This window comes from Plutella xylostella, chromosome 3 (assembly GCF_932276165.1).
Source record: "Plutella xylostella chromosome 3, ilPluXylo3.1, whole genome shotgun sequence".
Taxonomy (NCBI): Eukaryota; Metazoa; Arthropoda; class Insecta; order Lepidoptera; family Plutellidae; genus Plutella; species Plutella xylostella.
Window position 1 is genome coordinate 4,582,381 of NC_063983.1, and position 144,179 is coordinate 4,726,559.

Consider the following 144,179-nt stretch of genomic DNA (forward strand, 5'->3'; position numbering starts at 1 on the left):
CACGGGACTAGATTATAATTATGAAGTGCCCAAGTGTGCATAATACACAGGGACAGATTGATCGACACGACTGCAGAGAGCTAGGCGCAGGACCGACTGCTTTACATTCCCATCCGACAGCATGGATCGTTTCACTTTTTCGGACATCAGGTGATCCTATGTCCTAACTAAACTTGGAACCACAATTTAGAAATACAAATTGATGAATACCTACCGGGAATTGAACCCGGGACATCAGGGTTGTGAAGCGAAGCTTCTACCACTAGATCACAGAGGCAGTTAAACATAATCAAATCCAGGACCTTATACAATACAGCACATACAAGCAATATTATACTATGCTGGGTACCGGGGATAGCGATATATACCTAGTGTCTGTAGTCAGTTAGTGTCAATTGAACATAGCTGTTTGCACCACTGACTATTGAAGTGTTTTTTCGTTAAAGTAAATGAAACACCTTTCCTAACCCCGCTGATTCGTCGTGCAGTGCATAATTAAGCGGACGCCAAGGAGTCCCTCTATAAATCGAAGAACGAACGAACAAGAATTGTCACACAAATTCAAATGTTTTAAACGACGTAAAATTTTTGAAATTATACGTCGATAGTCATAATACTACTCTACCACCATTTCACAAAGGCCCCGTCATTAAGAAGGAAAGAAATTGAGAAATAAACTCCGCGGGCATGTTTTCCATTTTTTGCTTATATCTAGTACAATTTTACTTAAGTAAGTACATAATTTTTACAACAGCCTTAGCTGAGGTGGACAAGACTACGCGTTTTTGTAGTTTAAATAATCCTTTATAATATACTATCTCGTCGTATTAAGCGTGCCGATTCTGTAACAATTCTCGACCGTTAGTTTTTCGTCATATAGAGTGACCCCCGGGTTCGGGGCTGCGGTATCGTCTCCGCATGCGCCGCTGGAGCCTCGTGAATCGTGGAACCATCGGGCAGCCGCGCCACAGTGGACGCATATATATACTGAAAAAATATTCTACGCCGCTGCAGGCTGAGGGTGCCGTTTCAATGGCTTATACCCACCTACATAATATAGGTATATTATGTATTCGCGATATCCGGACCGGCTACCTACTTACTATACTGACGTACTTTTATTTAAACTCTTATCATATTATGTTATGCATTTATATTGTACCTATTGTATTATTTATCGTTTATTAATAAACTTAGTATTATTCACGTCTTATTATTTATAAATATATATTTTACTTAATGTACCTACTTACTTATATCTACTTATACACCTACCTAGCTTACTCAAATATACACACATTCCACACATACACACACACACACAACACAACACAACCCATCCTAATTAATATACCTCGCGTTCGTGACTGAGGTCACAACTCTAAGGGCCAGCTGAAAACCAGCGCTGTGGCCTCTCTGGCCACAGCACACGCTGAGCTGGTGCCTTTTTGACGCTCTGGACAGCAACCTTGTTTGTTTATATTGTATTATTTTCTGTTTTTTCATATATATTTTTTGTAGTATTCTTTTGTTCTTTTTGTTTCTGTTTTTATTGTTCAGTGTGTCAAATAAATGTTTCTTTCTTTCTTTCTTTCTTTCAATACATGATATACTGATTTTGACGAATGTTTTTATTTCAATTGGTTGTTTTAGGTGGTTCTTCTGACAAATTATTTTTAAGTGCATTTTTAGTTTTACATCATTTATAGTTTTTTACACAAGTCTCAATAAACTTATAATAATGTATTATTCCTTTTTTAAAAGGCGGGGGGGACTATAAATTACTGTCACATTTACATTTAATACATGTATTAGGCGCTGCCAAAGGCAGTTACTAAAATAAATTTTCAAAACCTTCACTTTTCATCTGCTTTTAATTTAACCTTTGGATATGTTTAACCAATAAAATTATATTTCATCGACTAAAACGTATGGCAATTTGATATCTCTGAAATAAAATCATCAACTAAACCAACACCATTATAGAACGCGCGTAACCACTGACGCCTGCGGAGGTGTTTGACATTAGCGCGGAATAAACATCCGACCCTACGTGCTAACGACTGAGCCATCGGCGCCCAGCCCAGGCCCCAAGTCCGGTAACCAATGGCGGGACCGTTGTGTGTCGGCAGCATGAGTTTCGCACTGTACAGTCCTCGAAATATGGCCCGTTTGAACAGCTACACAAATTTGCTATTTACTCTTGATTTACTTGATGAAATACATAAAAAGACACATAATCTGGCTTATTTTTAACGGCTTAAAGAAAAAATAACTTTTGAGGCACCTAAAGTTACTTATTGTTTACATTTTTTATGATTTAGATTTGACACCAGCTGTCATCCCATACATTTTCGAGCTGTCCAAACGGGTCTATTATATTTTGACGACTTTAGGTATTAATTATCTGCGTTATAGGAAATATTTATTGCATATTTCTAAAAGAACTAACGTTAATAAACAGTAATAAGTATTAAGTGTTTCAAATTGCACTAACTCAGTAACCAAGTAAAGAAAACGGATACCTAAAATCGGAAAACCATTAAGACGACACAGCATTGAGCCGCCATTCCTTAGCAGACTTGAGGCCCAGATTTATTCACTGACAGCGCCGGAGATGGGACACGAAGCTCTTATTGTGCTGCAAACAACTTGTACTGCACGTAACTGTGTTCGGCAGATTGGCTCCTCTTGATTATTGTTTAGTGGTGTCTCTCGCAAGCTTTGATTAAAAGGTTTTCTTGTAGTCATTGTAGGATAAAAATATGACTATCGCCTTAGGCGCTCCTCTCACGACAGCGGATATAGGTAATAATATGCGAAGTAACGGGGTAGTAAGCACTGAAAACCGAGGTCCTGACATCCCTTTTAGAACAGGCGCGGAACCATATCAAACATTTCTCAAAGCGCTTTCAAGTCCAAATATCAATACAACAATAAGCCACAAACAATGCAAAACACATATTGACAAATCATTCGGGCCCCCACTCCTTCGCGAAACAAAGCTCGAGATGGCAGATCAGCAGGCAATAAATACACTGGCCGCCAGAAAGTTAGGCACATTTGCAATTCACGTTGCGTGTCCCGCCCACTCGCGGGCTATCGGCCCGGGTATCGGCATGCCATTAGACATCAAGACTAGTTGCTAAGTACAGAGCGAATTTTTAAATGGCGGATTTGCTGAAAATGATTTTTTTGTAGGACCCAGAAATAAGTAGATATAACTAAGTTATGTTTAGTTGAAAATCATTTTTTTTGACTTGTGCAAGTTTTATTCTTAATTTTCTTTAAGAAAAACCTTACAGTAATGTCACTATTCTACGATAGTATAATTATCATCTTTTAGTAATTTATTTTACAAAGCAAACGAAGTTTGAACTCCTTTGACCGACATATTTTTTTCTCAATATATAACTGGCCATTGAGTCGCTCACCTACTAGGAATAACTGCAGAGATGACCGCATATTTTTTATTTACCTACCAAAATATTTGAAACCCTTTGACCTAATTAAGACCTCAAGCTTGCATCTTATTAGAGAGAGCGGTGCGTTGACATTCCGCACTCGTGATCGGTCGATGGGTAAGGCGATCGCGACACCCGACACTGCGGATCATCTGTCGTTGACGATACTGCTCTCGTTCCTAACTGATCACTAGAGATTTTATATTATGGTTTACAGATTGTTGCAAAAACGGTATACTAAGTCGAAAGGGGGATGGCTCAAGGGGTCATTCTGAACAACTTTTGTTCTACAGATTTTGGAAATTCACGAAAAAATTATATAGAAACTTTGTTGGTCACATGACTTTGATGACCCCCTGAGTCACCGCCTTTTGGCTTAGTATACCCTTTTTGTAACACCCTGTACTTATATAGTGTATAACTAATATTCGTATAGCACACATTAAACTAAACACATATATATATGTGTCTACACTAGATCTAATCGTAGACTATCACGGCGTCTATGCGTAGTGATGATCAGTTGGGCCATGATCACCGCGGACAGGCGCATACGCCACGGGGCCTTGGATGCGCGTACGGAACGCGTCTCATGCGTATCGGGTTCACGCTACATTCCCTGGACGCATGATCATTTACACTAGATCTAATAGTAGACTATCACGGCGTCTATGCGTAGTGATGATCAGTTGGGCCATGATCACCGCGGACAGGCGCATACGCCACGGGGCCTTGGATGCGCTTACGGAGCGCGTCTCATGCGTATCGGGTTCAGCTACATTCCCTGGACGCATGATCATTTCATAAATGTATGCTTATTTATACAGGGTGTCGCAAAAAGGGTATACTAAGCCGAAATCTTCATGTGCAGCGTATTATACGAGCCCAAAAATTAAATCAGAATTTAAACTTCGCGAAAAAAAATATTTATTTTTTTCTGCTACTCTTTTTGCAACACCCTGTATATGATCATAAGGGTATCCACGGGGCTTCTTTGTAGAATTATCGTGCATATGCAATGTAGATTTCTATTATCTTTGCTAAAGTTGTACCTATATTTAGAAATAAATACTACAGTATGGAATTTTACTAATAAAGGTGTCTCAGAAGTTTTATAATAAGATAAACATTAAAAAAAAAATTAAAAAGTCTTTATTGACACCATACTTAAAATCAAAAATGTAAGCTGAGAAACTTGAAAACATAAAATTTAAACATTTAAAACAAAATTTTAAAACTTTTAAGAATTTAAAATTTGTACTAAACTTAAAATTAAATAGTATTTAAAAAAACATATCAAAAAACTTAAGAATTTACAAATAATAGAAATAATAATATTGGTGATGTTTTTCCTATGAGTGTGTCAGTGACCCTCACACTAGGCTAGGCCTGTATCGTGAGTAGTCTGATAAGGAGTTTATTTCTAAAGTAATTACCAATGTCTGACAGGTGGCTTATTAATTCAAAAATAATTATACGAATATATATAAAAACTTACTTATATATAAAAACAAATATACAGGGTGGCCCAAAGAGTGACGTCCAAAGGAAAATGTTAGATTCCTTAGGTCAAGGGGTAGCCAAATCACCCCCATGTATGTTCAGCAATTTTTAGTAGTTTAGGAGTTATGATTTTTTTTCCAAATTTTCTACGAAAGTCGACCTCAGTGGATTAATTATGTTTTATTATTTTTTTGGATAACTTTTTTTAAGTATTTTTTATTTTTGCGTGATCCTCTTAAGTTGTTCTTTTAACCATAAAAGTTTCAGCTTCCTAGCTGTAATGTAAGTTAGTTATTTTTTTATCGAAAGTTCGAATTATATCATCGAGCTAGACTGCTCTGAATTTTCTACTTGAAATTAAAAATTGAAAAAGATATTCTCATGGTCCCTTATTCATTTTAAAAACTCCGCAAGGTTCCAATATTACATAAAAATAAAAATAAACTATTGCTTAATAGGGTATTATTTGTAGAAAAAAGCCTTCAAAGGTACCTGGGTGGAAATTACCTATTTAGTAAATTGTTTCAGAAAGTTGAAATATTCCTGTTATGTCATTACTAAGGACTAATTAAGTTAGAAAATGTATCAAATTAAAGGGAAAATTAAATTATTTACTTGTTTTTTAATTTACGTTACATTTTTGAATGTAAATTCTTAGAAAAATGTTTTAGTCTGAGTAGTAAGATTTATGAGATAATTTTTTTATTAATAATAAGTAAATAAACTCTAATAATTATTTTACACATTTACTCACAATAAATTTTCAAAATGGCGACCTCCCATAGCAATACACAACCTACTTCTACGCAAGAAATTTTCTTTAAGTCAAAAAAGTGACAAATGTAAAAAATATGACATTTGGCAAAAGGTTAAACATGTAAAAAAAGTACCTTTTCTCAAAAATATGACATCTGTCAAAAAGTTACATCTGAATGAAACAGAGAAGCGTATAGGCGACTTAAAGAAAATTTCTTGCGTAGATGTAGGTTGTGTATTGCTATGGGAGGACGCCATTTTGAAAATTTTGTGTGAGCAAATGTGTAAAATAATTATTAGAGTTTATTTACTTATTATTAATAATAAAATTATCTCATAAATCTTACTACTCAGACTAAAACATTTTTCTAAGAATTTACATTCAAAAATGTAACTTAAATTTTAAAAAAAGTAAATAATTTAATTTTCCCTTTAATTTGATACATTTTCTAACTTAATTAGTCCTTAGTAATGACATAACAGGAATATTTCAACTTTCTGAAACAATTTACTAATTAGGTAATTTCCACCCAGGTACCTTTGAAGGCTTTTTTCTACAAATAATACCCTATTAAGCAATAGTTTATTTTTATTTTTATGTAATATTGGAACCTTGCGGAGTTTTTAAAATGAATAAGGGACCATGAGAATATCTTTTTCAATTTTTAATTTCAAGTAGAAAATTCAGAGCAGTCTAGCTCGATGATATAATTCGAACTTTCGATAAAAAAATAACTAACTTACATTACAGCTAGGAAGCTGAAACTTTTATGGTTAAAAGAACAACTTAAGAGGATCACGCAAAAATAAAAAATACTTAAAAAAAGTTATCCAAAAAAATAATAAAACATAATTAATCCACTGAGGTCGACTTTCGTAGAAAATTTGGAAAAAAAATCATAACTCCTAAACTACTAAAAATTGCTGAACATACATGGGGGTGATTTGGCTACCCCTTGACCTAAGGAATCTAACATTTTCCTTTGGACGTCACTCTTTGGGCCACCCTGTATATAAAAACTTACTGATATATAAAAATATATATAAAAACTTACTTATAGCCCCTAACTTCGTTTTAAACTTTGGTAGGAAAAAAAATCATTAATAAAAAAATGACTGTTTACTCAAAAACACAAATATAGGTAGGTAACCTTTATGATGATCAATGAATATATTTAAAACTCGTAAGTATGTAGGTATACGAGATTATCGAACATACCTATAATTTATGCACTTATGTTCCATAGTGATCATAACGTAGTGGTGTTATACGTTTAGAGCTGTTATACCTACATTACAGGTGCATAAATGCAGTAAAGGCACCGCTTAGCTTGTATTATGTCTTTGTAGAGGTGCAATAATTTCGTGAATTCGTTTGTATATAGCACTTAACTAGCCCTAGGCACGGTGGTCTAAGGCCTATTGGGCACGCCTCATTTCCTAGTACTATGTATTGCCTAACTGTAACATTTCACTATTTGTCCAAAACGGGTTTACCAGTTTGTAGTTGGTTTGTGATAGGGGTCCGTTGAAATAATCATAATATTTTTTATATACGTATCTACGTATCTTATATACTATAGACATATATGACACTAGATTCCCCAACTAAACGTACCTACTGCGCGCGTCATCTATTTAGTTCCATCCAGCTGTCATTATCAGTGCCAAAAATAATAATTCGCATACAAAATTCGGCACGCCCGGTTCTTATAGAATGAGCGCATTTGTGGCATCTAGTCATATAAGTCTGCAGGTACTTACTTACTTTAACAAAGACAAACAATTAAAGTTTTCCTTGTCCATACCGGGTCGCGAGGTGTCTTCTCATTAGACCAATTAAAACTGGTCCTACATAACTGCCTCATTGAATATGGAAACAAATAATTGATCGATCATCCCACTCGAGGCCATACGGAAGGTATGTACGGGAATACACTTAGCTATGTACGCAACTTACATACTTGAATACGACATAATAGGAAATATGATGGAAACTTATTGAAGATGGTATTTGTATGTGTCTCATGGAGATATCAATTAAAAGAGAATTTAAATTGGTTTCTGTGTGTATGCTTATGCGATGTCGCGTAGTAACTGATTGCTTACTCCGTGTTATATCGTCATTAAATTATATGATGTATCCTAATTTTATAAACTTTTAATCTCTGTTACCTCTGGTACCTCTGTACCTATAGTTTCATGGCTTATTAGGTTTTTGTTGACTTTTTATAGTCTCGAGTAAATGATACTCAAATTTTGTAGGTTACGAGAAGGGACTCTACAAGTAGTCTACAGTTTTTTTTTTCTTTATTAGTGTTCGCGTGGTCCCTTTCAAATTTTTAGCAATTCATTTGTACCCACGGACATAAAAAACAAAGCACAAATGAAATGCACAAAGTACCAGGATGCAAGAGTCTAGTAGGAGTTAATAAATCCGATCTAAATATCGATGGTACAGCATTTGCATGCGGGGTGCGGGGCGGCGGCGCGGGGCGCGGGGGGAAGGCGTGGTCGGCGCCGGTCGCTATCCTTGACTCCAGCGTCAGGCTCCGAAGTAGCTGGACCAAGTGGTTGTGATCGTTCGAGTAATTGGGCCATTTACACGTGCTAAAGGTCAGATAATTGACGTCGGTCGTCGTTGATATTTTTTTTTTACGAGTTGTCAAAATGTCGATGGTTGATTATTGAACTTTTCAAAGTTTATGGAGGTTGGTTTTGGCGGTTTCAGAAGAAACTGTTATTAAATTGAATACTGTTATAGTCCGAATGTAATATTTTTCTCAGTGGCATTTGGTAGCTAAAATACATCCTAATATAATCATAATAATATGCATTGACACCATCAAAATACAAAACGAAGAAGAAATTAGCACATTTTTTTTAAATTGGTATCATATAATATTTTTGGCCTATTTTGACTTTGACTAGATTGTTGAAGGTATAGCCTATCCTATAATTTCAAACATGATTGATTTGTGCTACGTGGTTTCGGAAATCTCACGTAGAATTAGAAAAAGTATCAAACCTATGCCGTCGCACTACACCGGGAGTGAATGTGGCGATTGTACTAGCGCTGGACGGGCCGCAGTGATAACGCGCTCAGTCTTATCACACGACTAACCCGTGCCCCGTGCTACAACCCAAACTACACCTTAAACCTAAAGCCATACCACTGGAAGCAGCTAAACCAACGAGCTTTTTAACTAGGTGATGCTTAGGAAAATAGCGCCAGATGCATTGCAGCTAAGGTTTTATTTAGTCTGTGGGTTAAATAGTGAACAGTATTGTTCTAAAGATTCCTGAAGATTGTACCGCACTGGTCTAGTAGATACAGTTATTGCGCCTCGCGTGTGTGATGAGTTGGTTATAAACAAATACAGGGTGCTAATGATATGCTCCTGACAAAACTTATATATGTATACACGTTTTGTGACGCTTGTATAATCAACGTTCGGCCTATTTTATTTTATTTTATTTTATTTATTTGGGACAAATAACAGTTATACATTAAGTCTTAGAATCTATAGATATTGAAAAGTGTTGGTTCAATGTATAACCCACAACATTGTCCACAGGTTACTAAAGATAACAATTTAAATGATTATAGGAGATTAGATTAACACCAGATGCCTGCGACATATATATGTATATTACGAGTTAGTTTAGTTTTTTATTAACTTACAATTTTACTCATGAAACATCACATTAAAATTTAAAAAACGATCTCCAAAACCTATTTTAAACAATAAACATTGCAGGATATTTATTATAGAGAAAGTTCTTTCAGTTTTATGAGTAGATCATGTAGTATCATTTTGAAAGAGCATTACTTATAAATAGAACGTAATGTGCTCATTAACATCATTATCTTAGAGCGCTGTCATAACGTCAGGGAGTTTTTATACTATGATTAAGTTAATTTTATAACCATGCAAACTTTACAACCATTTAATTCTTTAACAATAAGTACAGTGTTTAAGACAAGGATATAAAATAATTATGTAAATTTTACAAGTTTTCTATTAGAGCTGTACAGAAACTATTAGCAGGTGATTAATTATCGGCTTTTATCAGTGGCCAGAGTAATGATCTGTAGACAGGCGAGCGACAGGCACTGGACGTGAGTGGCCTATACATTCTGTCCTACTAATAAAATATACGCAAAAGTTTGTACAGAGCCACAAACTTATCTGTTCCGGTGACAGCTCACGTAAATGTGTAATATTTCTTCATTCTATAAGATTTTAAGTTTGCCAGTAGTGGTAATGCGCTCTTGTGGTTTCAATAAACCCATCTAATCTATATCAATATATAATTCATTAGTAAATAATGAGATATGGATCAATTACGTTCGCTCTCACCGGAACAGATAAGTTTGTCGCACTGTAAGTATGGAGGATGTTTCGATTATTGGTTAATTTTTGACGCATAGCTTACTTTTTATAGAAGGGTTCGCATGTTAAAATAAATAGAAGGCAAAGCAGCGCTAGCGGCATCAGGTACTTTAATTATGGACTCGCGCACTGAGGGTTCCGTACAAGTGTACCTACCTCAGATAGTTTTCCTTTTAATTTCGTCATATGTACTACATCCGTGAAACCATTCACTGAATCAAAAAATGGATTGATCATACCTATAATATTTTTGGAAGACCTATCTAACGAGATTTTTTTCATCCCCTCTTTATGTGATTTTTGTTACAATATTTTATTTGACTCCTTTGTTAGGGCAGTGAATTTGTATATGTATAGTACCAGCTTGATATCTTTACCCGTTTCTGAGATAAAAGGTATGATAGACAGACAGACGGACAACAAAGTGATCCTATAAGGGTTCCTTTGAGGTACGGAACCCTAAAAATTAAATATATATTCAAATTTTCCCTAAATTGTCCAACTATCTTCCTACATATAGGTCGGTCATTCATAAATAAGACAGTAACTACTAACTAGTATAAACAAGCAAAGATCATCGTTGCATCATGTGCTTAGCATTGTCCGTATAACACAAGGATTCTTAAGCGGATGATATTACAACTTATGGTGACAGCTAATAATAAAGAATAGGTAACTAATTAAATTCAAGTTTAACCAATGACTTCAGTTTACCCAGTAGCAGATCCGGACAGGGCACAGGATTCATAAAACGGATGCTAAAATATGTATCTTTTATTAATAATTCATTTACAGTGTCATATAATTTAATTACTTCAACAGTACCTAGCTCAGTAAGAAATAAAATGTAGAGAAGGTACACATTTTAAGAAGATAGAAAGAGTAAATTATGCATGTTTCATTCTTGTTCTACGAATTTTTATATTAATTTAGTTATTTCATAATGACATTATAGGTTATACAACATTTTCGTCTACGAATGCCCCCGATAAAACCGTAAGGTGTGTTTTTTTTTGCGAAAACCCTTTTTTGTATACATGTTTACTTATCAGCGCTTGTTAGCACAGCTTCAGTTTCATATTTTGTTAAGGCAATTTAAAAAGGTAGAACAAAATATTTGCATTCATGTTAATCGCAACGTTTTTCTTCTATGATAAACGCCACTGGGAAATTTTGCATCTGTACTGTAGATTGCATTATTAGCGACCAACTTTACCGACACTTTACCAATTCGCAGAATACCTGCGTGATTAAATGTTTTTACTTTGTTACAATTTCAATCCGCTCGAACCACAGATAATCCACCCAAGACGCAACTTTTTCAGAACCAAAACAGGACTCATAAAGACACTTACCAAATGACGTCGGAATAAAAAACTTAATGATAACTTTAAATATAACATTCGTATACAATTTGCACGAAACAACCAGTGCTAATGAGAACTTGTATTATGACAATTGCCAGCACCGCCATATACGAGCGAGATCATTTTCATCTCTCGCAACCCTAAATAAACAATTAGTTTAAAACAACCGTGTCGTTGCCAACCTTATTTGTAGTTTATTTGATTTCAGCCTTAATTCAATGCAGACAAGAGTGTAAAGTTGAGTGTGTGAGGCTTCTTTAGCACTCATCAGTACGCCAGAGTAAGCCCCGAATCGCTTCGCCGAATGAAATTAAGCTATAAAACTTAACGATACGATCTCGCCAAAAGTCCCGTCCCAGCAGACCGCGGACTTGCTTCACATAAATTATCATATTATAAAAATTATTTGGACCGCACAAAAGAACGCCCGTCGCCATCCATCGTCGAATTAAAAGGAAAGGTGATCGACATTTTGTCTGTCAAAATACTTAATTTGTATTTTTAATATTTCACGCTGACCTTTAGCTTTAGCAGTATTTTTTCTGTTATCATCCCGGCTCGATCTCGGTGGCAGCGGTGGCTCTACATCCGCTCACTAAGGTCTCTCGGCCACGCCTAGTTCAAATGCTTCACCGGACTGACCAGTGACCATGAGACGAGCTCTGCAGCTAAATTAATTTGATGTCTAGACTTCAATGAGGCTTGTTATAGGACATTCATTTGCAATGTCCTAATAATTTACAAGTCGATAGGTACCTACATATTTGAAAAAAAACATCATAACGTCTGTGTAGTAATAGTAAGTGTGGTAATACGTAGATTCATACTGTCTTCGTAAAAGAAACGAACTATATAGATATAGCTCAGTCGGGTGAGCGCCCGCTTCTTAATCAAGAGATGCGGGTTCGAATCCCGGCGCTGACATGTACCAATGAGTTCTTTTAACTTAAGTACAATGTATACCATCGCTCTTACGGTGAAGGAAAATCGTGAGGAAACCTGCATATCTAGATCTAGCACATCTAGATATGTGAACCCACCAACCCGCAGTGGACCAGCGTGGTGGGAAATGGTCCAAGCTTAGGAAGGCAGTTTAGACCTTGGGCATATGCACAAAGGTTCCACTCGAGAGAGCCAGGTGCAGGTACTTACACCCCCACAGAGAATAGAATAGATTAGATATAGATAATATAAAATTTATCAGTTGCATAAGTTCAGTAGTTGTATGTTACTTTAAAGTCACCCTTTTCTACGCCTAAACATTTATTTATGCAACACAGCAATATAATATTTAATTTAATTTTTAATTATAATTCTTTATTCAGATACCTAAGATCCATTTTGTTAGTAGACATATTAAAATACAGTGGATTAGTAAGTACTTAAAATATTTAAAACTTTATATACTTAAGAACAAACACTGATTGCATTTCCTCCAATTAAAAAGAAAACAATGAAACTCGTTCGAAGTTCAAACAAATGATTACGCACGCACGCCGGTTAATGTACAGAGCAGATACCATCAGTGGTTCCATTTTGATTGACGTCTTTTAATGACTTGGTTCGATGCCCAACCGGAATTGGGATAAGAATTTCGTATCGTACATTGTAGGAGCTTGCAATACGTTGTCATTGCTACAGAAAATAACAACCGTTACAAACAAATTAATTGTAATTTTTCAATCATTTTAATAGCTAAAAGTTGGTAGATGGTGGTTTCTAAATATCTGTTCTGATTAAAAGATACATTTGATATGTACTTTTTATTCAAAATTGTAACAATGTGCCTGTATTATTAATTTGAAATTAAATTGTGTGTAAATAAACTAAAAAATATGTAAGTACTGCTTACTACTCTACACCAACATAAAAGTATGTTATACTTGTATTTAACGGAAACATAAATATTTTGTAATAATAAGCTTTATACACATATAATTCTGATATAATAATTTCAACTTAAACATGCTTAAAATGGCGTTTTCCAAAAATCGATTACATCTCCGCAACTTTATTGCTTTTTAATAAGTTCCACAAGTTCCCTTGAGGCTCACGACTTTTCTTTGCGATTTATTTTACGCTGTTTGGTTAACAATTTAGTACCCATTCTTACAACAGTTTTATGGGAGAAGAGTTAGGGTCAATAATAATATAATAATATGTGGGGACATCTCACACACGGCCATCCGACCCAAAGCTATTAAAGCTGGGCTAGGCTAGGCCTGTGTTATGAGTATCGGACAGCTGATATATCTACACAAATACATAGATAGATACATAGTAAATATAAATATCAAGACCCAAGTGCAAATATTTGTCTCTAATCAAATATCTGCCCCAGGCGGGAATCGAACCCGGGACCTTCGGCATAGCAGTCAGGGCCACTAACCACTACGCCATTCGACCGTCTAAATGTTGCCACTACACTGGGAATGGGAACCCTCGCGCAGGGCTCGGACCTGGAATATTGTGTGTATTGTTTAAGTTACATAACTTTAGTTCATCATCAGCGTCAACTAGAATAATCATCCACTGCTGGATATAGCTAGGCCTCTCCCAGGGAGCGCCACAACACTCGGTCCACGGCTTTCCTCATCCAGCCACCAGCTACCCGCCTAAGGTGGTCGGTCCAGCGGGCAGGAGGGAGTCCCAGTTTAGTTCTCTCTACACTTAATTATTAATTAATTAGGTTCAACTACTTATAAATATAATAAACAACCATAAAAACTCCCGAGATAAGCATATAAAAGTTGGTAATATTCGCCTTTTTGCCCTACCATCATTTATAGAGTTTATTTTAAACGTACCCACAGTAAATACATCATTATAATAATACCTATAATGATAAAAACACTATCAAATAAAAATATAGCGCGAAATTGCTAAATAGTTTCAAATTTATTATGAAAAACAAAAACCGTAAACGGACCACGTATAAAGGAATAGGGCAGAACTTATTGCGCATACATTAGACATCAACGCAGTAGTTGAACTTTCTTTTTCATAGCCTGCGCAAACTGCATCCCTTGTCACTTACTGTCAGTCTATATTTGTCTTTGCAAACCGATTGCCATATCAAAGCGGTCTCAAAAGGCGACATCGTGATCAAATACGTAAAGTTAGAATAGCGGGAAAGTCATACAGCCTTCGTACAGGCAGCTGCGCGTGCGCACAGGGCGGTGTCGCGAGCGCGACTGGTGATTTCTGCTATCGTTCAAGTCTGGGCTTCTGCTATGGTGTGCGAGCGGGACGCAGCGAGGGTAGAGCAGCGCAGCCTACCGCCCCGTCCGAGCCATCCGGAAGGCCCGCTGAAACTGGACCGTTTTCTTTTCTTGTTATTATTGAGATCGGCTCTCAAACTCTCAAGTTCTGTTGTTGTCGCGCGGCGCTCCGTTGATAACGCGATGCGGCCTGCCCCGGCGCGCGCGCAAGCTTAAAGCTCGCGAAAATCTTCACGAAAATAAACGTTATGGAATGGATATTTTCTTAGACACCGTGCTCAGTGATTTTTCCGTAACTGTTATTTTTTTCTTTACTGTGTTTTTTTTTTGTATTGTGCTGTTAGAAAAGTGAAACCGCAGGATTGCCCTAACATTTTTAGTGTTGCGATAATTTATTTGTTGCGTTCAAGGCGTTTAAGGAAGGCTTTTACTGAAAAACGTTAACTGTTTGGAAGATCAGAAAACGTGCGTGCGGCTGAATAATACGAATGAAGAGGATTTTTTCCTACTGAAAAAGGTAGGAAAACTATTATTTGTTATCATGTAGTGAACTTTTCGGCACTTAGATTATTATAAGAATGGTGTTTAGTTATTGTTTTAAAATGGACGTACGAGTATAAATAATAAGGGAGTGTTAAAATGAAGACCACTTAAAAATCTTAACAGTTCTTTCATGGAAAATTGAGGAATATTATGAATTGAAATAAGTAGAATATGAAAATGATTGACTTAACATTATTTAAATAACGTGATCTGTAGTTACTAAATCATTTATAAGTAGGTACTTATATTATTAAATTTATCTTGACTTTCATTTTTCTTACAAACCTGAACTTTTAAAATAAAGAAATTCGAATCACAATCTATGCAATATTTATTTAATTTAATTTCAGCGTTTTTTATGTTTATGTAATACATAATAATATTAACCACAGGTCGTTTCTAAGTCACAGAATTAAAAAGTAAGCCCTAAGAAAAAAAAAACAACTTCACTGGATTTCTCTACAATTTTCATTTTCACTGGCCGTCGCAAAAAAATAAAAAATAGCATAATTCGACCCAGTGAACCAGAAACTTACACTACTACTTATCAGATGCTGTCGACCGACGGCCTTTTTTTTGTTTTTTTTTCTGCTCGAGTTTGGTTTGTGTTCGGCTGGTTGCGCGGGAGTTAAGTTTCATTTTTAAGGAAAGATTCTTATTAATAATAAAACCATAAAGCCGTTTAGAAACACGTTAAACTTATAAAATCCCTCTTTTTCCGTCGGTGGTTAAAATAAGTTCCAGTTTTAGTTTTCAGAAAAAATATTTTCAGATAGTTCATGTTCCCAATTTTATTACATTGCATTCTTTATGTAAGGTTTATCCATAATAAAATACGCTATACCGAAATTCGTAATTATTATAAAATACGACAAAATAAGTATTTCGTACAAAGTGTAACCATAGTAAACTAATAGACTACCAAATATCTAGAGAAATTCTATGGTATTTCAAAGCGCTTGTGTTTTACCTTTGTGTAGATTTTGTGGTAAGTTTCGTTTTGTACTTAAATAAATTATCATTTATAAGGTTAGTATTTTTGAACTTTCCAAGATTTTTTATTGTTACGTAAAAATACATGTACAACGTTTTAAAGCTGGTTTGCCTGGAAAGTATGATAAAGTGAGGCTTCAGATACAAATAAATATAACTTCACAGTGAAAAGGCTTCCGAGTGAAAAAAGCAATTATATAAGTTTGGTGTATGAAACTATGTAAACAGCTTTAAAATGCTATTATCTAATGTAAAATTATGCATTGCTATGCATTGTTTTTTTTATTTCTTAGATGACTAGTAAAGTCATAATCAGTCAGAATTTCAACGCATTTGTTACCCCGAAGTCGTTCTCATCAAAACGAGAGTCTGTCAAAATTACCCCGCGATGGGTATTCGAAAGTCAATCATCCAGTATTGATGGTAAATAAACTGTACCTCTACACTCGTTATACAAGCTCTGTTTCACATTGACCACATAATTGGGTGCTCTGTGCTCCACTGATGAAAAAAATACACCGCAGAGACATACTGAATCTCGTTTTTGGTGGCTCAATGTGAAAATTAAATTTTTAATTGTAATAAATTGTATCTACTTGGTATTCCTTTTCTTTAGTTTTTGTTTTATTTTCTGTAGACGCATCATTATGTAGGTATACTTTGTGTTTTATTAAAAAATATGGTTTCAAAAACGCTCTTTCATTAAATTTGACGGTACGGAATTGCCTTTGAAAATGCTAAATTGATGGGAAAACTCTACGACACAGTTACAGTTTCTTTTCTATACAAAAAAAGACCTACACCGGAATAGCCATGTCATCTTTATTATTAGCCGAACAAAAAAATAATTAGAGATTTCGCTTTCACTGGTATTGTTAAATAGATGTACAGAGTTAAATAACTAGCAGACATGTCCACTCTGCTAGGCAGTCGCTTCCGGTTCAATAAATTATTAGGTCTATGTTTTTTATCAGCTTGAACAAGTTCTTGTGCGACAATGTTAGGTATCTTTTTATTTATATAAAAAACGTAGGTACCTAAAATCTGAAATGTTGTGATTCATTTCATTGTATTGCGCATTACTCGGTAGGTACACTTGGCGTTTGAAGTGTCATTTAATTGTCAGGAAGCAGAAAAGATTTAATTGCGTGCAATTTATTTGGAAACAAATTTATCAGTTGTAAATTGTAACTTGTTCGTTAACATTTTGAATTTGTTGTTTACGAGGTCTAGTTTAGAATTATATTATGTTGCACGACGTTTTGAAGCTGATTTTAGCCGAAGGGGTAGGCAGTGATGACTTATGCTTTTACACGAATACACTACCCCAGTAACTTAACGGCCGTTAGGTGTCTACTTGTAAAAGTTCGAGAATCAAATAAACACCTAGGAAAAAGAAGACATGTTACTAGAGCGACAATATCACTCATCGAGAATCTAACTTTTAAACTACCAACCTCATTTCGCTAATGCCTACTCTTAGTGCATTGTCTATGCCTATTACCCAAGGAGGCGCGACCACAAAATGCATACATTCAAAACAAGCGTTGCTTACTCTCCTTAGATTTGCATGTAATTGTAGAGTCTTAATTGTCTGTGACACAAGCAAGCAGCGATTTATGGATCTTCCTGGTGAGTTCTCTGACTGTCCCTGCATATGCATGGCATCTTAATGTTGTTGAGACGGATAACGGTGCTAAATTTTCGATCGTAAATGTGGGTTCTGTATGTTCTATTTATGACGCTTTAAATACATTATTAGACTGCATTGGTTTTCTTTCAAGTACTGTCTAAATGCTACATAAATTTACATTACGACTATAAAAGTAGTAATTGTGAATTTCAATACTTAATAATGCAGCTCAGAAGCATAAAATAGAATACAACTTTATTGAACACCAATTATCAAGTAACACAGGAATGACTTATTCACTAGGAAGGTAATTTTATCGAAGAGTAAAATAAAATATTATTGAATGAAAACAAATGCGTATGTATGTATGACCATTGGTAACCCAGACAATCCTTTATGCAATTCCAGATTACCAAAACAGTATTGCAAGGCTAAAAATAAGCATTGCTCAGACACCAGACGAGAAAATGACCCTGCGTCCGTCACTGAGTGATAAAAACAAATGATTTCGTCTACTGCAACTGATTCATGGATCCAGATGCAGATCATAAATAAATTCGGCATTAGGCTTCTCTTTCGTACGTATGTTCATGTCATAAGAGCAACGGAGATATCAAAACCATATCCGCTTTCAAAACTGGAATACAGAATCTTTAGACATAGACAAACATTGCTAATAAAAATTCAAGGAGCATTACTGTAGTCTAGATGAAATTCAAATTATAAAAAAATGCATGGCACAGACTGTTAGCATATTTTTCAGTCTGCCGACCGTCTGCAGGCAAATGATGAGGTCAAATTCGGACATGCAAACCTACCTATATTCCTATACCATGTCATAGATATATCAGTACTGTGACATAGATATGTATATAGGTATAAGTGTACCTACTTAAATTCTTATAGACTACGTATATTGTAGAAGTTAATACTCATTGCACATATTTGCTCATAATAGGCAATTTAAACTAAAAACTTAAGCATAGTTTTAAATACCTTGTCTACGCTATGCGTTAATTTAAAACCACGCAGATTCAATTCAATTAATAACAATAAATAATATGACCCAATCTGAACATTTAAATGACCAGAACACAAAACTAATAACTGAGCTACAAACGTAACAACTATTTGTTCAATAAAACAATTTAGATTAGCTTTCTCCGAGGAACGGACATCCGTTTAACATACAAGATGTATTGAGAATGAGAATTAAGGATGTTAGATGGTATCGCCGGGGGCCGCCAATAGATTAATATGTTGTTATTATTAAGCAGAAGTGCCCCAATTGCCACCTAATTAAGGCCCTGTTTTGTGTAGCATGTCTATATAGCCGTAGGGTTAAATCATTTGCTATAATTATGCGCTCATTGTTATCTTAAAAGGTATTTAATGATGTTTTAATTTTTACCTTTACAAAATTGATAGTGGCAAAAATGTACGTGTTATCATTTTCCCAGCGGAATAGTGGTACAAACAGTAAATACCAACAAACAAAAAATTCAAACATCTACAAGTAAATATACTACTACTACCAGTGAATGTTCCAACTACAGACTATGCCTTAATATGCTCAATGATAATGGTCCATAAGATACAAGAGAAAACGGCAGTTGCAACAGAAAGGAAGATCATATGATATTGATAACTGAATTTGTTCAGTTCGTAAATTCATAAATGTTTACTGGAACGCATAGCCTATTGAAGCTAGTTTATGGTCAAGTTATGATAATAAGTAGACATTTAAGGCAGATCTGTTCATGTCGGTGGCTGAGTTATCAACTTGATGAAGGTACCATCGGGGAAATGGTATCCTGATTTCAAAACAATACTCATATCTAGCGTGTGTGTTTGATCTGAGCCCGCAGACAGGCTTCAATCGCTTCTAATCTTTAATGTTAGGCTGCGTCCGTTTCCCGTATAGTACCCATGTATATATTGTATATATATTCAAAGTACTAGATCTTTGAACGGTACTCTAGTTGCCCGTAATAAGAGCTATACATATAATTGGATAACAACGTGATGGAATAACCATCTAGATGTTATCCTCTGCCCTAATTACATGTATAACAGATTCATAAAACCAGTCATGAGAATCCTTTGCACCTGTATTTATGTAAGAAATTATGTGTATCTTTGACACCACCTTGTATTTATAATAGCTTTGTTTTTAAAAGAAGAGTGTGCTTATTGGGTCAAGGATTCATCCTTTGTTACCCCAACAGTGGCTCAGTCAAGGAAAACTCTGTTTTATGTTGTATAATTTAGAGAATGAATGCAACACACAGTGTTTCTGTAAATGATATTCTAGGCATGTTTCAAACGTGATGCATACTTATAGCTTTAATTTTATTATTATTAAATTCTTTATTGCACAAAGTAAATTGGTACAAAGGCGAACTTAATGCTAGCAGCATTTTCTACCAGTTAACCTTTGGTGTTGTTGAAAAAGTGATTGGTAGTGCTTAAGGCTTTGACGAAAGAAGATGGTCTATATTGAGTACTTTACCGAAATATTAATATATACCTACCTATACAATATAAATATACACCCTACCATGATAATTTTGACGAAGTTTCGTGAAGTTTGTACTGACTTTTACTCAAAGCACATTTGAAATTCTATGTAACTCCGCCTCACATTCATCCAGGATAAATACCCATGTAAACAAATATACTATTCTTTTCACTTTATCATTCCGTGGCTTTAAAAACCCATAAACACACTTTTGTTTATTACAAACTAATCTTAATAATGTTACTGATAAGTCCTGAGTAAGTCATTGTAATGTCAGGTGGCCTGCGCCTAAAAGTATACAGGCGGAGTTTTTAAAATAGCGATCCCTGATGATGAAGGGACCAGCTACATCTGTTATAAATCCGGGGACGTTTTGTGTGTGATGTGTGTAGCAGTGGTGTTTATGTGGATGTGCTTGAGCAGCATGTGAGCTTGAGATCGCTATTTTAAAAACTCCGCCTGTATACTTTTAGGCGCAGGCCACCGTACTAATACGCCAATCTTTCTTCTAACTAATAATTTTAACCATAATCTAGCAAACATACTAGTCAACGAAATCGAAATTCTGGCAAAAAGCCGACATTCCTCACGCAATAAGTGCTCGATTCCTATCGTAGTCCAATTACCAAGCGACCTTATTAACTCAACGCCATATTGATCGTTCGCACAGTTTTTTAGAGACACAAAAAGATCTTCTATTATCTCCGCAAATATTCTGAAAGTCTCAGCTATTGCGTTACAATTCTGGAGTGTCATTTGATATACTATAAAAATGTTTGTAAAGAAATCCTGGTGCCTTAAGATTAACAAATTATTATTGAATGTTCATAACAATAATCTAGACAATGTCTTATTGACTAGCCATAATCTATGATGTAAATATATAACTATACAGAATACATATTATAATGTGTTCTTCAGCTCTTAATACCAGAAAGTTATACTTTTATAACATTGATATCACTCGGCACTCAGTGCGGCTCTGATAGCGCTTCAGGGGCGAATCTTTTGAATATTTCCTTCAGTGATCCTCAGAATACGCCACCACCATGCGTCTGCTACGCGCTTGCATCATCTGCGTTTGCAGGCGAGATGGCAATCGAGTGCATGAGAACAGCATTGTGTCTTCCACAGGGTTCACACACGTGAATGCTGACATTAAGACCAATATTTATCGTGTTGCGTTTCATTATGATGTCGGAGTCAATGAAAAAAATGCCATTTCATCAGCTGCCAGCGTTTTGTCACAGAGTGTCGTCAGCAATTTCCCGCTGTTTTTCTGCACGCTTGCAGCATGGCTTCCATTCAAGCTTGAACTGGAGTCAGGTACAAAATGCTTGGGTGAATATTTATACGACTCGTTGGTGTGGCACTTATCATATTTAAATTACAGGCGTTTATAAGGAAACACATGTTCGTGAGATTTGATTTTAAGCTATGTATGTATGTAAGCTAATGATGTTTTAATTACGAGAATAATTTTGATGTAGCTGAAAATTTTACCCACTCTGTTTGCACATCATGTATAATCTCATCATCCTCCTGTCTACAAAAATATGAAACATTATGTAAAATAGCTAATTCCGCAAAATAAACATTTCATCTTGTATCTAAATCCTGGATCGATATCTTATCCAAACTTCGCCAATCAGGGAGGTAAATCTGGGTGAAATAATGTGCGGCTGACTCTATTTTAATTGCGAGCCTTCAGCAAAGTAGATGGGGCTCTTTAGATAACCCTGAACAAATTGAGATAGAAGCCAACTGATAAGGGCTTAGCGAATTAATTCATTAAGTTCTCGAGATAACGTAAATGTTCCGTTTTACTTGCGAATTTCATTCATTTTCAGTGCAGTTTATGCAATATGTAGGTATAATTTATTTATCATAATGTGTATTAGGAATGTATAATTATTATTGACATCTAGGCAGGAATATAATTATGTAATTTTTTACTTAAGGTATTGTAAATATGTAATATACACTCACGAGAGTCTAGAGCAATGAAAAAGTTCCAGTGAAATAAAATGGAATACCTACCTACTTAGTGGCGTTATAAATTAAGATCAAGTTCAGATTTCATAGCCCAATCAAATACAATCTAGACTAGAGGAGCCACGTAATTGTAACGAAATGAAAATTGAAAGTATTGCGGAACGAACAATGACACAGCTATTAAACAATTATAAAGTCACTTGTGATTTCATTTGATCGGTACAGTCAACTATTTTTATTATTTTAGTAACTATTAGATAGATAGATAGAATATTCTTTATTTGTACACACACACATAAAATAAACTTACAAAACTTAAATACTAACAAATATGTACAAAAATGGCGGTCTTATCGCTTAAAGCGATTTTTTCAAGACAACCTTAGGGTGATAGATATATAGAACACACTTTATTTGTACACCAACCAAGAATAATAAGATTAACAAATTGGAACTTAATTAGGGTACAAAAGGCGGTCTTGCCACTAAAAGCATATTATTTCTGTATACTAAATGTGAAAGGCCGTTTTTCAATGTGGCTTTTGTTTTACCCACCATTAGACCTCCTAAGAAGTTTCAGTAAATATTTCCTCAGCCTTCCTCATCAATGGTCGGCCTTATCAGCAGCATGGAAGTCTTTCCATCCTACGATCTACTGTATGTGGTCTTGATCCTAGGAACTAGTATCACATAAACATATAATACCTTCTTCTATATATAATTTTATGTAATTTTATAACTGACTGTACTTTACCGTGATAAAGAACAGTTAACCGATATTCCCATACACAATAAAACCGATTTCAGTTTCAATCTTACGTAACTGTGACCGTAAAATTAAATAAAAGTTGCTAAAACGAATTACATAGTATAGAGTATAGAGTAAAAGCTCACGCACGTGTCGTGCGGTATCCAAAAAACCAGCAAAAAATTAAATAATTTAGACTAAGAAATATGTAAGTTTTGCAAGAACAGATGTGGTGTTCCTTAGAAAACCCCAATGGCCTGCAGCTGTCGAATTGTTAACTTATGATAAAAAGTGCAGTAAATGTCCTAAAGCCCCCCTGTATATAGTCTAGAGCAGCCAAAATGAACATTTATAGGATTAAATTGCTCTAGCTAGACCTGCTCTAATTCCCTATACGGTAATCGGTAACATTTTTGTACATCATACCCAACTCTTGAAACTAGGATAGGATCCACATTCTCGGTTCGAAGCGTATTTTTTATAGATTTCACACCACATCACATCAGTAAAGATTTTTAATTAGTGCTTGTTATGTACTTGCTTGCCTGTCAGCTCATTTTATTCTGTACGTGAACTGAATATCGTAATGTGATTTGCTGAGCATTTCTCTACAGGTGTTGGAAAAGTGGCAAAGTAAACCGAAAGGTGGTGTAAGCCATTCTGAACAACTACTGTTCTACGAGTTTTGGAAATTGGTGAAAAAATCTGTATTCCTCAAATAAAAATTCACGTGACCAACAAAGTATGTATGGAGTAGCATCGGAATATAATTATCGTGAATCTTTAATACTTTTAGAACAAAAGTGGTTCAAAAAGACCTTCCTTTGCTTACTAAACCATTTTTTCACACTCTGTATATAAGTGAAATAATTACCAATAACACACTTAACCGTAGGTATCTAAAGTGAAACTGTCTCTGTGGCGATGGAGCGTATATTTTCTCGCTGGCTCTAACCTGATTATATTCATTAAGCTCACACAAAACTGTAATTTCACGAGTAATACGCACGTGGCCAATGGCGGCAAATCTCTTTTAGATTACACCTTATTTGTCAGGCGTCTCCACTTCGCCATTCAAGACATGTGTGGGAAACGTTATGAAATTGAAAATGATCATATTTCTTTTCAAAGACACTGGCGCGATTGCACAAGGATTCACCTAGTTTTCGTCGTTAACTATTCATTATTGTATGCCGTGGGATATTTTTTGTTTGAGGTCCATTGTGGTGAACTGACAGGGGCATTCGATGGCACTTGATGTCGTTCGATCGCTTGTGAAAGGAATTTTATAGGCCAGAAAAAGTTCTAAGTTTCTTATTGTTTTCCTATAGTTAGTACCTACCTATGTAAAATAAATTTGTTTAGTTATAATAAAATTATGCATTATGCATATGATTATTAATACCTACATACGACGACCGAATGGCGTTGTGGTAAGTGACCCTGACTACTGAGCCGATAGTCCCAGGTTCGATTCCCGGCTGGGGCAGATATTTGTTTAAACACAGATATTTGTTCTCGGGTCTTGGATGTGCCCGTAAAATGGCAATAGGCCCGCCCCCTATTACATTGGGACTAACATAACACTCTGGCGAAAAGTGGGTGCAGCAATGCACCTCTGCCTACCCCGCAAGGGAGTACAAGGCGTGAGTGCGTGTTTTTTAATATTTTTTTTTACCTACATACCTGTAGCAAGCGCTTTAATTAATTGTGAATATAGCAAACTTATAATAATACAATTTTATTTTAAGTTCCATCAATAATTTTAAAATATCTTAATAACTGAATAAGCTGTTTCGGATGATGGAAACATGATAAAAATTTTTTAAAAATTTCAATACTGTATTATAATATTGTAAAGAGCTTCCATAAACCATCACCATAGAACAACGCGGACTCGGGTGTACCATCACAACACGACGAATGTCAAACTGCAACACAATAGTGACGCAACACGCATCTTGACATTCGTGTTTGTTCTATCTTCCCATATGTTTCAATCCGTGCGAACAGTTCCCAACACTTATGCTGCAAACTTAACCCAGGCAGTCAAATCGAGCCCATTTTCCCACGAGTTTAAGTTCAATTTTGGTTTGATGTGAGATTCTGATGCGATCGCTGAGGTATTGTGCTCACTCGACCAGCTAAACACTGATTTAGAGATACCATACGATTAGCAGTCTAATAAGTCTTTGAAGAATGACATGCATTTTACGCTACAAAAGTAGCATAATATGAGGATGCTATTTAGACAAGATATTAAATCTGCTTTCTGCTTGGGGCTTGGTATAAAACATAATCCCTCTCACACTCTGTACTTGTGTAGGTACTCCCTTTCGGTGTAGGAAAAGGTGCATTCCTGCACTTAAATAATCCTACTAAACTTAATATTATAAATGCGAAAGTTTGTGAGTATATGTGTGTATGTTTGTTTCCTCTTCACGTCATAACGGCTGAACCTATTTTAATGAAATTTGGTATGGAGTTAGCTGACACCCTGGATTAACACATAGTCTACTTTTATCTTGGAATTCCCACAGGAAACTTTTTAAGGCGTAGTGAAGCTCGCGGGAACAGCTAGTAGTAAATAAAACCAAGCAACCAACATCTTGTTTTAAAATTCAATTATTAAGTCCTGAAGGTTCATAAATGTATCTAAAAGAGCAACAATACCTCACATGGCATTTAACGATACTCTAATCTATAATTTATGATTTCACAATAAAAGTGTATTAATTGCATAACAGTTAACCTTAGATTATTTTTTCTAATCAAATGAAGCACAGCAACAAAATCTATGACTGAAGTAACTTATAATTAGTCGTAAATTATGTATATGAGTGTTACCTCCCGGATGGATAAATGGCAATTTGTCGACTATTACCAAATGCCATCCGGTCTCATCATCACATTTTTGTTTGAATAATTATAAACACCCATTAACATAAACAATATAGTTAACCATTATCACTTAGGTGACACATTTAGAAGAAATTAATCGGATGTGACATCACATTCATAAGAACGATTAAAAACTTGTGTTGTTGACATTGAAAGGCTCAAAATTATTTAGGTAAATAAACATGACATGGTATTTTGTTGGTTAGTCGCACTACTTGATACTGTTATTAGTATAGGTATATTTCTGAAAACGGAGCAACTGTTTTGTCTGATATGGTTCAACTAGTGTAAAGTATCGTTATTCTACATTATACGTACCTACACCGTACAGGCCCACACAATATAGGATTTATTATCTGAACATAACATACCTACCTCAAATTATTGTATATTAAGTGCAGATAAGAAATCCTATGTTGTCTGCATACATACTTTAATCTCGACCTTGTTCAACTTGTTGATACCCATCCATCTGCCGACCGGATGAAAATCAAGTTGAATTACGCTTAATTACAATGTGAAACCGAATTTGTTAAGCACATTTATACTTTCCGGAGCCACTCATCCGACTAAAATAGGTAATCTTTTCTATAATAATAATAGTAGCGGGATATTGTAAGATAAGATTTGATATCATCTTAAAATTTAAAATTAGCTTCATATTTGTCCTTAATACGTATCCTTTTATGCGATAAAATGTAATGAAAGAAAAATATTTCAAAATCGATACCTTAAAAATAATGCACATTGCAAAACAGTAGAGTAGGTACCAACACCATCAATAAATCGATTACATTTGCCATATATTTTGTTCTTAATCGATGGATTATCTAATTCGATCTATAGCTATTACATTAAATATGTTCTTAATAAAAAATCACAGTCTTACGAAAAGCAATTGGAAGGGGCGGGGCGGGGGCTATTCATTACTTCTTACATCGTGAACCCGCTACCGAATAAATGATCGCAATTAGACATATCCTCTTGTCTAATGGTTTCGATTTAACTAGTTATTTAAATTGACGAAATTAACAAAGTAGCGGCCTCATCTTTGAACTTGGGAGCTCAAAAAAAGATTTATAGACATTAAACATCCCAGAATGGACGAAAACCTGACAAGGATGATTGCGAAGCTATAAATTAGCTTAAACGTGTTACGCTGAATGGCGTATTGAAACGTGATGCTAGATCGCATTCAAGTCAATTTTAATATAACAAACAAATCATCAAACGTACTTACAATGTTTTGTTAGAAGAACCCATTGTTGTTGATACCGTTACATAAAGTGTAATATAATAATCATTCATTTCAATACAGAAGGGGTGATACATTTCAAATTCTGTTTGCTTAATGTACCTTGTACTGGATTTGGATAATATCATATCTATATATATAATGAACATATATAACGTCAAACTGGTACATAATCAAGACATTACCCAAAAGACATATGACATGAAACAGTCATACAAGTCATACACAACTCCAGCTTAACGAAAAAAGTACAGTCGAAACAAAAATGGTTTTCATCACGTCGAAACCACATAATAGATCGGTGGAGAGATGACATCTCGCGATTGCGCCCGATTCAATTTGTACGGAGCTTTCTGCGCCCGCAGCACCAGACAAGCCATTTGAAAGTCCATTACAACCGAGCTCAAAATAAGGAGCCACCGAAACTTCCTTCTAGAAAGTTCCAAATCAATTGTACAGGATGTTTATCTCAAAATTCAATTTGTTGTTGGTACTCTTATTAATCGAACACTGACATTTAGGAACTATAATCACTGGCCAGTAATCTCCCGGTTCTCGGACGCGTCGCTTGACGTTCATCCCAGTTGACACTTCGTGACGTGCGCTATTTCTCACAGATCTGGATGTTGACATCTTCGACAGTCTCTGTCAGTTTGACAGCCGGTTTGACATCGACCGATCGACAATCGTACGCGGCGCGATGATAAAAAGAGAGCAGCTTAAATTCTGCGAGCCGTTACCCTTGGACGCTTAAATGCTACGGACTCGATTCTCATTTGCAAATTTCTACTCTTCTGTATAAAACAGGAATGCACGTTTTATTGTTCGCGATACCAATTTCGAAGCCAACTTAAACGCATCTAAAGTTATTTGGAGCAAATTAAAATGCAATTTAAACTGAGCCTATATGTTCTTTCGACATCAAAATTGCTCGTCATTAGCAAGGCTAAAATGTCACAGAACAATGCTAGAAACTAATACTACGAAGCATTGTCGCGGAACGGTCGAAGGCCGTACGTGATCGCATTTCCACAGATATTACCTACACTGAAAACGGTCACGCAGTAACAAATACAACTGCGTAAACCGCCCGACGTTATTAAAATATCAGGCGGTTGCGCAAGCCGCGAAAAGATTGATATCGGCCGCCGCGAGCCTTCGGAGACCTCATCACCTAAAAACTAATTCAATCTCGGAACAATGCAGGCATGTTTTGTTTGGAGGCAAGAGTCTTAACATAGTGGCTATTACAACACAATGAGTGTTCACTTTCGTTGAGCCAATAAGCGTTGAGGAGGGAGCGAGCACGTGTCGCCGTCGGGGGCCGGGGGCCGGGGGGCGGCGGGGGCGAGGCGGGCGGGGGCGCGGGTAGGGTCAGAGGTGAGCGCGCGCCCGCGGCGCCGCTCGGCGCTCGATCCACCGGCAGCGCTGCCCATTGTTACTCCGAGCTGATGAAACCGGCCCCCTGTATCGAACATTACAAACAAGGCTAGCAGAACAATCAACGGTCTACTCCGCTCCTTTGACTAGGTGACTCAACGAAAAATCAATGAATGAATCTATTTAGATATTTAAATAAAGCCGCTCAGGAATTTGGCTCAGATTTTATCAATTAAAGTTTGAAAGTGCCAATAAAATCATCTTCACCATTATATAGTCGTATTTAAATCTTGTTTTTTTCAATGAAATCAAAATTAAGTGATTATCAAATCAAAATATGATTGATTAAAAACAAAAATACTACTCGCGACCTATCCATTGAGTACTAATGTACAGCGAAAAGCGGACCTCTGACCGCCCCTTCAGGAATTACCTACAGTGTCATCAAATCAAAATATGACACAAATTCGTATGTAAAAGCGAGGAAATGGCACATCTTAAATCACGGCGTGAGGGTCAAAACTCCGAACATTGACGCAAGTTTATCTAGACCATAAATCCCGAGTATCAGTTACAGTGCCTGAGTTATCTCGGTGAAAATCCGACGGACAAGCACGATAACATTCTTATCTCTCTCTATTTCAACAGCATTGTAAATGCAGATTCTAGATTTGATTCCGTCAAGCAAAGCCGTCGCTGTAAAATAGCTTTAGTCGCGTGCAACGTCTAATGTCCCAACGGGCTTGGGCCAAAGAACATGCACACATATCAGACACGACAAAAGTTATTTATGATACACATTTGATATTATGAGAGGCCGCATAAGGAAATAATTCCAAACGCGACAGAAATCACAGCTGGACAGGTTTAACAGCTAACAATGTTTTTAACACATAGCACCGCCTAACAAACGCGATATATCAAAGGCATGTCTTGTCTACATATTTCATCATTGGCATCGTCTTATAAATCGGCGTTGGCGTCACAGGACGGGCGTGAAAGACGGAGTGCCGCTTAACATACAATGAGCTTGCACCATGTCGCAACCAGCCAGACGCAGGGCTAGACCAGAGAGTGGCGCGGCCAGTTCTGATAGTCGAGATGACTAGTCACGCCCTTAAACAGCTTTTCGGCTTCCTACGCTTTGGTGACTTGCCACAAAGTAAACACTAAATAATGTTGAGTACAATCGAATGACTATGTTTGATGGTAAACAAAACTGGGTTGAATCTAAATAACAGTTTCATAAATTGACAGTTAATAAAGTATATCTGCGGAGTTGGCTTGATTCAGAACCCCACATGCCTATGTTTAGATACTAAACGAGGCACGAACTCACTCAATAAATGAGTCGAGGTGTGTCCTCTACGCCATAAAATGTCGATAGTAATAATTGCACGTATATTTCCTCATAATAAAAGCTTTATCGATCTTATTATTGAAGCTTTAAGGTTCATAATGTTGTGAGAAGGCGCGAAATGGCCGCATTAGAAATACTATCGAGTGTTGTTTGATGCATATCGCATAGATTAGCATTTAGTAGAGATAGCAAGATTATGCATAAGTACGTATTTAGTTCAACTTTGTCTAGCATTAAACTTAAATTGTCTTAATAAATACCTACTATAGCTAAAGTATAAAACTAACACCACTAGTGATTTCAATAGTAGTAGATAGATAGAATATTCTTTATAAGAAATTTCTTACAAAGCTTGAAATTGGCTTTGATACTATAATTATATGAAATCATTCTGTTCAAAGAATGTGAATTAATTCTATTCAATTAAGCACATCAACAAATAAAGTTAACGATTTGTCTTCACCAGCAGACGCCGAGCAATAGAGAACCAATTATGCTTGTCAAAACTTCACCTTGAGATGCAGAGATCATTTCATAGCACAATAGCTGTTACAGTAACCAAGATACATTGCATAAAGTACTACAGATTTCAAACTGAGATAGCGGTGTCATGCGAAATAACACCTTCTTTATCTTTTGTTTTTCAGAAATTAACTGACAAATTGTTTTATATGCAAAATTAACAATCGACCTTGCTCGCAGTTCTGTCGTTTAATTTTAACTTTTCATTGTATTCTCCGCGTAGCTATATAATTATTTTGAAACTGTGCGTATGTTTTGTCATTTAATAGCTGAATCGTAGCATCTTTACACAATTACTAACTATACTAACGCATTAAAAAAATAAACTAATTACTCACTAACCCGGGCAGTAAGACCTCAAAATTTCATACATGTCAATTGGATGTCATGACAAGTAAATCTCATGTTTGACAGTTATTTCGTACCATCCAGTACCATCCTAAATATTTTAAGTGAAGATTGAAATTAATGTTCATCAATGGCATGGGGCACAGGGTTATTGCAATTTTGTGGGAATTATGTGGGATGAACTGGTATGTGTACAGTGAATCCTTAAATCTTATCTTTCAAAGATGTGACAAAGACATGAAGCACATCAGTGTATTCAGAGCGTTGTAGAGTTATAGCAGGCTTACGTCATATATCATGGCTCATAAGGTAAGTCACTCTCCGATTTGAATATCTAGAGAATTTATACTGCATAAACTACAATGGTTTACGATGAAACTAAGGGGTTTTTGCACCGTTAGATATTGACAGAAATAGTATTGAATTCGGTCAAGTGAAGAGTTATTCAATATATCTTGATTTTGACTTAAAGCTACTGGTACAGTTTAGGTTTTCAGTTCTGAAGATTATAATATCTTATGTCGTTTTTATTTTTATAGGTGCATAATAGTAACAACTACTAAATAACCTTACATCACCTAACTTAGTTACCTGTACATATACCTACTTATAATCATTATTCTTTTCTGTAATCGTAACATTATATCTACAGATTCGAAGTAAGATTTGGTTTCGGAGTAGCCAAATAATGAGTGTTGTCCGACGATGGCATGCGATAAGCAATTTTTGAAACATCGCCCTGGGGCATGCCATCTTTGATATAAGAAACAAATAGACATACCGAGTACACACACATGCAACATTTTATCCTATTTATTGAAAATTCATTTAATACATGATTAAATTTAGATTTTATCTTTAGAATTTAGAAATACGTATTGTCAATTAAAATCGACAGCTTCTTTATGATACTTGCGTATAAAACCTGTCTATTTTCATATGTTAGTACTTCGAATTAATACGAATTAATACATTTTATAGGGCTACACAAGAAACGAGGTGTCATTCCATTACTAAAGGTTAGACTTACTCGTATAATTAATTTTATTTATCAGTGCATATAATAATATAAATTAATTTAAAATAATAAAAGGATTTTATTGATTCATGTCTGTTACCTACATAGAGCTCGCTCGCTCAATCATCAGTTGAGGCAATAGACGCGTGCGCCGGCGATGTAACTGCACCGTTTTTATTCAAACTTTATGAACGAACATTATCTCAGCGGAACATCTGGATAATCGCCAACCAGACATAACCAGTTCCACACACTTTTTATTTTATTTGTGACAGAAGTAGATGCTACATTCAAACCAGTTGAAACAACTTAATGTATTGATACAAATCACAATTGAGTGCACACACATCGCAAGGGTACACATTAACCTCAATCTTAAAAGGACATAAGTGACCTTCGTTTAACACGTGATAACGATCGTTCATAACCACCGACGTATTTTTCGATCGTCATCGATTATGTCCATTTTGACAACTCCCTCGACAGGCAAGGCCTTTAATTTGAGTGTTCGATTTTCGAAATTTGGGAATTAGAAATTATGCATAACTTTTTTACGTACCTTTACTGTTGACCAGTGATTGTAAGGGTTACACAAATGAATCCATTTAGTTTATATTTTCGTAGTCGAATTTTAGTGGGTCAATGTTCGATTGAGTGTTATCGTTTGATCTTGTCGAAAGCAAGGCTGGTCAGGGGATAGAGCCTTCACCTCGGATGCCGGAGATGATTCAGAGATCATTGTTTCGACGTTGATCCTAAAGACCACGTTGCGCCAGAGTAATTATAAGTTTACTAGCCGGTCCTCACCGCACCATAAAAAGGTTTAAGTTCGCATTTCATTGGTTTAATGATACGCAAAAAAACGGATTTTTCGCTGATTTCTTGAATGATTATGATTGTTTTTATTCGTAGTTATATTGATACTGTAAACTTAAATTTCAATTCACATTAAATTGTATGAAAAGGATTTCATTCAATTTTTTTCACTATAAATGAATATGATTAATTAAATGATAAAGTTAGTTCCGCGTTAACATAATATTTTCATGTTTATCAACGTATTGAAATAACCTTATCTATGTATACGTAATTATTCATAATTACCTAATCAATCAACACTCAAAGTCACCAACACTGTTTTGTGATCAACAATGAAACAGGCTTATTTTTTAATATTTCAATGCCACTCTTCCCACATTAAGTACATTGTGTCTATTAAATTACAAAGGATCTCTAAAAAAACCTTTTTCAAATATGGAACAAAGAGGAATCTTAGAAAAGCTATACAATATAGTTGCTCTATTTACTATCTGGGTCAGGATCTGCAGCACCTTCATATGAGTGACATAAGTGAGTTAATCTGCTCATAAATGGTAGGACTTTAATAAGAAAAAAACGCTTCTATTAAAATCACATTAATTACCATATCATCAATAAATGTTATGTATGTATAGTATTAAAGAGCTTTGTAGGTTTCTACTTTAACCAGGCAGCCCCGATTTTTTCATAGCTTACCCTGCAGATGTAAATAGTTTAAGTATAAGATTTTCTAAATCTACAAGTATGTATGTAGACGTATAGAAACTATAATCGATGATTCTTGTTAAGATGTATTGGCACCTTAGTCAACTAAAACGACTTTTATGTCCAAGGCGAATTCACGTCCTAAAACTTTCACTAGCAATTAAAGAGAGTGCTCTTAAACTGTCTTACAGTTTCATGTATTATTTCCACACTTTTCAATATTTCTCGTTTACTATTATTGGTTAGTTTATCTATAAAAGGCGGTAAGTGAAACGTGGTATAGAATTATGTTGCACTTTTTGTTGTAATATTGCTGATGTTATGTGGTTCAGCTTTCTTGTGACCAAAGTGTAAATAGTTGGCTACATTGCTCGTCGACTTTTCATACTTTCCACCTTTTAAAATCTTCTCTACACCTTGAACTTGTCTAGGGAAAAAAATATAATCTGCTAAATATTGTTGCTTTTTACAGCTGGAAAAATACAATTTAAGTACTTATTTATATTTTACATTGATTATTCATGCAATGTAGGTACATTACATTATATATCGAAATATCATGATACTAAACTTCCAAGTACAATAATTTCAGAAGCGCATTTTTAGCATATCCTCAACAAACATAAATGCATGCAAACACACAGAGTATTTTAAAAGAAAGTATGTTAATTACGACGGAAGATGGGACACAGACCACCCAGCCAGCGATGTCACAGACCAATTTGTTACAAGCTGCGAGACCGTACGTACCGGGGTCCCGTATGCGATTTAATTGGAATGTATTTCCACTTCAATTACTCTCTAAGTTCGAATAAAATAATTTGGAAAGAAAAACGTTGTTTTTGAATGGCCTTTTGATTTTATCGACGGGTTAATAGAATGTTAAGGATTATAGTATGTAGGCTACAGGTTTAAATTCACTTGTATTCCAGATGTCTGAAATGCTTTCGTTTTTTCTCTACAATTCTCAAGAATGTAATTAAAATCCATTTTAGCAAAGATCCGTGATACAAAAAAAACATTCAAAGAAAGGCCGCCAGCTATCAACTTCGCAATAAGCCAAGAGATTAAATTTCGACAACCATATAAGAGTGCATACTCATCAAACGCCGTATCAATTCACAGATTAACTTTGTGTGAAGGTCAATAGTCTGTGGGATCTTTTCCCACGCCCGAGCGGATTTAAATCTCATCGGAAGAGATAACTGCGTATCGGTCGTATTCGGTTACTGTCGATAGCATCTGTCTTGTCGATCATCATTTCATTTTATTCATTAGGGTTTGATGTTTTACTAGCCTGGTGACTTATGCCTTATACTCGTACGGCAGCTATTGTAATGTAATTTATATTAAATTTTAATTGTAAAATAGTATCTGTCTTATTCCATTCGCATTATACTAGGGGAAATCTTGCGTTTATATTAAATTACATAATAAATCTTTGAGAATCATATCGAAATATGGTTCACACCTACTATAAGGTATCATAAAATTATGCTCCACATAAATTTGTTACTTGTAATTGGTCGAACTTGAATCACATCCGTTCACACAACACTTTGTGGCTGCAATAAATAAATAAATGATATATTATATCATCTCGTTTCCGATGAGATTTATTTCATTCATAGGGGGTCATAAAATCCATACTTTAGGTTGGCAGCCTTTGTAACTTGTTACCTATTTATCCTAATTCGCACATCGTAATGAATAAATTTAATATGAGCGCAGATGTAACATAAGCAAGCCTTAAATTATTCACCATTATATTTAGAAAATATGAACAGACTAAATATATATTTAGGCTTACTAAAAAATTACGTTTTTTTATGTGAAGTGGACGTGGTTTAAAAATATATTTTTTTGTTGTAAAAATAACCTGATTACAGGATTATACTCCTTTTTTATACTCCATATCAACCAGCAAGTGTACTATAAATGCAATCATAACTTTTATACCTTGTTCCAATAATAAGTTTAAGCCCATCTTAAGGCCAAGTTTGCACTTGAGAGAATAAATCTAGATTTTTACTGCGTAATTTCAAGTTCTTACGCCCATTTAAGCAACATTAAAGCCCACAAGGATCTCGGTAAATCGTCAAATATTTAAGGAAGCAGTGTAATAAATGACTGTACATAATGCAGTTAAATATGAAATGCAACTTACTTACATACATTAGAGTACTGAGTTCCTACTCTTGTAATATGAAAATTATGAAGCATATTTGTCACTCCCAGTTTAAGTCCCAAGACGTATATTTATCAGAGCTTAAGTATGACATTCAGTGCTTTGATTGGCTGAATTGTCATAGACTAGGACTTAGGTAAATGCTTTTGTAGCTTCTTTCAAATCATAAATTGATCACAAGTCTCATCATTTTTCAATAATAATATTGGTCTTTTAATTTTGTCACTGATTTTAGTGACAGCACATTTAATATTATAATAAAAAGGTACTTGCCAAATTAATCTGAAACCCAAGGGCTTTAAATTTCACTTATACATTGAAAGCTCACGTCGGCATACATAAAAGTGCTCCAGATATGCCGTCCGCGGATTAATGAAAGACGAAATGAGAATGTTTTTTTTTCATGTGTTTTCTTTTTGAGACAAGAATTTAATTTTTTGTGTGTGAATAATATAACGGTACACTTATTATATAATTTATTTATAATTTACTTTTAGGTAATTGTATAAGACCTTTGACGTGGTCTAAGGAAGAAATGTTTTATCATTTCTGTTACTGTTTATCAACTCAATGAAAAAGCATAGCTAAGACGTAATAATATGCAAAGCTTGTATCTTTTAAAATTATGAATGAAATTTATCTATCAACATCACATTTAATAACCGGTAATAGCAGAAGGTTACCAAAATGGGCCCACCGCTATCAGAATTTAATCGTTACATCCTAATCTCATAACATTTCCTGTTGAATCACTTGACTATCCAGTAGCTAATAATTTGAAATTAATATGAACCATTAACATTGACCGTAAGCGTGTGAGTATCTTTTGTAAGACGCAATACGTCCGGACATTAGGTCTCGTTTACTCGTAGGCTGATGAGTACAGTCGGAATGAATAATATTTTAATGTCACAAATAATTATCTGTCAAATACTGTTAGACACATAAAGCTCACAAACAACCCCTGCAACATAAGGTATAGGTAACTGATAGAATATGTATAAGTATAATGTATAGTCAAATCTCATTATTTATAAACGATTGATGCACTTAAGTGTACCACATTCTTTAACAATCTGTAATATCAGTTTTTAACCACGTTTGATCTCCATGACCCCTAGATTTGGCTACCGTGATCACGATTTCTTTCACTCAAATGATGTGATCGCTATTTAAATAGACATAAAGAACACTTTTGTATGCTAAATAGTTTTGTCGGTTTGTTTGAAGCCACTCATATTGACAATCATAAATTAGTATGTTTAAAAGATACTCCATCTTGATTAGCAACCGTCGTGACTAAATTCATGTCGGATTGAAATTGTATATCTTTATTTAATAAAGGATTTATATGTATATTTAAATATGAGATTTTAATACCAAAGAAATGTACAAGTAATTGTTGACGACTATTTAAAAAAAAAAAAAAAAAAAAAAAAAAAAAAAAAAAAACACGCACTCACGCCTTGTACTAATGTACTCCCTTGCGGGGTAGGCAGAGGTGCATTGCTGCACCCACTTTTCGCCAGAGTGTTATGTTAGTCCCAATGTAATAGGGGGCGGGCCTATTGCCATTTTACGGGCACATCCAAGACCCGAGAACAAATATCTGTGTTTAAACAAATATCTGCCCCAGCCGGGAATCGAACCCGGGACCATCGGCTCAGTAGTCGGGTCACTAACCACTACGCCATTCGGTCGTCGATTATTTTAAGTCGTAGAAATACCCTGTATAAATGTTACGTTAGTACATACAGTAGATACGCCACTCAGAGTGTGGCTCAGACTCAAAGCTGTGTGAATGTGTTTTTCTATCGCAATATTTTTATCGCAGAAATATGACATAGGTATTACTGCGATAAATCGCGGACAAAAGTATTATATATTTTATCATATATGTCAGAATACGTGACTTAAAAATCATGTCCTACCATGCGCATAGCCTAAAACAAGTCATAGCTTCCACTACAACTCAAGGTGGTGACTAACACAGCAGATGAGTCGGTGACTTTAAACAAAATAAAAAATATCGCATAAACTACAAGGACGTAAATGCACTAAGAGTGGGCAAAGGATAAGGTGAGCTCGTAAACTCACTGAAATACAACCGCAGACGTTACGGATACTTTAAAAGCGGTGACTCGTTACTGTAATGTACGATGTACATAATTAAATTGAGTAAGATTGTTAGGACATTGGTATAAAAAACATTGCTTTAGCTTGTTTAGATAAACTTAGTAAGGTAGGTGTTGTTAATCTAAAATGTTATGTGTTATCGAATAGAATAAATTTCATTTAAGTATTCACCACAAACAAGATGAGTAGTAGCAAAGTTCTTTAATGTATTCGTTCTAATTCTTTTCATGCCATTTATTTATATTGTTTATTAATAAAACAAAAAATACATACTTTAACTGTCTTTCCACACACTAGTACTAAATGAAGAGGCATAATTAGAACTTAGTTTGGTCAGAGCTCTGCGTTGAACTCTTTTGTATGGAGAATAATCTCATGACATTGCATTGTTTCATTAATGCTTCTGCGTGTTTCGCAACTTCGTAATTAAACTTAGTTTATGTTTTTAAATCGTTTACATGTTCTTAGTTAAGAAGGTAATGTCGACCATTTTTTCAGAAAGAATCATTTAGATATTAATAAAAAAAAACATTAGTTGTCGTGCTGTCTTGGTGTAGAATATAATTTTAAGTTGGTATTTTTTTCTGCTTATTCTGCGATTTAAGTCTAAACTTTGTGTAACTATCGTGCATTTTGTATGAGCACTAGATCATAAATACATCAGAAATGGAATCAAATTATACATGCGCATTTAAAAGAGACAAAGATCGTGAGGTTTTAGTTAAAATTCTACTTTTTGCGCGGGGAAATGTTATTATCAAATAGTTACATACAAATATTATATTTTAGTACTTGTTTCTTGACAGTTGTATAAACGGAAATAGTTTATGTAGGCAACATAAGTTTGTTTTATCAAAGTAAAAAGCAAGTAGGTATATATAATGTACATTGTACATAATGTTTTAGCGTAAATATACAGTGAGCTTCATAAGTAATTATTAGTATCTTGCCAAACTGTCAAACAGAGAAAAGATTAGATCCAGATTATTACGAGGGGATTTTGTATTTGAAGCTGTATTATGTTTGAAAATACATAAAAATATTAGTAATTATGACTCTCAACGTAATTTACTTCCTTATAACAAGGAAAACAGCTTCCATACATGAGTCATGTAAGTTTCCATGTAATTGGGTCTCTCTGATATTCCAAAGTCACAGGTCAGAGAGACGTCAAAGATTATAGCCGGTATTCATTGCAGCTACAATTTGTACGCCTTGATATGGTTTTATCAATGCTGGATCTTATTATGTAAATCATATTGCAGAGTGTATGTCGATATCGTCTAAAATTGCCACAGTAAAGATAAGTGTACAAGTTGATTTATGTTTTTTTAGGTTTAGATTTTTTTTTAAATGATCAATCAATTATTTAAAAAAAAATCATACAAACCCTTAGTAGGTATATGAATACCTTAGTAGGTAGATGTTGGTTAAGATACTAAGTAAGCAGAATTTACTAATAAAATTATCAGTCATAATGGCATTTCCTTACATACATTGAGCATCAATAAAATACCGGGGATAAAACTTTACTCGTCATTGACAATATTGATGTTTTATTATATCTGTAAAACCTTTTTGGTTGAATTACTGAAGTAATAAGCAAAAATAAGGTCAGGTCCTGTCATTAAAACCATCCTTTTCGCAGACAGGTTGCGTAAGGTAAAATCGCTTTCATAAGTAATAAAAAAAATCTCGTATCATCACCGTCCCTTCTCTTTTGTTGAATGATGACTCTGAAGGATTTTTAAAGAAATTTTAATACACTGCTACACTTTATGGCAACCATTATACATATTATTTTATTATTGTATGTTCTTTTTTATACGAAGATTGTTTTATAATTTTACTCCTCATGTTATTCAATATTGGATCGGATGTTAATGGTTCATTGTGGCTGGTCAGTGATCAAGTTGTGATTCAATGTAAATGGGAAGCTCGCCACTTTGCAGACTACTGATAATATTTTTATATTCTCTATAGATTTTGCTAAATGAATTATAAGATATGTGTTACACTAATATACCTAGCTCAATAAAAATTTCATTACAGTTACTTTTTCATCTAAGATAGATCTTTCTATCCAAGATTAATTAAAGTACAAAGATTGATATATTTTCAACTCATCAAATCCCGCAAGATTTTTATCTTATTTCTAGGATTGTTTATATAAAAAGTAACACAAGGTCGATTGTACCAAACAGTGCTCGTTATGTCTCAAATACTACTCTTATACAAGATTGTAGCGTATACGAGTCACAATTGGGCCCAGTTGAGGACGCAGAATAACAATAATTGAGACATTGCCATCTCGAGCAAATAATAATACCCCATCAGGTTTATTTTACTCCAAATTATACCTCGGCTGTGTTGCCAGTGCGGCGTATAAAAGATACATACTTTCACTTTTTATGTGAAAATTTTATTAAAGTCACACTTTTTATGGTTCAATTTACTTTTATTTTATTCCTGCGGTAACTGAAAAGTAGTAAAACGATTTCTGACGCTTTTTTAAAACTTTAACAAAAACGAGAAGAGTTGTAATAAATTACACTTTATTTTCATGAGTTATAACTAGTTATCAGTGCCTGCCAAAAATTCTGCATCTAGAAAATATTACGTATTCAAGACCAAAATCTCTTGCCATAATTATTTGGATAACAAGTAAGATTTTTACCTCTTACATGCTTGTAAAAATACTCTCGTATTCGTAGGCTTGGGTCTAATAAACACATCCCTTATCCAGTAAAGCAGAGAAACTAAATTAAAAACATACAATAGCAATAACCACTCAAACAATGGGTGCTTATTAGGCCATGGTACCACGAGATCATCTTTTCACATCACCGTCGACCTTCACCTATAGAAATAGATATATGTAACAAAAGATGATGCAACTTTGTCACATCAATCTTGAGTGAGTGTGACTATTAACAATATGACGGCGGCTCCCAGTGAGTGAATCAAACCGCTATTGTACCTCTATAGCATGCGTTCCACTTTATTCAATAGTAAAAGACGACGGTTCCCAAACTTAAGGCATGGTATGGTGAGACAGAAGACTCAGTAAAGTAAAAGTATTTATTTATTTAACTACTACCAATACTGTGATACAGTGTAGAAATGAAAATTATGCACTATATAAAATTTTGTTTGCTTGTAGACTTATAGTATATAACTATGTAAATGTAATCTTATTTGTACCTATCTGTTGTTTTTTATTCTTCATTGTGATAAAAAATATAGGCTACCAATTTTACTATTTGAGTGATGCAACTTGCTCATGACTTTTTACCTAATATCCACTTTATTTCCTACCAGTGGAAACTTGTAATGACTAGCTGTTATTTATTTTAATATGTATTACTCAACATTGTAATAGTCGCTAGTTTTCCAAACAAAAAAAAATAAATATATATTTTTTTTTTTATGTTAGTCCCAATGTTTGACAATCACTGGAAGCACACTAATGGCGCCCCCAAATTATAGCATCTTTGTTTCGGCATGAAACTAATACTCGGATCACAACAAGTGGTATGAAAACATATCTGTCTTGTTAAGCAATTGTAGCCGGCAACATATCACCAAGTACATTGTGAAATAATTTATAACTACAGATGTTCATAAGAAACGTAATATGTATAGATATAATAACTATGTAGGTACTAATGCACCTACTAGAATACTTTTAATTATGATGTAGATTTTTTTGTTTATCGAGTGTTTGATTATTGAATTCGTATACATGAGCATATGCTCACGATTATAATCCCCGATGGTGATCATCATGACAATATTATTTTTATATTAATTATATTGTTATTTGACGTTGCGTTTTTTGTTTTCAATGATCGGGATACTTATATCGTATCGTCATCATCATCACCAGTCACAAAGTATGCAATTCTCAATAATACCCTTTTTTAAATATAGTCATAATAATTAATTACTTAAGTATATGACCTTATTTCACATGTTCCTTATTAAGTTACACATGTTTAACTAAATACCGATTTAATTTATTACTTCAATACAGAACTGAATGTCAACTACACCATCAAAGTTAAGACCAATAAAACTTTAATGTCAACCTCATTTTGATGATGCGTAACGACACGTTATCATTCAACATCTTTGGCATAACCTCCTCAAAGTACTGATATAAAGTGTATAATGAGCTATAAAATAATCATTGAGAAATAAATACATAAATAAATACGTGGGGACATCTCACACACGGCCACCCGACCCCAAGCTAGGCAGAACCTGTGTTATGGGTGTCGGACAGCTGATTTATCTACACAAATACATAGATAGATACTAAAAATAAAATACTCTTTCTAGTATAGTTATGTATAACTCGGTGGTAGCGCAGTGCGCACGCGCGGTGCGGACTCGTGCCTCTAATTGATTCTATGCTCAAAACATACTATTATGATTTTGCGCTAACAGACGCATGGAAGACGTAACCATTCAATATATTTTATATAACACACGATACGAACATTACACGCCGAGTTAAAACTAGATTTATGTTCGTCATCTGAAAATTTACGGGCAATTATAATGTAACTCAACTATAGAAAGCATTTAAAGGCGAAATAAGCGAAAACGCAATAAAAAACCGAGTACTCGATTTCGCAACGTTTTAATTTACGATTTTAATAAACTTGAGACGTTTTTAAAACGGTCTCGTACCCGTTTTCGAAACTGTGAGATAATCCTTGCGAAAACAAACATTTCTTTATCTGGGCAATAAATAAGAGTCATTGATCACGAATCCCCTATTTAATTACGGACTGTCCTTTATAAAATATAGAATAATACCTCAGGGATCGCAAACATTTGGCAACGGTTCAAAGATCGTGCAATTAATTTTCAATAGTTGATTTGTCTCGGGCTCTGTCCAGGGCTGTGTCACGATGCGACGTTACCGTATCTTTTGCAATAAAACCATGAAATAATTGCTCAGGCAGTAGAGACTTGTCGCAACGAGCCGGCAGATTTCGGGACGATTGCGGACGATTGGGCAACCCTGGTTCCGATCGCAATAAAATTGGACTTCTTGCAATTCGGTTATTATATGGAATTGTTATCTAGCTTTTAATTTAATTTTAATGGTAGCTTATAATATGGCCTACATGCTTAGAGTTAGTTGCCTAGCGTGGTTTGTTTTTATTCTTTTATAATTTATAACCTAACAGTTATTATTGCCTAAGAGTTTAGCTAATGCAGTCGTTTAAAAGTCTTAATTTGTCTTATACGCTTACACATTGCACTTCAAACCCATGACAGCACCCTCCTCGTTAATTTTATCTTAATGTCATATGCACCTCATAAAACCATGATAATAATTACGATAGTAAATATACAAATTAACAAAATCCCTCTTTTCCAGTGCACGATCACCGCCAAGCTGTCTACCGCAAATGAGATCATCCCGAGCTTCCACATACAAGCGCTTATAGGTACGTAAACAAACGTCAAACAAACAATTGGGAAGCAGAAGCTATTCTCGAAGCTTCTACGGAACCGCTAGCTGTCTAAACGCCGCCCGCGGCTACGCCCGCCACGAAATTAATAACAAGGAGAACCATTTTAACGCAGCGCTTCCAGTAAACTATAAAGGGCGATGGGCCAACTTTATAACAGCATTTATCCAGGCTTATTATAATAAAACGTGGTGGCCCGCTCGGTTCCTACACGGTTTGACCCCGAGGATGTTAGACCGCGATTAGTCTGCTACTAAAGGAGTATGTAGTTCTAACATTGTACTGTCAGGGAGAAACGAGTTTGACCAACCGTTTCTCCTGGTTTTGAAGTATGCGCTACGGTCTGCGCGCGTGCATACTAAACCACGTGTTACAGTTCCGCACAGAATGGTTTCCCCTACTGTACCGTCTTGGCTGCGCCTGACCATACATGGAATTGCGCACGCAGTACTACCGCTCCTATATCGCGTGTTACATGACATAAATGACCGTTATAGGGAAATTTTCTATGTCTTTTGCGAGATTTCCCGCCGAGAGCTCCATTTACCATGTAGGCAGAAATATGGAGCCACTTGGCGAATTGCACATAAAGATACAAAGATATGTTAATGTTTAAACGAAGATTATTTTTGATAAAAAATAGTCATAAATATAGGTTTGTACGATTTAGATTATATGAGATAAACCGAAAACCCCATGTAAAGTTTGATACTATAATTATCATAGTATTATTTAAATTAGGTACTAAGGACTGTAACATGGAAACACACACACCCAACTATACCTACATATATTATTTGCAGCAAATAAAAAATAACTATATTAAAAAAAAAAACTATTCTCTCCCGCCGCGTCAAGATTTCAAAAACCGAACGTATTCAATTGTTTCTTCGAACGTTCCGCATGTGGGTCAGCGTCAGAGTGTCGGCAGCTGGCACATTTAATTCGCCCATTGCCCTCCGGTCAGAAACTAATTTTGACACACGTCCTCATAATGAGATACGGTCACGCGAGCCACGAGAGAGCAGCTCCAGATCGCACAGATACGTCGCTCCACTGGTTTCTGAACGTACTGGCTCGGATAAAGGATATACGTAGATTGGATTAAACTTGATTCTTTATACCTACGGGGTTATTACAAGTGAGTTTTTAAAAAAGGAAGGCGCGGTTCAAAATTTAATTAATAACTTTATAAACTAGCATAGTTATAAATCTATCATTCACTTAAATTTCTCTACCCATAAAAAAGTAAAAGATCTGACACAGTTATCACAAACATCTGCAACGTCTTGCAAAACAAACATCGTAGCCTATAATAATAGTACCAAGTACAGCTATACCGTATCATTTAGTAGTCAAAGTAGAATACGCACGTGCCGCCGCGGGGTAAAATAGATGTATGTGTTTGTTTACGAAAGTAATTTAGTTATGTCCAACTGGCTTATATTATACATTTACATACTTATAGAATGTGTGTGTAAATGTATATAAATCGATATAGGTACTTGCTTTGATATAGACTATAAATCATAATAGCCCTATACAGCATAAGCCCTACTTTGCCCACAAGGATTGGAAGAAACGAAAAAGTATAGATATAAAAACATATTGGAAGACTCAAACCTAAAAAGGTATTAAAGAGAATAACATCTTTTACACTATTTGAAATTCATTACAGACAGAAAATTGATAAAAAACTGTATTTTTTTGAGAAAGAGAATTTAATGTTACCACTTATGTGTAAAATAAGTTAATGCATTTAACGCGCCTGTCTGCGAAATTAAAGATCAAGAGCAGTAATGTACAAGTTGTGCAACTGACTGACTCATTCGTATCTTTCATGTATAATAAAGTACTAAAACTTTGTGTGCCAGTATAAAAAAAATATGACGAAAGAGGGATAGGATGATATTTAGGGTGATATTATAGGATCAACAGGGCGTATTTTCGTGTCAACAATTATTAGTAGATACCTATTTTACATGACGCACAAAGCCGACCCTAAATAAGGAAAAGGCTAGGAAGAAGAAGAAGAAGAAGACCTATATGTATAACGTGCCTTCTGTTTAATAGGTAAATAATTAATATTTAATCATTATTAAACACACATCAAGAGGTCGTGGCTACGCCCGTAAATCTTCTCACCCATTTACTTACGTTCTATCACTCGAGGCGTATCTATATTTACGAAGACACACAGATATTTATCATGCTATTTTATTTCTATGAGCAACTGTTATAGAGCTGTTATAGAGTTATCCAAAAGCGGGCTATCCTCCTCACCTAGTTTCATTAATAACTCGATATCTCCGATAGAAAGCCGCGTCTCTGCGGTGGCGGGTAGGTTCTGAGGATTGAATATTTGTGGTTTGGAAACAATATATCTGCGCTACGTGTGGTATTGCGGACCGATGCTCCGGTTCAGCCTATGATGGGGCAATTGAAATAACATTTGAAACCAATTGCAGACCGTTGACTGAGCTGTACTCTTAATTGAATCCTTAACTTGCAGTGTGAGACGTAAAATGTTTTATGTCATACTTCTGCCATCAATATATAGCTAGATTGTCTCCTATCAAGTTTTTATCTACTATGGTTGTAAATTTCTACATTTATTCACACTCGCTGTATTAATTATTCCTTAATAATTTCTGAAGTAAACATGAAAAACACATTTACGATGATCGAATAAATTACATGAATCGGTCCTATATAAGATTTAGTTCCCTGCATACATTTATGAGAGAAATGTGTTATACTTACATTATTTAATAAACATTAAACTTGCAAGTGAAGTTTACTATGAAGACGTTAATTGAGGAATTAAAGCTAGAGTGCCTAGGAATGCTAATGTGATTAGATGCTGGCCGCTGCAGTCACTAATAAAACTGATTTTGATGGCAGTGGGTGCGGGCTCTTCCTACGATGACAACATTATCAAGAAAGTACAGAAGGATTATTCTATACTGACGAAAAGTAAACGAACGAGAGCTGTACAGAACGGTAACTCTTTACCGACGAAAAAAAGGAACGAGAGCTGTCGTGCTATCGGCACGTTTAATACAACGAGAGAGAGTCGAGGATCGCGCTGCAGCTCTCCGAAACTTCGTTTTTAGTCATATAGTAATAGTAACCCCGGGAATGTTATGTTCGGTGCCTTTATAAATTAAGTTTCCTTCAAAAAGCAGTACTGAATCCAAGCCGAAGAATCCCTCGACTCAGTCTCGAGAGCGATACGGCTCTACACTACAGTGAAACTGTATTATTCTGAATATACCTTTAGGTATACGTATATTTAAGAAAAAACATATTTTTTGACAACATATATTACATATTTTCTTTGCATTAATGTGTAGAATAGAAAATATTAACTCCGAGTGTTGATTTTGTGGGAGACTCACTACTGTGCCTCCTCTAGCGAGATAGACTTGGATGATGCGAATATTATGAACTTGTTTAATGACCCGGTAGCTTCGATTATCGAGTTTACAATCAATAAATGCCATTTTCGTACCTATGCGTAGTGAGATAGAGGTAAATATTGCGCGGGTGTGGGTGTAACTCTATGCATGAATATAATTGTCTTGTGCTTTTGTATAAGTATCTACTTGATAGGGTTGACAAAAAAGGATGAGCTAATATATTTTTAATGATGCGTACTTACCTAAGTATATTAGTTGTTGGTTAGACCTATATTGTATAATTAGGTATTAATAGGATGTTGTTAGCTTATATGCGCATTTATCTTAACAGCATTTGATAGCCTCTTGACAGTGTGTCAGAAGCTGCTAAAATGAAGGTGATAGATACGTGAAAACTCCACCTCCACTGCACAACGTCTTCTTAGGCGGTACAATCAACAAAAGAGATTAGTGCCCTACTCCCGCAAAAATTGAACTTAAGACTCTTAAGAGTCACTGGTTAAAGACCTAACAGTTGAATAATATTTCATCGATACGCACTCACAAGCAAATTGGTTAAGTTTTTAGTTTCACCTATATCATTCGTAAATGACGCTTAATCTAAGTGAAGTGGCAGTAGGCTGGTCATATCTGCCGAAGAACCGATAACCGTGGTAGACGAGTTCTCGAGTGGAGACCACGAACAGGCAAACGCAGCGTGGGACGCCCTCCTGCCCGCTGGACTGACGACCTTAGGCGAGTAGCCGGTAGTGGCTGGATGAGGAAGGCCGAGGACCGAGTGTTGTGGCGCTCCTTGGGAGAGGCCTATGTTCAGCAGTGGATGGTTATTGTCTGATGATGATGCTTAAACGAGAGATTATTCGCTGGGTGGGTACATATTTCTTTTGCTGACTGTAAATTCTAACACGATCGATTGGTATTAAAGAAAGATTTACGATCCCATACTGATTTGAAGACTATAAAATTGGTTCGACCACTTACTGTTCACTGAATAGCATTCGTCATACTTATCAACCAATTTGATGGCATAATCTACTTAATTGTTATTGCTTGAAATAAAGAAAATATTAAATTACTCTAGTTGTGTTTCCGGTGAGTTCCGTAATTTTCTTTTCGGCAGGCTTCGGTTAATATGAATTCATTGGCAGCATCATACCAGAATTAATAAAATTCTACCTCTTGACTAGATTTAGAAAATTTTTATTGTTTATGACTAGATTATACACTCACGAGCAATGAAAAAGTTCAGACATTTCAAGTAAAATCGAAGTTCGTACCTGGTTGTGATTATAATGTGTTACAATAAATGCAAACATTTTATCGGGAATATCTGTGTGGTACATCTTATCTACACAGCAAGATCATGTAACGTGTAACTAAGTAAATTTTACGCACATATTCCTGCCAATCCATTATCATTTATTTCTATTTTCGCAGCTCTTACCGGACCGGCTCCTCAATAGAGATATCATACAAAATGGCGGCACTTACTCCAATTACCATGATATCAGTAAAAGTCTAGATAGAAACGGAGTAAATAGCGCCGTCCGCAGTTACGACTTGAAGCTTTCCCATCCGATAGTCCCAACTGATCACTGGTCTTAAATAAATATCTAGGTACATCAAGTGTCAATGAGCAGATGATTTTTTTTTAAATTATGTGGTGCAAAGCTGGGAGTGAAGTCAGATTAATAAATATTTAGAGTAAAAAATCGAAAAAGTAACAATTATGTTTTAAGAATGTAAATTAACAACACACACAAATATTTTGCATGCATCTATTAAAACTAGTAGCTAGGTATAGTAGGCATGTACAATGTACATTGTAGGTACATTTTGCTGCATATGTAAATACAGCTTAATCACAAATTATAGAATTTTGCCCAGTTTTTGGTTAAAATATAATTTCATTAATAATAAATATAATCCAGTCGACCACAGCGCTACATTTCATTTTGGTTTTGCTTAATATAGAGTCAACAACACATAGAACACCATACACGCTACACATACAATTCCAAGAGTCACAGGTTCAAGATACATAAACTGAAAAAACATGAATCGATAGACACAAACAAGCTCCATCTCCACTGATGCAGGAACATACAACATACGTAAGAGGTATGTTACTCTGAAAGGTTGATATTGTATGATGGGACATAATCTAATAATGACCGTATAGGGCACAGAAGAGCTTCCACTTTCACAATATTACTGAATCATGGATGATCGCCGCCCTATAAGGGAAGCATTTATAATATCCCTTACCTTCTACAGAAGTTAGATGGTAGATAGGCGGCTTTTCAAAATAGCATTTAACTTGATAGTCGAATAAAACCAAAATTTGAACGATATTTTTAAATTAAATTTAGTTTGCATGTAAAATAAATTAAGCATAGCTCCACTATTACAAAAGTAACAAAGCAACTCTATTTTATTGCTTTGCAGAAAGTAACTGAATCGAGATTTCAGTCATCATTTAGAAAAGGATACGATTTCTTATGAAGCAGATCCAGTCTGACCCGGCCTATACCAACACTTTCTGTAGTGTTTTTATGTCTTTGTTACGTGGCAACTTGGCTTACTCGCTCTTTATACATTATACCCCGCAATCAGGGCCCGGCCATGGCACTTTTGAAGCCGTAAAATAAGACGAAACTTGTAGCCATTAACAATTTCAACAACTAAAATTATAGTGATTGAAATTTAATAGAAAGTTACCATAAAACAATGTACATAAAATCGTATTATGGTTACAAATGGTTACAAAATTGACATAATATTTCGAGTAACTCCCTAAAATTTATCGACAAATAATGACACTGCATTTATCGACGCGCACATTCTAATGGTATTCGAATTTGTGATAATAATATTATTATTAAAAGTAGATTTCATCACGAAGGGAAATCTCCGAGGAATGCGCGTGCCAGAATCGACCATAACCCTCTCACAAAATACCAAATTGCTTTTTAAATCAAGCACTCACGCGGAAATAAACCACAATAAAAAAGGAAGTCCCCAATTTTCTTTTTATCTATTTGTTTAGTGCAATTTACCAAAATTGCCCGTAACTTTTATATCCATTTACGCGAAAGTCGATAAATGATATAAATCGATTCGAAAGAGGGCTCTTAACATGATCGATCGCTTGGCAAAATCGGGCTGATTCACGAATTACTCATTCTCGAGAGCACTTCATTAAGACAATCGGGATCCGGTGCAAATGACTTGTACACGGCACTCCGTCACCATCAGCAGCGGGAGATTCTGAGAAGCCACTTTTTCTAACAAGCGAACCTATTAGCGGTCGTGATTGTGTAGCGCGCGCGTGTCGTGAAGGCCGGTGTCTGTGGCGCGGGGCGGGCGGGGGCGGCGGGGCTTCGCGCGCCGCCGCGGCTATGTGTCGAGACTGGGGTCTAACGGCGGCTGCCGGCACGCGCGCGCCCGGGCATCAATTACTCCGCTCGTGATCGCTCCCGCACTACAACCAATATAAATAAAACTGGCCGCCGCCGCCGCCGCGCACGCCACCGACGATCCACAACTTCACAGTGGCGCAATGGTAAAATGCTAGATCGCAAAGGTCTCCGGTTCAAACTGCTTATCTTTATGTCAGAAATACTCCACTTATAGAGGTGTAATGCTGCAGCTTGATGGATATTCGCCATTATTAGAGCACGTGCTGAAATAGCGGAGAGCGGGGCCGCTTCAACACGAATTGTGTCAAGATTGGTTGAGATCAGTAGATAATGAACACCAAATTAGGTTATTTGATACATGGGTGTGAATAAGAAACTCTGTCAATTTTAATCATGATAGCGTTTTCGTAGATCATCCAAATCGAATGATCAAAACAAAGAAATCGATAACCAGACTGCCTTTTCATCGGCAACGCCCAGTCACCGGCGTGATGCAGTCATTCAAACCAATTACACAGTAAAAGCTGCTCCATGCACTATCTTAAAAGATCCTAAATTTGAAATAACTCAGCGGTCGTGACTGTAAGTAGCACGCGACAGCGCCACGGAACTGTTGCGAAAAAACGCGAGTCATTGAGGCGAGGTACCGCACTATTCTTCCATTTTTCGTGGGTCGTCCGTCCTATTTTCGCTTTTCTTAACAATGGTCAATCGATATAGACGCCGACTGATTCGCTTTCCCTTCCTCCAGTGTCGCCACGCGGTGAGCTGATGGAACGGAACCCAGTCTGTGCGGTACCGGAAAATTGAGTTACTATCTTTGTTTTGTTTCCCGCTCATTGTGATATTAGAGAGTTATTTCTTACCAAAATGTTACCTCAGTAAGCTCCGCTACCTATGTTTATAGGTATACAAATACATATAAATAGCGGAGAATTTGTTAGTGGGAACCTTACGTCTCATAACCTACAGCCACAGCTCATCGCAAACTCTCACTTTTTCTATGGTCCAACCTTTAACGCTCGCCTCTTCGTAACAAACAATTGATCGGGCCGCGGCAGATAACGCCTCACGCTCTATCTCGCCGACTCCGATCACTACAAACAAACTCAATTAGGATTAAGAAATTTAAATGTTGCTCAAAGGAGCCGAAACTGCCGTCCGACAGCCCAATAAGTAGCCGAGACACAACCTGATGTTGATTTATTACACCCCGTTTTTGCAGGCAAAAGACATTTTTATGTACGCGCCTAATTACTTACTTTAAATAGCATCACAAGGCCTTCTAATTTAAAAGGATTTCTGTCGAATTTTAGAAATCCAAAACCTCTGCTTCTGTAATAGAATAACCGTGCAAAATAAGGCTAAATCTGTGACGTATGTACCAACAGAATATTTAACGGCACAAAAAATAAGCACGTAACAAGCACAGTTTTTATTATGTGAAAAATTATGCGCACACGCACACACTGTTGATGAAATGGTGATGATTCTCGGCGAAAAAATACGTGAGAACTACTGGGAACGCTACGAGGATATTCAATGTGTCACCGTGTCATGTCACCTCTGACACCGTGACACGTAAATGTACGTAACCGCTGTCAAGTCGTAATTAAAATGTGACCAGTCACCGAGTGTGTTGCTTCTGCTATGTTCACACCATTAGCGTAACTGTAACTAGGTTTTATTGGCACTGGAGTGACTCATACTTTTGTAACTAGGCACATACTAAATAAGAAGAAATTTATAGCGCGTCCAACTTACTATTGATCTGGTTTTCTTGATAAAGACTTAAACTAGAGGAAATTATAATGAGTTGGTATAACATAATCTCATATCGGCACTGTAGACATCGTAATTGTAATTAGAATGCCGTGCGTATCGCCTCGGCGCAACAGGTTGCGACGCAAATAGCAATATGTAGCGAGAATCAAGATATAAGCCCATCTAAAGGGGTGCAACAACTTTTCCCTACAACTCCGCCCGATCTGGTTTTCTCAACCAGTCACATCGGAAACTGTCGATTTCGATGGCAGAACCGGAGCGACGCTTCTCCTTATCAAATTACGGCTCTTGTCAGATAGTGAAAATATTCCCACATTTTCTACGACGGGCTCCGATGATATAAATCAGGGTGAAATTGTTGGTTGCGAGCCGCTGGAGGCCGCTAATGGGTGGCTATTTGAGTTTTCACTGGATGGTCGTTACGCGCCATTGAGCCTTCGCAAGTACAACTTTTGACCAGCAAACGGCGACCACCGCGGTCGTCTCGAAAGCATATCTTTATGTGGCATAAACTGCACGGATGTAGTGTTTATGTATCATCGCACATCGCAAGTTAGGCTCGGTAATCTATACCTCGGCACAGCGCCGCATTCCACAGCCGTCCTTGCCGAGACTCTCGAAAATCTCAAGAATCTCTAGCCTCAGTCTAGACAATGGTCAATAAATAATGTATTCTGTTGCTTGGATGAAATAGATAGCAATTAATTACCGATAGAGATCGGTGAGCCTACGATTTCGGTCGCGACGCCCTGCTGAGAACACCGGCCGCGCGATGTCGCAAAACTGTCGATTGTGCAGAATAGGCATCCTTTCATTAATTACTCAATAGCCGAACAACTACCGCGGGGAATCGAGGTTATCATAACTTACGCCAGGTGGCTTGCGTTTTTGCGTAAAATCTGACTCGACGGTTTTATTATTTGCATCAAGTTATAAATATTCTATCATAATCTAAGGGCTATAAATTTGGTGCCAGTAGCGGTTGTTAATCTTTACAGTTTAATTTATTATCAGTTTAGGGGAATTCAAGTAATGTAAGCTGATATTAGAGATACAGGACTAGCATCCGCATCCTGCGACGCCTCCGTATCCGTCTATTGTTCTCAGTTGCCCTAATAAATGTATGGAACGTAATAAATCTGTAATAATGTCAAATTCTGAGCTGTATATCCTACTTCATTGCGCAAGATCGTCAGATTATAGAGCTCCCGGACGGCCAACAGTCGTACTATAGTCGCGTAAACATGGTACGTGACCTACCCGAATTCACAGCGAACAATATTTTAAATATCTAGCAAACAATCAAATCTCAAACGCATCACTAGTTATACCACCTATCCCTGCGCATGCAAATGAAATTAGCGAAGCGATCCAGAAACGCTAAGTAACTGTACCTAATTACAATATCGCTGGTCTGTATCCTGTACTGTACATACTCGTAACAACCATTCTGTGTCCTGCACACACTGGTAACAACACAAAGGGCGTCCACTTGGACGCGCGGGGCCACCAAATGGTAGCATTACGTGGCGTGCCTCATCTTCGTAACTATTTGAGCTAGTGCAGCGAACTATTTGAAGAGTTTCGGCTGAAGAATTCATCCGAAGATTGGTGCTTGATAGTTTTAATAGTTTTAATTTGTTAGGTTAAGTAGTTTTTTGTGCCCATGAAAACCGTAATAAGGAGCTTAATAATACTTATAAAGGTGCATATTTGAGTAGTTGGATCTTTGTTACAATAATATTATATTTATGTAGATTACATCATAAATTAATTATTCTAATGTTACTAACTTAAATCGTGTCTACTAACAATATCTGAGTCTTGTTACTCGAATAAATGAATTAATTATTATTATAAATTACATTAATATTGTAAGAGTGGAATCTCCTTATAAAACAGATTGTTTTCTTAGTGAAAAAAAATATGGGCAAATAAGTATCTTTTTTTAAGCCGAAAGAATGTAAGTAGTAGGCCATATGTTCAGCCCTTGCGCACGCCTAAGACTAGATCTAGGGTTGTCAATCGCTGCGAGTAATGGCGACCAGAGAAATGACATTTGATAGCCCTGAGCGATGCGGCCCGCTTTGTGTAAATACTAGAGATTGTATACCGACCGCAGACACCCAAAGGCATGGGTTATGTGTTCGCGAAATTGCCTACTCAGTTAGGGCTGCATCTTAAATATGATACAGTAGAGGCTTCAAATAAAATGAATTAACAGAGGGAAATATTGAAAATAGTACCGCTATAATGTTTTGAAAATATCCAATCATTGATCCGGATTCCACTGTCAAAATGAAACAGGTAACACTATTAAGAACGTAGCCCTTTTTTGGTTTAGAACGTCATGAAACACTTTTTGTAACTGATATTTTTTTATTGTACAAAAGATAAAAAATAGCCCCAATATGAAGTCAAAAATAGACCAGACGCGTCACACAGCAAAAAACAAACGTTCCATTTTCAAATAAATCCATAGACAGCCCTTAAGATCGCGTGGACGCAGCGGGGCGCGGCATCACTTCCTCAGTTGATCGGCGCCCGCGGCCGCCGGCGGTCGTGCCCCCCGTAATGGGTTCACCAGTCCCGTTCTGACCGGCTATCATTACACCAGAGAAATTCCATACTACATTTCACTGATTGAAACGGGATTAGGTTTGCATGCCGCATTTATGTTTCTGACGAATGCCTGTGTCCTCGGGACATTGTCGTGGCGAATTGATAGGGTTTGCAGGATTTACTTGATGGCCGAATGGTGTAGTGGTTATTGATACCGACTGCTATGCCAAAAGTCCCGGGTTCGATCCCCGGCCGGGGCATTTAGTTGTAATCGGGTCTTGGGTGTTACCTAATATTGTATTTTCAGTATACGTACAAACAAACAAAAAAGAGAAGTAAACCTTTCTCAAATTATTCAAAACAGAAACATTGCAACCAGCGAATCCTACTTCTGTACCAGACTACTGTTTACAAATATTTTATTCAAACACGACAGCGTTGCAGTATAACTTTCCCGTTTTAAACATAATAAGAACAAGTTCCATCGATACCGAATCTGTATTGAGACATTTATCGAGATCACCGCATACGCATCGGTTTAGTGCCGATATGAATATTTAATCGATTCTTAACTCGAGTACCTACTCCATATTTGCCGTATTAATCGATAATTTAAGCAGTCAGATTTGTATGCAAAGTTCTGCAGGGTTTTATCCGAATCAGAATAATTTACATAATTCATACCTAAGTAGATCTTCTTATTCATCCCGTTACCTTTACACATGTATGTACCTACATTATCAGCAGTCGGTATACAAAAGGCCAAATATGTATACATAAGAAGATTATGTTTGTAAGACCATTTAGATTTTTGTGATAAATGAGAACTGTGAAGTCTCAACTCGGGATTAAAATAATAATGAAAAATAATAATAAAATTACAAACTTAATCATTGTTTAAACTGGTGTTAATCCTAGCCAGTTAATTTTCATCTCTACAAACCGGAACAGATAAATTTATGCGACATTAGACATTACAGTAAAATACCAATTCCACTTAATCTCAGCGAAATTGTCAACGGGCGATAACGATTCTAATACCAGCGCCATTCCAACACTTAGACAACGCTGAGACACTGTTGGCTCCGCTAATAAACACTATTTCCTATGTTAAGTTTGCACATTGTCTATATTTTATGTCATATGGTATCTAAGTCCTCAATAATGCATTAAATGTTCAGCATTAATGCCTGTGCGTGGGATGGGCCGTCCACCATTCGTATGATCTATGGTGGTAGGACGCAGGAGTTACAAAATTCCCTCAATTTACATATAGATACGATCCGGCAACGGTCGTGAGTGAGTGCGTGAGCATCGGTGGTGTTCAATGAATATAGGAGTTAGCTCATTCTAAAAGCTCATGTTTGAATGACTAGCTTTTCCCGCGAGCTTGCACAAGTTCTTTAGCATCACCCCCTGACTCACCAACATTCTGCTAACTATACCATTTTGGCTACACCCTGTATTATGCACAGTATATGATGTGATTAGCATTTTTATTAATAACAGACCTTAGTATTAAAGTTAAGTTATTTAGGCTGTAATTTAATTGACCTAAGATGTAATGTTAAGATAGACAGCATAAGTAAATCTGCTAATTAGGGTCGAAATGGTCGCCAATTCATCTAAATCTCTGTTCAATATTCCAAGCACATAATCTATGTAGATGTGATTGCATTTCATAAGCGCTGAAACAAACGCGAATCACGAAACAGCGTCAATAGCCGAATATCATGCAAACATTCCTAGTGCATTGCAAAATACACGCTATTACATTGTCATCAGGTAACGAATGGCTTGGCCAGAGATTGATGGCTTGTGGTCGCGTGGGTGGGACATGCGCCAAGTCACATATTATGACGACCGAACAGTGTAGTGGTTAGTGAGCCTCACTGCTATGACGTAGGTCCCGGGTTCGATCCCCGGCAGGGTTAGATATTTGTTTAAGGATAGAATAGAAAAGAATAGAATATTGCATTATTGAACACCACATAAATCAGACATACAAAAAAACATACTTATAGACTAGAACTAATTTACAATAGGCGGCCTTATCGCTGAGAGCGATCTCTTACAGGCAACCTTATATGTTGCGGAAACAAAGTGACAAATTAGAGGGCGGTGTACCAATAATAACAAAATAATAATAAGGATACATATTTGTACTCGGGTCTCGGGTGTTATATATGTTACCTATTTAATTATTATTTAAGTGTCTGTAACTCTGTTGATTTATACGCTGTTTAGGATGATTGAAGTACATCCCTATGCATGCATCCTGTTTTCGGTATATGCGCCACTTTGTACTAGATACAGCGCCCCTTTTTGTGTGGGGGTTTAAAAACTAAAACTTTCTGATACCAAATTACTAGGACTACTGAAAAACGATTACTGGACTTAACATATTATTATGATTGATATAGCTGCTATAGGTTTCCTGTGACTAAAATAACATAATGCTCTTTCATTTTTAGGGTTCCGTAGCCAAAATGGCAAAAACGGAACCCTTATAGTTTCGTCATGTCCGTCTGTCCGTCTGTCCGTCTGTCCGTCTGTCACAGCCGATTTACTCGGAAACTATAAGTACTACAGTGATGAAATTTGATGGGAATATGTGTTGTATGAACCGCTACAAAAATATGACACTAAATAGTAAAAAAAAGAATTGGGGGTGGGGCCCCCCATACATGTAACTGAGGGATGAAATTTTTTTTTTCGATGTACATACCCGTGTGGGGTATCAATGGAAAGGTCTTTTAAAATGATATAAAGTTTTCTAAAAAACATTTTTCTTAAAGTGAACGGTTTTTGAGATATCAGCTCTCAAAGTCGTAAAAAGTATGTCCCCCCCCCTCTATTTTTATAACTACGGGGTATAAAATTCTAAAAAAAATAGAGGTGATGCATGCTAATTAACTCTTTCAACGATTTTTGGTTTGATCAAAGTATCTCTTATAGTTTTTGAGATAGGTTGATTTAACTGTAATTTTGCTGCTACGGAACCCTTTGTGCGCGAGCCCGACTCGCACTTGGCCGGTTTTTTTTTCATTTTCATTAACAAAGGTACTTACTTATAAGTATATAAATTGCTCATAAAATGCTCTACAAATTTACATAGAAATTATAACTTAACATTAACCTAAATCCTTACTTAAACTACTAATTTAACTGTTTAATGGTATCGATTCTGAAGGGCACATTCTAATTTTAACGCTGTCAAAAAACGCTTACATTCCCTCTAAATTTATTTGGCATTCTGAAGGCACTGTTTATCTCCAAAATTAGAGACGTCACTTTAAATTTTGAATCTGACAGCGTTAAAACTATTCAACTTAGGTTAGATGGTCGAATTGGTATTCTGAAGGTCGCATTTTTAGCGATGTCAACGTAAAATTAGCAACTTTCTTCCTAAATTTAAAAGGGGTCTGGAAAGGTGCCTCTTAAAATTATACTAAAATTTCTAAAAGTAAAACCGTGAAATATATGGGAAATCGTTGTTGTAGGTGCATAAATATGGATTTAATCTGGAGTTTAGGTCTTCCTTAAGTAAGTTAAGCAAATTTCAGTGATATAAGTGTACTGTTTTATGGAGAAATAAATATGTGAAATTACCCCTTATTTGTGTTATTTTTACCAACCCTGAGAGTACAAATTGTGACGAAAATCAACCAAAGTAGGGCTCTTGTTGATAGGATGCTTCCTTATGTAAGTACCTTATTAGGTAGGTACAATAAAACTTAATTATTCCTTGTGTACAGGTAGAATATATTTAATCTATTTACTAACCTAAAATATTGTTATAAACCAAAAATAAACCTGAAAATGGATTAAACTATGTATCTAAGTATAGGTAAGAAGTTGCTTACAATCAACAGGCTACGTAGGTACTTTAAAAAGGTATGTAAGTAGGAGGAATCATTAAGTTTAGGTTACCTATCTTGATTACTGAAATAGAGGTGAGTACCTAGGTAAGTAGGTTTTTTTATTATTACTTATGTAAGTATCATAGGACTCTACATATCTTCTCAAAGAAAAGTACCTACTTACTTACCTACCTACTACAAAACTTCTTAACTATCAAAATCCTGTTGCCTATGATAAGATGAACAGTAGGGCTAATTCTTAATAATTGTAATGATTATGATCAGTACATATCTTTCTAACTAGCTAATAATAAAGCAGGTAGATGTACTTGGCTCAATTTGAGTATTCTTACCTAAGTATAATGATTATCATAACAGGAACTAAAGAGTAAAGTAATAGGAACCTATACTGATCAGGTCATCTCCCCTCTATCCAAACAAATTAATGGTTATGATGTTGCAGCAATAAAACTTTTTGCATTGTTAAAGTAACCAAAAGTCAATCTTTGAAATAATTAATAGAGGGGGTTTGTTATCTTTACTAACTAAGTTTATTCACTGCCAACTAAGTTTTATTACAACTAGAAAATGAAAGTAACACAATTTAGAGAAGCTTTATTTCATTTTATAACATAGTCACATGTATCTATCAAAGTTCCTTTGTATGAAATATAATAATCTTGTTTATCATATGCACTGACGAGTCTTGGAAGAGTTCGCTTCGAGAAGACAAGATTTTATAATCCTTCCTGGGTTTCAATTTAGTTCTGTAACAATAATAATATGATAAGTATATGAATAACATTAACTAAATTGAATAATTTATAATATTTTTCACTACATCACATAGTGCACTGCATAAAACAAACTGTATGTATAGGTAGGTTGGTACCAAGATAGACTTTGATGCAATCAGCGGTAGACAATTAATGAGACTGGCTAATTGTCTCCTGCCCACTGGACCGACGACCTTAGGCGGGTAGCCGGTAGTGGCTGGATGAGGAAGGCCGAGGACAGAGTGTTGTGGCACTCCTTGGGAGAGGCCTATGTCCAGCAGTGGATGATTATGGGCTGATGATGAATCGTTTCACCGCTAAGAGAGATTGAAGTACTTAAGTATCTTTAACACTCAATCATTTAATTTTGTAAATTTTGTAAGTAAGTACTTACATAGGTTTTTCTTTTTTTTCACTCTATTACATAGTAAGTATAAATACTAACCTTCTGTTTAGGTAACTTAGATAGTCTGAACGGGAATGCGACTGGATCCTTTCATACTTGTTGATGCAGGTGTTGTGTTTCATATAACTTGCTGGCTAATGTTTTAAGGTTATGTTTGCATCTGAAATTATAAAATATTTCGTAAGCAAATATACACGAATAAGCAGAATATGAATAAGGTGCGAATTTCTCATTTTATATAATGGATTTGCACAAAATCTTCGTAACAATCAACACGAATTCCAAAGACGAATCCGTCAAGTTACATGTACTTATACATTTCACTATGTTTATGGCTTACCTTATAGGAAAACTTGTGTAATGAAAACCTTTGTAAGCAAGTAGCTATCACGGATAATTTAAGATCTTTCGTATCGTATTTATCACCATCGAATTTTTTCCCGGCAATCGGAGAAAGAAAACAATGAAAAAGTCAATGTATTTTTTTGGGGTTGCCAGTAATTTATTTCTAAATTACCTATAATGAGTCACATTGGAAACACTAATAGTTATGCTTTTCACGACAATTATAGGCTGTAAATGCATTTAGTATATTTTTAAATATATTTTTAACATGTTTTTATGTATTTAAAGTAAATTAAGATTAAAAAAATAAAATAACGACTATATTTCCATGATATCTATATTTCGCTGCCATCATTTGGTATTTGTCCTAAGCATGGGAACACTCATTTTAAAGACGTCAAATCAGCCTATTAAATTTAGTTGGCCGTTAAAATCGTTGCCTTCAGAATAGCAAAAATTAGCGCTGTCAGTTAAATTTAGAGATTTTAGCTCATTTTAAAATTAGGAAGTGTGCCCTTCAGAATCGGTACCATTGTCAAGTAAATGTCTAATGGCTACTTATCTCTTAATCACATAACTGCTCTTAATTATAGAAACAAAATAGAAAATGACATTTACTGGGTAATAAATCAGTCATAAGTTTACCTTACACAGAACTCAGCAAAGAAGATTAAGTCAAAACTGTGCAGTAAGTAGAATAATGTGCATAATTTATGTTTATGCGGGATCATAATTTTACAACTATCTTATACTTAACGCAAATTAAATAAGTAAGTGTCCATTTTAAACTTAACTTTATGCTGCTCTACTAGTTTTGTTTTGTGCCAAGTACCTATAATTGGTACCTTTCAATAGGGATATTAAATAGACTCAACCGAAATTTAGTTCCTCAATGCATATTTGACTATTTGTACATTTTACGTAGTACCTGTGTAGGTACAAATATTTTAAAAGCGACCATACATTGAATAATTTAAAAAATGAAAGCGGCTTCACAACATCCAAAACGAGTGACAAGAACAGCCACAAATTAAGCTCTACATATAAGGATTCCTCATTATAGCAATATAAATCTAATTAGTCAATGAAATAACCGCACAGATTTCCACATCAATCGGACTGGACATCAAATACAGAAATAAATTTCATTCTAATTAAAGTCAAATAAATATAGTAATGAAAGTGGTCCTGCGCCTACTTTGTATCCTTAGTTTGTTGGTCGCATGGTTGTGTTTGAGTTGCGCACACGCAATGGACCAATGCGAAGATTTGTTTCACTTGTCTCTGAGGGTTTTGCAAAAGTGGGTGACTAAGCCGAAAGGTGGTGATGCAAGAGGTTTTTGTGACCAACTTATGTTTACCCTAAGGGTCAATTTTACCAAACGCTATACGTATTTAGCTCCAATTTCACAATAGTCGGTTAAATCGTAACCAGGGAAAGATTGATAAATTCATCATCATCTCCATATGAAATTATTGACAGATGTGTTTATTTAATTTGTTGTAATGTGTTTTTTTTTATTATTGAAAGTCAAGCATTAATCCCTGGTTATGCCCTAACCCAGAGAAATTTGCACTTAAAATTCTATTTTAATCAAAATGTTGTTGTTCGACATTCGACTAAATACGCGTTTAGCGTTTGGTGAAATTCCACCTAATTTTATTTACCTTTTATGAAAAGTAAAAAAAAATGCAGTATGTATACTTTATTCTATAAAGCAAGTGGAACCGACCGCTGCGCAGGCGACCCAATGGACACTAAGACATTTATACATTGATGGAAAGCCGCATCAGTTTCAGCTTAGTCTGAGCTAGATTTAGTGTCCGGTGATTCATAGACCTGAGTTCAGGAACCGCCGCTTACGATCACACTCGGGTTACGCACTGGTAGTTATTATTATATATTTTACATAAAATAATGGTGGGTGTAAGTTATTTATAAAAACATTGTTGGTCTTTTGGAAATTTGTAAAAAGAATATGCAGGGATAAAACTTAGGGGACAAGTTGGAAAAGGGAATGGGAAATATGAATTCCCAAAAGTCGTAGATTAAAACTTGTTCATAATGACGATCTGTGTAAGTTCCTTTTTTCTTACTATACCACTTTGCAACTTGCAATGTATACCTATTGCAGGTTTGAGTGATATTATGAACCCCAAGTTCTGGAGATTTGTGGTTTATCGTTTATCTAGCTAGGCATTCTTCTATTATATTCTTTATGAATATGATATACCCTGCATTTGACTTATTCTATTCATAACATCTGTCAAATCAAAGTATGAATCCATATGTATAGTGCCACAAACTTATCTGTTCCGGTGACAGCTCAAATAAATCTCTAATATTTCTTAATTCTATAAGATTTTAAGTTTGCTCGTATTGTTATTTCGCTCTTGCGGTGTTAATAAACCCATCTAATGTTTTAAAATATACAATTCATTAGTAAGTAATGAGATATGGATCAATTTAGTTCGCTGTCACCGGAACAGATAAGTTTGTGGCACTATAGTTACAAAAACGCGACACAGAATAAACACTAACAAACCTCACACCAGACCCAGAGTTCGTCCATATTTGGCGCTCCAAGCCCTAACTAAAACAAACACAGCCCATCAATTCTAATCGAAGCAACAAGTGTAAGTCTGCTATTAATTCCGCCGCCATCATATTTCCTCATCGGCGACGCATAAACCCGGCGACACGGCCCGCTACGTCGTGTCCACGGTTTGTAACTTAACACTTATTACAGCCGACGAGACAGATTGGTATCATGCTGATCATAGACAGGCGCGAACATCCTACAGAACTTATGGTGGTGGTATCATGGACAACTGTAACGAATTAATTACAACACTTATAAATAGCTTGCTGCTGATGTAGATACTGAATCCAATCGAGGGAGTCCTAGGGTTCCAGAGTGGACTGTAGTTTTATGTTAACAAAGATTCTGGTTCCATGGTAAGAGTCTCGTTACAATACTTTAGATATAATGTGTGTGCATTGATGTATTCATAAATGTATCCATCAGAAACGTTACAATTCGTGGAATCGCTTATCACATGCCAGCCAGTAGGAGGTGTTCAACAATAGCACAGTCGAGCGCGAATCAGTTCGGCTCGGTGTGGCACACCCATAATTCTCGTCTGTAGGGAGTTATCTGGTCGTAGGCGGCACAGATAAAAGGTCGCATGCCAATTGAGTTTATATTGAGCTAGGTTAGGTCGGGTGGGGTTTATTGATTTACTAACAGCTGGTGTATGAGAATTGAATACCGGGTTTTTATACATATCTTAGATGGAGATAGACCGTGCAATGTATTATTGATTATGTTTGTAATGCATATAGGAACTTAGTTTATCTACGAGTTGATAAGTAAATATACTGTTCAATCGAACGTCTCTACAGTAGTACCTACTCAGCATACATAAAAAATATGTTTTTTTATAATAAATTTTAATCAATTTCATAATTATAATGCGTCTACTCCAATCCAAGGTCTTATTCGAAAGTAGGGTTTTCCAATAAAAAAACAATTTTAAAAACTCATGTAATTTTGAAATAATTTCTTCTTGTGGTTTCTCCGTGAGTGTACTTTCCGTTCACCTTGACATTTACACGTACTACAGCCATCTCCTTTTACAAAACCGGTAAAGCCTCATTTTCGTTTCCTGAATTGGGATGTCCAGTTATTCATAGGGAATTTCGAGTAACTAGATTTAAATGCGTGGGCTTCCCCTTTATAGGCGCTATCTGTAAACTGATGTACCTACAACTTACCGCTCTGAATATAATTTATCACCAGCTTTACGTCTAAGGAGTAATGACGAAATTAATGGCTCTATCAAAATATTATTTTTGTTAATTGGCATGGCAATCTTTTTATGATACATGTATGTGGGTGTGTACATGTTATAGCAGAGTAAACTAAAGAAACTAAAACTAAAAATATAGAAGATAAACTTACTAAAATTCAACGCACTCAGCGAAAAGCTCAAGAATTCGTAACTCCAAAACTAAGAAGAGGAAATTCCGTCAAGCGTTAGACAGCCCACTCTAAAATACATACAGATGAATTGAGAACCTCCTCCTTTATTTGCAGTCGGTTATCGGCAGTAAAAAGAGATATAGCTCGTAAAAAGACATCACCTGAAGCCGAAAAGGTTATAGCTTGAAAAAGTGGTTGTGCATTTCACTGCACTACCAAAACCGCTGTTTTGAGTAATGACCACAGCATGTTCGATCGACGTTGGCGTAGGCGCCAAATTCAGCAGTTCGCGCCATCATACAACAACTCAATTTGTAACATTATCATTATGCTTGTACTTTTTGTTGATTAGGGCTGTAACTTAATAAATCTCCAATGTCTTTCAGTCACCCAAAGGTTGCCTGGAAGAGATCGCTTTTAGCGATAAGGCGGCCTATTGTGCTTACTTGCTCTCTAAAGTATTTAATTGTTTTTTTCAATAAAGTTGTATTATAACTTAGAATGTTTTATTTGAAAAACTAATATATGAGGAGTGCTTTTTCACTAGAGCAGTGGATACTCACTTAGATCATTTATTCTAAGGGCCACTTGCACCAAAATATTAAATCTAGATTTAGTGTTAAATCTCGATTTAGTGTCAAATTTTATATGGATTGACGTTATTTAAATCGAGCAAGTTCTACAAGTGGCCCTAAGCCCTATGGCTTTCTATCTATATACAAAAGCGGTATTATAGCCTGGAGAGTATTCTTCAAGTTTGATCCTATTTATTTCCAAGCTATTGTACTTCGTATTATATGACGTTTCGTTTACTAAGTATGTGTCCAATTTTGTATAGATTCCAACAAATACTCTTACAGCGGCCAGCCCTCACAGCCTTATCCGACAGGTTGGTGCGAAACAGTTTTTACGAGCTTACGTCACTAGGCAGGCATTTTCTCCAATGAATGATTTATTGCGGCATTCTCAAGACATCTTCATTCGCTTTGGGCAGGTCGCAGGCGGGACCTGAACCGAAATGACCTCCAAGTGAGGGATTTTGGCGCGTTACCAACTTGTACTCTAGGTTTTACCCCTACAAATTTGTTGCGTGTTGTAGATTGAAGACAACGGTTAGGCAAACGTATGTATTGTAGGACGCCCTCCCGATAGATGGGGTGACGACTTGCGAAAAGTGGCTGATTGGATGCGAAAAACTATATATCCCCTCCAGTGGCTTTGGGAGAGGCCTACGAGCAGTAGTAGTAGTGTGAGTGATTTTATTCCTGGCTGTAGCTGATACTGGTTTTGTTATCCATATCCAGTCTTAATTTCTGGTTATCAAACACAATATGACTAATATTTTGGTCCCAATCTTCATGTACCAACGAGCTCATGATAATATTAAACATATTGAAAGGAAGCCTTAAGGTCTCCGATGAAGCCATAAATCAAATTCTTTGTATTTTTTTAATACGGACTTATTGTGCGCAGCCGCGGCGCATTTATCAACCACATCACAACACCTGTAAACAAATGGGGGTAGAATATGGTCTTGGGCCATATTTTATACAACCGAATTCAAAACCTCAACATTTTGATATGAATAAGTCCGTAAGGTACTGTAAATTTTAATGTGATTATTTTGGGAGATCTAACATTATTTTGTGTGTAGACTAAAATAAAATGGCATATACTTATATGAAAATTAAGTATTTATAATATATAAAAAGAAGTAATTCAGTTCCCAAACAATTATTACTACGAAGATAGGCTCCTATAGATTGAAGAAACAGAACAATCTTGTATCAATTAGAGAAATGTTGTTTTCTAACGAGCCACGTAATAAAACCATTCCTGCAGTAGAATACAAATCTATTCTTAGTCATTGTTTAATTAAAGTTTTGTTCCCTCCTATTGCTTAAGGGTTTAGTGGCTGTAAATGGATAACAATCGATTGTTACATTTGTATCCTCCTAGGTTTATCTAGCAACATTTTTACGATACGTTAACGAATGTGTTTCGGCTATCGTGTAGTTATCGATGGGGAGTTTTGTGACAGCTCATTCAAAATACCTTTGAATGAACCTACCTACCGGGTGCTTTTTCACAATGCGAAAATGATGCCTATGTAATAAGTCAAAGCCTATGTAATAAGTAAATACGTATGGTGTACCTTGACATACCTAGGTAATGTAGTGTTACTATTTACTAAGTAACCAAATCTTGTGTTTAAACTGTTTGCAGTCAAGGGCCGCTCTGTACAACTAACGTGGAACTCGCTCGAACGGGAAAAGTTTTTTGAGGAGCATTTAGTCGCACTGGAACGAAAATTTCAAAGGCCTTTTCAAATTGTTTAATAACTTATGATTACTTCTCCATTAAAATAAATGGTCACGGTAATGCAATAATGCTGTTGAAAAGTATCTTTTCATGAAAATAGATATTTATTTCCGAATTTTCAATTGTTATGCAACAAAAGTTGCTTAGAACTTCTGCGTCACGTTATATTACCACTTATGCAAACACCGTATGCTATTAGTACTTAGGGTAAAACTCCAGCACCAAACTGATCATAGATTATTTATCTGATAACATCACCCTGTGCATAAGGTCAAGTAATAAATACAGCTTCTAAACATTTCAAACAAACAAACAAATTTTCTGTCAACATACAGCACCAAGCAAGTCCGGCCCACTCGTCCGCGTCTAAACGAGCCTTATCGATGTATCGGGAAGCGAAGTGGTGAAAGTATGCAAGTGGATCGCAACGGTGCACGCGGCGACACTTGCCAGCAGACCACTCCTGGGGACTCACTCTATATCACGAAAAACTAAATCTCGAAACGCTACTGCGCGAGCCAGGACACTATCTCGGGGTAATAAACCCGCCGATTGTACGACAGCGCTGGTTAATCCGTTTTTCATCAGTATAGAGCAACCCTCCTGACCGCTGCGTTTTAAATTTAGAACACCCGCCTCGATCGGCCGGGGAACAAAAGAGGCTGGCCGTTTGTAGAGCAAACAGGTCGCAAAGCTTAGAATAATAACTCGAACTAAGATGTAACTTTTTGTTAGTCTACTAATGACTATTGTAATCAAATCACGTAAATTTACTCATATTTATTTTATTTTGCTCCAAAAGTGCCAATCTGGCATAAAAATCAGATGGTATGAATAATATAATTTTACCTACTGTTTCATAAATTTAGCGCACTCTTTTAATAGCAGTATCGCAAGTTTATAACCATATGCATATAAATAAAGGATAATATTCACAATTGATGTTTCAATTTATTTAAAACACATATTCACAACACATCGGTGAATTTCACGAAATAAAGTCTGCCTAATTGCACTGAGACTGGGACGTTACGCAAGATTAATGAGTTGTACAGTTGCCAGAAAAAAACCTGAGAAAATTAACCAAATAAGCAGGCCTAGAAATTGTGACTTTACGCTGTTTCGTAAAATTAGTTTTATTCGTTCTGTTTGTTTCATATATACCTTTATGGGGCTCAAAATTGTGTTTTCCTAACTTCCCAAAAATCCTCAACTTTCTAAAAAGTCCTGAAACTTTTTTTGTACTGTTATCACTCACTACTACTACAAACAAACAAAACAAACACGCACTCACGCCTTGTACTAATGTACTCCCTTGCGGGGTAGGCAGAGGTGCATTGCTGCATCCACTTTTCGCCAGAGTGTTATGTTAGTCCCAATGTAATAGGGGGCGGGCCTATTGCCATTTTATGGGCACATCCAAGACCTGAGAACAAATATCTGTGTTTAAACAAATATCTGCCCCAGCCGGGAATCGAACCTACTACTACTAGTAGATACGTTAATCTTTTTTAAGAACTATAAACAAGCACCTATAACTGTTTTACACCACGTTAAAGAATAATATTTAAAAAAATATTTTATGCACAAATTATGCAAATCCGAGCCGAGATCCCCGATGCGTATCTAGTGAGTAAACCCCTCACAATATTACAATACTTTGTTTTGTAACATTACGACGCACTAACAGTGCGAACATCTTGGTCATTATGTCAACAACTTTGATTCACTTGATAACATTCATAATTTAAGCTGTTTATTCCCGAGAGAGACATTCGAAAAGTTAAAGAAGTTTTCGGTATTATGTTGACGGGTTCCGTAGACGGTATTAAACTCTTACCGAAAAGAGGGCTGTTGTAAGTTAATTTGTACACCGATGCGGTGTGTGGAATTTTAGCTTCGTTGACTATGAACTATCTGTTGAAATGATTTTTATTAGTTTATGTTAAACCTACAAAATAACTGAAAGAATGTGATTCATTTTTGCATATTAGTTAAAATTTTATTGTTTGTACTGAAAATAACAGTTTTTACAGTATTGCTTAAAACTAAGAAGACTTGCAAAAATATTTTAAATTTTAAAGCAATATAACTCTACCAAATTAATTGCGCGTTACAATTTATGCGTCCAGTTTGTTCTATATTCTTATCTTATTTATAGTGCCATTTATGATTTTGTAAAAAAGTACTTACCTTTGAGTCTACATTAATTCATAAAGATTTACAACATCAGTTTTTGAAACTGGTCTAGATATCCGGTGAATTTACTACTTATTGAAACACGAACGAAGCTAATCAATCCTATAATTTAATGATTACTATACTGCCACTTACTGAGGTTACATTTAGTGATGTCCTGAATTCATTCTGCATAAAACTTATATTCAAACTTTTTTTTAAATTTCAGCGATTTCGATTATATTGTGCCCGTTGTACATAAAATATACTAATATTTACCTATATTAAAGTATACGTTTTGGAACATGGTCGTAGTTATAACATAGTCAACCACGAAGAAATATAGTTGATGTTTTCCTACAACAAAATTAGAAACGCTCTTTACTCGAAAGAGTGCGCATTTTATTCGAATTACGAATTCAGTTAATAACGGCGCAAATTACTCTTTATTAGAGACACGTGATATAGGCACTTATTTATAGGTAATTTCAGTAAAGAGTGAGTTACTCCACTGCCGCCAATCCACCCACTGACCTTTCAAAACTACCAAATTACGCTGCGATTCAATTAAACATATACAGGGCGAATAAACTGCGAGCGGTAATCGTCGATCATCAATTCAGCTTTTAATGAATGATCAAATAAAAGACAAAGTAACGTTGTGTTGGATTTCACAAGACGATAATTGAGTGAGGGTTTTTGTGTGCCGATGCCGCCGGCCGATACCGCCGCATGGTAAATGACGTGTCATTTCGTTTAAGATGTTGCACATTATTTTATGTCCACCCTGTACTTGGATGAGGCCGTTTCGAGTAAGTTATCGTTCCGAATGCTGAGGGGGTTTGCGCAGTTTATATCATAATTGTTTATAATAATGATGGATTGTTTAATAAATCATTATGCTTTGGATCAGCAGCCCTGTACTTTGATTTGTAATTAATTTCTGATTGTCCTACCTGCCTAGTACCTACATTATGCTAATTCACACCAATATCAAGGTATTTTCAAACAATTTCCTATGTATAAAACAAATACTTAAATATTTAAACTATGATAATATCTTTGAATATCTCTGTATAAATTAGGCCATTACTGAAAAAGATCTACTTTACCCATCCGGTAGCGTCGCTTCGTCGTTACCATCAATAATGTATCTCAGTTGCATACATCTGATGACAACTTGGCTGACACACTCATGGGTCGTCATCGAAAATAATATTTATAATATCTGTAACTTAAAACATAGTAAGTATATTATCTTGCAAAATAACTATAATAATTGAGGGACAATATCATAATAAATTATTACGTGTCAACGTAATTAAAGTTGACCACTTATAAGCAGAGAACACTGAAACCCCTTTACATTTTTAAGGGCGTAAAAGGAAAATATTTCACACTTATTAAGGCCAATAAAAATGCTAATAAATTACAGCAAAAAATTGTTCCTTACTTAATGAGGCAATCAATGAAATGAAACACATTTGAGGGTAATTTCTTCTGAAACAAAGAAGCGTCTTGTCGTTTCGTTAAAATTCCTGAATTTGCGCAAAGAGGCTGCGTCGACGTCTTTAATGTTCTCATAAATTTAACTAAAGACAGCTTTTTGGACGCCACTAAATGACCAGTTTATGCTAGCCCTCCGTCCCTCCTGCCAGCGCTTGTAAAACCTCTGTATACCTTCCTTGGTACCACTATTGGATGTCAACATAAATTGGTTTTTCTTAACGAGACATCTGAATCAATAACAATGGGTGGCCGCGGCAGCTACTTAATTGATTTGTCCCCTTAAAAATCTCAAAACTGTCTTTTCGGCACGTGCTTGAAATTTTTTGAAAGCCTTTTTTTGTTCTGAACAATGAGCGATAAAATTTAGTTTCTGGCTTATTAGCCTTAAACGGAGATCGCGAGCGAAAGCTCATATTACTGTACATTATTACAAAGTTTCTTCAATAAATAAGTTACATGCTTAATTACGTTGGCCGAGAATCAAATAAATGTTCCAGTGAAATATGGTGTTAATAAAAATAATATAAAATTGAGTGAGATGGCTCGGAGCAATTACATTTATTGCTTAACCGGTATCTCCCTACCACTATAGAAGTTTTGATCCACATCAGCATTATCTATGTTTGTCTAGTTAGGTAATAAATATAATTTAATCTTATAAATAGAATTTGTGGTATTGTGAATTTGTGTAAAGTCTAGGAATGATATCTATCTAACCTTTATTATTTATAGTATGGTACTCTTTTTATAGTACGGTGTACGCACTATACGGGTTATGGGCACAATTATCTTTTTTTGCTTTTCTAAGCTCTAGGTGATTGTACCGTGGTGGCAATTAAGTATTTATCCGCTCTTAATTATTTGATAGACAATCGAAAACTTTAGGACTTCATTCAACGTTGACAAAATTACAAGTACTAAAAAAATACGAGTAATAAGTAATACCTAATTACAAAAAAACAGTCAGCGCTACCGCCTATCTACCGATTTTCTCAATGAACCGGTGGTTGGTTTTACTGCCGACCTTATGTACTCAAGTGCCTTATCAAAACTAGCTTCCTAGACAAGCAAGCGAACCGTCCAAGTGACTAAACACTAAGTTAAAGTGATAGGGTTCTACGCCAGGCCTGCCAGAGGGGTTACTCTATACTGATGAAAAACGAACGAACAAGAGCTGTCGTGCAATTGGCACATTCAATGCAACTCAAGCTCGCGTAGCAGCACTCCTAAACTTGGTTTTTCGTCATATAGAATGACCCCCCACGAGCGTCGAGCGGAGTGCGGTAAGTGAAACTTGCGCTTGCGCATCGAGGCGACTAACTAGAGTGGTCAGATGCGTCCGTATACTTGACGGCCGTGCAGAATAGAGGGATCGGTTACACTTTCTTTACTGCGCATTTGATTAGCCCTGCATGTAAAAGTTTCTCCCATAGTGCGAAGGGTTGACCGCATAAAAATACGCATATTAAGTGAATACAAAGTAACAGTCAAGACAAGATAAATAATAGATCACTCTTAATAGATGAAAGCAGACATCAAAATTGGCATAAGCAGACGTAAAAAATTGCCCTCTAAGAGTTTTACAGGGTGTTGCAAAAGTCAAAGAACAAAAGTGGTTCAGAATGACCCCTGCGTCACCTCCTTAGTATACCAATTTTTCAGCACCCTGTATTTAAAGATGTACCCTTCCATACTCTACATACCTGAGCATGTACTTGTGTACGGAGACGTGGCAAGTGAAACCGGCGCGTGCTAACAAGGCTCAGTGTCCGCGGCGGTATCTAAATTCCTCGGCGCGACAGCGAAGCCTGCTGGAGAAATCTCGCAGGTGTCGGCAACCTTTTAGTTCGCTTGGAAAAATTGTAAAAAAAATCTCGTAAAAATTATATGTGATCTATCTACTACCTATCACGTGAGTACAAATGTACAGCGGAAAGCGGGTGTCTGACTATACCCCTTCGGGGATTACAGTAGTGAGCATAATTATGTATATATATGTGTAAATATATATTATATAGGTACTTTGCAAACTTGTGACGATTACAAAGTTACGATTTCTTTGACTGATTGTATTTTGTATGACACTAATTTATATTTTTTTATTGCAGGTAATATTTTAAGACTTGATCAAGATCCTTGATCTACTGTAAGTAACACAATCGGTATATTTCCCCCCATGGAAACCAAGAGAGCTTAATTACTAATTTTCCACATGCTCCAAATAGTTGCGCACCCCTGGCCAGTTTCTCCGCGGACAACCAGTCTGCCGATGCATCGATACACGTAATCGCAATTAACGATTGCGTCCCGTGAAATCGAATCATGTCGGCGGGTCGATTAACTGCAATCCATCTAACGCACAAAATTGATTTTTAACTTAATTATAGGGTGCCCCGTGAGACGGGTTTCGACAGTAGCGGGCACTTCCGAGGTAGTAGACCACCCATTCGTGTGAGCTCATTTAAAATTGTGTTCTTATGTAGGTTTTTCTTTTTTCGTCTTGCTGCACTTTGAGTTACGGAAGCTGCCTAAGTTTTGTAGTAGAGATATTTACGATAAAGTGCTGATATTTATGAAATCTCCAGACTAAACTGGTTCTAAACCAGAACTATATTTATTACTGAAAGGGGAGAGACAGAAAGTGTACTCACACCACAGACAATTTATAAATATTATAAAAAAATACTCAATCAGGTATTATTAGTATCAAGCATTTGGCTTTTGTAACGGCCTTACTTGTACTGTGCTATCTTGAATGCTCGCCAGCAGCTGTCAATGTAATATTTTTTGCTCTTCATCCTCCATTAAACTGTTTATAGAGGCAACTGAGGTATCGATTACTATATTAAGAGTATTTTCCGTTAATGGCGTCTTCCGCACATCGTTTTATATGTAATCAGTGTTCCTATAAAGTAGGGATGTCTGTTAACCTTAGCTTCATCGATCGATATTTTAATACCTACATATTTTCAATTTCTAGGCAGGTATTTGACCTTATATATTTATTGAAGGTTGTCAAAGCTATGTATATTTTATTGTTTCTATGCCTTTGAATATTTACCTATAAGCTCTACGCCAACCAAAAATGAATAAAACAAAAAAGATTACAAAACTATTTTGAAAAAATATTCTGCGTCTCCTAGAGGCGAGCCTGGAAGAGTAGAAGCATTGTATGCAGTTGCCCGTTACGTTGACGCCCTCGTCCTTTGACTCGTTCCCAAAAACTGACACAAAGTGGAGCGACCACGAGGCGAGTCGAGTCGCGGATAGGCGGGGCGAGGCGAGGCGAGGCGGACGAGGCGAGGCGAGAGGACACCAGCGCACCGTCCACACTCTCGCACTCCCGTTCCTTTGCGCAACCTCATACAGAGTCTGGATGGGCCATAAGCAGATACTCTACAAATTTCACGCTGATAGATTACCTAATACATATAAAGTACGTAGGGACATATTATAATGTTATCGATGAACAGGTCGTGCTCACCCATCCCTCGGAACTGGCTCAGTCTCCCCGAAAGGACAAGATCAGTATGTAAAGGAGGTGCGACTCGCTCGTAAGCCCTAATAGCGCCACGAAGCCTTCCAAGGAACCTCCACTATGACGGCAACTTTGCAACATCTGCCGACAGGGCAAAAACTACTTTCAAACGAAGTACTTAAAACACAAGATTGCAAAGTAGAAAGAAGGGTGAAAGTCTTTGATGCTCCTATTATCATTTCAAGTGCTCTGATTGATGTCACTTATTAAAGTTGTAATGGCGCTACATATAGAGCCCGGTTTAAGTGGCGTCATAAAAATGATTTGTCTACACTAAACTTGACACACGGCGGCGAGAAATTTGCAAAAAATGCCAATTATACTATTTTTGTTGCTTGGTGAAGCAAGTTCGCCAGATTTGCGGCAATACGTCTTGAAATTTAGACCGCAATTAAAGAAGATTAGTTCACGGGCATAGAAAATTGGTTATTTCGTAACAAATGGCGCCGGCTACTTGTTTTTTTTTATTGCCCGACAGGAAAGCGTCAGGTTCTCGCCTGCCACTTTAAATATTAATTGAACGTAATTATTCTGCGCGACCGTTACATAGGTATTTCGAGAGGAACTTCGTAAATTCAGAATAATGGTTAGTTTACGCAAGCATAGCTCGTGTCCACAGAGACGCAATAAATATTCACAGCTTCATGGTTCAATTTAAAATGTTACTTCGTAACAGGGGTACAGAATGCAAAAGAGTAGATAAAAGTATCCATGTTGTCTCAGGCGAGCATGGATTTATTGTAGTTTCCCTCCAGTTAGTAGCAAATCAATGGCAGTGGCGCGTTGCGCGTGCGCATCGGAAGTGGCTCGCGCCGCCCCCGCGCGCCATTGTGCGCCGCCGCCGCCTCCTAACCGGCCCTGTGTATTTGTTAATAAATACTTACATTACATTTGTAGGAAAAAGAAAAAATGGGCAATTTTTTTTTATTTATTTATTAGGTTTTTTAACTGACACACACTTTACATTTATAAAAAGAAAACATCACAATACATGCCACAGTGGGCATCCAATTACAGAAAAACACAACTTTTACAACACAATCGAGCAAAACGATGCACTAATAGCCGGCATATAATTAACTTAACTTCTAACGAGCATAAAATACATAAATGCGACTAGGACACTATACATATAGGATCTAACAGCTAGCATGTATTACTTACAAAAGGTGGTCAAAAGTCAATCCACTCATTCACGATCGACCCATTTTACCTTATTAACTATACGTCTAGCGTCTACCTATACTATACTTACGGAACCTAATGTTACTCAAGATCCCAAAATATTAAAAACTTAAGTATACATAGTATACCTACTAAAATAAATTTTATCCACACTCAGGAAAAAACGAGTAAAAGTGACCCGTTAGGAGTGCGCCATCTACCGGCGGCGCGTGGTACTTTACGACGCTCAGCTTATTTACAGTAATGTTTATAAACGCCCCCCTCGACCGCCGCTAATACTGCCTCGCTGATCATTTCTATTAGATACTAATGACTACTTTAATGTTCACCGGGATGTATTGGAGTCTATTGTGTGTTGGTGCGCTGTCTGTGAGGTTTGGAGGTTAATTGTTTGTTTGTTTGGTTCTGATCGGTTCCTTCTTGTTAGTGCTGACGTGTTTTACTAACTTGGGAATGCTATGGAAATAACGTATACATTGTTATGCCTGTTATGATAAATGTTTTACTTTAGACTTTTATAAATTTAGTAAAATGAAAGAAAAATATAAACAAAAACAAAACATTTGTTTGTAGCCACCTCATATTACGTTTTTTTATACAAATTTATCGTATTGATTCTCATCGTATCCATCAGCTTTGTGAGTGACCGCGAAGCATCTCGTGCGCAAAAACAGCATTTCTTCGAAAAGCGCACGGATTCAGATCCAATTACATTTTGTTCCTTGAAATGACCGGTCCAATTGCTCTCGACCGCACCTTAATTAACACAAGGCTAGTAATCAGTAGCAAAGTTCAACGAAAGCGGATTTCGAAACCCCGCACGCATGCGTCCGTCAGCCGTGGCAACAATGAGACGCCATGCCTTCGCCTCTTTGCTAATTAAAAAAAATACCAATTTAAACGTCGAACTCAAGGCGACCTGGATACCGTTTTTATTCACCCTTAATGAGGACCATACACGGCGCGCCCGCTCCAGAATTTGCATTGATCTTCGTAAGTAATTGCTCGCGAGGAAATTGCCTCTTTAGTAAACCAATTTGGCTCGTCCATCTGACAGAGCTCTTGTCAACCCTGAGGAATTGATCGGCCATTATGTGCCGAGGATTTCTGATTAGGCAAAGAAGTTATCGGCCCCAAGACGGAGGAATTCTTTTGAGTCGATTCAGCTTTCTCGAGTGACAACACCGTGCGACATTTACAAGAGCGCTTTGCGAGACGCCCACTTCATAAATTTCAGAACAATAATTGAATGGCTCTATCACTTAGATCTTGGCATCGTGCTACATTTGTCTACGGTTAATATGCAATAATAGCCCCATGAATAATCTTGGCTATTCGATAGTACATCGTCAACAAATTATGCGTGGGGTGGGCCGGCGAATGTGTTATGGCTTAGTTGTTGCTTAACATTACCTATTGATGTATCGAATATTCCATTCCGTCGTTGGGGGGCTATTATTTGCCGACATGTTATTGAAATTATCAGTTTACTTAAACGTAAGTGCCGAATCATAAAAAGCCTCATCATTAATAACAAACGTTAAAACTTAACAATTGGCTGTCAGACACACATTATCTGCTCAAATCTTCTGACATTTCTGTCTCACAAATGCCAAGGCCTCCAGATACTCAATGTGGGATGGGTATTGTTGATGCTGTTTTAATTGTCACAACTCTTTGAATCTAATTGCATAGCATATTGGTCTTATTTATATTCACGGAGACATAGTCAGGACGAGGAAGTCGTGGTTTTAGAGCGGGTAAGCTATTTGCATCTTATTCATGAGGATAGGCATATTCATATTAGTAAGTATGTATTATATTTAAGGACAGTATGTATGTATTTTACTACTCAGATTATATACTATTCAGATTATAATAATAAATTATTCGATTACAGCTGCGTAGCTCCTATGCATATAACATTATTTTAAAAAATATAGAATACAATGATTACCAGTAATACACATTCGTAATACAAAATATTATAAGTAAAGACAAACAGAAAAATATCAATTACAAACCCCACTACCAATCTAACTTTCGTCTGCAATCTCTCCATTAACCTTCGCTACAAAAGCAATTGCTTCTTCTCTTTGTATCTACAATCTGCATCCATCAGGCAGCACCTTTGCCCCTGGCTGCTAATCCTATGACATTAGCCGTGACTGAGGGGGTTACTCTATACGACGAAAAACGAACTTTCAGAGCGCTGCTACGCGAGCCACGACTCTATCTGAGGTGCGATCACAGGATTCGATACTATTTTCGAAACTACACTAAGGGTCACTTTTACCAAACGCTTATATATAAAATAGTATTTAAATCAAATCTTAAATACATTTTGTACTAACTGACAGACGTATGACAGGCTACTAAATACGTTTAGCGTTTGGTGAAATTCCACCTAAAATGAAAAAAACAAATGTCACTTTTGGAACTGTAACAAATTTGCCTTACATTTTGACAGTGACAGTTGACGATACGCAACGTAAACGAAGGTTTCGAATCTTATAATCGCTGGTTGTATTAAAACGTGCCGATTGCACGTTAGGTCCCGTTCGTTAGTTTCTTGTCAGGGTAGAGTGACCCCCCTGGCGTGGCAGCACACATCGAGGCAGCGTGAAGATCTGAGTCTTGACCCAGCGCGTGCCGTTACTACGATCATTCACCACAAATGATCATAGAGCAAGTAATGGCGGCCGGGACTAGTTGTGGGGAAGATGAGACACATGTGGTATGTGTGTGTGTTTTTATTTAAAACTAGCTGTTCCCGCGCGCTTCGCTTCGCCTTAAAAAGTTTTCCCGTTGGAATTCCGGGATAAAAAGTAGCCTATGTTCTTTCCCAGGGTCTAGACCGTATGTATACCAAATTTCATTCAAATCCGTTCAGTAGTTTTGGCGTGAAAGAGTAACAGACATACAGACAGACAGACACAGTTACTTTCGCATTTATAATATTAGTTAGGATAATAATATGTGGGGACATCTCACACACGACCATCCGACCCCAAGCTAGGCAGAGCCTGTGTTATGGGTATCGGACAGCTTATATACGAGTATCTACTCAAATACATAAATAGATAAATATTAAATATAAATCCGATTGAAAAATCCATATTTGTTGCTGTGTATTTAGGAAGTACATAAGTTATACGAGCTTAAAAATTATAGTTCATTAGTAGAGTGTATTTTTCTGTCAGAATACGATTATGTTGTTAACCATGTTTTTTTTAACAATTTTGTAGCGTGTACATTCGCATAGCCCCATTTTACTTATTCACATTCCATCGAACATTTAAATCTATTAGGAATCAGAAAAGTTAATTTTCCATTGGTAAATCTATTTTTAATACCTAGTACCTACATATATAGGTAACTATCTAAAATTAATATAAAATTCACTTGGAGCAAACATTCCACTTCTACTATTCTACTTGTGCTAGATGCTACTTTTCACTCAAAGCTATCGTTACTCCGTCTCGGTGAAATAAATAAATGTGGGATATCAACGAGACGTTGGAGATATAGTTACAATGTTTGATAGTGCATGGGGCCACCTGTATTTACTACGTGGCATAATTTTAACGTTTACAAAATCCTAAGCAACATATCAAAAAAAGGAAAAATATTGTTTATTATGTTATATATAAATATCTTATATTTTGTCAAAGCGTTACATGTAAAAAAAAACGCAAGTCTTCCTCCGGTCTCCCGTTGAATTCTTTTGTATGAGAAAACTTTGTAGGAACTTTGAGCAAGTGACAGTACTCACACTTATGGTCATTAGTCATTACATTAAAAACTAAAATATATATAAATATATGTAACTAGATGTTCCCGCGCGCTTCGCTTCGCCTTAAAACCTTTTCACGTGGGAATTCCGGGATAAAAAGTAGCCTATGTTCTTTCCCAGGGTCTAGACCGTATGTATACCAAATTTTATTCAAATCCGTTCAGTAGTTTTGGCGTGAAAGAGTAACAGACAGACAGACAGACAGACACAGTTACTTTCGCATTTATAATATTAGTTAGGATTAGGATAAAACAACACATTACTTTTCATTCTAAATTCCAACAAGAAGAACTACCTATTCTTGTATTTTTGCGGTTAGCCTAGCGTCAAATCAGTCGAGCTTTTAGATAAAAAAGTTTAAGCACCACTGGTCGATGTCAGGTCAATCAGAGCATCAGCGGGGACCAGTTCCTCCATCGGAAACGACGCTATTGTGGCCGAAGGTCGATTGCCTCTAATGCTCATACAAATTAGTAGTTACAGCGTTATGATCTCGACCAGTCGCAATACATGCCCTATATGTGGTGCAGCTTGTCAATGCATTTTGACACATATTTCCTAGGCTATACAAGCTGGATTGTGCTGAATGGTGATTCAGGTCCATCACGTCTGCCTTGATGATAATTTGTTTCGTAATACGTGTACTCTAGAACATATTGTGCATGAAGTGTAATTATACACCTGCGGAGCAATGGCGGTGATAAGGACGCATAATTGTTTATGTGTATCACATGTAGGTATGTTATTCTTCTGATAAACATGTCTATCAGTAAAACAGTTGTTTTTCTGTGTATGTGGTGTATTTGTGTAGTACTAAATAAATGTATTTTCTTTCTTTCTAAACAGGGTAGAGTCGGCTGTATATATTTTAATAATATTATAAATGCGAAAGTAACTGTGTCTGTCTGTCTGTTACTCTTTCACGATAAAACTACTGAACAGATTTGAATGAAATTTGGTATACATATGGTCTAGACTCTGAGAAAGAACATAAGCTACTTTTCATCCAGGAATTCTCACGGGAAAACTTTTCAAGGCGAATCGAAGTTCGCAGGAACAGCTATTGGCTATAAATATTAGCAATTGAGAAAAAAAAGAAGCATAGGAATAAAATACGCAAAAAAGGAGCTTCAGCATCGCCTAATTATTCAAATCAGAACTTGATTCATAATTAAATTAGCATAAAACTGGCAGTTTATAAAATAAAGAGGCGTTAATACAATATCAAAATCCAATTAACATTCCAGAGCAACATTGATTTGAAGCTCGCCAAGTACGTCCTTTAATTAATTATACAAAATCGTACATAGTATGTGTGCAATAAAGAATTAAATAAATATACATATAAATAAATATATTATATCTAGATACCCGACGTAAAGTAATTCGATGGAACTAAATCCATATCCAATGAACCAAATTATGCGTTTAAGCTCTCTGACATAGGTAAAACATGAAATACATAAATTTACCGGTTTGTTAACGTCAATTTATATACCTGCAGGCCTCCTAACCATCGTAATCCTCATTCAATGATATTTTAAGTAAGTTGAAATGTTTATTATCGTTTTAAAATAGATATATTTTTACAACTCACTCAATGTGCAATTTTACCAATTAAGTAGCAGTAGATATTGATTTAATGATCAATTTGAGTTGTTTTAAGTCTTGATTCCTTAATTTATAAAATTTAGTGCGATAATCACATTAAAAGGTCATTCGTTAACATATTTTACAATATATTGCAGCTTTGTATAGGCTGTTCCAAAAGTGACACGTCATATTAAAAGTCGAAATTGAGGTGTAAGTAAGTAGTCTCGCAAAAGTCATCGCCGATAACATTTATTTTATGATTGGAAATATTCGTCAGTGGTCTTATCAATTAAATAATCATATTTTTTCGCCTTACAACACACTACTTGAATGTTATATTCAGACATACCCCCGAATCACCTTATAAATAAAGTAGTTATTAAAGGAAAGACTCCACCTGAAAGGCAGAACAAGTAGAACAAGAAAGCAGACTCTTTCCTATAACTTCTTCATAGCTAAACGGGTACGATAAACAGGGATCCTTGCAAAATCGTAGCAGCGTTGAGACAGGGGAGGGCCCGCAGCCTTGCCTGTGATCTCGACATCGACATCTCGCAAGCATTACTTACCAGTAACATTATAAGTCAGATTATCGTGTTATACGTCTTCGAGGTTACCGTGAGTGGTCGTGAGTCGTGACATAAGCACTTTTATTGACCTGTCGATATGTCAGCCGTTTTTTTATGGACGAGGCATAATCTCTTTATCCAGGACACGCAACGCTCTTGAATTAAATAATTGGTTACTCTATTGCAACATGATGTAATTATATATGTCCTTATTCCTATTGTGCATTACCTTATTCAATCGATAGTAGGAATAAGCAAGACAAGGAATTGGCGATAGAGTGTTGTGGCCCATTATAATATCGTATGTTGCAGTGGAGTTGGTGCTTCTTGGTTGATTCTGGAGAGACTAAGACCAAACGAAAGCTCTCATCCTAGCAAAGACTTTAGATTAGAATAAACTCATGGATAATAATATACCGTTATTATAATTTATGTCAGGGCAGTGCCATCTCGCACCTTTTTAGTATGTAGCTCACGCCCCGCGGTGCCCGTATCATGTCACGTCGAAGGGACATGACGTCATGAGTACATGCGCCCGCGCAGGGTCACACACTACTTCATCTCCACAACAATGCCAACCTCTTCATTACCATAAAATGGAACAAAACTAGAACAAGTGTGAGGCCAAGATGGTTATCGACACTTTTTTGCGCGAAAATTGAATAGAAAAGGGCTAGGAATGTTGAGTATTGACTGATCATTAGTGTTGAGGAAATTATGGCAATGGAAAAAACATCCGTTCGGCTTTTATGGGCGGTTCAGTTTATGCATGCAGTTATAGTAAGTAGATTGCGAGCATCAAGGGTTTTTAATTAGCAGCTCTTTTTATTTTTCATTTTATTTTTCGTTTTTCTAGAAGATCACTTTTAATAATAAACTACACAAAATAAAACTATATTATATATATATATATATATATATATATATATATATTCACTGAATGAATTGAATAAAAGGCACATCATATCACTCATTTACAATCTCTACATAAACAAAGATCAATAAAAACATAATTAACTAATTTTATAAGTATATTTTGTCATGTCGGAAATTAAAACTGAATCTCATCTGCATTGTAATCAATAAAAATGATTCAACATCTATCACCATAAAAATAACAGAGCAAGAGCAATTTTGGTAACTCAATTAAAAGTGAATTGGGTCACACGGAACAAGTTGTCAGTGATTAGCCGGACCCAAGAAGGCGGTGGATGCCCACGTACTGAGCAAACTCATCTTGGGTTATTGCTTTCACTGAGAATTATTTATTTAGGTGGGTATCTTTTTATTATTTTGGCCAAACGAATTTTAAACGAAAAAAAAAAATTTATGATTAGCAGGGGACGAATATTGGCGGTTGATTATGTTGACGAGAACACTCACTTAACTTTCATGTTGACAGTTTTTGGATCGTCTTTACCTTCCACTCCGTATTTCAATTTATCGTAAGTTACTCGTATGTACGTAACAGATCTATTTTTACGCCTTGCTTATCTACCTGTGGCAGTAGCTACATTTTACTATTGATATAGTTAGGTATTCTTATGTACTTAATAAAAAATTGCCCATGACACTTACTATATAATACACGTCTACGAAACTAAGATTCCACCACATATCCGATTTATCTGGAATATTTAGTTCAACAAGACCCGTTGTTTATTACCCAACAAACCCATACTTATGGGCAGCTGGTTTAATCTGTGATTGGTTGTGTCTGACAGGTGCCTGTGGTCATGTCCATAATCGTATCAATTGACAGTTTATTTTGGGTAATCCATTATGAATAATTTGTGGTAACATCCGTTGCTTGTTATGTTAGATGGTTCTGTAGTTCGCATTTGTTCGAATTGTTTGAGACACTGTAACGTTAGAATCATAATAATTATCTAAAATCTTCATAAATAAACTTTTACATTATTTTATGTTGCTGCTTGCAGAGCCCTTATAGACCTGCTGTCAAAATAAAACTTTGGCGGGGAACAGAGGTGATCGCGTGAATTTCAAATAAATAAATTATAATGATGATCTCTTCCCTAAATTCGATGACTTCCACCATGGCTAACTTCTTTTAGAGTACACTTCCGAGCGAAGCGGCTCCGGCGACACCGCCACAGTCTCTGCTCGGAAGTGTACTGTTATAGCTAGTCAATGCACCATGTTTATTTAAAGCTCGGTCACATTAGGCGCACAACAAAGTTGAATTATGTAGGTAGTATACGTACTTATGTAGAGTTTTAGATGGTTTTAGTTTAAGTATACATTTCTGATGCTGGCGGATAAATTCACTCACGAACCCTAAAAAGCGCGTCTCTAAAGTTCTCGTTAGGTACTCAAAGCACAAGGTGGACATTGGAACATACTTGGAAGTAACCATGATGTAATTTCAACTTTAAACACACATCTAATTTAATTTTAAATACATACATATTAGCATATGTTTCGTAAGGCTGCTTTTTGCGGTTTTATTTCTTGTCAAATATTACGAACAGTGCGCGTAGGATTCATTAAGGAAAAATAATTTAAAAGTATTCTATTTGTATGAATAGTATCTTAATAATAACATAAAAGCAAAACTTTGTTTTGATGTCTGCCACTCTTTCATGACAAAATAGCTTAGCCCATTTGAAGGAAATGTTTAGGTCTTACTTGCATCTTAGATTAAAACACATTCCCACTATTTATCGTGGAAAGTCCAGTGGAATATTTTGATTTATAATAAAAACACTCATTTATACAGAATTCATTCACAAAAAAACTAAATAGCACTATAACCATTTACAACGCAGACTTAAAATAGTCTACTACTAGGGTTTCTGATTTCTCGACCTGTTTTCGTTCTCGAGCTTCGAGAATTCTCGAGCCCAAATTCTCGAGTCTTCTCGAGTCTCGAGCCTTTCTGAGAAGACCTTTAGAAAAAAGCCTTAATTGAAATAAAAAAACACAAAATCTCATTTTTTTACTTTGTCAACTTTATCACAAAGAAAATACCCATAATTAGCTGTCTAGCTAGCTACTTATTACTAGTACAAGGTGGGCGAAAAGTAATTACCCTATTGAAAGTTGCTCTCATATTTTGTGCAAATGTACTAGACATATGCAGAATACAAGTTCAGAAGCCGTGGAGTGATATACTCCCCAAGAACGTGGAATAATTGTGTTTGTTCAGTTTTCGGTTGGCTTTTTTTTTCGTTTTATATGTAATTTTCCCCTGCAATATCGCCCGATTTAACCGTTTCAGACAGTTTTTTTTAAGTCCCGTGTTTATGTGTATAAGTTCGTGTCTTTTGAAGCCCTTAAGCCTTAAGGACAACACTCGATACGAGTGCGAGAATCTCTCGCCCGAAGTTTTCGCTGAAGTGATGAGAAATGCCTTAAAACGAGCTCGTATGGCAATCAATTGTGACGGCGCCCATTTGGCCGATATCATCTGATCATCTTCTCGACTTAACAAATAATATTGTAAAGGTTCAAATAAACATAATCTAAAAAAAGAATCGAAGTTTTTCATTTAGAAAAAAAATGAGAGCCAAACAACGTCGGATGACTTCTTTTGGTCCACCTGAACTAGGAAACATTACGTAACTATTACTACGTTATCTTTTAATCATTCATTGGAATTATCAGTACAGCACTAGTTTAAATGGAGATGAAACATAATAAATCATAATACACGCGCATGGTATGCGTGTGTGTTGTAAAGCGGCTCAGGAAAATTCGAATTGAATATTTTTCAATTTTTATCTCAAGGCTCGAGAAATTCTCGAGTCTTCAGATTTTTTTCTCGTCTCGAACCAAGCCGAATTTCTCGAATCTTCTCGAGCTCGAGAATTCTCGAGCAGAAACCCTATCTACTACTCTTCTTCAATAAAACCAGTCAGACAAGACTAAATCTAGATAATTTCGATTACTTAAATAAACATCACATGCAATTAATTACAAATAGGAGAGGCCCCAATTATGATAATTGTATATTACCCGTTAATAAAATAACAAACACGAGATTTTCACTATAATTAGTGTTGTATACGATAGTCCAGTATCGATCTTTGGTCTTTGGATAAGCTGTTCATAGTTTAAGATTTAAAATATATATATTTTTTTAGTTTCCTTGCATTGGTGGTGATTTTGATTTTAAGTAATTAAATGTTGTAATAAAACGATGCTGTCAGGGGGTCAGTTTTCTAAGCTAAGCTAAGGTTATTATGATGAAAGATATCGTTAAAAATTATTGTTATTTCTCAGAATCACTACGACCTAATAAAAAATGCATACATACTCTTAGAATGTACATGCACACTCATTGATTGCGTAACGTTTGTTTAGTTTCATCATAATTACCAATTGATGCATGAGATTGCTCTCAATTTCATTACACATAATACGTGTGTAATTACTAATCAACCAAAAAACTGGCTCAGGCCATGTGTAAAGCTATGAGATCCATTGATAAAATATTTTAACAAAAAAATATAGACTGTAGGTTATGTACAGTGTGTTTCTGTTTTTTTGTAAGCTGATATTTTTAGTATCTTGGGTCGGTGCATAAAACATATATAGGTACGTGTGCTTAGGTATATGTATCTACTCACTGTTCTAACGGTGGCTTTAAGTACGAATTCCTAAACCATAGATACCTGTAATTATTTCATACTGCAAGTATCATCTTTCAAGATGCTATAACACCAATTTAATCGAATATTCCCTCGCAATTCCACATACACTAACATTTATTTAATCTGTCCGACCGCGTCTAATAAAATGCAATAGGACGCTAGTATTGTCGCCGAGATAAAAGCGTGACCGCCCACGCACCGTCCACTGCGTCGGCGATATGCACGCCAAATGTAGAACCTGACTGCACGCCCAGCCGGACAGGAATGTACTACAAATACCCGGATGAGATTACAGTGACGGCGAATCCCGCTATCTTAGGATTTCGGATCGGAATTGTGGAATAGAGCAGCGCTATTCTGTTAACTTATTTTGGAAAGCAGGGTCTACAATTCTGAATTTATATTTTAAATTTTATATTAATGCTTTCTGGATGCTTCAACTACTTTACTTTATTAGTCCAAAAATTTATCATTTTGGAAACGCGTGTACCTAGAGTACTCGAAAATGAATAGCCAGCTACATGCTAGTTACAAAATAAGCTCTAGAATCTAGATACTGAGTCCCTACTTAGAGATAATCTTACATTTAACGAGTTTTATCTACCCAAATATAGGTAACTTACTTATTTAAATCTTCATAACAATATTAAAGCTATACAAATCCGTAGTCCGCCTGCGCGCGCGCAATCAAAGCGCGATACATCATGTTAATACTGGACAATCTGGACATGTCACCGCAAATCCGCATCTCCAATGCAAATGAAATGTTGCACGTTTGTGGAATACACTCTATAATGGTGCACTATAAATTATAGCGCAGCAAGCTTCGTTATCTCCTGCACGTACTACATACAATTTCTTGCAGATAATGTAGGGAAACACATTATTATTATTCTCAGTAATATAATTTGACTGGATGGTTACATCAAGTATCTATAAACGGATATAAAAAATATTTCGAAGACGTATTAGTGGAGTCTGATGACGTAATGGCATGTGCGTATTTGATACACGAAGTACCTAGTATAGTTTTTTTTTAATAAAACTATCCACAACCTATTTCACTCTAAGCTATACATATACACCTACTGTAAATATATAAAGGAACTTCATTAGGAAAATAGATCGCTTTACCATAAACATCTTAAAGCTTAGCCAGTTAATTGATAGGCGAAACGGATACGGCAGCGGATATTCGCGTCAGCTGTGACAAGGCAGCCATGTTCGCGCCGACATAGGCACACCAGTCGCTAAGTGAGTTGTAAGTGACGAAAAACTGAAAAAAGATCTTTCTCACGTCGCTCGCGAGTCGGCCCGATTCCCACGTGCTGTGGTGCCATATCTTCTGCGCCTGCGCGGCGGCGCCATCGCTCATTGGTCACTGACGTGTATTAAATGCTCACATTAAAATGCGCGGCATTCCGTCGACCCATGTGATTGGTCCACATAGTCTTCTTCTTCTTGTCGTGTCGATGGCAACTGTCACACTTCCGCGGCCCAGTGGTCCACATAGTGATGTTAGCGCTGCACCAAAATATTTCCCTGATCGACTTATAAAGTGCGTTGCTCAGCTGACGCGCCTACGAAGCTAAATGCTTCTGGACCATTTTTTGCTGTTTAATAGCTGCGAGCTATGTTCAATTATTTATTGGTGCACTTAAGACGGTTTAGTATTCTAGTGTCTCGTTCTGAAATCTAAAGATCGCATTGCCGATCAAGAGTAGATTGTTCAAGTATGTCGAAACTGGACTAATAAAACTGTAATAAGATACATTTTATAATCTATTTTAAGATAAATGATACGAATTAAATTTATAATTTATTAGAGGTTCATAAGAAATCAATATGAATAGTAAAAAACTATTATAAAAAACAACGTATAACTATATAAACGAAACCATTACAAAAAACATGATACTTTAACATAAACCCGTGTCCGCAAGTAAACATTTCGTTACATTGTTCCAAGACTTACATTATGTAAACCGAGTGTCTACAAAAATGCCTATGTGTAACCTGCCGTCTACTGACAGCGGCGCAATCCGTCATATCGCACCATAACACCAGGCGACAGGTTTCCTAAAATAGTGATGTGAAATATATCGATAAAGGAACGTTGAATAGTCGACGAAAAAACGTCATAAACCGTGTGAATCCCTTCTGCTCGCTCACGGAATGTTGCTCAAGTATTGCTGTAGTAACATAGTATAGTTTGTCACATACGAGTACATAAGCAAAAAGTTCGCCAGCTCGATATGAAGACATTAAGAGCCGAGAAATAGAGCATTTATTGCTCGGTTCTAACAATAAGAAAGTTATGTTAAATGTATTGGTATGAAAGGATAATAATATTATAGCTATTCACCATTCGTACATAATAATATCTCGTTTTACAATATTTAATCACCAAGTGTTTGAATAGACACTAAAACAACTTAACAGCTAAACGTAGTATCAAGGTATCATCGTCACTATAGTACCTAGATAAACATAATAAAATATAATAATGATGTACCTACATCAACACAAAACCAACATAATGATTATTATTATGATCCATCAGCTGATACATAAAGCCCCCTACTACCATACCATCCAACCAATGCACTCAAAGCGTATCTATTTACATAAACATTAAACTAAGCGTGTCTTCACGACGCCACGGTAAGTATATAACGGTATGTATTAACTTCATAGTAACAAGTGGGCTATATACCTACTGTGTTGTGGGTATGTGCTTTACTCATTTGCGAAGCACCGCCTAGTCACGAGGCATACCGTGAAGCTACCGTCATTTGTCATTGGTAGTTGTGTTTTGTGCTACATACTATAATTTAAAAATGTATGTATTTCTCAATCTGGTATGTGATATTTTGCTATCGCATGATATCATAATAATTCAGAGTGATAGAAGGAAAAAAGTGAAAAGGTGTTGTGTTTTTTTTCAATCGATTTTGAAAAAACTGTCGATGAATAGCTCCGTGAACACAGACAGAGACAAGATACACTTAACTTATAACATCTCTCTTTTCGGTCCAGTATAAATATGGCCCATGACTACATTATGCTATTGAACTCTGACGTTAAACCGTAACATCACGGCTACGCTACGTTGGTTACAGAGTAGACTCCTCCTCTATGGATGGACATGAGTGAGTCCCATACGTCACGGCTACGGAGCGTAACACACATTATTTGCATAACACGCCTTACTGTCAGTATTATTGACCAATAGGATTATCTCAACTCTAGTTTATATTCTACTCAATACTGATGTAGAAATACTAAAGTATTTAGTTATTTACTTAAGAATTGACGTATAAATGTCCCTGTCCATGCAATTTATAACTACGATACTGCGTTCCAAACACTTTTATTTAACTTAATTAACGAGATTAATTTATATTAGCACCCGAGCATAAACAGCCTACGCGATGCACAATAAATTAGCAATTACCCAAGCAGTTGTATAATGTCTTCATGCCATCGCATCCGACCATTAAATAAATTGCAGTCAATACCTAGCATTCCTATAAAAGCATCTGATATTAAATCTCAATAAACATCCATTTACATACGTACAAACGTACAGTCGACGTCAATTTAGCATAATTTATTGGTGTTAATATCTCCCTTTACGTGACTGGCCAATGGTGATCTATGCGAGATGCGTTAATTCGAAGTTTAAACGGTTGCGGCGAATGAGATTGGAATATATCACCGCTGGCGGCGGCGCGTGACGCCTGTGATTGGTCAGCTTGTTTACATTAGCATGCCGCGTCACGCCCCGCCCCGCGCCCCCCTCGCGCGTCCAATACACTAATTACAGCCACTTACGAACAATTAGAAGTTCGTGTGATGTGCTGCGTATTGCTTTATGGCCGAGATACTTTGTACAATTGATTCCTCCAATGAATACTCGACCCATAAGCTACAATCAAGTCGCTACTTTTCAGATGGAGGGTTCTTTATGAAATGCAATTTTTAAATGTCATTCTTGACATCATCATCAGCAGTTTACGCCTACCGCTGTACACGAACACGTTTTCTACCGGTCATAAATTATGGCAGCCTCCAACGGGGAGTACTGCACCGGTGCAAATTACCCAGCCCGAACCATTTGCGCGGCCACCATTTACTGTGGAACCCTAAATACCGACACTAACGCTATTGCTTCTTTCTAGTGTTGAGAGAGTGGGTAATCGCCGGTTAGCGGTCGTTTTGTAACCTGTACAGCGATTATTTAACTATCGATCAGCGTGTGGGCCGCTGATGGTAGCTTTTGCTGCTCGGTGGCATAATCACTGCTCCACAAATTGTTCTTGGGAGATTTTAATTTCGGGTTACCAGTAGGTTACATTTGATTGGAGATGTGATTACCTTCTTGTCTAGGAGAAACTCTAGTTAGTAATCATATGTATGTTAATGTATGACGTTGATGAAACTCATAGTTACAGTGCCAAAAGTTTCGGATTCGGACTGGTCACCGCTTGTCATTAGTGTATTGAGAAAGTTTATTTAGGTCTATTTTCTTCTACTCCTCATCGCTTTACTTTAGCTAACCGTGATTTATTATCAGACCAACAACTTTTCTCTTAAACATCGTCACTGTTCACGCTAGTGCTGTGCTCGAGAGACCAATGACTCTCAACCCTCGTCACTTTCAAAGCTTACAAATCATAAGCGCGCGCACGCCGCGCACTCACGAGCTCGCCGTATAAGGTTCGATGCCTGGCCGGCCCTTGTTCTAACGATTTATGTGGAGCCTCCTTTTGGTGCAAATTAGCTTTAAGTCTGTCGGGCGTGCGGCTACAAATTTGATGCTATGCGGACCTGCGCCTACTAGGGCGAACCGGTGAATGGAACGAATACTCTGAATTGAATGCCTACTGGAAATTTTAAAGTCGGATTGTTGTTTTGAATTGAATGAAAACGTGGATGCTTAGGATAACAGGATAGTTAACCTGATATTTTAATAAGTAAACAAATATTTACTTACATAATTCAAGCCTCAAATAAACTAAATCCATAAAATATGTAACATAAAGGTCTTTGTTGTGCTTATAAAAGATTGAAAGTAACCAATCAATCACGGGTGTTGGGTGTAATGAGAGCTAATGTTGATTGTAGCGGCGGTATCAGCGCCGGATCCGTCGTGTGGCGCGCCCAGCCATCCATCATACTGAATAAACTTGTCCAATTTAATACAACAACCTAATGGAAAATTGTATAATACCACCGTGGGCAGATGCACGAGCTCGAAAAACATGCCGCTATCGATACTGCCGCAAATGGGAGGATGTAATGAAATCGGTAGTCAATTGCTCCAATTTTGCAAACCAACAAGTTTGTGGGTGACGAGACGCGCGTAGGCGCAGGCGACATCGATCAGCCGCCGCCTCCGTGTCGTGAGTCGTGGCGCAACGTCTCGCGATCCTTGTTGCCGGGCACTCGCCCGTATTGAGATGTAGAGTAGAGCGAGCGACCTAGCCTCGCTGCCAATTATGTCCTTAGTCGGAGTGGATGGGTGTTCGCTGCGGTGTCTGACAGTGTGTGTTGTTGCAGGTGGGTGGCGCGCGAGCCCGATGAGCGCGTGCGCGGCGGCCGCCATGCGCGAGAAGCACGCGGCGCCGCGCCGCCTCGCCTCCCCGCGAGCCTCGCCGCCGCCCGAGCCGCGCGACGAGCCGCTCGACCTGCGCGTCACGCACAAGCGGCCGCAGCGCCTCGAGGACGAGAACTGCAACCTCATCACGTCCTCGCCGCCGCCGCCGCACCACCCCGCGCACCCCGCGCACCCGGCGCACCCCGCGCTGCTGCAGTTCTGCCGGCGGCTGCCGCTCGCGCTGCCCGCGCCCTTCGGCCGCTACCCGTTCCTCCCGGCGGCGGCGGCCACGCTGCTGTCGCCGGGCGCCCCCCGCGCGCCCCCCGCCGCCCCCGCCGGCGCCCCGCGCGCGCGCGACCGCTACACCTGCTCCTACTGCGGCAAGGCGTTCCCGCGCTCCGCCAACCTCACGCGCCACCTGCGCACGCACACCGGCGAGCAGCCCTACCGCTGCAAGTACTGCGAGCGCTCCTTCTCCATCTCGTCCAACCTGCAGCGGCACGTGCGGAACATCCACAACAAGGAGCGCCCGTTCCGCTGCCGCCACTGCGACCGCTGCTTCGGCCAGCAGACCAACCTGGACCGGCACCTGAAGAAGCACGAGGCGGAGAATGGCGACGAGCGGCGGCGGTCCCCGGACGAGACGTACTTCGAGGAGATCCGGTCGTTCATGGGCCGCGTGGCGCCGGCGCGCCGCCCCGCCGCCGCCGCCGACCACACCTGACCGCCGCGCCGCCCTCCGTCTCTATCTGGTCAATGCATCCAAATGAAAATTCGTATAATAAAAATGTTGTGAAACACAGTGCTGTAGACAGAAGTTGTGGCCTGAACTTGAGAACAGAACGGTGTGTCTGTAATGAAAATCTTTTTACCGATATCGTCACAAATGGAATTTTTCGTGTAATCTTGTCTTCCGTTTTCCTCGCATCTTTCTATACCAACCTATAGTTATAAATGTTACCGTTACTGTTGTCTTAAGTTTTATAGACTCAAATTATTCTGATTATAAACTTTCTTTTCCTCGCCTGTTCTGCACCTTGATAAGTTCACTATAACAAATAAATGATCTGAATAAAATTTGCATCCGTAAGTAATTATATTTTAAGGTAAAGTGATAAAGAGTATATTGTATTTTTTTGTAAATATTAAGTAAGGATTAAGAAGATTGCGTTTTGTTCCGAATTTTGACTACCGATAGAAGATAATGTAAAGATACTAGAGTTCCATCTTAAAAGGTGGCGATAAGTAAAATATATCATTAGAGTGTTTGCTATAATAAATTTAATGTTAATGAATAATTGTATTATCTTCTTAATTGTTTTAAACATTTCGCTTTAGTAGTTATTAAATATTTTAGTATTATTAGTCTGAAAAGAAACGCCGGTTACCAATATATGAATATGCATAATTTGTTGATTATTGAAAATATAATAGATATATTTTTTTGTAAATTATTAGTAAACTTTAAAATTTGAAATATCCGGATTATATTAGTCGTTGATAACTTATTAGGAGCTTTCAAACTGAAGTTTAATACATGTTATAGCAGCAACAGCTACGTGATTATGTAAGAAACTCATCGTAGGCTCATCGTTGAATCTCATAAATGTCAGTTTTCAAATAAAATATATGGATAACTCATGATTTTACATTCGTCGATGAGGATATGATGTTTTTTACAGAATCACATTGCAGTTAGTTATCTATTTATAATCAAATAGATTTTATATTTTGTAAATGATTATCCCGGAACTCTTTCAAATGTGATTGTAACGTTCAAAGCTCCAATTGTTAAGTTTATGTACAAAACACAAATAATTATAATTAATCTATTTTCACATGATTATGATACCACACTATCATTTGTCTTCCAAAATGGTGTTCAAAATTAGGTTTTAAACTGTGATTTATTTATATTCTAGCTTCAACTGTTTATGTTTAATTCGATTCAATCTAAACTACAATAAATCACAAAAGTTTCTTTCAAAGAATGTATTTTAAAACGTTCCTTTAAGTATAGATAGATCTCTAATAATGTTAAAGTGTAAAATGTATGTTAAAAATATAGCGAATCACATTCAGCAAATATACTACAAACATAATTATTAATTAAAATAACCTTAGAAGTACCCATTAAATTACAAAAATCGTGACATTAAATTATATGACAAAATATGATGTGATGGAATGAATGTATTACAATTTATGGAGTACAATACGAGTATAATCCTATACTTTTTACATGTTTGAATATTGTGAACATGTATAGTGTATACTAAGTATCAGAAGGAAATCTATATTTTATACTTACAGAAAAAATCTTACTTAACTCATTTAATGTGAATATTTCAAATGAAGTTGCAAACATTTCTAACCCATAAATCAAAATTGGAATGAAATTTGAATATTTTAATTAGGTTGGTCTTTTACTCTACATTTTATATAAATTCAAACATAATAAATCAATATATAGATATATATATAAATAAGTTGGTTAGAAATGCAACTGAAAAGCCATGACATAGCTACATACTTGTACCAAACATTGACACTATAAAGAAGCTATTTAACTTTATGTACATTAAGAATAGTATTTAAAATTGTCATTTTATACTTTTGATACAACCTACCTATAGTCGTTCAAGGGTCACCGACAGCTTGTCAAAGCCAATTAAATAACATTAATTAAAGTTATTTGATATTTTATTTCATACCTAATATAATATTAGTCAATACTACAGAGTAGGAATGGAAACTACCAAGCAATGTTTTAGAATATTTAATATATTGCCTGGGTCTGGAATCGAACCCAGGGCTTTTGACACCATGTTAGTATACAGACAAATGCAACTTATACGGAATAAGTAGGTAAGTTTCAAATAAATTACCATCCGAATATCTAAAAGACGTTCTCAAAACTTCCAATAATCAATCATCAGCCAATAGTATACTGCTAGATACAGGCCTTTTCTTATTATATCAATTACAAGACAGTAACTATAACTCCCCAAACAGCCACACATCTGTATTTTAGTACAAAAGAATTCAACGCACAAGTTGCAGAACTTTTTTTTTAAATCTTTATTTATTAATTTGGGACTTTGTTCAATGAGAGAACATGTCAGTCCCATCATACCTTAAACTTATACAGTCACAACAGCCTTAAGTAAATTGTGATAAAAATGGCCAAACCTTAAAATTGTTGTATAACGTCGTAAGCAACAATCTAATTGGATGGGTCGAAACGCGTTTAAAAGCTGAATCCAATGGCATTCAAATGTAAAAACCGCAAATTTTCCACTTGCGCGGTGTTGGTTTGCTAAGCGAGGATATGACCATTTTCTCTCTTAAGTAAATGTACCCAACCTAAGTCTTACTGAATTATAGGTTATTCAGCCTCTCACTCTGGGTTAACCTTCTAAGGGCTGATTTTTCAATGTTCAGATAAGTGTTATCTGAAGAATAAAATTGTTGCTGTCACTGTCTAATACAAACATTCAGATGCGACGATTACGATTAGAGCTACGATTTTATTCCTAAGGTAACACTTATCTGACTATTAAAAAATCAGCCCTTAGGTATGAAACTTACAATAGCCTGGATATAATTAATATTTTATATTGTTAGGTAAGCTCACTTCTTTATTTTAGTCAATCAAAGCCTCACTTAAATCTTTAGTACCTATACAAGTAATTGTAAATATAAAAATCTTATCTTCCGCTCTACAAAAACCCACACCAAAAGCCGTTGCAATAACTTGCCAAGTCCGTTTTACTCCAGTTCGAAATTTAAAAGCATCCTCCATCTTGGAATCGCGCGGCCCGCGGCGCCCGGCTCGTCACGAGTTGCGTTTACGGTATGATTATGCTTTATTACCATTAATTTGTGACAAACAGCGCCGCCCTCGACCGTCTCAGGAACTAAACCAGCCACAGATGAATAAGTGTGAATAGTGAGGAATGAATTGTGCTCGGAACACGAGAAATATAAAGGAGTTGAGACATGCACTGTCTATTTCTTCGACAAGTATTGCAGCTATTGTTGATACGATGTCATGATGTTCTTCTTAACGTGTCAGTGACGAATAGTATAGCCGGACTAGTGTTTGTCACCATAGTGAACTTGATTAGATAGATAGAAGATATAATATTCTTTATTTGCACACACATATGAAATAAACTTACATAAGTATTGTAGCGTCACTTCTTTTGCGAACTTCGTATTACGATGCTAAAATGGCCTATGAAGAGTATGACGTATTTAAGGTTCAAGGTTCAAACCAAAATGACAGAGGTGTTAGGCACAATCAAACATGGCCCAGTTTGATAATCCCTTCCGCACACCGCAATGAAAAGAAACACAAACTCAAGAGTATGGTAGACACAAACTTATCGAGGATTTCATTCAAAACCTTAGCTCAAACTCTAAAAACTATCTTAAACAGTAAAATCATCACGAATAGATATCAGAGTGATCGTCGCAGCAAACACAGACATACAATGACAACGCACGCCAAAGATTTCATTGAAAGCCGATATACCATCCCGCGAGTGGGTTTATCACGAAATGTCATTACGTAGATATCTGGTCCAGATCTAGTAAGTATATCATTGTGGACACAGGTCGGACAAGAACTGAATCTGATGGGGTGTGGCCCAAGTTATAAGATAGTTCGTTTTAGTAAAATGTATGCTTTTGACTTGATGGGTGTGTTCTTTGAACCTTAGATAGATATCTTTTATGAGATTTGGTTTAAGGTTCAAAGAAAGGAGTCTTCTTGAGTTACATAATTAGTACCTGGAAGCGACTGAGTGGCCAACCTTTTTCTCTCAGTGTAAAACCCTAGTCTCAATACCTAATATTACCTAACTAAAATACTTTTACACTGTACCATTTGTGTACAACTAAAATTAATTATATTATGTAGTAAATAATTTTATCAATATTAAAAGTACCGCCTACATTAGCTCCAACGCAATAATATTTATAATTAGTTATTTTAAATAGCATCTGACAAAGTAGCAAATAAGTCCTTATAGTTAATAGAATATTTAATTGATTCTTTATTTATGTATGTCCTCGCTCAAAGAGGTTCCGAAGCTGTTTAATAGTTAATAATTTCTGCTATGGAGTCGTAAAACGATGAAAAACGGCGATTACTAAGTGAACCCGACGTTTGATTCAATTACAGAAGCGATAGTTAAAAGTAATTTAGGTATATATTTAAATACTTTTACATACATTGTAGTATAAGTAGTTACTAGTAAAGTATATTTTCATTGGCTATAATGACCGGCGATGAAGGTACAAAATAGGTGAATTCAAAATGATAAAAGATGCACTCCTTCAATTTACGGATTTCAGGGCGAGGCCTTATTGCTGCGGGGCCTTATTTTCATATATTTGACATGGCATGGCCCTGATAAAATATATTATGAAATATACAGAAAACAATGCAGCGCGGCGACACATCGCAGGAATAGCGCCTCACGGTAAATCAATTCATATTTCAGTTTCTATTTTATAAAGTCACAACGGATTAAATACCCTACAAGCAAAGAAAAAGTTCCACGTACAAAGTGTGGACACCAGATGCCACCATTTTTTTAAACATTTAATCTAGAGTTAAATATTTTTTGTTTTTATTTGGTAATATTACGTGATCTGAAGCGCTGTTAAATGTACTTCAATATTGCAGATGGCATAATATAAATAATTAAGGTAGTCTTTTCCGTTTAGGAGTAATTTTGTTCCAATGCAACTGGAACTTTTTCATTGCTCGCGGGCGTAGTTTATGACATTAAACTATCGAAACACACATTGCTTACCACCAAAACTTTGACACATGCTAAACACTGTATTTGGCTTATAAAAGTGTATTTTTTATTAATACTCTATCCATCTTATTATTGGTTTTTTTTACATTCGAAACACCATACCAACTTTACTTACCAGATATAAGGGAACGTCGAAAATGCAATAATATAGTGGAAGCTCTATATTAGCCCATTAAATAAGGTTTTCTTTTTTCATAGTAACATAGACAGTATCTAAACGCTTCACTAGTCGAGTTGCGCCGCCGCCATGGCCGGGCAGGGTGGGGCCGGTTGCACAACGCCGCGGCTTGTTAGCGGCGCGTGCGGCTGCACGGGTTGCGCCGCCTTATTTATAGCTTATTGAAAAACTACGCGCCACGGGATTAGCTTGTCGACGTGTTGCGGTGTAAGGAGTTTTTTTTGGCGCTGCTTGAAATTTTTGTAGTTCGTGAGAGAGGTTACGTTAGTTTTAGCTCCTCTTACATTGCAGTAAGTAGGTATAACATTTAGAACTCAATGGTGCTGGTGTTATAAATTTATTGCAAATTTATGCTAGGTAGTATATCCTAGGTATCATGACAACACGTGAACATGTTTCTGAAATTTCCCTCGCAAACTTTAATCAAAGAGTTTAATTAAGCGCAAACCTGAAACGAAACGTTGTATAATATTCAAGTGAATGTATAACAGTAGCCGACAGAAGTCTGTACAAAGTAGCCGTATTTATTAAGCTGACCTTTCGCAAACATTACCCAGATGCCGGGTTGAAATACACCAAATCATTAATTTGGTACTTTATTTCTTTATACCCCTATACTTTGCTCGGTTTAATACATTCCGTATTGTGTCGTAACGGTGGCTCTGGTTTATGCGCTCAAGTTACAGGGTCAAAAGATCAAAAGACTATTTTAATACTGGAATCCTAGCAGTTTTTTTAGTTAACTCACTGAATACAGAATGTTCAGTTCTAGAGATGAATCTTCAGTTCTAGAAATCGCAAAATAATTTATGTCCTTATAAATTTTCTAAAATTTCGTCTTTTAGCCACTAACCCTAACTAAAGATTCGTTTGAAAACCCAAAAAATACAGAATCTCACATCTTGTTTACAACCACATAATAATGATATGCAAAACTAAACCGAACGGGCCCTCATTAGAGTAACAACATTACATACTGTGCCGCAGCTGATTGAAGACCTCGACTTATTTGATTAATCGGGTAGACGGAGACACATTACTACGACCACTATTCCTTGGCAATTTAGTGTAATGCGGGCGTGAACTTAGTAATAATCATGTATGTAGTAGGTATATATTAGGCTTCGGAATGAAAGGTTGTTGTAGTATTTACATAAAATGTCGAAAACAATATTCTTATTTTTATATTTAAAATAACTTCAAATCTGGATTCAAAGTATTTAACTATTGCACTAATGAGGCAGACAATACAGACATGCTAGGATACCTACTCAGCCTAGGACAATCTACAGATACCGGGCTGCCAGATATTCTAACTGGACCATCTTGTGGTCAGTTACGTCGAGGGTACAGTGACACGCAACCGGCGACCGAAGCATGCGATCCATCACCGAATGTCTAAGATATATTCGTACTTAATTAACGATATGCAAGGTCGAAAAGTATGTGGAAGGTACAGTGACAGCGAAAAACATAATTGAAGAAGTGAGTACGGCAAAATCAAAATAATATCGTGTTTTTTGTATATTTTTTTTTGACAAAACGCCGCTAAGGCGCACTTCACAGTCTAGGGGTTAAACTATGCTGAGAAAAGCCAAATACCATCACTCTACCTATTAGATGTCTTCATCGGTGGTCTACACCAAGGCACCCGATAGGTCACTTCAGGGGCTAACTATATAAACAGTGGCTGTTTTTCGCGCTGTCATTCCTGATATTCTATGGATGCTGCTCAAAAGCTCGTATCGTGGTCCAAGCTTTTTATTATGAATCTAAATATTTCAAACAATCATTATCAATAACATTTATACCACTGCCAATATATTGAAGACTTTAGCTTCGCTATATTATAGTGATGAAACCAGCCTCCTCACACGCCCACCGCACGTTTGTGACAAAAAAGTTTGACAAGAATTGCGCCACTCACAAATTGAACAACATACTCAGACCTTGTGTTGTCCACTAATCTGAAACTTAAATTACTTTCGCATCAGCACTTAGATAACATCGGACGATGTCTTCAAGGTGATCTAGATTCATTTAAAATTATACATTATTTTAGATCGGCTGCAATTAGGTACAATTTGCATTTTTTTACTGCCACTGCAATCCAACAGATTTAAATCAAATTGCATACGGTTTAGAATTATCCAACTTGTTAAAAATACGAGTTATACTCGTATTATATAATTTTTAATCACAGACACTGCTTCTGCTATAAACTGTGAAAAACCAAAATGATACAGATTTAAGCTCATCCGCCAAAATTAAAAGGCTGTTTTTACAAAAACAAGAAAAACACAATTTTAGCGTCGAAAGTGTGAAAAAGTACATAAACTGCGTTTTTAATGTCACGGAATAGTCTTATTTCGGCGTCAAAGTTAACGAATAGTGCGATTTGGGGTTACACCTCCGAAACATGCGAAGTTCCGACTGCCAAACGTATAAGTGTCGTAATACCATGTGCATAAGTGATATAATTGCAGAAGACCGCCGGTGAATCAGACGTATGGACCAGGGCACAATTAACGAAATCTTCGAGCGAACGAACAGAAGGTAGGGTTGAAGCTACCAGCAGAATTATATAAAAAAAAACGGTAAATTATTATATTCTGAATGTACCTATTACCTGTAAATGAACTTAACAGAATTGAGTAGGTAATAACTAGAACTTATGAATTGTAAATAACGCTGAGGCCAAAAAATTTCAAATGAAAAGAAAAAAATACAGAAAATTAACTACAAAAATGTCATAGGTAAGTACTAAGTAAATACTATATTTAAACAGGAATCGAACGTGTTGGTATAAACATGAAACTCAGCAGAAAGTTGATGAATCAGAGAATGTCTGCATGTCTACCCCTATTTGGGTTTACTTTTATCTGTATGTTATAAACCAACAGCATTACTACATTTGACCTCATCAAAATTGATAACATTTATAAGACACTCTCACACACTTCAAATCATTTAAAATTCCACCCAAGTCTCATTTTAAAAGCTACACAAACAGTCAAAACCACTAACCACGAAGCAATCAGTGTCCTCAATCTAATCAACTCAAACTGATCCAATTCTCGCATCACCATTTTATCGGCAACGAATCTTTGAGTTCACGTAAAAAATACCTCGAATTGATAACCCTAGCGTGCATATCCATCTGAGCAATGCAGGGCTTGAGTGCTTGCTCCCATTAAGGCACAGCACCCCATCTTTGCGACCATTACTTGTGCCCTCCTTTGGTAAGGCCCTCACGGCTCGCGGAGATATTTTGATGAGGGCAACGCGATAAATTAATTATAAAGTCGGACCGATCGCTAATAAACCGCAAACTTGCTTATCGGTAGCCCCGCTAGATATAGACGCAGTAATGATCGGTTCTAGGTCTCGGGAAGATAGCCAGTGTATAAGTGGCAGATATGGTGCAATGCCACGATTTTAGATTCGACATTTGAGGATATATATAACGAAACTCAAGCCTACCTTTGACAAACCAAAATTTAGCTTTGCACTGTTCTATAAAAATAATGGCTCACAATTTGTTAAACTTATTTAAATGGCAGCTTAAATTTGGTTATGTAATGCACGATGTTTGTTAAAAACAACTCAATTTTAACATCTCAATAATAATTAAATTACTCGACAAACGGTAATCCCAAGATGGTTATAAATCAGTAACTATTTCAATAAATGATAGTTTTGGACGATCGATAATTCAGAAATCATTCGTTCGAAGCCCGGAGGTACGAGCGCAGTATAATTATCGGAATAAAAGTGAACAAATTCCGTAATCGCTTTGAGATCGCAACAGGATCGCCCGACGTTGATGGACGTCGTTATGCGTCATTTACGAACAGTTACCGCAAATCGAGAAAGGTTTTGGTTAAATTTCGATAAATCGGTTCGATGTTGCTGTAGTTAGTGCTTACCGCCTTTTAAAGAGTTCCGTTGTGTCCATGCAAGGAGCTCTACATTTTCTCGTAATTTGTTTCTAAACCTAATAAAGTTATCATGAAAATAGGACTGGCACTTTACGTAGATAGAAGTGTTTACATCATTATTATTATCATCGTCATCATCAGTAAAATTATGTCCATCATCTTTTTTCTGTTCATTTTTATCACTGTGGTTGTGGTGAAGATATTGATCATTAGCATCAGTCGCTGATTGTCCATGGAGTGCCGGACGTGCACTACATAGCTGAGACCACCCCATAAAGTCGTCGGTCCAGCTGGTCAGAGGGCGTCCCACACTACATTAGTAAGGAGTATTCAGTCGTGAGCATTATATGCATACTTTTAATCCTAATCCTAACTTCCTAACTAATACCTATTATAAATGCGAAAGTAACTGTGTCTGTCTGTCTGTCTGTTACTCTTTCACGCCAAAGCTACTGAATGGATTTGAATGAAATTTGCTATACATACGGTCTTGACCCTGAGAAAGAACATAGGCTACTTTTTATCCCGGAATTTCCACGGGAAAACTTTTTAAGGCGAAGCGAAGCTAGCGGGAACTACTAGTTGTAACTAAAGCGTCAAGATGGGACAAGCCCAACCAATAATTACAGTGTAGCCAATCTCAGATACGATAGCCGCCGTAGCGACACTGCATAATGTCATCCAGATTACTAAATTATACAGTTAAACACACAGTACTTACCCGAACCATAAAGGGTCTCTTTTGAAACCTTGTCACAGTTAACTTTAATGCACCACGTCCTACCCTCTGAACACTTTTGGTAAGACGAGTAAATGCTGAAAATTATAAAGGCTAATAAATATACCAATAATATTGGCACAATTTAATAACAAAAATCTTTTTTATTTATGTTAAACTACACGTATTCAGTCAGCACGCTTTTGCCTTTTCTACTAAATTAAAAATGTGTTCTGACAAATTGTTTTCCCTGAATGAAAACTGGTTTTGGCTGTAACATGGTAAAGTGGTATAGAAAGCCAAAAGGGGAAAACTTTATGAAAATAATCTAGTCCCCCATCTTCAACAAAGATTTCTCAATACATACTTTGTTATTAGCAATGGTTTTTTCGCAATCTTTGAAAAGTTAGCCAGAATGATCCTTCGTCATCCCACTATTGGCTTACTACTCTTTTTTAACACCCTGCATACTATTATTTTTAATAATAATTTTCAAAAATATGCAGTACATTTGAATTAACACTATCAATAGCAGCCGACTTATCCCTAGCATGTGCAGGTCATAAAATAAACACGATTATTTAAAAAAACACTGTTGAAATCAAATGATACAGTTTATTTATCCGCTACATTTCGTATCGACCACGTTAAAATTCATTCACCTCGTTATTTATTAGCTTGATTTAAGTGCATTCAATATAATGACGGACATTGCGGTTTAATTTCGTATGCACTTCGGTACAGTACCTTATTATCTGATGAATTTCAGGCCATCGTTTCATCTTGGCAAATATCTTAATTATTAGTTCCATCTCTTGTTATTATTGACACCAGTTTCATGTCGTAAGTTTGTGTGGGAAACTCAATTTGCGAATATTTACACAACAGCAGTGTCCGAGGATTTAAAACTCGACTCTGCTTTATACCACTCGTATACAGTGATAAATATATCACACACGTATTAATTTTTTGTTAACAATATTTACATCTACAGCGTTCAATAATCAAATAACGTTGAAAAAACAGTTATAACATTTCTCACGCCAACTGTTAGAGCCGAAATGCCCGGTAGCGGCATCGCGGGCTACGATGCCGCGAATGTGCCTAAAGAGCTTGGAAAATAAATAAAATAAAAAGGCCAAGACTCAGCGCATGCGCGGACCAAAATAATGAGTTCCGTAAAAAGTTTGGAGATGCCCCACATGCCTCCCAAATTGCCTTCACAGGGTGGCGACCGGGAAAAAAGATTAGTGAATGTGTGTGAACCAGTTTGGATAACGTTTTTTTTTGTTGGCTCGGACGCTTTCAGTGCATCACGTACTGTGTTATATTTTGGCGCAGTGTCGTAAGGTATTAAGTGAAGATGGTTATGTTTAATGTGTATGTTATATTTTTTAATACTTTTTCTGGTAAAATTAACATTGACACCACTAAATGGTGTACCTACCCGCAATCCACGACTATTTTTGTTGAAACAAATGTTACTAATTATCATTGTTGTTTGATTATATTTAAGATACATAGATTCTACGAGGAAGCGGAAAATAATTTCCCAAAATGTTTATTCATTTTATACCAAGGTAATGACCGTGTTGCACTTAATGCAGCTAATTAATAAATACTTTTTCACAGGTGCTAATCAAATTAGTTTTGCATATTCAAGTTTGTTTGATAATGGTAAAGATTCTGAAGGTTCCTTTTTTTATTTTACCGATGCCAAAAACTAAATGTGGAATATGGAAAACGAGATAAAGAGCCAATCCTAAAGTGGAGCAAATATTTTTCGTTTTTAAATTGATACATTCGTGCCGTCGGAATCTCTAGGTATATAAACAACCTTCTAATACATTTCATAATTTTATTTTACTATGTAAGAAGAAAGAAAGAACGAAAGTTCATAAAATATTATAATTTTTTAAATTCAAATATGGGGAGTAATTTTAGCTTAACTATGGTTCTATTTTGTCTCGACAGCTCTCGTTCGTTCGTTTTTGTACAACTATAGTAAACCGCCTGTAGTATACCTCGGTGTGATATCACTTGAGCTAAATAACACGTTTGTCCGTGCTAATAGCTCGCCTCATCCAGAGTCCACTTTCAAGTCAGGTGTTTCTCTTAATAATAGATGAGTGGCCACGTGATGATACACATTAGGCGGGCTCCGTCGTTACTGCAGGCTGTATGTTTAGTAGAAATTGAAATCGGATACAGTTATAATATTTCTTAGGGATTACGGAGTGTACGGGTGTAGAAAAAGTGGTATTAGTAGCCGAAACGTGGTATGGGGTGTATTTATAATAATAATAATAATAATAAATATGTGGGGACATCTCACACACGGCCATCCGACCCCAAGCTAGGCAGAACCTGTGTTATGGGTGTCGGACAGCTGATATATCTACACAAATACATTGATAGATAGATACTAAATATAAATATCAACACCCAAGACCCGAGTACAAATATCTGTCTTTAAACAAATATCTGCCCCAGCCGGGAATCGAACCCGGGACCATCGGCTCAGTAGTCAGGTCACTAACCACTACGCCATTCGGTCGTGTATTTGAATAACTATGGTTTGTAAGATATCATTCGGTTATCTTTGAGTCTAACTGGGATCGAAATTCCACCAGGTATTTACCTATATTGAATTGATCAGTCTTTTACCTACATACTAGCTTCCATTTCACAACAAATGAAAGTGGAACGTTTATGTCGCTTGAGGTCGAAACTTGCAGATTATTGTCAAAATTTTCCACGCGTACTTACACACCTATCTACTTATTAGTGGTCGAGGTTGCCCGCCTCTGGAGGGTTACTCTATGCTGACAAAAAAACGAGCGAACGGGAGCTGTCGTACAATCGGAACGTTTAATCAACGAGATAGAGTCGTGGCTCGCGCAGCTACGCTCAGAAACTTAATTTTTCGTCATATACAGTGACCCTCCTGACCGACCTTAATCGAGTTTAGTGTTCATTTTTAAATTTCATTTTTATATAGCCAAGGTGAAAACTGCACTGAAATATGACCACCGGAAGTCTATTTGTAGTATGCCGACTAGATTTTTAAGGATATTCCGAAATTATTATGCAATCATTACATTGATCCCCAACAGATAAATGCAGAAACTAAATAATAATCAATATGTTGAGACATTTCACACAAGACCATCCAACCCCAGCCCAACTAGGCAGGGGCTGGTGTTGGACAGTAGCTACATAAGTAATTATGTATTATGTAACGCGTCACTTATAGCGTCGTTTTATTTCGATTGATTTAATGTTTTGCGCTTGCTGGCCACACTGAAGGTGTAGTCTCATATAACATTTCTAATTAGGCATTAAGCTATACAATGACAATAAAAGTAACATCTTAATTATTAAAAATAAACTACATAAATGTAGTATGATTGATACTATATTTTAATGTATGGCCTATCATTCGCTTTCTTTGTCTAAATATACAATAATTAATGTTACTTTAAGTACATCTCATAAATAAGGCCTTGTATGGATACCTAAGTAGGTATAAAGGAACCTTTCAAGTATGAACAGTTACATAATGCCGACATAATCTGTGCAGCTGATAACTCGCGGCCCCACCCTGCTCTAACGACCGCAAATATATAATTTTAATACATCATGGTACTCGGGTTTCTTACACAAACACAGCTCGTAGCCTTGAGCTGTTTTCACTCTCTACGCCATCTCGCTGCGCTATGAAAAACTGTTTAGAAGAAAAAGACAAAGATGAGAGCAGTTTCACTGATTGACAAGCAGTGACGCGTGGCGGGCGAGCGACAATCTGTGGACGCGGCAAACTGACAGCGATAGAACTTTACAGTGCCACAAACTTATCTGTTCCGGTGAGAGCGAACTTAATTTATCCATACCTCATTATTTACTAATGAATTATATATTGATATAGATTAGATGGGTTTATTGAAACCACAAGAGCGAATTACCACTACTGGCAAACTTAAAATCTTACAGAATTAAGAAATATTACACATTTACGTGAGCTGTCACCGGAACAGATAAGTTTGTGGCACTGTACACCCTTTACACCTAATTTTTAACCGCAATTATAGTGCCACAAACTTATGTGTTCCGGTGACAGTTCAAGTAAATGTCTAATATTTCATCATTCTATAAGATTTTAAGTTTGCCCGTAGTGGTAATTTGCCCTTGAGGTTTTAATAAACCCATCTAATCTATATCTATATACAATTAATTAGTAAGTAATGAGATATGGATCAATTTAGTTCGCTCTCACCGGAACAGATATGTTTGGGGCACTATAACCCCCTTATTTATAAAAAAGTTAGTGGACGCTTCACAATTTGTTCTTTGACAGAGAGGGACAAAACAGTTCAATAGCAAAAACGTCCACTAACTTTTTTATGAATAAGGGGGTTAATCTATTGCTCTTTTGCTCAGCAATCAGTTTATTGTCAATACAAAAGATTAAATTTAGTTTCAATGTTCAGTGCAAGTCATTCTTAGTCGTAAGCTCTAGGCGCTGCGCGCTGTTATCAGCACATTACAGAATACAGCTCACAGCACTAGATCAGGTTTTCACTAACTCTCAGATAAGCATCGTATGGAACTCACATTTAATGATATGTTGAGAAAATCGTATGTTAGACGCATCCGATTGGACAGAATACGTCGGCGGCTTTATTACCTACTGAGAGAAGTAGGTAGCCATGGAAACCTTATTTTCTAAAGTACATAAGAGATTCTATTGTGATTTCTGAATAGGAAACTTTCAAACAAAGGAATATAAAATGACTATTTTATTCAGATCAATACTAATAATACTAACCACAAATAATGAAAAAAGGGTCAATAATACCTAAGTCTATGTAGAGCAAGTGTAACATAAGGCTGTCCATATCTTTGTCGCAGAAATATAACCACATTAGTTTATTATGCCGGTGCGCACTGCGATAAAAAAATATGCCAGGAAATCACATATATAGCGCGACTGAAAATTGTAGTTCCCGCAATATAATACAAACTAAACTATACTATATACTACTACTACTATACTATACATAATATAGCTAAAATATTGAACATCCGTAATCATAAAACGCCTCATCCAAACCGCTATATGTACGTCCGGTGCGGATGACTCGACTTTCTCGGGGCAGCGGGAGTTTTTATCAAAGAAAAAAGAAGAACCGGACTAACCAGAGCAAAGATGTACCTCGGCCAGAGCCCTTGATCCGGGCGACTTGTCATTACGGCATTTTCAAAATGGTAATGGCAATTTAATACGTGAAGTAAGTGAAGATATATTTTTTATGTTTTCGAAATACGGAGGAGTTTAAGCTTTACGTGGGTGGTTTACGTATCTGTCTGTAAGTAGGTACCCAGTTAATAGTATCGACGAATACTTGTACATTTTTTTTAAACATGGCCTTATTGATTTAGTATTCAGGGTGTACCTATTTTATTTTCAGGGATATGTCCAGCAGTGAACGAAGCTCACGAAGTTCACCATATGTATGTAACTTTTCTATAAATAGCTATTATCTGTAGCTTTAGTTAAGACATCTGCAATAGGTAATGATGATTTGATTTGAAATTATGCTTATAAAGTTGTCATGCTGTCAGCTGATGACAAAGTGATTTTCGTGTCATGTCAACTGAGTTGCAAAAATCTTCATACAAAAGACATCAACGCGTAATGAAAGTGTTATTAAATATATACTTAGCTACAAAATGTTATTGTATTTATTCGTTGAGTTGTCGAAATAACAACACCAGAAATTGAACTTTGATCGACAAAAAGCGTGTATTAAAAAGTCTTGATTGGCAAATAGTGAACTAATTAGAATTCATTCTATTTATATACATTAATTGGATCCCTATTGCCTGTAATAATTTCTTCGTAACCCTGGATGGAATTATATAAGTATTATAACTCATATTGTTTATCACATTACAAACAACGTTAAAATGTCCTACTACAAAAGTAATAGATACCAGTACTGGATAATTTAGTAAATAAATAACATCACGAACTAGGGCTTTAGCCTTTATTGCCTTGGATTAAACACTTCACATAGCTGACTGTAATTTAAATCCGAATATTAAATATTGATTACCGCCCCCCCGCGGCTCTAAACATCGCTTGTTGACATAAAAATCACTTTACTAATTGGTAACAAATTAAAATGGTAGAACAGCTTGTATTTTAGTGATTTATTTATATATGGCACACAATTTTTAATGCCTGCTTAAGTCGTAGTTATACAGAGTGTTGCAAAAAGTTGCAGGGGGTCATTCTGAACAACTTTTGTTCTACGAGTTTTGGAAATTCGCCTACTTTCTACGGCTTAACATACCATTTTGCAACACCCTGTATTTAACTTGCAATGGACAGCTATTGCATTGCAATAACCATATTCGCTAATTAATTAGTTATCAAGGCAACAAAGCAATATTAGGTATTATGTATAACCGAAAAAGTAGCAATAGAAAATTATACCTAATTAATACTTAAAATCTAACGTGTTACTATAAAAAACTAAAACCTTGTTTGATGGGTGTTTAAATAATAATGTTACACATGTATAAGGGGTTTGACAGCCAACTGATGATGTAAGTTTTGATGGTAAGACCCCTAAAGTGTACACTTCGTACATATAAATACATACTCTTTAGTATTAGTTTATGTAAAAAATCACATCCACCAAAAATTCACATCCACCTCACTCATTGTTCTGAGTTTACAATGTTCAGAATGCCTACTCTTGTGGTATCTATGCCGCAATCTAGGTTTCTCCGGCAAAACATACCGATATGTTTCAAATACTTACCGGTAAGAACTCATAAATAAACAATTGAATATCTGCCGGCCGCACCACAAGCTTTACATAGCTTTTAGCCAGGATGTCTGTGATCGATAGCCTGGCATGAAATATTGACAAACATATACTTATCATAAAATATCCATCAGCTACGTACTTAGGGTTAAAAAAGTACCTTAGCATGTAGGAACCTTTGTATTGGCTAAAAATGTGTGCTACTTATGAAATCAAATTGCCAATTAAAATATGTCCCTTCAGTGTGTTGAATTAATAACTAGTCGACCAGCTTAAAGCCAGTCATTCGTAATCCATTTATCATCTTAATTTAATTAGTCATCAAATTAAAATTAAACTCAAAACGAGAGTGCTTATCGCGGCCATTGGACAAACTCAGAGAATACGTTACGGGGAATAAGGTCCGTAGTAGGGTTGATTCAGAAAAAGACACAGTCTGATCTGCTACCAAATTTAATTGTAATCTTAGCTATTGGTATCAATTTAATCTAAAAGTAAGGATGTAACAGTGTGGTAGGTATCCTTTTGATCTTATGATTCTGCATTGCAACGTGATATGGTTTCTGGATTGTGTCAATCTTGATGATAATTTGTGCAATTCACTAACGCTGAGTTGCACAAAAAAACCTAAAAGCTAATGACGGCCTTAAATGTATTACTGCCTTGCTTTGACAGTACACGAACAGAAAGAAACAGACATAGATTTAATGACGACATTAGTTTAAAATACCTTTGTGCAACTGGTCAAAAGCATTTGTCTGTTTCTACTCTGTACCTGGTTGTGCTGTGCCAATATAAATGTACTTACGAAGGCGTGAACTTAGTTCGTGCGCCGTAGATTTAATTCTCTATTTACATTGCCGACTCAATGAATATTATCGTTTATTATTATAAACCGTCCACAAATTGCGAAATATGTCTTTTCATTAGGTTAAATATTTGTACTTACTTACTTACTTATATTTTGTAATAGGAATCTGTGCTGTGATAAAGGAATCACAAAGAATAATACGTAATGGTTTGATGAATTTGATTTGATAAGCACGTTTTTATACAGGGTAGGAATAGAAACATTCAAGATCATTAATCTTCCAAAAAAACTAGGGAGGTACAATGTCACATAATTATCCCGTTACAATTTTTTTTTTTCATTCTAACAAAATTACATACTTACATAAAATTTATTCCAAGAAACATTTCATAGCACATTTCTGCGGTGTTCCAATCTCTATGGTAACAGCATTCCACGCGGCTTAACTAGATCATTGAATACAGCGAGACGAGCGATGTTACGCACCTCGCACCGATACATCACAATATCATGTTTATGCTGCCTAGATAGTAGATACCCATGTTACATACAGAGTATACAGTATGTAAATTTTTATGTAAGTATACAGGTTTGCGTATATGGTGGTGAGTACAGAGGCGCGAGCATAGGATTCGATACTATTTTCAAATCTACACGAACGGTCACTTTTACCAAACGCTAAACGTATTTAAATCAAATTTTAAATACATTTTGTACTAACTGACAGACGCATGACAGGCTACTAAATACGTTTAGCGTTTGGTGAAATTCTACCTAACATATGAAAAAAACAAATGTCACTTTTGGAACTAACTTTGCCTTACATTTTGACAGTGACAGTTGACTATACGCAACGTTAACGGAGGTTCGAAACTTGTGCTCACGACTCAGCTTGCGAAAATTATTCATTCATTGGTTTCATTTCATTGCTAGTGACAAGCTGGATGACTGTAAAAAAACAGGCTCTAAAGATATCAAAATATAACTTTTTTATATGACATTGATCAAATTCAGCTATGAACCAACGATTAATTTACCGACCTACTCCTAATGCCATTTATAAAAAAAAAATTATATGCCTTCCACCATTTATTATGAATGTGTGAAACGAACAAACTAATAAGAAAACAATGAAGTATCAATAATAATTATAATTGCTAAATCTTTCTTCGGCTGCCTCTACAACCGAACACTACTTATACTAGTTTATCAAGCCAACCACTAGAACACGGACTGGTCATATCATACATCATATTCGTCTATGTATTATTCATGTATCGCCCGTGATTTCAGTGTCGTAACATGGCTGCTTGGACACATAGCCCTTACATATTGCACACTTGCCCTTACTTATTGCTTGAACAATTATGATTTTTCCCGTATAATAGTAGTAAACAATATCATATCAATGGATCCGCTCACAGAAGGGACGTATGTATGATATATTATGTAGTTTTGTAATTATAAAACTTTCATTTCGCGTTGATGTATTTTGTATGAAGATATATTTGTAGGTTTTTAAAAGGAGCCAGCAGAGAGGGGGTGACGCAGGGGTTCACTTCTTTTATATGATTTTTTGTTGTTCTCACAAGGTGTGTTTAAAATCTTCGTGTAACCTTAGAGCGGAAGGCTATTACATTTTCATAGCTGTCCGCGTCCGTTTGCACTCCACTGCGACTACACAAAATTCACTATCAGCAGACCCTCAAAAACCTCTCCTCAATTTGAGGTCTAAACAGAAGTTTAGAACTCTCATCTCAACCATATGTTTTAAGGACAAGAATGAGCCGTCAGATTGAGAGGCCAACTAGGCGACACCGCACTGACGCGTGACGCAACAGGGCCGGGCACGATCCGGGCACGGACCGCGCACGCGGCGACACGAATCTCTTAATTTAATTGTTATCACCCACGAGCATCGCCTGTAATTATTTATTCAAATCTCACCGCCGACGTACAGGATGCTCCCTAACTTGAGCAAGTAAATGAATCGATGTCTCGTTTGAGTATACCATATCAAGGTACAGCGAAACTTTTTTACTTGCTGTTTTGACAGTTTTGAAATTTATATTCTTATCAAAAAACCTACCTAGTTCATTGCTAGTGCTTTTCTACAGATGAACTATGTGTATGCAATGCTTAGGTAGGTACCTACATGACATTTATAATGCACATCTTTCTATCTATCGTGGCGAGCTGATTTTCACGCCTTTGCGATAAGACATGGGAAGTTGTTTCATCTTTCTACATGCAACTTCTACAGAGAGGAGTTACTGATTTAAATGTTTTTTTTGTTGTTTATTTAACCGGCAATGGTTGCTGATGCCGATGTTACTTATCACGACGCATAAGATAGTAATTTGCGATTTTTTGCATAGTGCTTAATCATGCCGTAATCACTACACCAAGCCACTACTCCAATTTAATTACTCACGTGACGGACCGAGAGCTGAATCCGCGTTTGATAAAAATGAGCCAGAAACCACATCCACATTTAAATAGAGCATCCTGTATCCGACATTCCATCCATCTCTCTCGTATCGCCCATCCATTCAGACCGGGCCTCGTGCATTGTATTTCATTATACACATGCCGTTATGTCGTGACTCCACCGTAGAACTCACTTACTACCACATTTTATACCCGTCGCGAACCATTTGCTACCTTCACGCCTGGTTGTACGGGTCAAATCAGCTCGGTACATGCTAAATCGTAGCTCAATCTACTTGGTAGGCACACTTTTGCAGTCAAACATACAATCAATCAATTTGATGAGCCTGGTTTGTTAGATGCGACTTGAATATATTTTCAGCTACTTTAGTTCTTTCTTGATGTGGTTTTTATTCGCAGATTGAAATACACTCACGGGCAATGAAAAGGTTTCCATTCAGAAAATCACCAAATTACACCGAAAATGAAAAGACTTACTTGATGACGCCTTCTGCACTATTTAAGTCACTTAAATTAAGTGCATTTATCGGCGCATCAGAATATTACCAACTAAAAACATAAATATTTTGTTAAAATTTCCCATTAAATGTTTAATAAAATTGACGCTGTGTTGGAACAGTTTCTTTGGCCGTGAGTGTAAGAGTGGTATTCTATAATATGTTTTATTTCCTTATGTAATGCATATACTAGGTAATTGGGTATTTATTTGAGGCTCTGGATTAATTGATTCAGTACACATGGGTTTAGGGACTTTACTGATGTTCTAAGCAATGTTTCATCAAAGTAAGTTAAGTTATAGGCAGATTTGCAATAATATGTAATTGCTTAAGTTCAATAAAATTTATTATGTAATTATTTGTTTCCCAAAATGTTTTCTCAGTTTGTCCTATTTTCAGTTTTAAGTTGATCATCGATGTGAGTCATCTCCATTACTTTGGTTCACTATTTACGGGATAACGTCTCCAGGCCTTTTCAAAATAATGACACTACTAAATTATAATAGGCTACACGCATAGATTTTACAAACCCATCAAGTATGAAAAATATGCACGACTTATCTTAACAACATTATCTTTATCGACTAACAAATTGCAAAATTAACGATGCGTTCTGTTTACACCTCCTATAATAGTTAAATCTATTTATTTTATGGGACCTATCGGCTCAGTGATCTATAGATCATTAGCTACAGTGTAGAAGACCAATGGGAGGCACGTGCCTTTTATAGAGGTTTTAAGTAAACTATACAAAACTAAAATTAACACTTTATAAACAAAAAATAACTGACTGAAAAGCTGTGATGATTATTATTATAGGTAACACATTAAAACAAAAAATATACCTATTGTACCTATTACATATAAGGGAAACCCCTTAAAAAATAAATGCCAGTAACAAGACACGCTATACGCGTGTCGCTATTATCAAATATTTGTCAGTTTTACAGCCCAAAAGTTCCTAAAGAGTTAGCTCTTTAGGAACTCACTTAGAATCGAATTTTCCGTAGTTCTCATTACTTTGTGCAAATAAAGTGTTGGACACTGCGCTCCGCCACAGAAGGTAAATTATGAAGCAGTCTCCAGTACAGAACAATAGCCGCTAACGGGGATAAATCACGTCAACTTGAAAGCTGCTTAACTTACTTAACATTTACTTAGTATTAGAAAGTTAGTAATCGCTACACAGAAGATCCGGTACAGGGTTCTTTACATATATGTATATCACGGATGTATTTTAACCCCCAACGAAAAAGAGGAGTGTTATAAATTTAACTTGTCAGTGTATCTGTGCGTCTGGGGTAACGCAGCTCAAATACTGTTGAAGCGATTTTCTTTTTATTTTTTAACTTTGTAAGTTCCATCTTGAGCTCCAATTTCTCCATAGTCGGTTAGATCGTAATCAGGGAAATGTTGATCAATTATACGCCATCTCCATATTAAATTCTTTTCAGATGTGTCAAAAGTCACAATAATCCCTGGTTATGCTCTAATTCACTATGGAGAAATTGGCACTTAGTTTCGAATATATATATATATACATATATATATATATATATATTTATATATATTTAGATATAGATATATATATATATATATATATGTATATATAGATTATAGATATATATATATACATATAGATATATATATATATATATATATATCTATAATCGTATATTTCCAGTTATGTCACCCGCTAACATAATCAATGCCTGTTGAGGGATGATTGCTCAGTTACTACTATAATATTATATGGGTCAGCAATACATAATATAGGTCAAGTGCTAATAAGCTGACATAAACTATCTAAGAAATTGCTATAAAGATATACTATGCGGTTTTTAGAATGGCACGGAGGCAACGTATATTACGTCACATTTAGCAGTCAAAAAATAACATAGCTACTTAGTCTTGTTACCGACCCGACGGCAAAAATATCTGGAATATGGCCATTTTTCGATACTATATACTTACTGCGCTGTGCCTTCCTGTTCCCTTAAATTATAATATAAAATATACATATGTACAGAATGTATATACTCGTACCTTTATCTACGAAACATACATATTACATACCTACTTTTAGTATTTCCTTTGTCTAAGTCAAAATGAAAGCTAAGTAGAACTTACAGCTTAAATTAGTTTTTTATAGAGCACCCAAGTATAGTTAAATGTCACAGCGGCGCCAATCACCGCAGCTTCAAATGAAGTTGTTTATAAAATGACGCGCACGTCAACTGTAAATAACAAGATAATCCATAACAAATGAATGTTGATGATGATGTTGTATCATCTCGCTAGTGGCCATCATGCGATCGTCATTACACTGGTGTCGCCCGATAATTCTCTACTCATCAATCTTACTATAACTAACACTATGAAACTTTTCGTCGGCAAAGCAGTGATAAATAATGTGGTGTCAACGACAAGATGCTACTTTACAACTTCGATATACGGTGTTTATTAAACAAATTATTGGAATTAAGTACATATAATTGAAAACTCATAGATTTTACTAATATAACTATGCAGGGGCAGTATTTCGGGGAAGGAAAATGTACTAGTAGCAACGGCTTTGATTGGAGGCTGGGACCGATATTAGTAGTCGGCTCTTGTCCCCTTATGCACATTGGATATACACAAGCCTAGCGAAAAGTAGGTGCAGGAATATAATATGAGGGTGTGTGTATGTATAATGTGTTTCCTCATAGAAAATATTTTAGTGTCTTAACTTACACGTGGTAGTAAATTTTACATAATCGTCAATGAGTTTATCTTTTAATTAAAAATACACAAAAAATTACATTCCCTTTTTTAATCAGCGTAATAGGAAATTGCTAGTAATATTGTCCTTATCTAAATTAATAAATTTATGTATATGTAATTGTTTTTTATTAATTGGTTTTGAATTTAGGTTTATTGTACGAAGACCTGGCGATACTTCTGGTCCCGGACAATCTAATAAAATGGCGAAATTTCAGTATATCTGCACACCTCTGCTTTTACTAATTGTAAGTACATTTAGTATCATTTTATGAAAATCTTTTTTCAATACAATCGGGAATGATATTCATAAAAAATATTCTTGTAAATAATTATACTTAGTTATTATGTTGAATTTACAGTTTAACTGTGAAACCTAATGCTATCCATCTATCTATCTATCCATCTTAAAATATTTTCAACCATTCCAGGGCTTCTACATAGAAGTTTCAATTTCGCAACCAAACAGCTTAGTATCACAGTTATATTACCAAGCGGTGTTGAATGGCAGACCGCTAGTGGTTGTTCCCAACAACAACATACATAACAAGCTATTGCGAGAAGGTTTGGAAAAAAGTAACAAGAATAACTACATCGCTCCACTACCAACCGCCAAAGTTGGGGAATTGTCTTCCACTCGGCAACTCAAACATCTCTTGAAGGAGGTTTGTTTCATAATAATAATAATAATCATCATCATCATCAGCCTTCTATCGCCCACTGTTATTAATAGGTCTCCTTTTGTACGCTAATTTTTACGATCCTGTGCCGCTCAGGCCCGCTGTTTCCCCGCAACCCTCGGATCATTTAGCAGGTGATCTACCAACAGCTCTTCCTCCGTCTCTAGGCCACAATTATCTATTATCTTCTGAGAGTGGGTAAATTAGCTCTCTCTAGTGGAACCATGTAGCTTTATTTTCAGCTCTGCTCTCGCGTTAATGAGAGCAGCTAGCCTGGGTATTTTATTAGCTGACATAGGCGCTATATCGATCCAATAATACGTAATCTCATTTAACATCATGTTTCTACAGTTTCTAGTCATTATATCCACATACATTCATATGCTCATGAGTTTAATCTCGAAAGGGTAGTCAGAGGTGACTCGCTTGCATATTTTAAGAAAACGTTATTCATGACAGGTACAGATGCAAAGAAGTCATGAAGAATTGGGCCCGCCTAAGCCAAACATCTTAATGTATAATTTGGGGCAGGATAATATTAATGAGCACTCGGCACCTTATTACCGCAACTGGGACGTTCAGGTGATTAAATATAACAATTTATTTGGTAAATTTTATCAATGGTTTTAAAGAGACAAAATGCTGAATCATATTTCTCAGCAGGTTGTCAGTTAGTTTTACAGGGTATTAAAAAAATGGTATAGGATACCGTGGTGTCCACCAACCCGCACTAGGCCAGCGTGGTGGACTAGGCCTAAACCCTCCCTTCATTGGAAGGAGACCCGTGCCCCAGCAGTGGGGACGTGATGGGTCGTGAATCGTAATGATGTGATGATAGAAAACCGGAAGCAGTGTGACTATCACGGAACAAATTTGATTATCATACATTTTTGCAACGATAGTAATACATTCAGTTGTTATTTTCATTCCTACCTTTTCGCCTACAGGCTACGAGCAACAGCAAAAGCGAAAGCAAAACTTTAACAGAAATAGAAACTGCTCTTAAAATCATCCTTAGGGTAAGTAAACAATGAAACTAAAACAATATTACGGTATGCAGGTTGTTGAAAAACTACTATAATGATCCAAAAAGAGTATACTAAGCTGAATATTACTCACAAAAAAAACTCCATAGTAAAAAATACATGACATAAACACGTGACCAACTAAGTTACTATGGAAAATGAATATTTTTTTTTCAAAATTTTGACATTCTGGTTTTATTTTCGGTCTTAGATATAACATGCTGCACGTAGGTTACGGCAACACCCTGTACCCTTTTTGCAACACCCTGTAGATGTAATTCTGTCAGTGTACTACCGATTTTGTTTAACTTTGTTTTCTTTTATAGAATCCACAATTCAAAAAATTTACTATTGTTATTGTGCCAAATAAGAAAAAATCCAACGATTTGTTTGAGGTAAATTATATTTTTTCTCGTCACAGAGAATTATTAGCTATATTATACGTACCTACTTATCTTAAAAGCATAAACTTATTTTAATATTTCAGCAAATAAATGAATGGGAAGAATACTTTGCTAATTTGCTTATCAAGGTAAGATGAACATTTACAAATTGGTAACATTAATTAAACGAAGCGTCCGTAGTCGAGCGGGCATCAGTGATCACTTAGGTTAAGCAACAACTGGCACGGTCAGCCATTGGATGGGTGAACGATTTCAAGTGGTTCTTTTCTGGAAGCTTCCGTGCTTCGGACGGCATGCTAAGCCGTGGGTCCTGGTTGCTGCTGCGGCAGCAGTCGTTAAGCCTAGTCAGAGGCCTTCGGGCAGCTTGAAAACATCTGACAGTCGGGTTGCCCACTTACCCGACAACTCTCTCAGCACAGGCTTGCTTGTGTTGGGGTCCACCAACTGCATTAGGCCAGCGTGGTGGACTAGGCCTAAACCCTTCCTTCAATCGAAGGAGACCCGTACCCCAGCAGTGGGGACGTGATGGGTCGTGATGATGAATTAAACGTTAAATGATCCTTGCTGTCGCTGTCTGGTGACCATGGGATTACAATTAAAGTAGTGGGTGTTAAAAGAGCTTCTACTAACAGACCCCATAAACCATACCATCCATTAGTTCAGAACTTTTATTACAACATCAAAAAATATAATTCATAAGTCATCTTATAAAGTCCAGCTGAGAACCAGCACTGTGGCTTTATTGTCCACTGCACAATCATGCTGAGCTGGTGCTTTTTTAACAATCTGGACAGCAACCTTTGTTTGTTTTGAATTGTATTATTATCATCGGTTGTTGTTTTGTATCATTTTCTGTGTTTTGTTGTTATTATTATTATTAAATTCTTTTTTGCACAAAGTAAATTTGTTTCAAAGGCGAACTTAATGCTAGTAGCATTCTCTACCAGTTAACTTTTGGTGATGTTGAAAAGTGATTGGTAGTGCGATAGGCTTAGACGATAGAAGATGATCTACTATATTGAGTACTTAACTGAAATATTAATATAATAATATACCTGTACAATATAAATATACACAAAATACTAACATAAATACATTACATAAATACATAACGTACATACATACATAAACTTAAAATTACTATCATCATCATCACACAAATAGGGATTATTTATACTGAATGTTCTGCTCTTGGAGGTAGTGGAGACGAACTTTAGATCTAATAAGATCTATGGACTTCTAGTGTCAAATAAATGTTTCTTTCTTTCTATCTAATTTCAGAACCCGAAACTACCGTGGCGACCAAGACCACTGCGACCACCACGCGTTTACCGTCCAAGAAACAAACCGCTAATAAAACCCTTACCCATTCGTATACGACCTAACCTTGCCCGCCCTCGCCTACAACACCTCACCCAGCTCAACCAACTCCAGACTCTCTTACGGCAGCAGGAGCATCCTGTAGCCGGACCACCGGACCACCCTGTAGCAGCCCCGTCTGTCATCAAGAGCCTGCTGACTCTCCGCAACAACCTTCGCTGTGCCAAGCAGGACCAGTGCAAAGACCTGTGTCTTGGGAAGTACGACGGGAGTCAAGGAAAGAGGTGTTTGCACAAGTGTGAGGAGATACACCCGTGTGTCGAGGCGCTGAGGCAGGGCGCGAGGGACCCGTGCGGTGATGATGGTGACGGGTGCGCCACGGCCGAGGAGACTGACTGCGAGGGCGATCGATGTGGTGACAGTGGTGGAGACGGCGGCAGTGGTGATGGCGGCGGCGGTGGTGACCCTGATGACACCAGCACCAAGGCATCCCGACTAAGAGCGTCATTGGAATAAGGCCGTATGAAGAAAATCAATATGGATAAATAAATGACAATTTAGATACTTGGAAACATTATTTATAGCGTTTTATTACCTGTAAAGTATAATTTTATCTATTAGGTACCTAATCTTAAATTGTTCAAGTCCCCTGTGTAGGTAGATCTCCAATGGTTTAAAAAATGTTGTGTTAAAAATATGCTTATAGGGCAGATCATAAAATAAACACAGTATATCCTACGCCTGATTGAACGAGTATAGAAATCAAAAGTAGATCTTGAATGAAGGCGCAACTGATTCCAGCCTCCATTACCATACCTTATAATTAAACTGTATCACTTCAATACGATGGCGTGGCCGCCTCTTACGAAACCCGTCCAGCTTCTAGGACCACATCACTAGTCATCGTGAATGAAACATCTTAATGCAAACACTAGCCAACTCAAACGAGACCTAAAACAGAAAGGCCTAAGCAGAAAATCAAGTGTCGAGCAAATTCATTGAGGATCTTATACGATGCGTCGGCATTTTGATTTTGCTAACTTAGTTGGACCTAGATCTGCGGTCTATTGGCAGCAGATTGTAACCTTTATTTACTCCAGTGAACAGTTAGTATTGGATCGTACATTAGCAGTAGTTAGGTCTTTTAGCGGTCTAGATTGGGAGCTAGGATCAGGATGCCGCAAGAGTCCGGACGTGGTTCTAATTACCGGCACTGCATATTGCGAAATGTGCGAAGCCCGAGCTCCGTACTAGCCACCTCTAGGGCATTGTACCCACTCATTGTTGTAGGAAACTCTATTAAAATGACTCCAATAATGACCTGGGTGTGGCTGCTACCAACAGAGTTATGCGCTAAACAATAAACAATTTACTAGACATTTATCTTCACGATCTTTAGAAAATAATTTCGATTAATTGCCATTACAAAAGCGTATCGCCTGTTGCGAAACAACTCCGTTCGATGGATTTGTTTTAAATAAATATAATGGACTATTAATATTAAATATTGTTGCCTTCAATTTTATCTTTATATTGATCAGTTTAGGCATAAATTTTGGTGTACCCCGAAGGGACATAATTAAGCGTAGACAGATTAACACATTAGTTTAGTTAATACATTTATCTAAAGTGTCAAAACGAACAGGTAGTGAACAAACAATTAAATAAGTTGTCAATCGCAAAAGCTTCCTGTTTTTTGAAAGGTGCACTAAATTAGAAATCTACTTGTTATTTCAATCACACAAGTAGGTAATAATGTAATAAAATATGCAGTTATTAAATATGATTAGAATATTGAACCTCATGAAGTTGGCCCCATACATGCATCGGATGTACTAAGCTGTTTGGATACAAAGTTTGTACATACTCGTAAGTATGGAGCTACTCTCTTTCCGGTTCTTACCGGATTATTTAGCAAGGTATGTATTTAGAACATGACTTTTTTATTTAAATTTAATTACGATAAAGATTTATCTATTTTTTTTAATGTTCCTGTTAGGTATTGATTTACGTGGGATTCAAACTAAAATATATTTTAAAACTGAAATGCATTTTATACTTTTTAGATGATATTAGATAATCTCCCTCTGGGGATCGTAATTGTTAAAACAGTAGCAAAAAGTGATCCACAAAATAATATCATTTTACTAATGTTTACATTAATTACGACCAATTTTTAAACCAACTTAATTAATATAATTCCGAATCCGTCTCTGCTGCACGGCTGGTCTAATGGCAGGAAGCAGTACGGTCGCTCGCAAAATTGATACGATATCGACTAATGCGCAGAGAGGTCGGTCGCGCTACGCACGCTTCCGCTCTTGCCACACTCGCGATAGGCCCACAGATCTATGATCTACTTATGCTTGTCAGGACGAAATATACAGGGTGTTTGGCACATGTACCGACAATTTGTTTCGGTGATAGAGAAGGTGATGGTTAGTATTTTCTTCTTTAAGGCCTTTGTCCTCCTAATCGTCGATCCATGTGCCGAACATTCTGTATAGTGTATCTTGAAGCTTTGTCACCAACATGGACTCGGTTCTAAAACGTTTTATTTTTATTATTATGGAACCGAAAATTGCTGCTTTTACCAGTCAATTTCTAGGATTAAATCTATACCTAGAATTTTGATTCTAGGTATTTGTACCTACGGCACCCATAATCGACAAAGCCCTATTTGCATCCGAAACAGTCCTTAGACCAGAAAACTGCTCGATATTAACCTTTTCTTAGCAAAACTCGTATCAATCAGAGCAATCCCTGCACAATAAGTAGGAACCGCCGGATAAAGGCAAGATCGGTGCTGCCTATCGGGTCACGTATGTGCCTCTGGGCTTACAAATTATGACTACTTATGGCTTCCTCTAGAGCCGGCGTAAGCACGTGTAATAGACGAGGGCTCTACGAAGGTACGAAGGTCTTACTGTAACAAATTCATGGCGGCGTAAAAATATTATAAAGAAAAAGTTATACATTATAGTATGTCATGTATTGGAATTTATTAATGAGTTAGATGTTAATATCAATGTATTTATTAATTCAATCTAAATTTCGTAATACAAAAGATCAGTTTCAGTTAAAGTTATATTTTTGTGGAAAGTCAAGTTATTGAGTTTAGAACGTTAGCGTTGTACTATAATATTTTTTTAATAAAATAATTGAATAAAATTATTAAATCTATTCTTCTTCTTTCGTGTGTTGGCTTATCTAAACAAATAATAATGTCTAATAGAAGTATCATTCAAGAAAAACAACTTTCATTTTAAGAACACTTTAACACCATTAGCCGTAACGACATCTCGCATCAAGTTAAAATAGCGCGCATTACCCACTCACTTATCTTTGCTCAAAATTACACAGTAATATTCTGCATTTTTTATGCATAATTTTTTCTCGTCCAATATTACAATTTATGCAGAGTTAATATACTTATTATGCTCAGCCACAATGTACACGTCAGGGTCTGACGTCCAGTGTAACGGGCTTCAGTGCCTCAGGTCAAGTAATAATGCAGGTAACACCTCTGAACACGGTATTCCATTTTTAATTTATTATTATTATGCTTACTAGTGTAAAAGTTTTTCGTTTAAGATCTGGAATCATAAATTTGTCTACCCAAGTATCCCTAATAAAAGTAAATGCACCGAATGGATTGTTATTGTAAGGTAATATGTGGGGATGGGGACATCTTACACTCGGCCATCTGACCCCTAACTAGGCCGGGCCTATGATATGGATATCGGACAGCTGAGACATACATATTAACACCCAAGAGTCGGGTACCAAATATCTGTCTTTAAACAAATATCTGCCCCGGCCGGGAATCGAACCCGGGACCTTCGGTCTGCAGGGTCACTAACCACTACACCATTAAAATTGAACGCATCAGTGCATATTAAATGAGAGAGTACCATAAGTGCTGTCAAAACCACTCATTAAATTCTTGTGAGAAGATGCGCCTTGATTCAGGACCATGAAGTGAATAAATATATTATTATAATCACGGGTTTAAACAGGATATTAACAGTACTATGTAAATGTGTAACTATTTTAAAATTAGCTTACAGTAGAAATAAAATTTCAGGGCAAATATAGAGTGAATACAGATTCAGAAATACCTACAAAGTTATACCTAACAATTTTTTCGAAAGTTGTTGTGTATGACTTTATAATGCATTTTTATTGAAACTGAAAACCTCAATTCAAAATCAAACTAAGCTTAGCTAAGACAAGTATCCGTATCCAACATTACATAATTTAATACACACTAAGTACTTACTTATTACACATATAATAATGTTTCTAAACGCACGTCGCTGAATCGGGTAGAATTTTGACAGAACAAGAGCGGACCTGCGCAAGCGCTTCCTCGCCAAAATTTATAACTACATTTATCAGCGGCCGGCGGACAACTTCGTTCAATATTAATATCGGTGTCAGCATCATTAAAGCATTCCTTTTATTGCGACTTTAAATAAGTCCGCTGGACGATCGCCTTTATTAAAACTGGCTACTTTTCTGCCTTTCTCCAAGGTTTCGCAACTTTGCCCTTCTTTTGAAGTTGTTTTTGTAACCGATGGGACAAAAGAAATTCGGGTGTTTCTGTGTGAACTTATGTCACCGGCTTCACGTGAGAACATTCGTATTCTCGGATATCTTACATACTTATATTTCACACTTGAAACATCCATTAAGTACATAAAATAGATTTGCACTTCATGAGATTATTACTGTTATTCCTCTAAAATGGCACAATAATTTTAGTGTTTTTACCAACAATATTCATTTTCATCATATTTACAATAACGTTTTTTTTTACTTCGGAAGGGACTTAAAAATTTAAGTTGAGTATTAATTTTATTGAAGTGGCTTCAGCATACGGAGTGCGAGTTTTTATTCCGGTCGAGTAGTGGCGAGTAAACACGAATTTGTATGGCGCGGGAGAGTTGCCAACAAAATTTGAGTCGATTTTCACTGCCCGATCGGTTAAGAAAATCCTACACCTGGCCCCCTGTATATTTTTACTGTTTCACTTGAAGTAGGTACTTCTTCATGTTTAAGGTTTTTAGTCCAGAATAAAGATAATGAAGGTATTGAACGTTTGATTACATTTTATATCTTAATTGGCAACAGTTTTTGCTAGTAACTCGAAGATACTCATTGGTTATATGTATTTATTATTTTGATAACTGAGATCCATTTTTATTTGTCATCACATTAAGTTAGTAAAAAGTCAAGAATACCTACAGTTTTTTTTAATAGAGTCAAACCATGGAAGTTATAAGTAACGTGACAAACAAACGGTCAGTCACTACATACAGTCATATTGTGAAAGCGTTAACAAAAGTACGTTAATAAAGATTAAAAGTACTGTTAAGCAATGTGCTGCCAGAACGCCGATAAAGAAATCACTACATTAATTACCAATCAAATAAATATTTCACTTTCAGCTAAAGGTCAACTTATAAAGCGAAAAAAACGTAGGTTGAAAATTACCGGTCCGCCATATTTCTTGGAGAATTACCAAAATTGCATTAAAATGACCTGGCGATTACCTACTCCAGTTACATCGGGTAACAAGTGCAGGTCTCGAAGGCCTAAAATTATTATCTCGGAACAATAATGACGTAAGAACATGTATAACTTGTTGTTCTGATACGCTTTCCAAGCCTTGGCACTTTAGTAAGTAATGCAGTCGCGCTATTGTTAAGATCAATTGATACGCAGGTATGGACGATACATTTTCACGTCCTTGCCGAAAATAATGATAAGAAATGACTAGACTAAGAAATTGCACATCGGCGCAGTTGTCACACAGACAACAAGACTGGAAAAAAACTAGCCGCATAACTGACGCTTTTACATACACCCTACAGCATCAACCATAAAACAATCAGGTATGTATCGGCTTTATATGTTCCCTTGAATCTTAGAAATTGGAAAGTATTATGAAATGTAGGAAAAACTAGTTAATAAAAACCGGCCAAGTGCGAGTCGGGCTCGCGCACAAAGGGTTCCGTAGCAGCAAATATAATTTACAGTTAAATCAACCTATCTCAAAAACTATAAGAGATACTTTGATCAAACCGAAAATCGTTGAAAGAGTTAATTAGCATGCATCACCTCTATTTTTTTTAGAATTTTATACCCCGTAGTTATAAAAATAGAGGGGGGGGACATACTTTTTACGACTTTGAGAGCTGATATCTCAAAAACCGTTCACTTTAAGAAAAATGTTTTTTAGAAAACTTTATATCATTTTAAAAGACCTTTCCATTGATACCCCACACGGGTATGTACATCGAAAAAAAAAATTCATCCCTCAGTTACATGTATGGGGGGCCCCACCCCCAATTCTTTTTTTTACTATTTAGTGTCATATTTTTGTAGCGGTTCATACAACACATATTCCCATCAAATTTCATCACTGTAGTACTTATAGTTTCCGAGTAAATCGGCTGTGACAGACGGACAGACGGACAGACGGACAGACGGACATGACGAAACTATAAGGGTTCCGTTTTTGCCATTTTGGCTACGGAACCCTAAAAAGGGTCTTCAATATAATGATACTTATAAATACCTACGCTGTGTAAATATGTCTTTGTAGATATTATTTAAAATATGGGAAAATGACTTCTCTATCGTACCCACACAGGCCACCCTTCAAGTACCTACGGTTCAGGTCAGTCAAAATTCTGCCCTGATACAATTTATCAAGTAAAGTCGTAAATTACTCCAACGAGTGTAGAGCTTCATTAATGTGAGTAAAAGTGAAAAAACTTAAAATGTCACTTGCTCAAGATAAATAATTGTGACCTCCCAGATCCAGAATTTATTTTTGTACTCTCAAATTTCCCACGTAGGTCTAAAGATTTAGGGAATTCTCGAAAGTTCATTCCTAAGTGAAACGGCAGATGGAAGAATGCAAGTGTGGAAGGCAAGCAATGTGATCTCGTCTGCTGGCGGTGAAAATTTTCCCATGGTCAGTGAGGTGCCTACTTTATTTTGACAAGATTTCCAAAATTAAATTCACTTGTAATTTGGCTATAAAAATACATTGATAGTAAATATTAACACCGAAGCCTTTAACTATAAAATTTGAACATATTTACTATATGCGATTCATGATTGCAGTTTTATTTCGTTTTCATAAATCTGTGCATGCGTGTCTTATAAACTACACTTTTGGGGCCATCCGTCAATTCAAATAAGTAAATCACATAGTTCGAAATTATGTTCGTCCGACTTCAAATAAAATAGCAGGTTATTGGTACATTATTTATCTTGTTTATAAAAAAGACATACAAGCAATGATTTGCCGAAATCAGTCTTCAAAATCATCAGTCAGGCATAAGCCTGACATAAACAAAGCATAAAAAATAAAAAGGTAAGAAACGGTTTCAACGCGACATTAATCCCTTATTAAGTGAGTTCACATGACTCCATACAAGTCGAGCAAGATGTCCATTATTAAATAAGAATAAATGCCGGATTTATTCGGTGCTTACTGTGATTTTTTTGTAGCGCGAAATGTGCGTAGTTAAAATATAACATTATGAGGGGAACACCCAAATATTCCGAAAAACTTTTTTCCGAATTTGATAACCCCGAATATGTAATTTACGAAATATTGCAATACCGATTTTTTAAAATACCGAATTATAATAATCACGTAAATTATAATTTCGAATATTATAATCACGAATATTGTTATTACGATTGTTAAATATACGAATGTTAAAAAATACGATTACTTTAATATACGAAAAATAAAATACCGATTTATTATAATCACGAAAAAGTCAAATCCCGATCGGAAATATGATAATTCGTGATTTTGACAAAAAAACATAAACGTCTTTAAAAATTTAGAACCAAAACCAAAAGATAGGTGCGACGACAAGCAAAGCGAGGAGGAGCGTGTTAGGTGCACATAGATATCGAAAAACAAAGCGGAGCGCAGCGAAGTGGAGCGGAGCGCAGCGAAGCGGAGCGGAGCGTTTCAAATATAGAGCAAAACAATTGCTAGGATTTTTATGGTGTTTAAACTTAAAAACCTTAGGACCTAAACCTAAAGATAGGTGCGACGACGAGCAAAGCGAGGAGGAGCGTGTTAGGTGCACATAGATATCGAAAAACAAAGCGGAGCGCAGCGAAGCTGAGCGGAGCGTTTCAAATATAGAGCAAAACAATTGCTAGGATTTTTATGGTGTTTAAACTTAAAAACCTTAGGACCTAAACCTAAAGATAGGTGCGACGACGAGCAAAGCGAGGAGGAGCGTGTTAGGTGCACATAGATATCGAAAAACAAAGCGGAGCGCAGCGAAGCGGAGCGGAGCGTTTCACATAATATAGCTTAAAAAATATTGTTTTTATACGCATTATGCTGCATTATTCATAATAGATAACCATTTCTTGTTAACTAAGAAAAATTCGGGAATTTGTATTTTCGGAATATTAAAACTTCGGGATTCGTAATTTAAATAATTCGATATAATAAAAATCGTACTTTTGAAACATCGAAATAATAATATTCGGAAAATTGACTTTCGTCATTTTAATAAATGTGTTGTTTGAAAATTCGTTTATAAACTATTCGTGATTATCGTTATTCGGAAACTTAAAATTCGGGATTTTGAATTATTCGGAACTATGAAATTCGAAATTAAAAAAAAACGTTATTTTCATATTCGTAAAAAAGTAATTCGGAATTATGTAGTGTACCCCATTATGAGATAATAAGTCGGTGCGTAGGTACATTGTGATTTAAAATCCGCAAAGAGAGAAAAGTGCGACGTAAAAATCGTGTCACAAAGAGTCAACACAAATACGCATAGCTTAAGGAGCAAGAGGGCCACATTTAAAAAAATATTTTATTTATCGTGTCGGTGACAAACACAAAATCTGACCAGGGTTTGTCACCGTGGTGAAAGGAGAGGCCAGCCTGTCTAGCGTCAGTCGCTGACTACCCAGGGTGCTCTGGACCTATACATAGACCAGCAATTTTTTATTTGTATACACTAAGAGATAGGGGAAAGACTAATTTGAAAAATTATTGCTACTGTACAGCAGTAAACAAAACACTCATAAGGATACTTACTGTGCTACCACAAAAAAACTTTAAACACTGTTTAACAAGTGCTCAAAGCGAAATTTGACAGATTCTGTTTGCGAATGACAGCAGTAAACATCTGTTAAACACTGTCCAAGTTTTTGTGGTAAGGCCCTTAATGATTTAAGCTGAAATAGCAGTGTTCTCAACTTAATATCACCCACCTTGTCAGTAGCCCAGTGACTGTGATGTATCGGGGAGCTAAATTTTTCGACAGATTCAACAAGTGGACAAAGTCAGCTACTGACAATACTTGTTAACAGTTTTACATTTTGTACCCGTCACAGCGATGATGCTGACAAGCTTAAAAGAACTGGATTTTTCGTTAAAAGTCACATATTTCGAGGTTAAAAACTGCTTAATTTTTATGCAATGAACTCAGCCAGACACAAATTGTTTTTTTGCTGTCATCCTTTGTATGAAAATCATTTAAGTAATTTAAGTTTAATGGCATGTTAATTTAAAAACCTAACTATGTTACACAATGTTTTGTATAAATAAATAAATAAAAATAAGTGTATTGAAAGGTAATTAAGTGTATTGGAGTTATTAAAAACGTCCTGTAAAAAAATATATTAGTATAAACTATTACTTAATTAATTTTTACTTTAACTTATTACTTAACCCATATTGTGTACCTCCCTAACCCTGTGCTAGAAATATTGAGAGCAATAAAAACATAACCTACCAAAGTACCTCCTTACCGAACGAGCCCTACTTAAATCGCAAAACATCATTCTGACTTCAAAGTAGTGCTCAGGCCGAGACAGTCAAATTCCGTTCATCATTCTTAGTTACAAAACCTCAATGGTGCAATCCCGAACATTGTCTTGTATCCACCAGAATAAAGAAGCAAAAACCCAGAGATTCCTCGGCAATTCATCGCGATTTGTCTTGGGGGGTCACGGAGGTGCCCCCCATCGCTCGTGACTCCATAGACAATGCCTACACGCCATCGTACCGTTTGTATTTCGATTGTAAATTTTTAGCGGGAAGCTCATTGATTGACGTCATTTTACCCGAATGCAGCGAAGCAAAAACGAGGGTTAATTTTTATGACTGAAAAATATATAGGCACACTATGAAAAATTTCCAAGTTCATAATTATAATTTAGATTAGATTAATGAAAAAATACTATATGATAATTAAAGCAAGTGCTACTGTCAATTAATCATTTGGTACTTATTAAGATAGGCTGGTGTATACCTGCTCGTAAAATTACTCGCATATTTTGCTATTCCATCCAACATAAAGTCGCGCTTGTTCAGAAAATTCTTAATTCGCCGTAGGAATATCAATCGTATAGCTGTAACGATTGCATATCATTTTCGAGTGTTGAGTTCTACAAAGAAAATATCCTTATGGTATGATTTACGTATCTATATCTGTCAAGCGCCGAACGATTATGTGAATCTGTCCCATATCGAAATACTTTATTGGCTACTGTCGCTATAAACTGTCTTGATTTACCGGTAGATAGATGACTCTTTGGCAAACCACTGAAATTTCATTCATTCACAATCTCCGATCATAATTTGGCTGGTACTTATTATGTTTAAAAAGACTCATTTACATCAAACGAACACAGAGCTAGAGCTAGCTCGAACCGAACAAGTATTTATTTTTTATTTATTTATTTAAACTGGAACACCAGCAGCTTATCCAACTAACATTTTTAAGACAGATATTAAAATTATAATTTCGTTGTACAAGCCAATTAAAGGTGTACACAACATTCTTAAATTATCAATGACAAATTAAAATTAAAATTTATATAAAATTAATAATTTTTGAAGTTAAATAAAATATATAAAAGGTTTTTCTAAGTACTAAGTACAGAGATCACACGTACGTACTAAGTACAAGTACACAAGAACGCTTTGAAGAGACCACCATCTCAATCTTAGTTAACATAAAATATTGCAAATATACTTACGTTTTTAGTTGGTAACATTCTGATGCACTGCTAAATATTTCAGACCGCGCGGCGTCATTAAGCTAGCCATTTCTATTTAGGAGTCATTGTAATGCTATGTCACTGAAACTATTTAATTCCTCGCGAGTGTATAGTGTTTGTTTAAAGCTTCAGCTTTACACATTATGTGAAGTGGGCGCTTGCTGTTGCTATTGCGTCTTGTGACACCTCGATTGTTGGTCATAATTTTATGCCAAACACTAAATTCAGCATTGCCAATAAACGTTTAATAACACCTCCCAGATAACATCTAGATACGTTTAGATCGATTAGATTATTTATTGATAAACTCCAACACCTGTACAATGAATTTATAGCCGTCCCAATTTTACATCGTGACTTGATTAAAAATATTTAAATTAGAGATCTCCTAAATCAAAGACTACTTGTCATAAGAATGTATTTAATTGTAGAGTGAAATAATTAAAAGAGACTGGTCAAGTATGCCTATTTTCGTCACTTCATAATTCAAATTGAAACTGCTGTTGTTTGAGCTTTTGACCGCTAGTGACGGTGCAGTGTGGTGGTTGCGCAATTCTGGAAACGTAGGTACCTATTGGTTTTAGCGACAAAGTATTATTTGCCATCAACACCATCAGAAGTAGGTGCCAGATACTCTACTATCTGATAGGAAACTAAGTAAGAAATTTTCTTATCAATTTACTAGCTAATTACTAATTAATCTACAATGAGAACCGATATTTATATGCTTTCGATTACAGCACTAACCATATTTTTTATTACTTAGGTACTTATAGGTACTTGAGTTTGGCAAATTGTATCTGAGCAATCGAAGAGTATTTATATTTTTTACCGGCTGTGAGCCGGCTGTCCTTGCGTCCTCTAAGCACCTCTGTCACTCATCCAGAAACACTTTCGATTAATCGCAGTGTGATTCACGCTTCACCGAACATTTTACGCTCTGTGACAGTTTTTGTCATTTATTTGACTCTATTCAGTTACGAGGACTACGATGACGCGTCGCGGCGAAACTATAGGGGCCCTATCGTGAAGTCAACCATACAGATCATCAGCATACAATAAGAAACATGAAATTGTATAAATAACTTAAAACTCAGTTCTTAGATATAGAAATCTGGCAAGGCGGCAAGACGGCAGATGGACCAAGGCAGTGTCGGAGTGGTGGCCAAGGGAGGGACGGCGATCAGTCGGTAGACCGCCGACCCGTTGGTCCGATGACATTAGGAGAGTGACTGGACCAAACTGGATGAGTGTAGCACAGGACCGTGGGACTTGGCATAACATGGAGGAGGCCTATACCCTGCAGTGGGTTGACATAGGCTGATGATGATGATGATGATGAGATATAGAAAAGTTTAGGCAAATGTTGTAAATACATATAACTGGATAAAGTACACATATATAACATATATACTGTTACTCACGAACAGGAGAAAACTATTAGATCTTACGTTCTTGTATGGTCTCCTTAGGAACAGAATCAACTGCCCTCAGCTATTAAGTAGAGTTGAAATAACTGTCCCCAATAGGTTGCCCAAATCCAACGTGTAGGTACAAGTTATTTAGGCAGCGTCCTTGCAAGTCGAACCTGGGCAGTAACTCACCTCTGTTTAGAATGAAACAAATCTATAATGCATTACCTAACTTTAAAAAGCACATTAACACCACTTAATTTCCATTTCAAAGTTGCTTAAATTGTTTGTTTATTAATACCTAAATTTTTAATTTCATTGTTTATTCTTAAAGTTTACTAATGTTATTATTAGTAAATAGTTATCACTTAACTTAGTGAAATGTTTCTTCATTATAAAGATGTAAGTACCTATAATTAAGTGAACACTTTATTAAGTACATATTTTATTTATGTAGCATTGATGTATGTAACAAGTGTATCATTTGTTGGTCTTCAAATAAATGAATTCTAAATTCTAAATTCTATATATCACACAATGTATCAAACCTACGTAAATATATTTTAAAAATGATTTGTATTGTGTACTGTTTGTATCCCATTAGCAATAAATAAAAGTAGTAGTATCAGTGGCCCAGTTATGGGCATGTATTATTTAGCGACTTTGTTGGTTTGTCGTCGACACGATAAGAAGAAGAATAAATAATAAAAAAATAGAGTCAAATTCAATACAATTTTAATCCTAAGATCATTGTAAAAAGAAGTTTGCAATAGGTACCCAGCACCGTATGGCATATTTCTCAGTATTGCCACACAGCAGTCAGATTGTTCTCACAACATCGCAGCGTTCTAAATTCAATTTCACGCCACGTAAATTTCGTGATTGAATTTTTTTGGCGTGATATGACGACAACTGAGCTTCACTTCCTGATTGATTAGATTGTTAGATGTTAGACCGTTCACAAATATACTCTTACGCGAGGCCTAAGTTATGTTTTTCTGTAACACCTAACTTTATGAGCATACCATATTATACACTGTATCTGTTTGTAGTTGACTTGCCACACTTTCAAAACAAAAAGGGGCAACTGAGAGTGTCATTCTAAATAACTTTTGAAAATTCACAAAAAACTAATTTTCTTTTACACATAAACTTTATTGGTCATGTGAACTTCAAAGTTGTTTAGCATAACCATTTGCGCAACAACATCTATAAAATCCACAACTCTTCATTAAATCAGGTTTGTCCCAGTCCATAATATACGATGGGATAAGTAGAGCATTAACAAAATCCCTTGTTAATGGAAACCCAACAAGCTGTTAAAAACCGCAACTTTTTTCATAACCACGTCCTTCGAAACAGAAGCCTCCGCGCAGCCATGGCGCTCCCTTCATCCGACATTTAATTACTTCCATGACCTTGTCTCGCTCCTTTTCTTTCACAATGATTTATATCATCCGTTTTTAGGGTTCCGTAGCCAAAATGGCAAAAACGGAACCCTTATAGTTTCGTCATGTCCGTCTGTCCGTCTGTCCGTCTGTCCGTCTGTCACAGCCGATTTACTCGGAAACTATAAGTACTACAGTGATGAAATTTGATGGGAATATGTGTTGTATGAACCGCTACAAAAATATGACACTAAATAGTAAAAAAAAGAATTGGGGGTGGGGCCCCCCATACATGTAACTGAGGGATGAAATTTTTTTTTTCGATGTACATACCCGTGTGGGGTATCAATGGAAAGGTCTTTTAAAATGATATAAAGTTTTCTAAAAAACATTTTTCTTAAAGTGAACGGTTTTTGAGATATCAGCTCTCAAAGTCGTAAAAAGTATGTCCCCCCCCCTCTATTTTTATAACTACGGGGTATAAATGCATGCTAATTAACTCTTTCAACGATTTTTGGTTTGATCAAAGTATCTCTTATAGTTTTTGAGATAGGTTGATTTAACTGTAATTTTGATTTGCTGCTACGGAACCCTTTGTGCGCGAGCCCGACTCGCACTTGGCCGGTTTTTTACAATCATAGTTTGTATAGGTATATACCTACGTATGAATAGCAGAGTAAATAATGTCTGTAAAAGAAAAACGCGGACGCTCGTGGACAGAGATCGGAAAATCTTAGACATACTTGTAAGCTTAGGAAATATTTATCCACCTTTTTACCCGACTGCCGAAGGAGGAGGGTAATGTTTTTCGATTGTATGTTTGTATGTATGTATGTATGTATGTTTGTCTGTTTCTTTGTTCCCTCCTGTAGCCTAAACGGCTTGATAGATTTTGATGTATGAGGTATCGTTAGAAGCGTATTGATTGCGCGATGGTTATAGGGTATGTGAAGTTACATTAAAATGTTGATAGCGCCCTCTAGAGGAGATAAAGTGATGATTGAAAAAATAATATTTTTCCAACTATGCCGTGTGGGGTATCAAATGAAAGGGCTTGATTAGCAAATTACAAAAATATGCATATTGTAGGTAAGTATTTAAATCACAACACCAAAAGTATTGAAATAAAAAATGTTCATAAACTAAAACTACTAACCTCCTCCAACACGGTACGAACTTTCAAGTAATCATGTATTTCAGATGTTTTGGTGAATAGGGCAAATTCTAATAATTGCATTTTGACATCTTTGTATGATTTTGTAAGTTGAACTATTTCTTTGCTCGTCGGTGTATTATGCTCACTATGATCCAGTCAAAATACACATAAAATGTCCTTAAATTAATGTCCTTAAGTATGAAAAAACTTACCAAAAACAATAATTAATTTAATTCATATATGTTAACTCTGTAACGTTAGAACGCCCTTATATTATTACCCTTATACCCTTATATGATTTAGATGAGTAGAGAAGGCCGCGTCAAATTACTAACTCGCCTCAAAACCTGTTGCTTTGTCCGCCATTAATAAATTTGTCGCTGAGATAAAACTGGTGTATTCTGGAATATTCTGTAAATTTAAAATTCTTATTAGTTGCTACGGAAATGTAAGGTTTAAAAAACCCCTTTGGAAATTCAAAAATACTGAAAAAGGTCCTATAATCAATCAAACTCAAGACAGTTTAATCCGAGTTTTATTTTATTTCAACTTAGTTGTTTTTTAGTAGGTCTGACAAATATATTTTTAATGTGTCTTATGTATCCAAAATTTAGGAAGTATTTCGTCTTTGATTGATATAATATATAGAGTCATACCTAATTGTTGACGATTCCAGAATCAGGCCACAGATAGGGGCGAAAGTGCGAATCACGGACAATGAGCCAGCCCTGAGTTATGTCGCTCCAGCCCCATTACTTCTAGCGGATGTGCAATCGAATAATGGGAGTTAAGAGTCGACACCGCGGTATTTCACACCGCGATCGTATCGGTTGTCGATTGTCGCGCTTATAAAAAATGGCTAGCTAAGTGGAGAGGAGAAATGAGAAAGCCAGGGTTCAGCTTGACACAAATTTATTTAGGTCAACGTGGGTTAGGCCTACACTACACGATCAGTCAGTTTTCAGTTGGCACGGATAGGGACTCCCCTGAGTCGAAGAGTATCGGCGTGGAATCCCGATAACGCGACCGGCGTGGAAGTCCTCTTCTCCAGTGCCCAGGTAGGTAGGCAGGCAGGTCACGTGGCCGTTGCGTGCGTGTGGCGTGTAGCTCGGCTGCGCGGCGTGGTCGGCAACACGAAGGTAGGGGGTTGCCGAACCAGCACGTAGAGGGCGAGCCGTAGAAGTAGGTAGAAGTTCCGTGCAGTCGGTAAACCGTACCGTGGACGTAAGCGTGGACCTTGGACCCCGATATTGGGGAAGACACGCACAAGGTACCACTGGTAAAGTCTAGGTCATTCGACACTTTAGAGCGGGCTAGGCACCTAGAGGACTGCCGTGAGGTAGGGTCACGCGCAGTCGATGCCGTAGCCCGTGGACGAATGATCGAGAGCCAGTCGTCACCGAGTGGGGCTGCCGCGAGAGGTGGGGACAAGAACAAAAGACCGCTTCGCTGGCTAGGGACGGGAACGCGTCGATAATTTGAAGAATTATCGACGCCGAAGATTAAGTTATCGATAAAGTCGATACTTTAAAAGGGAATTTACAATTAAATTATTAAGTTAATTACTATGATGTAAGTTATTTATTTGGAAGAAATAAATAACGTTACATTACCCCCCTTTCTGCCCAAGGATTTTGACCTCCTAAAAGTCAAAATCCGCAGCTTAATACTTCTTCATAACTAAAAGAAACTACATACGCATTCATACTTCTCTTGCAAAAATCTTTCATACTTTCAATCATAATAAGCCTTATCAAACATTTAGAGAATAATAAGGCCACCTTACATTCAAAGAGGCAGCAAATATAATAATTTGCTTACTCAAGTAGAATCATTATTTAAAAAGAAAATATTCTAAACTGAGGGTAGAATTGTTAAAAAAGTTAACGATTTTAATAGTTAAAGTCCAGTCAATAAATTTAAAAACAAGGAATTTAAGGTAAATGTCAATGGGTTTAAATGAAAGTAAAAATTGATTCTATCCGAAAATCTAAAACTATAGCGAATAGCGTCATTTTTAAAACTACTGTGTGATCAGGTTTACTTAACTCATTGATTCCGTTCTGTTACAAAATCAATTAAAGTAGACAGTTTTTTCTCAAGTACACAGTAAATTAAATAAGCAAAACATAAAAGATGCAGCTGAAAACAAAATGCAACTATTGTACTGTGTTGAATATGAATAAAATTTAAAGAAACAATCAAATAAATATTTTAAACAGAAAATATTATCGATATCGATAGTTTTAAATTTATCACAGAACTAGATTACAAACACAGTACCACAGTTACGAGGTGTAGCGGGAATAAAATAAATTGACAAAAAGAAGTCTTTACAAGTTGCACGCACACAAAACAAGCTACGTTACCAACCAAGAAATGACTGACCGTTAGAACCACGTGGAGGGCGCCAGTGTCGCGCTTATAAAAAATGGCTAGCTAAGTGGAGAGGAGAAATGAGAAAGCCAGGGTTCAGCTTGACACAAATTTATTTAGGTCAACGTGGGTTAGGCCTACACTACACGATCAGTCAGTTTTCAGTTGGCACGGATAGGGACTCCCCTGAGTCGAAGAGTATCGGCGTGGAATCCCGATAACGCGACCGGCGTGGAAGTCCTCTTCTCCAGTGCCCAGGTAGGTAGGCAGGCAGGTCACGTGGCCGTTGCGTGCGTGTGGCGTGTAGCTCGGCTGCGCGGCGTGGTCGGCAACACGAAGGTAGGGGGTTGCCGAACCAGCACGTAGAGGGCGAGCCGTAGAAGTAGGTAGAAGTTCCGTGCAGTCGGTAAACCGTACCGTGGACGTAAGCGTGGACCTTGGACCCCGATATTGGGGAAGACACGCACAAGGTACCACTGGTAAAGTCTAGGTCATTCGACACTTTAGAGCGGGCTAGGCACCTAGAGGACTGCCGTGAGGTAGGGTCACGCGCAGTCGATGCCGTAGCCCGTGGACGAATGATCGAGAGCCAGTCGTCACCGAGTGGGGCTGCCGCGAGAGGTGGGGACAAGAACAAAAGACCGCTTCGCTGGCTAGGGACGGGAACGCGTCGATAATTTGAAGAATTATCGACGCCGAAGATTAAGTTATCGATAAAGTCGATACTTTAAAAGGGAATTTACAATTAAATTATTAAGTTAATTACTATGATGTAAGTTATTTATTTGGAAGAAATAAATAACGTTACACGATATAACCTCTTTTTATGACCATTCAATAGATAAGCAATTGGAAATTGTACTATAGTTGTCTGATAGGTTTATTTGGAACAGTGTCGATTATGTGCCATTTGCAGATGTTACCAGGATTTAAGACATTTATTTGTTTGTCGAAAGTGGTTTTATGGCGCGCCTCAGTAAATAAAGGAGTAGCTCGTTAAGTTTTAGTGGCGATAAGTTGCGCGGGCTGAGGTTACTTAAACCGAAATAACCGTGTTAAGTAAACTGTAAACGATTGTAAAAATGATACAGATATAAAGGGTGTAATTTTATCACTTAGGTGATAAATACGGCCAATATACTGAGCAAACTATACTGCATACTTTTAAACTTACAAAAAAAAATACTAGGCTCAAACTGGTAAATAACTAAAGTAAGTATACTAATTTAAAGAATTCTAGTCCATCTCAACATAGGTACTAAAACCGCAGATTACCTTATCATACCATAATAATATATGGATTCAGTACATGTATGTATCATAACCGTACTATCACTACCAGGACTTTCAAACCACTATTACGCAGTGCAAAAACGATCACAAAGCTACACGGGGGGGTTACTCTATACTTGCGAAAAACTAACTAACGAGAGCTGTTGTGCAACCGGCACGTTTAATACAACGATATAGAGTCGTGGCTCACGCAGCAGAGCGCTCCGTAAATTAGTTTTTCGTCATATAGAGTGGCCCCTCTGACCTCTGCTATCTGTAACTGCTTAGGGTAAGTTCACATCGGGGCTGCTGGTTACTCTTGCTTAAAGAAAACGGAGCTTCGAAAATCTTTTTTGCAGCCGAACGAAACAAAACAGAGTCGTGTTTAGAGCAGCCAATGTTTAACACACCTGTTTAAAAGAAAAAACAATGTATAATAGTGCTTGGGGTTCACAGTCGAGAACATCATAATCTTCTAGGAATGTTTAATTTTCTAGAAGAAAAAATAATAGCATTTACCAGATAGAGGTTAGATTTGTTTCTGATTTAGATTCTTAGCCCTACAGAAATGAGTTAATTTTATGTATTGGTAACATCTTTAGATTCAGCCCACATCTCTAATATTACATGGTCAAGGTATCACAATATCTCACAAATTCTAAACCCGTAAAGTACGAAAGCTTCAGTGTGTCCACAGCTTTACCAGCAAGGCGTGGCGGCGCGTGCGCCGATATCAACGAGCTGGGAGTAGGGGCTCCGGGGAGGGGGTGAGGACACCGCCGCGCTGCCTGGTCTAAAGCATAAGAGATTCTTCGTTTTACTGCTCTTACTCACAAATTACATATATAATAGGCTGATGACTCTGCTTTTCACTCTATAGTTACTAGGTTGAGAACCGTATCGCCGTTTTAGAATGAGGCACTTAGGGTACACATCTAGAAATTTAGATATGCAGTTTTCCTCACGATGTTTTCTTTTCACCGCAGCAAGTGGTATAAATGAGGCAGGAATCGATGAGATTGTTGTTGTTGGTTTGTATTATTTTCTATATTTTTTAATTTGTTGTTGTCAGTGTGTCAAATAAATATTTTCTTATCTTTAATACATGTTTCCAGAAGGAATATAATCTTAACAGGACCCGCTGCTCCCTTACCCTAGCCGGCCGGGCCAGGAAGATTGTCCCAACAACAGCGCGGCTGATAAATCATGGGCGAGCCACGCGCGCCGCGGGCCGACTCACTGCCGAGTGGTCCGGGCACTGCCACGTGGCTGTGGGGTTATGGTGATGTGCTTCGAGCACTACGGCTTGTCCATGGCTTCCTTGTTGCTATGAGCTTGGCCATTGGTGCATATTTTATTTATTTTATTTAAACACTTTATTGTATGTATACACAAATTACACAGTTTACAGTAAAAATACAAGAAAGAACAATACAAGTATATATATACAAAGGCGGACTTATCGCCTAAACGCGATTTCTTCCAGTCAACCTTTATGGTGTGGAAATAAAAATAAAACTCTTAAAATTAGATAAAACTACTGTATACACAGAAACAATTAAGTGTAACCTAATCAAAATTTAAATAAACATATCTAACTAACCTAACATATGAAGTTCTAAACTTAAAAAATAATAATATATATATAAATAACTATTATGTATCTACATAAATTTACTATCATGTTTTATATTAATAAATACATAGTATACATATATAAATATAATTATTACATATATAGTTATATAGTACCTACTATATAAATATATAAATAAAATATAATAAAACAAATACATATACTTCTGTTCTTCTGCTGTGGGGGCTATCAATTGTCATTAAAAAGGTTTCCACTGAAATACCTTCCTTTTGTGTCCTTTTTGCTAGCGAAAGCATTGGCTGAGTGGACACCTTTTTTAGAATATACATATAAAAAACGTCCATATATTTTTTCTGCTCCTCTGCTTCGAGCATAGATTTATTGTGCTTTTGTACTCTCTTTGAAAATCTTCCATGCAATAATTAAGCAGCATCGTTTAGTTTTGTCAGATCCATACAAATTAAGGATACTTAACTATAATTGTTGCTGTTGGCTGCTAATGTGCTGTAGTAGTTTAAAATTTGAATTTAATTTAATAAAAGTTGGAAAGCGAAACAAAAATCCAAAAAAACACATAAAATCCTGACCAAAGAACGTTTTATCAAAATGATCTATTCTGTATTAAACTACTTAGAGCTTAAACTGGAAATGAGATTGCCTACGCAAAGCGTTATAGCTGGGAGCAGCTCAATTCCGGAGCCGCGACACGATCGCTCGAAATAATCGATGACAACCGCCAAGTTACGTAAACTCTCCAATAGATGGCGCGCCTCAGGCGATTGCATTACTCCTCCTTACAGACTGCCGACTGAGATAAGGATGAAAGAATTATGAAAAAATACGTATACCTATATAAGTCGTTTTGCTTTCTTACGTATTCTGTGCTTGATATACCCTCAGAGCCACCCCCTTTCGGTTTAATTTAGCAATTATGCAACACCTTAGGTATACCTGCTGCCTTATAGCGAATAAATAACAGAGCAGAAAGGAAACAGAACTTACTGAAAAGACCTATAAAAAAACAATCAGATGTTCGAGGATTTTTAACATCATTAAAAATAAAACATAACACACTTTCTTTACACAGAGATGCCCCCGCGATTCTCACCAAAAAAAATATCAAAATTTATGATCATAATAAAGAAGCTTGATCGATTGATGGATCCGCCGTTTTCGACAGGTTCCCATCTCAGGCTCCCATAAAGCTTAATCAATGAGGTGTCTGCGGGGTGGAAATTGGGTGTCATGAAATTGGTTTACATATCGCTGACCGTACGACAAACTTGATGGATATTCAGCTAAGAATAAACGTCGGAAATTGCTTTACATATAAATAATGTTCCTTATTGTTATGTAAATTATTTGCTTAGAATTAATACCGCTGCAAGGACGAAGTCGAGAAAGACCTGAAGAAGCTGGAAGTGTCCGACTGGTCAGAATTCTTCTTCTTCTGGCACAGAATAGAGAAGATTGGCGCACTTTAGGGTCGCTGAGCCAGCGAAGTAACTAAGTAAGAATAATTATGCTTTTAATAATAATAATAATAAATCGTCGCTATACTGCGTGAGGGTTTATAGTTTTTACAGATGACAGAGCGTGAAAAATGAGTCGTAGAAACATACTTAATACCTTTAAGGGTCTGCAATAGGGAATCGAGGGTTGGCATTGTCATAGAATTATGTAGTAAATGATGCTCTACAGCCTTGAAAAAAATCACACAGGTAGTTGAAGAGTCTAGCTAGGTGCTGAATCATTCGAATTCAAGTAAATGATTATGGATAACTGTAAATTAATTTCAGAATATCGAGAAAAACCAGTCAATCACACTCCCGTATTGTAACAACTGTGTCGTAATTATAAAGAATTTTCATATGATTTTTATCATATTATAAAGTTAAAGGCTTGGACTAGGCGCTAAATACCTTGTTTTTTAATAAACACACACTTATTTTGTGTAAATTAATCCCAAACTTGAGCAATTTTTTTCCCTCAAATCTTCATACAAATATCTATGGCGGCTTTCTGTCTTATAAAATCATAAACACAAGTGACGTTTGACTCAGTTGGCCGCTGGCCTCCAAAGAAGGGTCACGTCGGTTTAGGCAGCACTGACAGCTCGCGATCTTATCGTGTACAGATACAAAATCACTGCACATTGGTTGTCATTGCACTTTTTCAACTTTTATGACACCAACATAATTTGATTTGAAATTGAGGAAGCATAATTCTTCCAGTATATTCAATACATTAAATTAAATTAGATAGTGTGCAATATTCTCGTGATATTACAGTCTCGTAAAGGTCTGATGAGGAGCAGGAATATAGCGAATGGATCTAAGTGATGACAATACGCACGAACATTAGGTTAGGGATCAAAAATACAGTCTCTTGGTGCTGGTTGAGGTATGGTCTCGTGAGGATCTGATGAGGGCAGTAACACGGTGGTGGCTCAATTTTATTTCAAAGATGTTAATAGCTAAAAGCATCGAGTTTGGGCTATTAAGTATGTTTTTCAGAGAGAGAGAAAGAGATTTTGTTTTTCCTCTGGATGTGTTAGGTTTACTGGGTTTACTAAGTTCATTCTGTTAATGGCATCAAGTTGTTATGTGTTCATAAGTAATAATTATTTATTAACAAAATGCTGTTGATTCTCCATGAAAATGTAAAAATAAAAATAAAATAAATAAAAATAAATTCGTAACGTAAAATTGTCAATGACGGAATTTATTCTATAGACAGTAGCCACAAAAAAAACAAACGATAGATGGCGTGATTTGAAGATAAAGATACATTTTTTCGACACATAGACAGCAACAACAAAAAAAATACAGATTTAAAGAAAAGAAACACATACTTATACAAAACAACAAAGAAAAAAAAAGGATACACATCAAAATAACTGGAAAAAATATAATCCCCAATTTACTTGTGTGGGACAGGGAGTACCATAATATTTTTTTTGGGGTACTCCCCATCTATGCGAAATATAAGCTTGATATCTTTACCCGTTTCTGAGAAAAAGGGCGGTGACAGACAGTCAGTCAGACAGACGGACAACAAAGAGATCCTATAACGGTTGCTTTTTTTCTTTTGACGTTCGAAACCCTAAAATTAAGTAAAAATATTATGCTGCCAAAAAATGTACTTACAGGTATTGAAAAAGCGGTATATAAACAAATTATACCAGCAGAGGGTTCACCATTTAGCTGAATGTTACTTAGAAAACGGCCTTGAGTGGCGGTCAAGTTGGTCCCCGCCTGCGATACTTTCCATTAACATTGGGACTCGTTTTCATGTTTTTAGCGTACAGTCAGGTTTTTAGTTTTTTATAATTGTATTTTTTTATTTGTAACTTTTTAGTTGTTAGTTGTTAGTTTTAGTTGTTTTATTTTATGAAATTTTACGTCGGTAGGTAGTTCATGATCATTTTTTATTTCAATAATTTTGGTGTTATTATTTAAATACCTTCAATATGCATATTTTTGTAATGTGAAAATCAAGTTCTTTCATTTGATACCTTACACGGCAAAGTTGAATTATTATTTTTTCGATCATCACGTTATGTCCTCAAGAGGGCGCTATGTACATTTTAATGGAACGTCACATAGCCTATAGCCATCGCGCTATCAATACGCTTCTAACAATACCTCATACATCAAAATCTATCAAGCCGTTTAGGCTACAGGAGGGAACAAAGAAACAGACAAACATACATATATACATACATACAATCAAAAAACATTACCCTCCTCCTTCGGCAGTCGGGTAAAAAGGAGTAAGACAGGGGGTCATTCTGAACTTTTGCTCTACGAGTTTTGGAAATTAACAAAAAAAAAACTTTTTCATAGAAACTTTGTTGGACATGTGACTTTTTACCATGGAAAACGAATATTTTTTTTCGCGAATTTGCAAATCTCGTAGAACAAAAGTTGTTCATAATGACCCCTTGAGTCATCCCCTTTTGGCTTAGTATAGCCCTTTTGCGACACTACGAGTATGTATTTACTTTGCTTTGTCGTCGGGGTTCAGTTGGCTGGAGGATGCCCGAAACTTATTATCTACACTTTAATACTTTTAGTTACCTTTCTACAAGTAAATACCACATTTGTTTGAGAAAGCTAATCGGGTTCCGAGTATAAAGTAAAGTGGCACCCCTATTAATTTCTACTCTTTCCTGGTGCCTACCAGTGTAAGTAAGAATTATACTTACTTACCCTAAAATCACCCAAAATGTACTTGAACATAATTGTCAATAAAGTTGGCGAGTAAAAGTTTATCGACCCACTGTGCAAACTTACATGTGTGCGTGTCACTGCGTGTGCTGTGTGAAGAGCATTGAAAACCCAAAATTGGCGCGGCACGTCACCCTGTACGGGCCCTTAAGTATGTTTCTTAGTCTTTTCAATCAAAATTTTGAGTTGATTGCTTTTCACAGTGTATCATGCATTATACCTACACATACATTAACATAACATGATCATTGTCCTAAATCATTTATAGTTTAAATACGAAAACGAAATCTGTATCGATAACATAAATTGTGTTTTGTAACTCTAAATTCCTTGAGAACACTAATTCAATTTAATCTCGATCTTGAAAGTGAATGCATGACGTGACATACAAATATCTACAAAAAAACCTTTCAAGCACAAAATATAGCACTTGTTCTAGTACCAAATAATATAATCACAAATATAAATTCAAATAATTTTATAACAAAGATGAAGATAGAAAATTAGAAACATTAATTTTATTTTTCACAATGACAACAACAAATACTAACAGAAAATAATACAGTACAAACAACACCAAAATAAATAAAACAACAATATAAAACAAACAATAACACTCTTTGACGCGGCAGTGCAATCCCACGAAAAGGAAAAACACGATTAATGAAAACGGAAATTATAACGCGGGAAACTGTAGCTAAAAAGCTGAACAGTGGCTTTAAACATATCTATTATACATAGTACATGTGGGCGTTTTCTGTATTTGCTCAGAATAATAACTTTATTAATTTCTAAACGTAAATTACTATACTAGTTATGTTCCGAATTTTCTGAACGCATCCTAACCTATGACACTCTATCTAGACTATGGTTCAATAGTTCATTTGTAGTCAAGTTCAAAACTAACTTCCTGTAAAATACTGAATTGATTTATACTTTGAAATGTATTAGATTCTCGAATTTATGTTAAAGTAGCATTATAATTATTGCCATTCAATTAGAAGCCATAATATTTTAAGATAGTGTTGTAATTAAAATATTCAGAAACTATTAATTAATTTGACCTGTCAAGGCGAAGACTTATTGTATGAAAATATTAAAATATATGGGTTTCTTATAAAATATATAGGTATTAATTCACTTGTAAAATCATAAAATGAATATTCCCATAAATTGCATTGTTAATAAGTTAAGTTAGAATAATTCAGTATTTAATTGACCTCTGGCTATAAAAGGCCGAGGCGGCCATTAGGATGCTCTCTTTTACCGAAGATCTTGTGCTGTGTGAATAATATATTGAATCTGAAACTGATCCCAACTGGTCTTTCATCTCGACACCCACCATCCCAAGAGAGATATCTCCGACAGCAGCGGTGGGATCGACTCAACATCTCGATCACGCAACCATTCGGGTGGGAAAACAGAGCTTCAGCCAATATGGAGCCGGCGGCGGCGGACGCCGTAGA

The 144,179-nt window shown here is 36.3% G+C and overlaps 2 protein-coding genes and 1 long non-coding RNA gene across 3 annotated transcripts; 2 read left to right on the forward strand and 1 right to left on the reverse strand.

Annotated features, from left to right (window-relative positions):
* The first annotated feature begins 14,815 nt into the window (after positions 1-14,815).
* On the forward strand, positions 14,816-93,430 carry LOC119693480 (transcription factor hamlet). Its single transcript, XM_038117082.2, has 3 exons — positions 14,816-15,225; positions 43,172-43,241; positions 90,704-93,430. Exon 3 carries the CDS (start codon positions 90,724-90,726, stop codon positions 91,462-91,464), a length of 741 nt encoding a protein of 246 aa, XP_037973010.2. The 5' UTR covers positions 14,816-15,225; positions 43,172-43,241; positions 90,704-90,723; the 3' UTR covers positions 91,465-93,430.
* Positions 58,922-60,385, reverse strand: LOC125489069. Its single transcript, XR_007266722.1, has 3 exons — positions 59,842-60,385; positions 59,541-59,661; positions 58,922-59,086 (listed from the first exon to the last, which is right to left on the reverse strand). It is a non-coding gene; the product is annotated as an uncharacterized LOC125489069 (long non-coding RNA).
* A 22,538-nt stretch (positions 93,431-115,968) lies between the features above and the next one.
* Positions 115,969-118,760, forward strand: LOC105384497. The gene is made up of 3 exons (XM_048625636.1): positions 115,969-116,037; positions 116,403-116,474; positions 118,166-118,760. The coding sequence occupies exons 1-3, from the start codon at positions 115,969-115,971 to the stop codon at positions 118,718-118,720; spliced, it is 696 nt and encodes a 231-aa protein (XP_048481593.1). The 3' UTR covers positions 118,721-118,760.
* The last annotated feature ends 25,419 nt before the right edge of the window (positions 118,761-144,179 follow it).

What these genes read in the sequence shown, in the direction of transcription:
- LOC105384497 (XM_048625636.1), top strand. Translation starts at nt 115,969, where the DNA reads ATGTATAATTTGGGGCAGGATAATATTAATGAGCACTCGGCACCTTAT. An exon ending in ACCGCAACTGGGACGTTCAG is followed by an intron (nt 116,038 to 116,402) that starts GTGATTAAATAT and finishes TTTCGCCTACAG; the next exon opens with GCTACGAGCAACAGCAAAAG. An exon ending in CTCTTAAAATCATCCTTAGG is followed by an intron (nt 116,475 to 118,165) that starts GTAAGTAAACAA and finishes ATCTAATTTCAG; the next exon opens with AACCCGAAACTACCGTGGCG.
- LOC119693480 (XM_038117082.2), top strand. Translation starts at nt 90,724, where the DNA reads ATGAGCGCGTGCGCGGCGGCCGCCATGCGCGAGAAGCACGCGGCGCCG.